Source organism: Loxodonta africana, chromosome 7, assembly GCF_030014295.1.
Source record: "Loxodonta africana isolate mLoxAfr1 chromosome 7, mLoxAfr1.hap2, whole genome shotgun sequence".
NCBI classification, from domain to species: Eukaryota; Metazoa; Chordata; class Mammalia; order Proboscidea; family Elephantidae; genus Loxodonta; species Loxodonta africana.
Genome location: NC_087348.1, coordinates 112467536 through 112611714, shown reverse-complemented (window position 1 = coordinate 112611714; position 144179 = coordinate 112467536). Strand labels below are relative to the sequence as shown.

The following is a 144179-nucleotide window of genomic DNA, read 5'->3' as shown; positions in this document are numbered from 1 at the left end:
AGCTGCAAACATCCATTAATGATTGGAATGTGAAATGTATGAAGTATGAATCTAGGAAAATTGGAAATCATCAAAAATGAAATGGAATGCATATACATCAAATGGGATGCATTAATGGCCATTTTGAATCAGGCAATCATATGGTCTACTGTGCCGGGAATGACAACTTGAAGAGGAATGGCATTGCATTTATTGTCAAAAAGAACATTGCAAGATCTATCCTGAAGTACAACACTGTCAGTGATAGGATAATATCCATATACCTACAAGGAAGACCAGTTAATACAACTATTATTCAAATTTACACACCAACCACTGAGGCCAAAGATGCAGAAACTGAAGATTTTTACCAACTTTTGCAGTCTGAAATTGATTGAACATGCAATTGGGATGCATTGATATTGCTGGTGATTAGAATATGTAAGTTGGAAACACAGAAAAAGGACTGGTAGTGGAAAATATGGCCTTGGTCGTAGAAATGACTCCAGAGATTGCATGACAGAATTTTGCAAGACCAACAAATTATTCACTGCAAATACCTTTTTTCTACAGCATAAATGGTGACTACACATGTGCACTTCACCAGATGGAATGTACAGGAATCAAATCGACTACATCTGTGGAAAGAGACAATGGGGAAGCTCAATATCATGAGTCAGAACAAGGCCAGGGGTCAACTGCAGAACACATCATCAACTGCATATATGCAAGTTCAAGTTCAAGTTTAAGAAAATTAAAACAAGTCCACCAGAGCCAAAATAAGACCTTGAGTATATCCTACCTGAATTTAGAGACCACATCAAGAATAGATTTGAACATTAATGACCGAAGACCAGACAAGTTGTGCCATGACATCAAAGACATCATACATGAAAGCAAAAGACCGTTAAAAAGACGGGAAAGAAAAAAAAAGACCAAAATGGATGTTAGAAGAGACTCTGAAATTTGCTCTTGAACATAGAGTAGCTAAAGTGAATGAAAGAAATGATGAAGTAAAAGAGCTGAACACAAGATTTCGAACGGCTGCTCGAGAAGACAAAGTAAACTATTTATAATGAAATATGCAAAGACCTGGAATTAGAAAACCAAAAGGGAAGAAAACACTTAGCATTTCCTAAGCTGAAAGAACTGAAGAAAAAAATCACTTTGAGGAGTAAGGTGCACCTGACCCAAGCCATTGTATTTTCAATCACCTCATATGCATGTGAAAGATGGACAATGAAGAAGACTGAAAAAGAATTGACACCTTTGAATTATGGTGTTGGTGAAGAATATTGAATATACTATGGATTGCCAGAAGAATGAACAAATCTGTCTTGGAAGAAGTGCAGCCAGAATGCTCCTTAGAAGCAAGGATGGCAAGACTTCGTCTCACATATTTTGGACATGTTATCAGGAGGAATCAGCCCCTGGAGAAAGGCACCAGGCTTAGTAAAGCAGAGGGTCAGCAAAAAAAGAGGAAGACCTTCAACAAGATGGACTGATACAGTGGCTGCAACAATGGGCTCAAGCGTAACAATGATTGTGAGGATGAAGCAAGACTGGGCAATGTTTCATTTTGTTGTACATGGGGTCACTGTAAGTTGGAACTGACTCTATGGGACCCAACAACAACAATGGAAAAAATATTGAATGACACAGGAAGTGTCAAAAGAAGATGGAGGGAATACACAGAGTCATTGTATGAAAAAGAATTGGTTGAAGTTCAACCATTTCAGGAGGTCGCATATGATCGAGAACTGATGGTATTGAAGGAAGAGGTCCAAGCTGCACTGAGGGCATTGGCGAAAAACAAGGTTCCAGGGATTGACAGAATACCAATTGAGATGTTTCAACAAACAGATGCAATGCTGGAAACGCTTACTCATCTATGCCAAGAAATTTGCAAGACAGCTACCTGGCTGTCCAACCGGAAGAGATCTGTATTTGTGCCCATTCCCGAGAAAAGTGATCCAACAGAATGTGGAAATTATCAGTGTCATTAACATCACATGCAAGTAAAATTTTGCTGAAGATAGTTCAAAAATGGTTGCAGCAGTACATCGACAAGGAACTGCCAGAAATTCAAGCCAGATTCAGAAGAGGATATGAAACCAGGAATATCATTGTTGATGTCAGATGGACCTTGGCTGAAAGCAGAGAGCACCAGAAAGATGGCTACCTCTGTTTTATTGACTATGCAAAGGCATTTGACTCTGTGGATCATAATCAATTATGAATAAATTGTGAAGAGTGGGAATTCCAGAACACTTAATTGTACTCACGAAGAACCTATACTTAGACCAAGAGGCAGTCAACAGAACAAGGGGAGACTGCGTGGTTTGAAGTCAGGAAATGTGTATATCAGGGTTGTATCCTTTCACCATACTTATTCAATCTGTATGCTCAGCAGAATAATCTGAGAAGCTGCACTATATGAAGAAAAATGCAGCATCGGTTTTGGAGGAAGGCTCATTAACGCAGATGACACAACCCTGCTTGCTGAAAGTGAAGAGGACTTGAAGCACTTACTGAGGAAGATCAAAGGCTACAATCTTCAGTATAGATTACATCTCAACATAAACAAAACAAAAATCCTCACAACTGAACCAATAAGCAACATCAAGATAAACAGAGAAAAAACTGAAGTTGTCAAGGATTTCGTTTTACTTGGATCCACAATCAATAGTCAAGAAAACAAATGACGTATTACATTGGGCAAATCTTCTGCAAAAGACCTCTTTAAAGTGTTAAAAAGCAAAGATGTCACTTTGAGGACTAAAGTGTGCCTGACCCAAGCCATAGTATTTTCAATTGCCTCACATGCATGGGAAAGCTGGGTAATGAATAAGGAAGACTGAAGAAGAATAGATGCCTTTAAATTATGGTGTTGGTGAAGGATATTGAATATACCATGGACTGTCAGAACAAACAAATCTGTCTTGGACGAGATACAGCCAGAATGCTCCTTAGAAGCAAGGATGGTGAGACTTTGTCTCACATACTTTGGATGTGTTATCAGGAGGGATCAGTCCCTGGATAAGGATATCATCCTTGGTAAAGTAGAGGGTCAGCAAAAAAGAGGAAGACCATCAGTGAGATGGATTGACACAATGGCTGTAACGATGGGCTCAAGCAGAGCAATGATTTTGAGGATGGCACAGGACTGGGCAGTGTTTCCTTCTGTTGTACACAGAGTCACTATGAGTTGCAACCGACTCGACAGCACCCAACAACAACAACATAGGAGTATGAAGGGCAACCTATAGCCCCTCTGTGTCGCACAATTTTGAGAATGCAAGGCATCAGATTATAATTTTAAAAGTTCAGTGAATTTAGATCACTTTGCTGGTTATTAAAATTTTTAACTCTTATTTTCATATGAATATTAAAAGCAGATGTTGGCAGAGTGAGGAAAGGAGGAGGAAGAAGAAGAAAGTTGAGTGGGAGAACCAGGTTGGGTAAGAGGACTTCTAAGGGACCTTCAAATTCTGAGCATCTACAAGTAGACAATACCCACCAAACAAACTGATGAAATTATTACATTTGGCTAGGAGTTGAAACCCTGGTAGTGTAGTGGTTAAGAGCTACACCTGCTAACCAAAATGTTGACAGTTTGAATCCACCAGGAGCTCCTTGGAGACCCTATGGGGCAGTTCTACTCTGTCCTTTAGGGTTGCTATGAGTTGGAATCGACTCGATGGTAATGGGTTTGGTTTTTTTGGTTTGGGCTGGGAGTAGGGGCTGGAGGAGGGCCGTTTGGCCTGGTTCTCAAGATATTATTTACAAATAATAATATACATATAGTCACAGAGGTACCTGAGAGGATTCAAAATAGTTGTCAATGATAATACAACTTAAACACGTATATTTCATTGCCAGATCACATCAACTGCCATACAATGCGAATTAATGTATTTATCTTATAGTAATTTTTATTTCTTTTTATGTTATTTTGAGAAAGTTTTAAACTATAGAAAATATTGTAAATTGATCATTGCAATTATTTTTGTTCTTCCTTTATTCGTTCACATTTCTAAGTCTTTTGTCTTATGAAGAGCAGAGTTATACAGCGTTGTTTCTGTGTTGTTTAACCTTCTTTTGACTTTTTTTTCTTTAAGGCAGAGGCCATAAAAAATGGAAGTGAGCTGGGCCTCTCTTGTCCTCTAAATGATTGTGGAAATCTGCTAAGCCAATGTAATGAATGCAGTGGAGAAGGACATGCAGGGCAGTGAGTCCACAGTATTTTTCAGGGGACTACAAGATGATTCCTACTCCAATTACACCTAGGCTATTGCAAAAAAAAAAAAAAAAAAAAAGGAAGAAAGAAAAGAAAATTATAGGCTATTCCCACTTGTTGTTGTGCGCCGTCAAGTCGATTTTGACTCATAGTGACCCTATAGGACAGAGTACAATTGCCTCATAGGGTTTCCTAGGCCGTAATCTTTACAGGAGCAGATTGACAAGTCTTTTCTCCTTTGGAGCCCCTGATGGGGTTGAACTGCCAATCTTTTGGGTAGCAGCCAAGCGTTTAACCTTTGTGTCACCAGGAGCAAGTGTTTAATTGTCTTCAAAAACACAGGTCATAAGTGCTATTTGAGAATCAACCATTTGCCTAAGAATTTAGGGAAATAAAAACACATGAAAATGTGTATGATTTTCTGTTCTTGAACTCTAACAGTGGCATCAAGATTCATGTCTAAGAAATAACTAGGGAGCAATAATAGATCCTGGAGGGTCTCTTAGGATATTGTTCTACTTGTTCTTTCTTTTTATGGTCAAGGGGACAGTTTAGAAAGTGTCTTTGATTTTTAAAAGTCAAATCATTTCTTGAAGACCTTATGATGCTAAACGCTTGTCTCTTGTTGAATGCTTGTTTAAGTACCTAGATCAGCTCAAAACTCGCTTTGTGGAATATTTAGCTACTATCCACAAGCCTGACTGCAGCCTACCTTCACCCAGAAATGGAATTATCCTAACAATGTGTAAACCACCAAATGCATGTCACATTCATAGTCCCTTTAGGATGAAAGACGGTCCCTTGCCCCCAAAGTTGCCAGGCTTTGTGTCATGTGACCTTGTTACCTAGCCAGAGTTAATTAAGCCAGGAATTTAGGCCAAAGGCAATTATCGACAGTTGAACACAACATAAGACTGAATATTTAATGAGCACTTACTTTGAGTCATATCCTGGGGCTCTTGCTTGATTATTTTATTTAATCGTCACAATAGCCCTATGAGATTGGTCAGAATATTATTAAACTCACTTTAATAATAATACACATATAGTTACAGAGATACTCTGATAGAATTTGAGATCTTGTTAATAATTATCCAACTTTCCACAGATCTGTCTCACCACCAGACCACACCATCTGTTTAATAACTGACCCAATGTCACAGAACTTGAAGTAATGGAGCTGGGTCTTGAACTCAGGTCTTTCTGCCTGGCTGACTTTGGAGCCCTTACCCATAGCTTGTGTGTGGCCTCATTTTATTCAATAGGGGTGCTCCATGTTGGATGACTAGTGACTCAATCAAATTCTCTCCTTTTAGAGAGTATTTTGAATGTGAGATTGACAATGAGAGAAAACGCAAGAAGCCTAAATACGAAAGAAGTAAAACAAACAAAAAAACCAAATTCCTTGCTGTTGAGTCGATTCCGACTCATAGTGACCATATAGGACAGAGTAGAACTAAGACAGGGAACAGAGGACCCCCCCAAATCTGCAAAGTATGGGAAATGGGCCAGGGTACAGAAACAAAGCCATTCCCTGGAACAATGGGGCAGGGTATCAAAAAATAGCCCACAAACTTCTTTAAAGTTGTCTTATAGAAGCAGTTGGATAAAACCAGCCCCAGGGACATGCACAGAACATCCACCTGTGACTGCTATGTGACGTTCCATCAGGGGCAGTGAGGGGCAGCAACAGCAGCCAGGAATCAAACTTGGGGAGCAAGAGACTGCACAGGTGCAACAGCCCATAATAAGTCCTGCTACGAGTCCCAGAGGCCTCTTGGACAGGAGCCATCTTAAAAAGTAGCTACATGAGCACTGTAGTTAACATATCCCCGCCTGTGTCTATGAATAAACACGAATCTTTTCCCGCCCAAGGACTTTTAAAAACCCAGGCAGGTCCTTGTTCTGTGAGATGGGGGTAAGCGTTGCTTTAGGCCCTCCTCGTCTCCTGTTGCAAGCCTCTTCAATAAATCTTTGCTCATGTGGAAAACTCTACATGCCTTACCTGCTCATTCTTGACCAGCGAGAGGCAAGAACCTTATTCCGGTAACAGAACTGCCCAATAGGGTTTCCAAGGAGCTGGTGGATTCGAACTGCTGACCATTTGGTTAATAGTTGTAGCTCTTAACCACTCCGCCACCAAGTTTTCCAAAAGAAATAAAGACAGAGAAAAGAAGTTTAGGAGAATGGATGGGTGTTAGCAAGAACCAGGAAGGATGGGAAGATGGCTGTGTCACCAGAGCTAAAGCAAAATCACAGAAATTCTGGGTTACACTAAATACCCATAAAAGATATCCAAAATTCTGGCTTTCATTAGGCTTGACCTTGTGACATTTCCTCACAGAAGTCACATGAGCTCATCTTTGGCCTTGTTCCCTGAGCAAACCTAACACACACAGAAATGATCTTTCGGTTGGCTAAGAATCAGCTTCTTAAATTGCCATAGCTGGAAGTTAACTCAGACAACATTCCTGACACCTAAAACATATGGACTAAACTAAACTAATCCGTTGCTGTTGAGTCGATTCCAATTCATATCAACCGTATAGGACAGAGTAGAACTGCCTCAAGGGGGTTTTCTCGGCTGTACAGAAGCAGACTGTCACATCTTTCTGCCTTGGAGTGGCTGGTGCGTTCAAACCGCTGACCTTTAGGTTAGCAGCCAAGCGCTTAACCACGTGCCACCAGGGGTCCTTAAAACATATGGAATACTCTTTAATCAGAGGTTATCAAGATGTCAAGAGATAATTTGACTACGAATTGGCACTTGCTAGAAGCTTACGTGAAACATCATATCTGAAAGCGAGTCTGAGAGACCTGTTAGTTTTCCAGCCCTTCACATTCTTGAAATTCTCTCCCAAAACTAGGTTACGTCATCACGAAGTAAAGATTTAGTATTACAGTTTTCGCTCAAATGGAAAGTCTTTAAAAAAAAAAAAGCATTTGAAATAATAAATTCCTTTTGTTTCACTGGGAAGAAAAGTCGATTTCTCCAGGTGAACCACATGTTTCCTTTAATTACAAAAAGAATTTTGATAATGGAATAGGTTCCGCTTTTTCTTAGCTGCCAGGAAACTCACAGGCACAGTGCAAAATACAATAGCAGTAACTAATGGATCTCAGGTGCCTGGTACCATTTATATGTCTGCTTTTTTTTCCCCAAGTATTTTTTGATAAGAGAACAGAAAGTACTTGAGAAAAAAAAAAAAAGCAGGTATATAAGTGGTACTAGGCACCAATTATCCCCAGACATTTTTGTAAGTGTTAAATTGAACTATCTGAAGTTGCTAATAGTTTATCATTTTTGACCTAAAAAAGGAGCAACTCTAGATAGTTCAGCACATAAATCAGAAATACAAGATGGTTATATGTGCCTGGGAAAAAGTCCCAAAGGGCATATGACAAAATTTTAGCTGAGAAAGCCTGTGGTGGAACTGTATATGCTTTCTATTTTCTTCTTCCTGCTTTTTTGTATTTTCTAGATTTTCACCTGACTGTACTTGACTCACCAGTTTGGTTGCTTCTTCCTCTTTGGCTCTGTCACAGATAGTGCCAAAAAGCAGTTATTATCCTGTCTTGCACTTTAAAAAAAGAACTTACGTGTCTCTCCTGCTAGACTGAATTTCTTCAGAGCAAATGCTGTGTCTTTATACCCACTGTACGTGGCACATAGGAGGGATTCAATAAATATTTTCCAGGTTGAATGAAAAATGTATCCAAAGCTGGGATAACCAAATAAGAACAGAATTCATACATAACTTTTTCTGCCTTGGCTCTGGAAATAGATTTTCCTGAAAATAATTGAATAAAGCTTCATAATGATTTCTCGTATTTTACATTTTCTCCTCTATTAATGTACTAACCTTTGGATGACATACATTCTTCTGTTATATTCGGGTGACACTTATATTTATTTTCCCTTTATTCTGACCCAGAAGTGGCTTTTAGCATTGCATGACTATAGACCTAAGATCAAACTTGGATGTCTTCCAGATTTCTTAAATTGAATGGAGGCTATGTTCAAAGGATGTCCTTGACTTTTGTCCTCTCTTGCTTGCAATTGTTTCTTTTAATGAACCCGGTATCTCTCCCAATTCTACAGTAGATAACCTCGAGGTTATTTTAACTCAGAGCTTTCCTCTGAGTTTTACACCCATCAGGCTGTTCTGAGTATCAGAGTATCGCTTTAAGAACCACCAGTCCCTGGGCCTGCAATGCATAAACAGCTTCAGTCCTGCATGTACTGGAGGCAATAGGCTGTGACAAAACCCAGTGCTTCTCCAAACTCAGTGTGCATACAGATAGCCTGGGGATCTTGTTAAAATGCAGATTATGATTCAGCTGGTCTGAGGTAGGGCCTGAGCTTCTATATTCTAACAAGAACCCAGGAAATGCCAGTGCTGCTGGTCTGGGGCCCACAGTTTGAGGAGCCCTGGGTATCCCTAAGTGCTCCAATCTGGAGTCTGAAGAGGACTTATCTCTAGTAAATGCGGAAGTTCCATGGAGTTACAGCATTGCATATGGTTGAAGTTTTCAGTTATTCTCCATTCCCCTTTACCATTCTGGGTGCCCTCTGTAAGTTTCCTCATGGAAACCCAGGCTTCTCACTGTGCCATTCCACCTGGACATAGCCTTTCCCTACGTTCCGAGTTGTCCTCTCATACATCTAATCAATTCAGAGTTCTGCTAGCTGGCAGAAGCTAATTTCAGGAATCAATGTTTAATAATGCGTCAATGGACAATACAGTTTAATGAATTGATTTCAATTTGAAATTAGTAGTTCTTGGTTTGCATCCTTGCTCTGCCATTCACCAGCTATGGCTCTCAGCAAGTCACTTAATGCCCACGGTAGTCTGAATAATGCCGTCCAAAGATTGTCCACATTCTAATCCCTGGAACCTGTGAATGTTAGTTTACATGGCAAAAGGGACTTTGCGGATGTAATTAAGTGAAGGGTCTTGAGATGGGGAGATTATCCCAGGTTATGTGGTAAACGCTCAGGGGTCCTTATAAAGAGGAGGAGGAAATCAGTGGGAAAAGGTGGTGTGAGAACAGAAGCAGAGATTGGAGTGAAGTGGCCACAAACCAAGGAATGCCAAGAAAGCCTCTAGAAGCTGGGAGAGGCAAGGAATGGGTTCTCCCCGGGAGCCTCCAGGAGGCACCAACCCTGAGGACACCTTGATTTTAGCCCTGTAAGACTGATTTTAGATTATGACCTCCAGAACTGTGAAAGAATAAATTGTGTTGTTTTAAGCCACTAAATATGTGGTAATATGTTACAGATCATTAGGAAACTAATATGTCCCTGTTTCTTAATCTGTAAAATGAGGCTCATCGTGGCAAGCTTACGGCATCGATATGAGGATTAACTGGGATAATACGTGCGAAAACTTTTTCCACACTCTAAGAATCACTTGGGAGCTTGTCGAAGTGAAGATTTCCCTACCCCAAAGATTCCGAGATGAACGTCTAGACCTATGAAGTTGCATTTTGAACAATCGCCTCAAACTTTCTGATTTAAGTGATCCCTGAACACACCTATGAGCTTTGTTCTAATGTGTGGTTATTTGCTAGAAATCAAGTTCCTTGGTGGGTCAGTGGAGGAGATTTTTGGAAAGAAGAAAGCGAAGATCCAAATCACCCCATAAAGAGTCTCCCACAAGTGAGGTTATCTTTTCAGGTACCCTCAAATGGGCCCGAGGTGTGTCATTTCAGAAATGGCATCTGTAAAATAATGGTGATTTTCCATTCCAGTGGCAGGGCTTGTGCAGGGTGCATTCACTGGGTCATGATTCTCCCCTGCCATTTAGACAGAGCCGGCCCTGGGGCAGCTTCACGGTCCTGTCTGTGCAGAACACTTTTTATTTCCTAATTGAGGACACTTGAACCAAATGTATCTTGTCTATAAAAGCAGTGCTGTGTGTATTGGTTTCCTAGGGCTGCTGTAACAAAAACCCACAAATTGTGTGGCTTGTTAAAACAGATCACCACTTATCTGTCAGCTTGTCATACTATGGTGGCTTGAGCGTTGCTATGACGCTGGATGTTTTGCCACCAGTATTTCAAATACCAGCAGGGTCACCCATGGTAGACAGGTTTCAGAGGAGCTTCTAGACTAAGACAGACTGGGAAGAAAGGCCTGGTGATCTACTTCTGAAAACTAGTCAATGAAAACCTTATGGATCATGACAGAACATTGCCAGGCTTGCTTGTTTGGGACATGTTATCAGGAGGGATTAATTGTTAGAGGAGGGCACCATGTTTGGTGAAACAGAGGGCCAGCAAGGGTAAGGGAAACTCTTGGTGAGATGGATTGGCACAGTAGCTGCAATTCATTGCACGTTGAACATACTGATGATTGTGAAGATGACATAGGGCTGGGCAGTGTTTAGTTGGAGTCAACTCAATGGCACCTAACAAGAACGATTACGACATAAATTTATTATCTCACAGTTCTGGAGGCTGGGAGTCTAAGATCATGGTGTTGGTCATGGTGATTCTTTCTGAGGCACTGAGGGAGAATCTGTTCCATGCCTCTCTCCTAACTCCTGGTAGCTACAGCATCGTGTGGTGTCCTTCCTCTGTCTCCCTGTTGCTGTGTGTCTTCTCCTCTTTTATGACACTAGTCATATAGGATTAGAACCCACCTTTTACTCCAGTATGACCTCACGTTAACGTAATTAATAACGTCTTCAAAGAACCTATTTCCAAACAGAGTCACATTCACAGGTATAGGGATTAGGACTTCAACAAATCTTTTTTGAGGGCCAGAGGAGGACAAACAGATTGTCATAGATTGAATTGTGTCCCCCCAAAATATGTGTCAACTTGGTTAGGCCATGATTTCCAGTATTGTGTGGTTGTCCTCCATTTTGTGATTGTAATTTTATGTTAAAGAGGATTAGGGTGGGATTGTAACACCCTTACTAATGTCACATCCCTGATCCAAGGTAAAGGGAGTTTTCCTGGGGTGTAGCTTGCACCACCTTTTATCTTACAAGAGATAAAAGGAAAGGGAAGCCAGCGGGGGTGGGGGGGGTCTTCATACCATCAAGAAAGCAGTGCCAGGAGCAGATCACATCCTTTGAACCCAGGGTTCTTGCACAGAGAAGCTCCTAGTCCAGGGGAAGATTAATGACAAGGACCTTCCTCCAGGGCTGACAGAGAAAGAAAGCCTCCCCCTGGAGCCGACATCCTGAATTTGGACTCGCAGCCTATTAGACTGTGAGTAAATAAATCTCTCTTTGTTAAAGCCAACCACTCAGTATTTCTGTTACAGCAGCACTAGATAACAAGACATAGATTTAAAAAAAATAAGCATTAAGTGAGGGTTGAGCATTTAATTCGTCTATTTACATTCATTCTTCATTACAAATGAAAATTACAAAGTTACCTGAGTACAACTTTGGCTATATCTCAGAATCTGATATGTAGTGTTGTTATTGTTACTGTCTATGTGGTTTGTAATTACAGTTTGATTTCCTCTTTGACCAAAGTTACTTCAGGGACAGTTTTAACGTTTTCAGGAAGCTGGAATTTTTATTCATACCTCTATTGATAATTTCTACCTCTATTGTATGATGGCTAGGTAATATCAATGATAAACTCTCTACTTTTTTAATTTTGGGAACTTTTTGAGGTTTTCTTTGTGGCTTAATATATGATTAACTTCTATAAATATTCCTACAGGCATATGAAAAGGTAAAGTGCTATATTCTAATTTTTTTTCACATGTAGAACTGTACATATATGTTTGTTATATTATGCCACTGATTAAATTATTCATATTCTTTGTACTAAGATTTTTTAAAATTGAGCTCTCATACCTCCCTGGGTGATCCCTTCCAGGGATCTGTTGTGCCTTTTTATAGGGAGAAGTTTCACAGTTTTGTTTTTTTTTTCAAGTACTCAAAAGGATCTGTGACCCCCAAAATATTAAGAACCTCTGTATCATGTCTTACTTGATCTGTCAGGGACTAAAAAAGGGGAGTTAAATTACTGAATATAACTTAAATCAACATTGAAAATTATTTCTCAAACAGATAAAAATTAAAATCATTTTACTAATGTTCAGGATTCCTGAGAAATAGTCATATTGATATTTACTATTTATCCATCTTGTAAATAATGCTAAATGGGCTTTACTTATTTCATACCAGCTCTTGGAATGGGACTCATGGGAAGACTGGACTTCTATAGGCCATGTCACTTTATCAAAATTATCCCATCTGGAATAAGCTGGTCATGTCCGTTTAGTTCCCCTGTGAGCTTTTCACTGGGTCCTTCGCAATCTCCTCTAATGAATTCTTCATCTCTTCTCTGAATACTTCTTCTCAGTTGAAGCTCTGAGGAGACAGTCACATTTTGGAAAGCTAATCAAGTCCTTGAGGTGAGTTAGTTTAAAGTCAAATACTTCCTCAAGTGAAGGAGAAAAGTAAATGCATCAACTCCCAGGATAGAAATGACAACCTCTTAAAAACTGACAGCCATTTTAAAGTGCACGTGGCAGAGGAAGCATCTGCTGACAAAAAGTTATGCATTTTTAAATGATGTGCATGAAGAAAAAAAAGTTCACCTTAAAAGAAAATTTGAAGAGGTCTTATAAGAAATGATGAAGCTTGAAATTATAACTTACACTTTACAAAATTCTCTTGTGCCTAATCCTCAGAAGTATTAGAAACTCCCAGGGCTGATATATCCATTAAGCACAGTGTTTATGGCCCAAGATGCTCTCAGGGCCCATCAAAATGTTTTAGTTTTAATTTTTTTTTTAAATGAGAAGAAAAAATGATTATAGTGATGATGAATATATAGTAGGAATCCATCATAGATTATATTGGTCATTATACCCATGCAGTGATAAAATATAATTCATAATTTTTATGATTTTTTTTTAAATGGAAGAAGTGGCCCTTGAATGCAAAATGCCTAGGGCCCATGAAAGTCATCATGGGGTCCTGGAAATAATTATCGATTCAATACGGTGATTACCCTCTGCCGTTGAGTTGATTCCAACTCATAGTGACCATTGAAGCAGAAACCTTGTGAGAGCTTTTTTTTAGTATCTCTTTCAGCTTCTAGCAGCTGTCAGCAATCCTTGGTGCTCCTGTGCTTGTAGATTCATCTGCCTGCATCTTCAAGTGGCATCTTTCCTCTGTGTGTGTCTGTGTCTATTCTGCTATATTTTTAAGATACCACCCAGAAGGAATTAGGTTTAGGACTTGCCCTACCCTGTATGAGCTCATTAACACAACAAAAGAAAACCCCTATTTCCAGACTACGTCATATTGCCAGGTACAGTGGTTAGGACTCAACATAACTTTTGCGGGGATACAATTCAGTCCATAACACTCTCCATGAACGTCTTTTCCTTGCTCATCTCTTGCATATGGCTCAAGAGTCCCCAGCCCCAACTCCTGGCACCAGATCCACCGCTTATGCTTTGTGGAGTGGGGGTCACATTCTCTCTTGAGAAGACCTGCCGTAGTGTCTAGTCAGCTGTTCACCATAGAGCCAACTAGCCGTGTCTAAACTCCCAATCACACGCTCATAAACACACACACACTCCTGTGTGCCCTTCAACCCCCATGGTATGTACTGCTAGCCCTTCTGCAAGCTCTGTTGGAGCTGCTAATGTTTTAATCTGAGTTGATTACACTCACAGCAGAAAACAATCATAGGAAGAATGAACCTAACAATAAGTAATGGTCTTACTATAGTTATATTATTATAATTTGTCATGCCCTGGTTGCCATTTTGCCATATATTCAACACATGGGAAACAGAAGGCTCCTTCTTAGGAAACGCCATTCACAGATACTATGTTCAATTTAGATGTCTCCCAGTTAGGAGCCACATTGTGTAATCAGGCAGTACTCCTGCCTTGAGACTAAGCCATTCTCTGAAGATGAACAGACACCCCGCTGAGTATTTTTGCTGGCTGAGTGACCTATCTGAGTAAGTATCCACATCACATACATCTCCTGTCACGTTAGGATTGTAATAAGCCTCTTCATTAATGGTTATGTATTAGGACATCTGAGTAGATGTGACTTCGATAGCAAGCTGAACTTTATTTAATTATCATACTGTCACACACCTTTCTACCTTTGTAGAATTTTAATACTCAATAAATAAGTACAATATTGTTTCACTATAAAGAGGTATGATTGCTGCATAGCAATTAGGAACCACTAAGACATATATTGTCTATCTCAAGTGAGATGAGCTCTGAGATGCAAGGAGCCCTGGTGGTGCAGTGGTTAAGAGCTCTGCTGCTAAAAATAGGTCAGCAGTTTGAATCCACCGGCTGCTCCTTGGAAACCTTGTGAGGCAGTTCTGCTCTGTCCTCTAGGGTCACGATGAATTGGAATCTACTTGATGGCAATGGGTTTACAGGTTCTGAGATATAAAAAAACCATCTGTCATATTTTCAATTCATATGTGTCACTTCTGTTTAAACTGAAGAATGGAAAAGCTTAAGGTCTTTCTTGATAAGTGAAAGCTTTTGAGCAAAAGAGACTAATCAGAGACGGTTTTTTTTCTTTTAATATTATCTTACTAATGAAGAAATAGGAAAAATTCTGCTATGCATTTTATATCAGCCAGGGTTAAGTTGTGAAGAACAGAATCTACTCAGAAAGCTTAGGAGAAAGGAATTTATTAAGTAAAATTTATTAAATAAAAATTATTTATTTTATGCTTTACTCTACCATTTGGGAGGGCCAAGGAATTGCCCTCTTAACAAAGTCCACTAAGATAATGCTCTGCATCCCACTTTGGTGAGCAGCATCTGTGGTCTTAAAAGCTAGCAAGTGACTGTCTAAGAGGCATCAATTGGTCCCAACCCACCTGGAGCAAAGGAGAATGAAGAACACCAAAGACACCAGGTAATATGAGCCCAGAGATAGAAAGGGCCACATAAACCAGAGATTCCATTAGCCTGAAGAAGAACTGGAGACCAGAAGAACTAGATGGTGCCCGGCTACCACCAATGGCTGCCCTGACAGGGAACACAACAGAGAGTCACTGATGGAGCAGGAGAAAAGTAGGGTGCAGAACTCAAATTCTAGTAAAGAGATTAGACTTAATGGTCTGACTGAGACTGGAGGAACCCCAGACGACATGGCCCCAGACTCTCTGTTGGCCCAAAACTAAAATGATCCCTGAAGCCAACTCTTCAGACAAAGATTAGACTGTACTATAAGACATAAAATGATAATGGTGAAGAGTGTGCTTCTTAACTCAAGTAGACACAAGAGACTAAGTGGGCAGCTCCTGTCCGGAGGCAGGATGAGAAGGCAGAGGGGAACAGGAACTGGTTGAATGGACACAAGAAACACTGGGTGGAGAGGAGGAGTGTGCTGTCACATTATACGGAGAACACTTAGGGTCGCATAACAACGTGTGTATAAGTTTTTGTATGAGAAAGTGACCTGAATTATAAACTTACATTTAAACACAATAAAAACAAATAAATAAATAAAAGAATTGCCCTCTAGGCTGAACTTCCAAAAACAACTTCTACCTGTTGACGAACTAGGTCAAGGGAACAGTTGCCTCTGTGATTGATGGTCAGGAGGCTGCAGATCCAGAAAGCTGGTATCCTGGCAGCCTGCTCCTGAACCATGCTGCCTCTCTGCCTTTGCATCGATCCACACCAGCAAAAAAGTGTGAATCCTGTCTCTCTTCCCAGATGGCTTTGTTCAAAACCAGCCTCCTTTGGGTATATCCGATTGGTGAAACTCTAACTGCAAGGAAGTCTGAGCAGTGTAGTTTTTAGCATCTACATGCTAAGAGGGGGTTAGAATGGGAGATGAGTGGGCCAGGTTAGAGTACTTGCCAAAGGTATGTATTTGGGTAATACTGAAAGTTTGAATAACATTAAAGGCTCAAATTAAGTATGGTCATCCTTTAATCAAAATTAATCATAAATCTTTGGTTTATGACATACTGTCATCATTGATCTTTGTATGGCCCCAAATTATTCATTTCTTCATTTATAATAATGTACTAAACATCATGCACCCACCCCCTACCAAAATAAAAGCTGCATCCTTGCAATTACCTACATCTAATCAGATACCCTGCCTGCATTCCCCTCCCCGGAAAACATCACCCTGAATTTCATGTTTTCTTGCATAGATATGTATTTTTAAAAAGTACATTTTTTCATTTAAGTCGTTTCTATACTATTATAAAAATGGAATCATACTGTATGTAATCTTTTAGATTATAATTTCATCACTTAATATTATATTGCTAAATTTGTCTGTATTTTTGCATTTCATTACAGTTCATTCATTTCCACTGCCGTATGCTACTGCTGAATACAACCATATTCCACTAAATGAATATTCATCCATGTTTCTCTGAATGGGCATTTGGATTGCTTCAAAATTTTGCTACTGGGAAAAGTGATGCTGTGATCATTCCTGCATGTGTACAAGAGACTCTTTGGAGCTAGTTACCAAAGATGGAATTGTTGGTTCATGAAAAGTTTTTAGTTTGGATTGGAGTACTGTGATACATTTAAAGTCATCAAATACATACTCTTTTCAGCCGAGTCTGATTTAAAAGTAGTAAACTGACATAATCAGCAAGAGAATGTGAAATGTAAGACTTAGTTTTCCCTCAATGAGCCTATATTTCATTTGGAGAAACAAGTTAGAGTTTCTTTGGATAGCTGTCATTCTTATTTTTGCACCTAGTCTTTTTCTGACGTAACTCTTACCTCAAGGACCCAAGACATCCTTCCACCTCTCAAAAGAGAGTGGCCAGCTAATAGAAAGTTCCTTGGTATACAACAAAACCTGCGAAAGTCAGAACCTGTGTAAGGTACGCACCTGTCAGAGAAGGAAAACTCAAATATTACCCACTAATACATAGCACTAAAGCAGTAAGACTGCTCCCTGTCAAAGGCGGAAAACTTGTGAGACCTGGAAAAACAGGGCAAGTACCATCCAGTTCCAGCTCTCTCAGGTTTAAAACTGTACATCAAAGAATCATCCTTCTTAGACCATAGCCCTGGGGCTATAGTCTCTCTCTCTCATTTCTCCAAAAACCTTTCTCGTTTATGCTATACTCCCTTAGTTAAAGAAGCACAAAGCTATCTACCACACTGTAGAGAAATCTCAGGGTTCTAACCATATTAATAGGAAATTGATAAGGCCATACAATCTCCATTAAATCCAGCGTGATCTAGGGTAATGTAACACTCAGGTTTTTTTGACTAATATCAGGCTGCATAAGATATAGAAAGAACCCTAAATTTCATATGTCAGAGGATGGGTTCCTTTGGAAACAGACCCTGAAATGAAGATTTATGAGCAGGTCGTTTATTGGGAACACTCTCAGTCGCAACACCTGTAAGGAGTAAGGACTGCAGGACTGGACAAAAGAAGAAGTTTAAACTACAATACCGTTACAACAGAGCCTCAGCTGATCACATGGAAGCTGTGATTCTGATATGGCCCTTCAGCGATGTCCTGAATTGAGCAAGGGGGCCAGATCCTCCACTCTATATAGGATAGTTATAGGGTCTGGGATGCCCCCAGGAAGTGGACAATCTTGAGTGAGACAGCCCCGTTTAACTGAGGGCAGTGCCTGGGGAGGGCCTGAGCTGTGCATCCTCAGCGGGCAATACTCCTGGCAGCTGGGGAGATGACGGCTCAGTCCTGGAGGGGGTATCTGGGTAGTACACTACAGCATCCACACAAGTCCATCCCTTGTGCTACTTGCATCTCCTTGCTTCTAATACATTCACTCCTTTTTGGAACAGCTCTTTCAGGATTCCGGTTGGTCTATATTCTCCTGGAGAAATTCACAAGACGAAGGTTAGTGGGATAAACTATAGCCCCTGCTGCTACAAACAGTCATTGGGCTGTAAGTGATACTTCCTCCTCTACTGCCCATTCTAGATTCCCCACACTCTCAGCTCACATCTCTGCTAGTCTAGGTGGCTGACCTGGTGGAGTGATTCAGACTCTCATTCCTGTGGGGGCTAAGCCCCTGGTCAACATATACTTCTTAGGCCATGACTACTGGGAAAATTAGACAGGAGAGTAACAACAGAGACCCAGGTTCACCTGGGTGAGAAACATACTTATTCTTGCTCCTGTTGTGTAACAGCAGCCCCACCTCCTCCTGATGTTAAGGGTCAATTACCCCTGTCAAGATGGTGAATCCTTTCCTTGTCCACTGGCTTTGCCTAAAGTAGCCTGAACAGACTGGGTGACAGACATAGCTGAAGGTTCAATGGGATCCTTTCTTTTCTCTTGTGGAGTATTCCCCATCTAGAAATTAGAGCTTCTAGAGTTGTGTAGATGGAAGCATAAATTACCTACCTGGATTACTGGGGTGATGGTAAGTAGGACCACTTTTACTTCCACTCCTTAGTTCCTGGATCCATGTAGTTTACATATTGGGGCCATTGATTTAAAGTATGTACCAGGCTCTAAATAATGGTATTCCATAATCATAAGCTATCATCTCCAATCTGGTGCCTTAAGTGTGCCTTCAAAGAGCTGTTCCATTGCTCTGTCAAGCCATTTTCTGGAGAGTGCAACATGAAATAAGACCATGGAATTCTAAGGTTATGGGCCTTTTTGTTATAAAGTGGGTCCCTTGCTCAATTGCAATGCTATGTAGCATTTCATGTCAATAAATTAGTCACTTCATGAGTCCTCAGATAGTGGTGCTGGCTGAGGCCAAGTAGGTAGGAAAGGCAAAACCAGAATATACAACAATTCTAGTCCAGATAAACTTCAGGGTCAAAGCAGCGCATGTAATCATCTCACCATCAGATGGGAGGTTGGTATTCTGCAGGAATGTGCCACATTGGGAGCTTGGCCCTGGTCTCCATTACTGGCAGGTTAGAGATTTCACAGCAACCGTAGCTAGATCAGCCGTGGAGAGTGGGAGCCATGCTGTGGGCTCATGCATAGGCTCCATCCCCGAAGCCATGGCTCCTTTCTTCGTGTAACTGTTGTGCCAGGACTGGGCTGGCCAAATCGTTCTGTCTACTTGGTGGTTGTTATGGATTAAATTGTATTCTCCCCAAAATTTATGCTGAAGTCCTAACTCCTGGTGCCTGTGAATATGATCTTGTTTGGAAATAGGGTCTTTGAATACGTTATCAGTTAACATGAAGTTATATTGGAGTAAGTAAGGTCTGTCCTAATCCAATTGGAATGGGGTCCTATAAAAGAGGAGAAGAGACACAGAGAGAGACGGGGAAGGACAGCCATGTGAACATGCTTGATACTGAAGGGGATGCCTGGGTGGTATTTCACATCACCCACTATCAAAAATGCCTTCTCTGGAGCCACTCACACACTATCTGAAAATTCTCCCTTCCTCTGAGTCCAGGCTAGCATCTCCTTAGCAGGTCCTCAGAGTCTTGACTATTTTCTTTTTTCTCAAAACGTGTTCCACCGAACACTAATTCTAAGACATGTTCCACCAAAAAAAAAAAAATTTTTTTCCATAGTCAAACAAGTATGGGAAACGAGGCCTAATTCATCTAAATCTGGCGGGCTCACAAAGAACATTAACAGTAAAATCTCGAGAAGACTTACAGTACAACAAGATGTTCCCTACATCAGTATTTTCAAACTTCTCTTACTTTGAAAGTCCACAAAACTAGAGTTCTAGGCAACAAGTTTTGGCTGAAACTCTTTCTATGCTTAAAAAAACTTCCTATTGGCTTCCAGCTTTCGGGCATTTTTCTAATTGATTGTCCTTTAATCAGGTAATGTATGTCTTTCATTGCATTCCCACTGCTATAAGCTTGGCCTAAGTCTTCATGACTCCTTAAAGCTGGACTATTTCTGTAGTCTCCTACATAGTGACCTGCCTCAAATTTCACCCACCTTTAGTCTTTTGTACAGACCTGAGCAAAGTCAATGGTCAAGAACTGTGTTCTCTAATAAGTAGCCATCAGCTACATGAGGGGAAACCCTGGTGGCGTAGTAGTTAAAAGCTATGGCTGCTAACCAATATGTCAGCAGTTCGAATCCACCAGGTGCTCCTTGGAAACTCTATGGGGTAGTTCTACTCTGTCCTATAGGGTCACTATGAGTCAGAATCAACTCGATGACAAAACGTTTGGTTTTAGCCACAGGTGGGGAATGATATATGTTCAGGTGAAACAAATTGAATTAACAAATAATAGCTCAACCAAATCATAAACTTAAATAGATTATAGTAATGTGATTCAAACTGAATATATAAATGCAGAGGAAGAAAGAGTTGCTTCTTTATTTTCCAGCATCCTGTACACAATTTCCAAACCACAGGCCAGGGGACAGTTTAATGGTGATTGTACTACCTTGACAATGCTATGCCAGATGGAGGCATAATAATTTTTTCTTAATTCTAAAATAGTGACACAACCCTGAACCTCATTCCTCTAATTTGTCAGTGGTCAGGGAACAAGCAGCGGGTCAAAGTAAGATTTCTTTTAACAAAATTACCTGGAGTGTATAATGGTCTAAATAAAGATCACATGCAGTAAACATCAAAGTTAAAAAACTACTCGCTCAGTTTCCTTTATTTCTGGAATGTGCCCACCAGACACATGTAGCTCTCTTTCTCTGTGCAAAGGATAATATAAATCCCTGAGAATCCACAAAAAAGACAGTGAGGTGATCTCTAGAAGGTGCAGGCCTCAGGGTAAGCCACAGTATGTGGGCTTCCTGACAGCCAACATTTTCATGCCATTCAAATCTGGATAAGAGAAACTCTGAAGTTTAGCTCTTAACGGGGGAAAGCCCAAAGGGGAGAGCACCCAGAAGGGCAAGATGCAGCCTGAAGAATGAGGGTGTGGGGATGTCAAGCTGGATACAGTCCCATTACTAATTTATTAATTAAACAACAACCAAACATCTGTCAGTTTGTCCTACTGTGGTGATGTGTTGTGTTGCTATGATGCCGGAAGCTTGCCATCAGTATTTCAAATACCAGCAGGGTCACCCGTGGTGGACAGGTTTCAGCCCATTGTTGCAGCCACTATGTCAATCCATCTTGTTGAGGTTCTTCCTCTTTTTCGCTGACCCTCTGCTTTACCAAGCATGATGTCCTTCTCCAGGGACTGGTCCCTCCTGACAACATGTCCAAACAAGTGTGACAAAGTCTCACCATCCTCGCTTCTGAGGAACGTTCTGGCTGTGCTTCTTCCAAGACAGATTCATTTGTTCTTTTGGCAGTCCACGGTATATTCAATATTCCTCACCAGCACCATAAATCAAAGGTATCAATTCTTCTTCAGTCTCCTTATTCATTGTCCAGCTTTCGCATGCATATGAGGCAGTTGAAAACGTCATGGCTTGAGTCAGGCGCACCTTAGTCCTTAAAGTAACACCTTTGCTTTTTAAGGCTTTTTTTTTTTTTTAAGTTGCCATAAGTTGACTCTGACCCTGGGTTGCCGTCAGTCAGAGTCAATTCACGGCAACTAAAAACAACAAAGTTCAAGAAAGGAGGGGGCAGGGAAGTTTCCAGAAAAACAAAAGTGGGGAATGGCTTGGAGAATATCTCTAGAGGAGTACAGTATAAATAGCACACTGGTTGCCCACTTTTATTGAAAATTAAACAGTTCTTCTACATGCACAATGTCAAAGTGTACATTAAAACTATTTTCCCTTGATTTAACTCTGTGCTTAGCTAGGCTGAAACTGATATTTCTTCAGCTAGAGGAAAAACAGGGAACACCGCATGAGATCAACATTTTTATGTCTCACTGGGTTTTCATCCTGTTGCTCTTATCTTAATGCTCTGTTTCTCACTGTTTTATCTCAGTGTTTCTGAATGTTCTCCTCTAACCACCAATATAAACACAACGAGCAATGTAACAGTCAAGGACCTTGGTACGGAAGTGGGGGTATATTAGCGATCAGGCATCCAAGGACACTGAGATAAAGCAGAGAAAAGCATGAGGTGGCTGAGAGGGAAGTGGGCCTCTGAAGGAAGGACTATGTGGTGGGAAGACTGTGAACTAAAATTCAGTGTGTTAAGTTTCAGGTATTAACAGAATATCACAGAGATGTTAGTAGGCAATTATAAGAAATGATTAGAATGGTACCTTAAACAGAGTAAGTCCAAAACCAAACCCGTTGCCATTGAGTCGATTCCAACTCATAGTGAACATGTAGGATAGAGTAGAACTGCCCCATACAGTTTCCAAGGAGAGCCTGGTGGATTCGAACTGCTGACATTTTGGTTAGCAGCTGTAAACTAACATTAAGTAAACTATCACGTAACTAAGAAAAGAATGAATGAAAAGGTGAGAAATCAGGGATTTGCTGTCATCAGCGTATAGGAGTTTTGATATTTCATGGAATCTTGGAATCTAAAGGGACCTGCAAATTCCCTTTGTCTATGCTGCTTAAAGTGGTCGTGTGGCTTCAGTTTGAACACCTCAGAATCTCAGGTTTGAATTAGGAGCCAGAAAGAAAGAAAGGAAAGGAAGTCAACAGTGACACATGATTTTTTAATGGAGTACAAAGTTTTATAGAACAATGGATACACAGCTGAAGGACAGCTTTTAGCAAAAAAACTATTGTGGGAGAATTGGAAAGGACCTCAAAGAGATCATTTATTATGTCATCTCTCCTTTATCTATGAAATCCAGACATCACTAGTTAATGACAATACATTTCTACAGTATGTTTACTTTCCAATGTGCTTTCAAAGATATTCTTCTACTAACACTCACAAGGAAGTAGGTATTGTTTTCTGAGACTTAAAAGAAGTCACTAATCCAGAAGTAATGGGTTCTTGTTGACTTACAGAAGTTCAGTTATCTTAAGATGGAAATATGGAACATCCTTAAAAAAAATTCCTCCACAAAAATACACATTCACCCATTCAGTAACAGGGAGAGTTGTTGAGAATTAATTGGTGTATTGTTTTTTTTAAGCTGTAAATTCATCAGTATTAGTTTGGAAAGTAAGTTTTCTTCTCCCTCCCCCTTACAAGATGATAGCAAGGAGAGCCACAAAGGTGCTTCAATGATTATTCAAGGGGGGAAGGATAGAGACGGTGCTTGGGGGAAAGTGGGGAGTGACCCACCCTGGAGGCAACTTCCTAGGGACTGGGAAGGGTGGGATGTCGTGTGTGCTGGGGTCTGTGTGGGCTGGGGCTCACCTTGTACCTGGCCACCACTTTAAGCAGTGCTCCCAAGGGGCAGGACTTTGGTACCCTGTTAGTTACTAATTGCTGCACAGGGGTTGGAGAGACTGCTTTTAGAGGTATAGCTATAACCCACCTGGAGCAGCAAGCCCAACTGGCAGCAAATGACTAGAGCCTACCAGCACACTGGAGTGCACAAGAGGCAGCTATGAGGGTCAGCAGCCTTTCATCTCCGTTTTCCTCAACTGCGTATAACCTGAAATTCTGGGACAACCCCTAGGAGATGGAAGGAAACAAGGAGTCCTAGCAGCGCAGTGGTTAAGAGCTATAGCTGCTAATCAAAAGGTCAGCAGTTCAAATCCACCAGGTGCTTCTTGGAAACTCTATGGGGCTGCTCTGCTCTGTCCTATAGGATCGCTGTGATTCAGAATCGACCCAACGGCAACAGGTTTTGAATATATATATCTAGTTATAAAATTTAAAAAAAAAGTACGATTGGACTTCTTGCTAAATTGGGATTAGATTTGATTTAGAAAAATAAATGTAACATCGCTCTTGAGGTGTCATGGAGCAATTTTTTACACATAATGTTTAATTTTTACACTTATTAAATACCACAATGGGGAGTGTCCAATAGCAGCAGATCACCATCTTTTAGTTGCTAGGAAGTTTTCAGGCTATTTCTCCCCTGAGATTGTAGTGACACGTGCTTTGGTTAATTTTTCTTTCATGCAGGTCCTTGAACACCAAGGGACAACCAACAAATTCAACAAACTTGAGCATCTACTATGGGCCAGACTCTACCATAGGTGTTGAAGATGTAGTGATGAACAGGACAGAAATGGTCCCTGTCTTTGAGTAGCTCGTTACAGAAAAAACAGACAATTAAACCAGGACTAACGATACAGTATGCTGAGTGTTACAGGGAAGGCATCGCCATGGAAGCGACGTTTAAGCTGAAACCTGAAGGATTCTGTCTGAGATCATGCAACACTTCGTTCCTAACACTGCTGTTACCACAATAACACGGTATCCGCTATTTTCATCTCTCTCTCTCACTCAGCATTGAGCTCCTGGAGGTCTTAGAGCATGATGTAATTTAATTTTTTTTATAAAAAATCTTTGTATTCCCAGCACCTCTCATTGAGCTGCTACCTACCTACACATAATAGGCTTTCAGTGCCCGGCTGCTAAGTGAAACAAAAATGGAATGAATAAATGAACGATGGTAGTCATGACTGCATTATATTGTAGAAAAGCTATCGTTCATCTACAAAGGGTCCCGGCTGGACGCTGTGTTTTAGTTAAGCAGCGTCACTGCTGTGCCCTTCTCTACGCAGCCAGTTGATAAGCATTCACTAATTAAGCCTACACTGCCACCCTGAGGCCAATCTGGGAAGTGCCAGAATTGGACAAGAACGCAGATGTCCACTCTGGTTCTCAACTTCAGGCTGTGACAGCACTAGCCATGCAGGCTCCTCAAGGAAGAAGGGAAAAGCCCCTTAATCCTCCATAACCCCCCTTACCTAGGCAGTCACCAGCCCTACTGCAAAGGAAATGCATGAAATCTTCCCTTAAACGTGCAGGTCAGATAAGAAAACTGAACCACACTTTCACGACACAGTTCTGAGCACTCAGAGACACTGCGTCACGTTTCTTTCCTCCTGGACAGGCTTCAGAGAAGGCTTCCCACCTCTGCCCAGCCCTCTCATTGCTTCTGAGCCCTGTGTCGATCACATGGGAGGAGCACCATGCCGACTCACTCACCTTGTCACAGGAGGTAGGGTGCTTTAAATGAAACACTCTCCTCATTGGCCCCACTACTTCTGCCCCTTCAACTACCACCAGTTGTCATAGCGTCAATTCCATCTCATGGTGACCCCATGTGAATCAGACTAGAACTGTGTTCCATAGGGTTTTCAATGGCTGATATTTTGGAAGTAGATGATCAGAACTTTCTTGAGGCATCTCTGGGTGGACTCAAACCTCCAACCTTTGGGTTAGCAGCTCAGTGCAATAACTATTTATACCACTTCTCTTTCCCCTCTAGTGGCATTTAAATGCTGGCAAGCTCAAATCAGCACCCCTGGGTGGGAACAATGCCCTAACACCCAGGGCACCTTACCAATGACCAGTCTCCTGGCATATTCCCCCAAATGACAGTCCTGGCCATTTTGGCGTGCACTGGGAGCCAGAAAACCTGGGTTCTAACCTCAGCTCTGCTGATTTCTATGCATTAGACCTTGGGTTAATTGTTAATCTCTTTGAACCTCAGTTAGCTTATCTATGAAATGAGTATTAAAATACTTGCTCTATCTATTAAAAGAATCAAATTGTACAATATATTGAATGTTCCTGGTGAACTTTAAAGCACTATACGCATACAAAGTATTATTCTTATTAAGTTGTATGTCTAAAAAGGTTATTTGAAATAATGATTTTATAGAAATGCACTTTTATGTTGTGCAATACTCGCCGGTCCACATAACCAGGGAAACCACTGACCAGTGTCTTTTTCACCTGACTCATTTCTGCCATTGACTAATTCTACCAACAAACAGTTACAAGCAATATTTAACATCAAAATACTTATTTACTGCCTATTACATGTGAGAAGCCATTCTGTTGTTGTTGTTGTTAGGTGCCCTTGAGTCGGTTCCGGCTCACAGCGACTCTATGCACAACAGAACAAAACACTGCCTGGTCCAGCGCCATCCTTACAATCATTGTTATGCTTGAGCTCATTGTTGCAGCCACTGTGTCAGTCCACCTTATTGGGGGTCTTCCTCTTTTCCACTGATCCTGTACTCTGCCAAGCATGATGTCCTTCTCCAGGGACTCATCCCTCCTGACAACATATCCAAAGTATGTAAGATGCAGTCTCGCCATCTTTGCTTCTAAGGAGCATTCTGGTTGCGCTTCTTCCAAGAAAGATTTGTTTGTTGTTTTGGCAGTCCATGGTATATTCAATGTTCTTTGCCAACACCACAACTCAAAGGCATCAATTCTTCTTCGGTCTTCCTTATTCTTTGTCCAGCTTTCACATGCATATGGTGTGATTGAATATACCATGGCTTGGGTCAGGCACACCTAAGTCTTCAAGGTGACATCTTTGCTTTTTAACACTTTAAAGAGGTCCTTTGGAGCAGATTTGCCCAATGCAATGCGTCTTTTGATTTCTTGACTGCTGCTTCCATGGGTGTTGACTGTGGATCCAAGTAAAATGAAATCCTTGACAACTTCAATCTTTTCTCCATTTATCATAATGTTGCTCATTGGTCCAGTTGTGAGGATTTTTGTTTTCTTTATGTTGAGGTGTAATCCATACTGAAGGCTGTGGTCTTTGATCTTCATTAGTAAGTGCTTCAAGTCCTCTTCACTTTCAGCAAGGAAGGTTGTGTCGCTGCATAACACAGGTTGTTAATAGCCTTCCTCCAATCCTGATGCCCTGTTCTTCTTCATATAGTCCGCCTTCTTGGATTATTTGCTCAGCATACAGATTGGATAGGTACAGTGAAAGGATATAACCCTGATGCACACCTTTCCTGACTTTTAACCAATCAGTATCCCCTTGTTCTGTCTGAATAAATGCCTCTTAATCTATGTAAAAGTTCCTCATGAGCGCAATTAAGTGTTCTGGAATTCTCATTCTTTGCAATGTTGTCCATATGTTATGATCCACACAGTCGAATGCCTTTGCATAGTCAACAAAACACCTGGTATTCTCTGCTTTCAGCCAGGATCCATCTGACATCAGCAATGATATCCGTGGTTCCATGCCCTCTACTGAAACCGGCCTGAATTTCTGGCAGCTCCCTGTCGATACACTGCTGCAGCTGTTTTTGAATGATCTTCAGCAAAATTTTGCTTATGTGTGATAGTAATGATATTGTTCTATAATTTCCCCATTTGGCTGGATCACCTTTCTTGGGAATGGGCATAAATATGGATATCTTCTAGTCAGTTGGCCAGGAAGCTGTCTTCCATATTTCTTGGCATAGACAAGTAAGCTCCGCCAGCACTGCATCTGTTTGTTGAAACATCTCAACTGATATTCCTAGAACTATTCTAGGTGCTGGAGATACTACAAAGATTAAGATAGCCAAGCTCCACTAAACACCTTTCAGGAGAATTTCGAAGCTAAGTTCCAGTTCCCAAAGAACTCTCTACCCCTGCTTAGTCTCCTGCTGCTTCTCAACTTTCTCCATGCTGCTTTCCACATGCCTGGTCCCGGCCTCTCTGCCTTCAAGCCTCAAGCATACATGGCTGTAGCGTGTAATAGACTTTTCCAGAATGTTTGGGGTAATGGTGAGGGGCTGCAGCAAAACACAAGTTGGGAAACAATTTAAAATCAAATAGCAGAAGGCACTGGCCTTAAAGGCCCTCTGGTGTCCCCACCACAGTCACTATCTCACTCCTAACATTTTCCACTTTTCTAAAAGCTTTGGCCTGCCATCCTTTCTTGGGGCTCATTTCGCCTCCTTCTAGCCAAACACTTCTCTTATCTCTTTTCAGTACTAGAGACACTCATCTCCTGTCCCCAGGCAACCAACCTATTACTTTATTATGGGGAGAAAATTTAGCTCTCACTTTATTTGATGCAGAGCCCTGGTGGTGCAGTGGGTAAGAGCTATGGCTGCTAACCAAAAGGTTGGCAGTTCAAATCCATCAGCTGCTCCTTGGAAGCCCTATGGGGCAGTTCTACTCTGTCCTGGAGGGCCGCTATGAGTCAAAATCGAATTGACAGTAACGGGTTTGGTTTTATTTGACACTAAACTGTGAAGCAGCATAGAATAATGATTAAGATCACAGGCTAAAAAGCCTGTCTGCCTGAGTTAGAATATGGCCTTCATAGTTACTAGCTGTGCCATTTTAAGAAGTTACTTATCTTTTCCATACCAGTTTCCCCACCTATGAACTTGGGACAATCATAACATCTACTAGGCTAAAGCTATTGTGAGAGTATCATGAGGAATACATACATATAAGATGCTTATACTTGTGCCTTGTTCAAAGTTAACACTCAATGAAATGCAACCATTATTCTCTCAACTTTCTTTTTTCTGGATTAGCCTAGACCAGTGGTTCTTAAATTTTAGCATGTCTCAGAATCACCCGGAGGGCTTGGTAAACAGCAGATTGCCGGGCTCCCCGGCCAGCCCCCCCCCCCCGCCAGTTTCCCATTCAGTAAGTTTGGAGCTGGACTGATAATTTGCATTTCTAACAAGTTCCCAGGTGCTGCCCTGAAGCTGATCCAAGGATCATAAATTGAGAACCACTGGCCTAGATCATCTTTTCCACTTTCAAAAAGTACTATTAAGCTGTTTTCTTAACATAAGAAAGATCTATGTTGGCATCCCACTCTTATGAACAGATTGAAGCTTCAAACAGTACTTTTTACAGAGCCTTCCTTGATCAAATTTTATAGGCAAAAAAGAATATATTTAGCATGTTACCTGTCTGTAAAAAAGAAGAGGTAATGAGAATATATACATGTATCTCTGTTTTGTTTTCAAAAAAGAAACTTAGGAAAGATAAGCTAGAAACATAAAATTGTTTCTACAGTGGGTGGAGAGGCAGTAGAAAACGACAAATTTTTTTGTATATAGTTTTGACTTTTGAAAGCATGCTAGAGTTTTACTTATTTGAAATATTAAATCAACAACTTTGGGGAAGGAGCTTAGAATAGAATTAAAACAGAAAGAAACAAACCTAAAAGTATATCAAATGGATGACAGAACCACACAGAAAGGGGAGGGGGGGAAAAGGAATAAATCCAAGTCTCTTTGAACACAGTGCTTGGACTATATACACTCAGCCTAAAGAGAAAAAGAGATGCAAATACACGTTGTTTGGGTACTGATAGGTGTGTAGCAATACTGAAACTATTTTGTGTATACTTTGTGACCGAGCAAATGAGTAAATATTGTAATACTACTGGGAGCCAGGCTCTGGGAGAAAGAAGATAAAATTTATGGAATGAGTGAAAACAAGAAAAGAAACTTTGATATTGGCTCAGAATTAGAGGTATTAGTATGAAATCATGATTTTAAAAAATTAAAAAAGAAGATTTGTATTGTGTACCTATTTCCTAGCACTGTCTGCTGAAATGGCCTAGAACTAATACTATCTCAAAAGCAATGAGCACACCTAGCACTTAGATCTTGGTGTCTAAATATCATTCCCCATTAGAAATAGCTGATTTCAAAGTATAAGTACAAGATAAGACTGGAACATTTTTGTTGTGCCTGAAAATAAGGAAATGCTTTAAAAGAAAAAAAGATGGGAGACGTGTTAAACAAATAAATAAATAAATAACAACAAAAAACAGAGGAGGCAGCTTAAGGGGCTTCTACTGGCCTATCAGGGAGCAGCCCCAGCAAGGAAAGACCCTCACTGTGCGTCCTGGCAGATAATCCGAAGAACTGACACATAGCCCTTTCCAGATTCATGAGTTTATTCTGGGAAACTGACTGACAGGGGCAAGCAGCTGCTCTCCAGTGGTGGCCGGCTGGAGTATTTTCCGCAACCACCTAGCAAGGGGCACAAGCTTATATACCATCCCAGCTGGGACCAAGGCTCATTGTTTTCTCCCACGTCCTTGGGCAGTCCGTGTTCCCAGGGACTTCACATCCAGGCCCAGATGTTTTCCTTCTTGTTGCTAAGGCATTCCTCAGCCTTGTACCTTAGCCTGAGTCCATCCCAAATTCATCCCCAGCATGCTTCTCGGGGAAGAGCAAAGCTGATTCCACTAGGAGGGGATGCATATAGCTGAAGAGCATTACCCTACATGGCCAAATAAGAGATAATTTGAGTTAAAAGAAAATAGAATGGCAGTAATGGATTATAACACATTGGGGGAGAAACAACAACAACAACCAAGAATCCATAAGTCCTTAATGATATCAAAAAATAAGAACAAACAACAAACAAATAATAAGGACGATGGTAAAGCTTTTCATTATACTAGAATATAAACTAAAAAATGTAGAAAGAATAGTAGAGTTAAAAAAAAAATCACCATGTTGTAATCATTATAGTAATAGTTGGTTTAGATAAGAATTGTCAGGGAGTGCTAAAGCCATTGGGTGAAGGTTTGTTGGTGTTGAGGATACTTACACAGCCTGAAAATTACTCCTTGCAGATTATTTATTAGCTACAAGAGGGAAAAAGTACGTCTATAGTGAACAACACTATAGTTAAGTGATCACCAAGAATCGATCAAACTAAGATCATATGTTTCCTGGTAAAAATGTATAACCTGTATTTAATCATGGGGATACTATCAGCCAAACCCAAATTGAAGGACAAGCTACAACTGTCCTGAGCTTTTTAAAAATACCCATCTTAGAAGATACAAAGAAAGGCTGGGAAACTATTCCATATTGAAGAAGATTGAAGAGTTATGACCACTAAATGCAAGATGCAGTTCTGTATTGGATATTTGATCAGAAAAAACAAAAACATTGCTATAAAAATTAGATATGGGCTACATATTACACATCATCATTAAATTTTCTGATTTTGATTATTGTTCCAAAAGAATATCCGTGTTCTGAGAAGACAGATACTAAAGCATTTAGGGGTGAAAGGTCATGACATCTGCAACTTGCTCTCAAATGGCTTAGCGATAATAATGACAACGACAATGACAATGGTACAGTTATATACGGAGAGAAATAGAGCAAATATGGCAAAGCATTAACAATTGGTGAATCCAGGTGAAGGATATAGAAGAGTTCATTGTACTAACCTTGCAAATTTTCTGTAAGTTTGAAACTTCTGCCAAAAAAAAAAGAAAAGGTAAAACAATTTAAATGTCTTTAGGTGAGGTTCCCTCCCCAACTAGATATGTTAAAAACAAACAAACAAACTAACTAACAAACAAACAAACACTTCCTTTAAACCCAGGAGCCTTCCACTTCCTTTTTCATTATTAGATTTTTTTCCTGTCGATAACTTAGTCCCCTGGCATGCACAGCTGGAGATGAAGCAGGTCTTGGTGAAAGTGACGCATGTGGGTTCAGACACTGTCTTTGAGGTGTCTCAGGGAGGTCCAGCGGGGCAGGAGCTCAGGGTAGAGGTCTAGGCTAGAGACATGGAATTTGGTGTCATGTGGTGTTACTACCCTGAGCATTCTCCAGGGGGTGGGGAGGGCTGGGGGACCTAAAGAGCAAGAGTGGTGCCCATGAAGGAGACTAAGAGTAAATGACGGAGGAACCAGGGAGAGCCAGTTTCAGGAAATGTGGAAGAACAGAATCTCAATATAGAGGCCAATGTCAATAGAGTCAAATGCTCTAGGCGGAAAGCGGATATCTTAAAAGTCCACCAGATTTGGTGAGCAGGTGGTACTTGGTGATCTGGGCTACAGCCATTTCCAGGGGGAAGAGAAGTAGGATTTGTGTAGGGTCCACACTGCAGTGCATTAAAGAGTAATTGAGAGAAGTGATACTGTGGAGTTTGCTCTTCCGGTAAGCCCATTTTGAAGGGTCAGTGTTGTTAGGTATCACTGACTCAGTTTAGACCCATAGCAACCACATGTGACAGAGCAGAGCTGCCTCTCAGAGTGTTCTTGGCTGTAATCTTCATGGAAGCAGATCATCAGCTCTTTCTCCTGTGGAGCCGCTGGGAGGATTCAAACGGAGACCTTTTGACTAGCAGCTGAGAGCTTAATTGTCCGCCAACAGGGTTTCTTATTTTGAAAGGTAGGAGAGCAATATGAAAGAATCTATAGAGACATTGGGTCCCCCCGCCCCCCCCCCCCCGCCCCAGTGCCATCACATATAGACATTGGGTAGAGGCAGATTTTTATGTTTGGTTCTTAAACCTGGAATCGACTCGACGGCAGTGGGTTAGGTTAAACCTGGAAAGGCTTTGTCTGTAAAATAAAGAGGTTGGAGAAGCAGAAAAAAGGGATGCTTAAATTTACAAGAATCCAGAGAAAACAGAGGGCAGGAAATCTGGAGCACAGTGGTGGGACCAGCCCGGAACAGGGGAAGGAACACCCCTCCCTCCAAAATGGGAGGAAAGGACAGGCCCCAAAGTCCTACCCAGTGGCCTGTGAGTCCCAGGGCCTTGCCTCGTATCTTGGGTACTCCTCCCTCACCTATAGGGTTCTCTTTTCCTCTCAAAAATAAGCCCAAATATTCTCCTCTTTCCTAATATCTCCCCTGGTGAGCTCCTGTCCTGGAAAGCAGAGTACTCATTAGGGTAGAACTCAGAAGACATCGATCTGATTTTTTTTTTTTGCTTCACCTCCTGTGTCATCCTTTCCGAGAGACAATTTCCTCCTCTCTAAAATGGGAAATATACTCTATCTCACAGGTTTTTCAGAGAATAAAGTAAGATAATATGTGAAATAAAATTTAAAACTCTAAAGGGAAAAACGTTGGGGTGTTTTTTGGTTTTCTGTTTTATGTGTGTATGCTTTGTTGTTGTTTTTTAATTATTGTGGCAGAGATTCATTCAACAGTTGCTTGCTGAGAGCTTGTCCTGTGCCAGGCCCTCTGCTTTTAGGATCTGGCAATGTTCCAGCTATCAGGAGCTTTGGCAATGGCCAAGTATGTCCTCAGCAGCCACTGGTTTCTGACTGGGGGCTTCACACAGGATCACGTGCTTTTTGCTTTTTTGGAAAAAAGTAAAGGGCATCAAAGAAAACATGGAATTTGTCACCAAAGGTTTGGAATTGTGATTAACTCTGTAATATAAGGCAATGAAAACCACCAGTTGGCAATCACAAAAGCATGACTGATTAGAGAGCACACCATGAAATTGTTGAGAACAGCTTATAATAATTTTATTTTCCACTAGAGGGCAGCAGAGCCCAGAGTATTAATCATTCTACTTGAGCCAAGTGTTCCAGGTTCTTTAGAAGCTGCAGTTCTGGGGAGGGTAATTACTGCTAAAAAGTATGATACATAGTCTTGAGATGTCACTGTTATTCTCTTGAGACAACCAATCTCCTGATTTTTAAAATTGACTTTAGCTTTTGACATTCTAAGTCACTTGAACTTATACGAACAACAACAAAAAATAACATATATTAAGCATTTGCCATGTGCCAGGCAATATTTTAAGTGTGCAGGGCTCCCAGGCTTATCCTACTTCTTAGCGGTTTCACAGGCACTCCAAACTTAAGCCTTCCCCTAAATACATGCTAATAGCTTAACTTCCCTGCCTAGCGGAGCAGGAGTTTCTTGTGTGCCGGGAGCCTATTCCGACTTGTAGGCTCTATAGAACAGAGCAGAACTGTCCCATCGGGTTTCCAAGGCTGCTGGTAGGTTCCAAACAGGGACCTTTCAGTGAGCAGAGGAGCTCTTAACCATTGCACCATGAGAGCTCCTGAAGGAGTTTGGTTAAGCACGTTACTGGTTTAGCTGAGAGTCCTTTATAGTTTTACAAGTAATATTCAGTTATAATTGATATTTCTCAGAGCATTCATCTTTTTTAATAACCTTTTTCTTTTTTTCTTAGACTCATAGTGACCCTTGGTTGGGTCCCTTCTTGGTGGTTCATTCATCTTGGGAATGTCTGGCGAGCTGCTAGGGCGACTTAATGGAGTCTTTTTCAGTGGCTGAGGCTGAGAAGCCAGGCAAAATGAGTCTGATTCATTATGGATCAAAGACTTAGTCATTGGACTAGGCAAGTGGATTCTGACCCGAGGCCAAACCCTGGTGTCAGAGTAGAATTGTGCTCCACAGGGCTTTCAATGGCTGATTTTTTTTGGAAGTGGCTTGCCAGGCCTTTCTTCCAAGGTGCCTCTGTGCGGACTCAAACCACCAACCTTTCAGTTAGCAGCCAAGCGTGTTAACTGTTTGTGCCTGACCATTGGAAGGAAGTGGGAACTACAGTGAGTAGCTGTTATTTGACTCTGTTCCCCTGTCCCTGAATGCTTGTCCTGGGTCCTAGGCAGAGCAAAGGCTGAGAAGTAAAATGACAGGATGTTTTCAGAACACAGTGATACACAAGCAGCCCTGCTTTGTTGTTTTCTATCAGAATACACCAAAAATGAGGGAACTGTTCTAGCTGTCTCCATACAGCTACCTACGCAGTTTTTTCCTTTTGAATTATTTCTGTCTTTGAAATAATGCAATAAGTAGGTAAGGCAAAAATTCAAAAGGCACAACAGGACATATAAAGTAAGTTTTCCCTCCTACACCTGTTCCTCACAGGAAACTGTTGGTAACCATGGTTACCAGCTTCCAGTGCTGCTCAGCTTTGGCACCCTGAGAGGACCGCTGTGCTTGGCACAGCAGCCCAGAGATGCAGCTCCTGATGGAGCAGCTAGGACCAGCGCATATGACCCCTCGTGATGATTTTCAGGGGCGAGGGGATCATACACATGGGAAAAATGAGCCAGTAAAATTTGGGAATTCCTGACAAGGCGACCTTATTTATAACCACAGTCTGGTGCAGCCTAGGGGAAATTCAGTGTTACTGTTATTGTGTTACTATTATTACAGAGGAGTCCCTGAGTGGCACAAATGGTTGAGCACTCAACTACTAACCAAAAGGTTGGCTGTTCAAATCCACCCAGAGGTGCCTCAGAAGAAAGGCCTGGCAATCTGCTTCCAAAAGGTCACAGTCTTGAAAACCCTATGGAGCAGCTCTACTCTGTAACATGGAATGCCACACATCAGTATTGACTCAACATTGATCTTCAAAACTCTTGTTACGGAAATCATATATGTTCTCAAATGAAAGTTTAGAAATATAGGTAACTATATCTCCTTGTTATGGACTGAGTTGTGTTCCCCCAAGATATATGTTGGAATCTTAACTCCTATACGTGTGGACGTAATCCTGTTTGGAAATAGGGTTTTCTTTGTTGTGTTAATTAGATCATACCCCTCGGGTGAGCTCTAAATCACTTCTGAGCTATAAAAACAGCAGATAAAACAGATACACACACAAGGGGAGAGACAGATATCATGGGAGAATTACCAAAGAACCAAGGAATGCCCGGGTCTTCCGGCAAGAAAGGAGTACTGTAAGAATGGCATTGGGGTGGAGTCCAACCTCCTCTAACTTCATAAGGGGGAAGGAGAATCAAGATCAACAGCCCAAGGCAGGTTTCTACGAGGCGGAGGTCAGACAAGCCTTCTCTCTCTGCCATCTTTACCAATCTTACACCAACTGTCCCTTCTACTTCTCTACTTCTCTGCTGGGTTTGATAATTCATTGCAGTGGCCACACAGAACTCAGACAATACTCACGATTACGGGATTTATTAGGGAAGTAACAGGCTACCATTCAGGTTCAGGAATGCTCAGGATATAGTTCTTTCATCAGGACAGTCTCTTCTTAGCCGTGACTGCAAGCATAACCCTTTGTGGCCCCTTGGCCTCTGCCCTGCTCGGGCAAGTGTTACAAAGCTCTGTTAGCTCTGCTGATAGGTGCCCAGAGGCACCCCACTCCACCAATAAGCCTCGGCCAGAAGGTGCTCAGCTCTAGCTCCTTGGGTGGACAAAACTAGCTCCATCAAGTGCCCAGAAGCACCCTACTCCGCCAGCAAGCCTCCTGCCTGAAGGCATTCAGCTTTTTCTCCCTGTGGGCTGGGGAGCCCAACACGCCGTCTCCTGCTGGTCACCTGCCAGTCTCCTGGTTCTGTTGCCTCTGCTGCTGCTGTTACTCTGCCACTGCTTCTCACTGTCTTGCTGTCTCTGGTGTTACAGCTCTCCCTGTCTCCAGGGTCTAGGAGGGTCTCAGTGCAGGGACCCCAGGCCCAAACGACGTGCTCCTCTCCTGGCTCTTCTTCCTTGGTGGTGGTGAGATCCTCCACTTCCTGCCTCTGGGATGGTATATTTTAAGCCTAGCAGAATAGCAAAACTGACTAATCTCCTTGGTGGGTCACAATATCCTTATTTGCACAGTCCCACCAAGTCATTGGGGGGGAGTTACAAGACCATGGTGAGAAAGGCCACACATAGATGGGTTGAGGCAAGCATGGAGGGAATGCTAGCCTCATGGCTCAAAACAGCTATGACCTAGTCCAGACCCAACTGAGTCATAGCCCAGAGGTCTCTGATGGGTGGGAGTAACCATGGCTGATATGGACACAGAAGGATCAGGGTTAACCCTGGGTTCTCTGGGCTGCGGAACTGTTATGGACATAGGGTGAAGCAAGAGGTGAGGAGTCAAGTCAGGAGCATAGAGGGAAACAGAGATCACAGCTGGTAAACTCAAAAGGGTTTAACACATAACCTCTGGACATGGGCGAAGACAGGAGCTCATCCCTACTGGGTCCTGGTCAGGTTATGGTGGGATTCAACGACAGAGTCTGTATAACATGCTTAGCACTGTGTATGACACATAACCCAGTGGAAAAAACCCAGTGCCATCAAGTCCATTCCAACTCACAGCGACCCTATAGGACAGAGTAGAACTGCCCCACAGAGTTTCCAAGGAGTGCCTGGCGGATTTGAACTGCTGACCCTTAGGTTTGCAGCTGAAGCACTTAACCACTACGCCACCAGGGTTTCCTGTATGACACATAGTAAAAGCTTAATATCTCAGCTATTTTTAGTTTTTGCACATCTGAAAAAGAATCAACTTAATTCCCTGGTATAAAATTAGGAGAATAAAAGTCAAGAAATAGATTTCTTTACTGTGACTAAAAGTTGTGGAAATTGTATTTGTTCCATTGCTGGGAGCCAGGCTGCAAGGGCGGCCCCTCTGCACCCACTGCCCCCAGCATAAACATCAAAGAATCCCTGAAAAGTCAGGAGGAGCCAGGCTGCAAGGGCAGCCTCTCTGCACCCACTGCCCCCAGCATGAACATTGAAGAATTCCTGAAAAGTCAGGAAGAGCCAGGCTGCAAGGGCGGCCCCTCTGCACCTACTGCCCCCAGCATAAACATCGAAGAATTCCTGAAAAGTCAGGAATATCTCTGTCATCTGTGTTATGTTTCTATTTCATTTTCAGCCTGTGTATAGCAGAATGTATAAGCATAAAATTCCATTATAGATTTAGGGACCTTTGGACGGGGGGCGTCCTACTCATAATTCCCTGGTGAAATCTCGGGTAGGGACAGCCCGTGTGTTACTTGGGGATCAACATGAAGTTGTCTTAGGGGAAAAACAAATAGCTCGACTATGGAAAACAAGAATAGGATGGTGAAATCCTGGTATTTACCGAGGCCCTTTTGTGATTAAACCACCACCCACACATGATCCCATAAAAGTGGAAAAACAAAAGGCAGTGAGTTCTCTCAGCCAATTTCTCAGCCAATTACAGGTCAACCTTCTCGTCTACCCCGCTCACTGCTGTGCTTGACTGGTCTTTGGGTATAGAGATTGGGCTAATTGTCCTTGGCATAATCGTGGACAATATGACGTAACCCAAAGTGGCTGGACTTCAAGAACTTGACCACCCTGGACAAGATGGACAAAGCCTATGTGGCAATGGTTTTGCAAAAAGATTAATTGTTAAAAAAACTGTGGAAGGTATTGCAAGATTAAGCATAAGTGTAAAGCAGTGTGAAGTCAATTGTTACTTTAAATCAACTAAACAAAAACTCATTGTATTTGTGTGCGCACGCAGAACTGTACTATGTGTCACTTGGAAAATTATGTCTCTGGGAAATGATGTTTATGATTATATCTTGTACTGCCCCTTTATTGATCATGCGATGTTATGCTTTTGTAAGCTTATGATATAAAAGACCATGTAAAAAATAAAGAGCAGAGCCTTCTTCTTCTGCAGAATGAAAATATAAGACACTCTACCGCTCATTCTTTTTTCGCCGAACTCTACCCCTCCTCTGGTAACCCTGTTCATTGCTGAGGCTGGCCCCCGGCATTCCATCAACATTTTTCATTGATCCAAGTGGGCAGTATGGAGGGATGAACACTGTGTCTATCAGCGGCTACTGTAGAGAATGAGCATTGATGTCAGGAGTGCGTCTGCCAGGAGAAGGCGGCTAATGATTGCACACAGGCCTCCCAGAGTAGAATCAGGACCTGAATTTACCCACACAGGTCAAGAACCCTCATCTAGGGGTTAGAATCATATATGGAATCAGCATATCTTTTATTCGTAGCTTTAAATTTTTACTGTTTTTATTTGTTAATGGTGTAATAAAATGAATCAATAAAATAAAAAGGGCCATGCACGGACCACTAAACGAGAACATTGGACAGGAAATTAGCAGTGTCTGCCCTAACCTGGGCACCAATTCGTTAACGTTCACTGAAGAATTACTGTCAGGCTACTTGAGTCTTTATGATCAGTGCCAAATTAGATGGGAAGCCAAATCATAATCAGAAGCCAGTTAATTCATTCACAAGAAGATGTTACTATATAAAGTCCAGAATACAGTTGTGTATTTGACAAATACATAGTTTTCCAGAAGAGAGAAATTTAAGCATAATCAGAAGGTTGTTCCGCATGGAGCACAGGGACTAAGAGAAAAGCTGAGTATGTAAAAGGCAAGAGGTTAAAAGTCTACCCACAGGACCAGGGATACTGGCCAGGCCACTGCTTCTCTTGGACAATGCTGAGGTTGGTGTAAGGAACATCTGCCTCAGTGCCTCCCTCTGTTTTTGTTTTTTCTATGCATGCCTGGCTCACAAAATCCTTTTCTTACTGATGCATTCTTTGTTTAGCCAAGTTCATGTATTCATTGCTATTACCAGCTAAATCTTAAAGGTCTGGAAGCCAGTTTTTCCTCTTTAAAGAGTTTTTGCATATCTCTGCCTTGATTCACAGCCTGTTGATTTCACAGTTCCTCCTTGTGAAATCACTTTCAAGCTCCTTGGGATGACTTCACTGTCACTCCTACATATAGAGACAAACTATCATATTTCCCTTCTTGTTTTTTAATAATTCATTTTGTTGTTGTTGGAAATATACACAGCAGAATATTTACAAATTCAATAATTTCTACATGTATCATACAATTCAGTGACATTGATTACATTCTTTAAGTTGTGCAACCATTCTCACTCACCTTTTCTGAATTGTCCCTCCCCTGTTGTCACTGTCCCCTAAGCTTCTTATCTAACCTTTTGAGTTGCTGTTGTCAAGTTGATCCCACAGAGGCAGACATTCTTTACTAGTTAAGCTAAACTGTTGTTTTCTCCCTTTCTTTCTAACGTTCATCTTATTTTGTATGGAAAATATATATAATTCCACAAAGCCCCTTAAAATCCCTTCTACCTAATATGTCGTTGAATAAAATTTTTTTTGCTCCTTTAACTATCTCCTTTGTTTTTCCTATTTTCAATTTCTTACTCCACTGGATCTAGCCTTAGTCTACAAACATAGGTGAGCCTCCCTGCTGCAGCCACTTTTGAATGATCTTCAGCAAAATTTTGCTTGCATGTGATATTAATGATACTGTTTGATAATTTCCGCATTCGGTTGGATCTCCTTTTTTGGGAATAGGCATGAATATAGATCTCTTCCAGTTGGTTGGCCGGGTAGCTGTCTTCCATATTTCTTGGCATAGATGAGTGAGCACTTCCAGCGCTGCATCTGTTTGTTGAAACATCTCAATTGGTGTTCCATCAGTTCCCGGAGTTTTGTTTTTTGCCAATGCCTTCAGTGCACCTTGGACTTCTTCCTTCAGTATCATCAGTTCCTGATCATATGTTACCTCCTGAAATGGTTGAACATTGACCAGTTCTTTTTGGTATAGTGACTTTGTGTATTCCTTCCATCTTTTTTTGGTGCTTCCTGCGTTGTTTAATACGTTCCTGTAGAGTCCTTCAGTATTGCAACTCCAGGCTTGAATGTTTTCTTTAGTTCTTTCAGCTTGAGAAATGCAGAGCATGTTCTTCCCTTTTGGTTTTCTGTCCCCAGGTCTTTGCACGTGTCATCATAATACTGTCTTTTTGAGCTGCCCTTTGAAATCTGTTCAGCTCTTTTACTTCATCATTTTTTCCTTTTGGTTTAGCTACTCAACATTTAAGAGCAAGTTTCAGAGTCTCTTCTGACATGCATTTAGATCTTTTCTTTCTCTCCTGACTTTTTTTTTTTGTAAATTTTTTTTTATTGAGGTGAAATTCACATGATATAGAATTAACCCTCTTAAAGTGATCAGTTCATTGGCATTAGTATATTCACAGTGTTATGTAACTACCATCTTCTAGTTCCTGAACATTTTCATCACTTCTGAAGAAAACCACTAGCCCATTAAGCAGTTGTTTCTTATTCCTCCCTCCCTCTATCCCCTGACAACCACCAGTCTTTGCTCTGTCTCTATGCAACTTCCTATTCTGAACATTTCATATAAATGGAATCGTACGATACACAATATGTGATTTTTCACGTTTGGCTTTCTTCACTCAGCATAAAGTTTTCAAGTTCAACCATTTTGTAGTATGTATCACTACTTCCTTTTTATGACTAAAATTCCATTGTATGTGTACACCATATTTTGATTATCCATTTAACAGGTGATACTGAACTTCTTTCACATAATATACGATTTGCAAATATTTCTCCCATTCTGTATATTGGCTAGAAGTCCAAATTCAGGGCGCCAGCTCCAGGGGAAGCCTTTCTGTCTCTCTTGGCTCTGGGGGAAAGGTCCTTGTCATCAATCTTCCCCTGGTCTAGGAGCTTTTTAGGAACAGGGACCCCAGGTCCAAAGGATGCATTTGGCTCCCAGCACTGCTTTCTTGTCTGCTCCATGTCTCTGCTTGCTTCTCTGTTTTATATCTCAAAAGGGACTGCTTTCAGACACAACATAATTTTGTAGATTGAGTCCTGCATCATTAACATAACTGCTCAAATCCCACCTCATTAACACCACAGAGGTATAACACACAGGAAAATCACATCAGATGACAAAATGGTGGATAATCACACAATACTGGGAATCATGGCCTAGCCAAGTTGACAGACATTTTTGGGGGACACAATTCAGTCCATAACAGACATGAACTATTTCTATAAGGAAAGCATCTCTCCTGTCTTTTTAATGACCTCTTGCTTTCTTCATGTATGATGTCATTCCACAACTCATCTGGCCTTCGGTCACTAGTGTTCTAAATTCAGGTGGGATATACTCAAGATTGTGTTTTGGCTCTTGTGGACTTGTTCTAATTTTCTTCAGTTTCAACTTGAACTTGCATATGAGTAATTGATGGTCTGATCTGCAGTCAGACCTTGGCCTTGTTCTGACTGATAATATTGAGCTTTTCCATGTCTCTTTCCACAGATGAGGTCAATTTGTTTCCTGTGTATTCCATCTGGCGAGGTCTGTGTGTATATTCACCGATTATGTTGGTGAAAAAGGTATTTGCAATGAAGAAGCTGTTGGTCTTGCAAATTTCAATCATGTGATCTCTGGCATTGCTTTTATACCAAGGCCATATTTTCTAACTACTGATTCTTCTTCTTTGTTTCCAACTTTTGCACTCCAATCACCAGTAATTATTAGTGCATCCTGATTGCATGTTTGATCAATTTCGTACTGCAGAAGTTGGTAAAAATCTTCAATTTCTTCATCTTTGGCCTGAGTGGTTGGCGTGTAAATTTGAATAATAGTCATATTAACTGGTCTTCCTTGTAGGCATATGGATATTATCCTATCACTGACAGTGTTGTACTTCAGGATAGGTCTTGAAATGTTCTTTTTGATGATGAATGCAACGCCATTCCCCTTCAAGTTGCATTTCCAGCATAGTGGACCATATGATTGTCCAATCAAAATGACCAGTACTAATCCATTTCAGCTCACTATGTCTAGGATATCAATGTTGATGTGTTCCATTTCATTTTTGATGGTTTCCAATTTTCCTAGATTCATACTTCATACATTCCAGGTTCCAATTATTAATGGATGTTTGCAGCTGTTTCTTCTCAGTTTGAGTTGTGCCACATTGGAAAATGATGGTCTGGAAAGCTTAACCTCATTCACATCATTAAGGTAGACTCTACTTTGAGGAGGCAGCTCTTCTGTGCTCGTATTTTGAGTGCATTTGAACCTGAGGGGCTCATCTTCCGGCACTATGTCAGACAATGTTCCACTGCTATTCATAAGGTTTTCACTGGCTAATTCTTTTCAGAAGTAGACTGCCGCGTCCTTCTTCCTAGCCCATCTTAGTCTGGAAGCTGAGCTGAATCCTGTCCTCCATGGATGACCCTATTGGTATTTGAATACCAGTGGCAAAGCTTCCAGCATCACAGCAACACAAAAGCCCACACAGTAGGACAAACTGACAGACGTGTGGGCGAAAATGTCTAGCATCAACCGGACGTCCAGATTCTAGACTTAGACTCTGATTGTATGATGCAACTCTTGCCACCTCAATTTCAGTATGCTTAAAGCCCAACTCATCATTTTAGCTTTCAAATGTGATTCTTTTTCTGTCTTTCCTATTTCTATGCCCCAGCATGGGCTTAAATATCTTAGTCATCTCCAATTCTGCCTCTCCTTGACCCTCTCATCTGATCAGTGCATAGGCCCTGCCAATTCTCCTGTCACATGTTCACTGCAGCGGAACATGCACACTGTCATTTCCCGTCAGGCCTCCTTTTATATTTCACTAGCTGTTGCAGGGGTTCACTTAACTTGGTGACTTGCAGTCAAGCTGCCCCCTGCCCCATCTGATCTTCCTCCATACCACGGCTTAAGAAGTATTCCTAAATATCAGATCTAATCATGACAATTCCTAGACGAAAAAAAAAAAACCGAAACCTGTTGCTAATGAGTTGATTCCGACTCATAGCAACCCTACAGGACAGAGCAGAACTACCCCATAGGGTTTCCAAGAAGCAGCTGGTGAATTTGCACCACTGACCTTTTGGTTAGCAGTCGAACTCTTAATTTGGTTGTTCTCAAATGGTATGTCCCCCAAAATTTCCCAGAAGTTTTGAAAAAATACACAAATAAGGCTGCAAAGAAGACTTACTATATCAGTCTTCAGAGCCCTGATGGTGTAGTGGTTAGGAGCTCGGCTGCTAACCAAAGGGCTGGCTGTTCAAATCCACCAGCCGCTCCTTGGAAACCCTGTGGGGCAGTTCTATCCTGTCCTACAGGGTTGCTATGAGTCGGAATGAACTTGATGGCAACAGGTTTTTAAAGTCAGTGTTCTGGAGTGGAGCACAGGCATGTGTATCTTGAGAAAGCTCCTTGGGAGTTTCTGATATACACAAAAGTTAAGAGTCATTGCTTTATGGAGCTCAATGCCTAGGGACTATATCTCAGGTTTCTCAGTGTGCTGTTTAAAACACCAACTTCCGCTTTGAGCATTATCTCTCTTCATTCCTTACAAGCCCAAAATCTGGCCAAAAGTGATTACGATGGTTACTGTTTCCTGAATGCACCATACCTTCTATCAGGCTGTTCTTTCCATCTGGAATGGCATTTCTTCCCCATTTCCATTTCTCTCAATTGTATGTTTTCCTTAAGGTTGAATTTAAATGAGACATATTTACATAAGAATGCATACAAAGCACCTGGAATGATTCTTAGGCCATAATAAGCCCTTAACTATTGTAAATGTTGTCATCATTATTATGAGAAATAAATTGACCTCCATGAAATCCTTACCATCCCCTATGTCAGAACTATTCTGTCCTTCCTCTGGGTTTCCATTGTACTTTGTTTCTACCCAGATTCTGCTTTGTGTGAAAGTTATTTTGTACCTATCTTACCTGTCCTGTAAAGGGCAACCTCCTTATTGGTGAACCCTCTCTTGGTCAGAGAATACAGCTTATTCAAAACCCAAAGCCCCCACACAGTCTTGCACACAGTGGATGCTCTACAAATTTTCACCTTTTAAACTGAGTTTGAAATGAGCTATGTGAACGGCCACCCCTACCAGACCAGCTGTTCAGTGGCACCTCCTGCCTTCCTGTCCAGAATGTCTGACCTCAGATCTAAGCAGAGGAGGAAGCCTGACTCAGGACCCTTTAAGTTAAACATGCATTTATGTGGCGAGAGAACTAGGGCAAGAAGACATTAACATTTGCTGGGTACACACCATATGCCAGGGCGCTGTGTTCTGTTTGCCCTTGGAACAGCTGTGTAGCAGGGTGCTGCTTCTGACCTACTCTGTATACTTTGCTCCCATTGTTTGCATAATGTAACGTTTATGTCTGATATTTGCTTAGCCTTCCTCTCTGGTTCTTTCCGGGCATTGTAAAGAGAAAACAGCTCCCTCACTGGGTGGCAACACTAAGCACTCAAATTTTCCTCTCAGTATTCAGGATCAGAGAAGTTGTGCAGGGCAGAAGTTGTGACTGAGATCACCCGTGCTCTTTACTAAGTGCAATGTACTTTAAAAAGTCAAAATTTGCTGATAATTTCCTGTTATTATTAGCCAGGTGGCTGTTTAAATGGCTTTAGGAGGAGAATGAGTTTCAAAGAGCAGTGGCCTTCCCCAAATCCGCACTCCTAAGAGGTAAGGGTGTCGGCCTATAGCATATGTCCCGGCAAACGGTACCTGAAACACAGATCTACCTGGCTGAGGTAACGGCAAAAGTGACTCTCTGGGCACATGCTCCCAGTGTTGGAAAGGTACTAGGACTGTAAGTAAGATGCAATATTGTTCGAACTAGGACGCCCAGAACAACAGAGTAAACTGGGACTGTCCCAGACAAATTATTACCTTAGCTATTAGAGCATGACTCACCCCATTGGGAGAGGAGTGGTTGACAGCCATGTCTTTCATCTTTATGGAAAATGCCAAAAGAGAAGATGTGAGTCCTGAGAGCAGGTACAAAGACACTCTTTCACCCTGAAGTGACTAAACAGAACGAAGGGATTGATTCAATAAATCCCTGCACTGTGATCTCACGTAAGAGCTGGCTTCTCAGCTAAAAGAGCAAGTCATGCATCAGGTGGGTTGAGAGAAGCTAGGCCTCTCCTGTAAAATGCCACACTGCTGTGAATGGGTAAGTGTGGCCTCTGCCTGAACACCAAGGCTGATACCTGAACTTGGGAGTCATGCTGATCACATCCAAGGTTTTCTGGACTGGCCAGCCAAGTGGTCATCCCAGAGCCTCTCCAAATCCTACCTTAACTTCAAGGTTCACCAAAAGGCTAATTCCTCTGTGAAGTGTTCTCACTGTTCTCCAAAGCACACTGCTTTGTTCTTCCTTAGACCTGCTACAACCTTGTCTACTACAGAATTTGAGACTTAAGTTTATACGCCCCTGCTGAAATTCATTGCCAGCTGAACTAGAATGGACTTCTACTTATTCCGAATCCCTGTAGCATTGAGAAGCTGTCCAGTTCACTTGGTCCTTGGACTTGTGTGGTTAGTTGTTCTTTTACGTGGACTGTTTTGTCTTCCCAAGTTGATTGGGCATATGAGTCATATATTCTTGTCCCTCCTCCAACTACATTTACTCAATTATCAAAGAATACTTGTTGATTGATTTTAAAAAGCTTACTTTATATGTAGAATCTTAACTGGTTTTGCTCTGAATGGAAGAGCTGTTTACTGTAGCTCAATCTACCTGTCCTTTCCCCTCATTTCTGAAAGTGTCACCAAGAAAATCCATCCTAACCTTGAATTCCCATCAGATTTCTTGGAGGAATTAGGGGGTAAGGTCAATATTTTAGCCGGAGGGATAATGATAAAAGCCAGTATGCAGAGGGAGTGCTGGAGTGAACGGAAAGCTTTGAAATCCATCAGATCAAGGTTGAGGTCCTAGATCTCGTTTTTATGGACTATGGACCTTTGGGGTTTATTTCCACTCTGAGCCTCAGTTTGTTCATTTATATTAATAACAATAACTATCTAGCAGGGCTGTTTTGAGGGTTAAATGAGATAGTATACAGGAAAGCGCATAGCACCATGTCTAGACTAGAGTAAGTGCTCAATAAATGTCAGCTGTTTCTCAACCTGAGTGAGCCACTGTTGCTCAGTTTTAGGAGAGGCTGGATTCTATAACTCCAGGATAGGAGCATGAGTGGATGTGAGAAAAAGTGGGAATAAAGAATCGTCTAAAAATTGTACACGATGCCAGATGCCCGGGAAGGGGTGTGGTAAAGAAATAATAATCCTGAACTTGGAATTGGCTTCTCTGTAAGCTTTCACGTTAAATTTTACCAATCCTACACTGTATTCTTAGCCTGAATTCAGAAAACTAAAGAAGAGTATTTCCTAAAACATGGTGCATGCAACAGCAGTCCTAGCTCATAAAAAATGGTTCTGATGTCAACTGAGTTAGTTAAACACTGCATTCTGTATGACCTTCTTGGATACAGTATAAATACAAGTAGCCCCCACCCCCTTATCTTCCGGGGTATGTTCCAAGACCCTCCCTGGATGCCTGAAACCACAGATAGTACCAAACCCTACATACATTATGTTTTGTCCTGTACATACATACCTAGGCACAGCAAGAGATCAACAACAATAATAAAATAGAACAATTATAACAATACACTGTAATGGAAGTTATGTGAATGACGGAGTGGGAAGGCATGAGATTTCATCATGCTACATACTCATTTAACATTTTTGAACCGAAATTGACTGCGGATAACTGAAAGCCCTGAAAGCGAAACGTCCCTATAAGGCGGGTCTGATGATATTAGCATATTAAAGACAGTAAGAAACTTTTCACTAAAAGAAAAATCTACTTAATTTTGTTTAACCCAGTGTCTCCCAAACTTATTTGACCATGTAACCTTTTTCACATAACATCTATTTACAGATGGAAAAAGTACTGTTCTAAAAAATAAATCCCAGGAAATGTTGCTTTAAAACCGTGGGTTCTCACACTTCAGCAAGCGTCAGAATCACCTGACGGATTTATTAAAATACAAATTGCTGGGACTCACCCCTGGAGTTTCAGAGTAGTAGGGAGGAGGTAGGGGCCAAGAATTTGTATTTCTAACATATTTCCAGGTGATGCTGATACTGCTGGTCTGAGGGCTACAATTTAAGAATACAGAAATTTCAGCTTGCTGTTTCACATTCCCTCCTAGAACAAAGCTTCTCAAACTTTCATGTGCACACCGATTACTTGGTGTTCCTTCTTTTTTTTAACCTTTTTTTATTGCGGTGAAAATATACACAATAAAAATATGCCAGTTCAACAATTTCTACATGTATAATTCAGGGACAGTGATCACATTCTTCAAGTTGAGAGACCATTCTCACTATTCTTTATCAAGTTACTCCACCACCATTAACATAAATTCAATGCTCCCCGATCAAAAACTCTACTCCTCCTTCCCATCCTGGTAACTAATGACCTTTGGTTTCTACGTATTTGCTCATTTCATGTAAGTGAGATTATTCAGTATTTGTCCTTTCATGACTGACTTGATTTTGCTCAGCATAATGTTTTCAAGGTTCATCCATGTTTGTGGCATGCGTCAGGACTTCATTTCTTTTTATGGCTGAGTAATATTTCATTGTATGTATATACCACATTGTGTTTATCTATTCATCTGCTGATAGACATTTTGGTTGTTTCCACATTTTGGCTATTGTGAAAAGTGCTAAAAAGTACATTGGTGTATAGGCTTCTGTTTGTGTTCCTGCTTTCACTTTTTCTGGGTATATACCTAGGATTGACATTGCTGGGACATATGGTAGTTCTGGAAACCCTGGTGGTATAGTGGTTAAGTGCTGTGGCTGCTAACCAAAAGGTCAGCAGTTCAAATCCACCAGGCACTCCTTGGAAACGCTGTGGGGCAGTTCTACCTTGTCCTATAGGGTCGCTATGAGTCGGACTCGACTTGAAGGCAACAGGTTTGGTTTGGTTTTTTTATGGTAGTTCTAATGAAGAAGTTGGTGATTCAAACCCACCCCTTGGGAGAAAGACCTGGTGACCTGCTCCTATAAAGATTACAGCACTGTAAAGATTACAGCATAGGAACCCTTACTGGGAAGTTCTACTCTGTCACATGGGGTTGACATGAGTTGAAATCAACTTGACAGCACCTAACACAACAACATGGTAATTCTATGTTCAAACTTTGAGGATCTGCAAAACTGTTTTCCACAGTGGCTCTACCATTTTAAATTCCCACAAGTAGTAGGTGAGTACTCTGGTTTCTTTACAACCTTGCCAACACTTATTCTGTTTTTTTTTTTTTTACATCATTGCTATTCTAATCGGGTGTGGTATCTCATGTTTCTGATTTGCATCTCTTTAATGGTTAATGACCGTTGAGCATCTTTTCATGTTATTGTTGGCCATTTGAACATCCTCTTTAGTGAAATATTTGTTCAGATCATGCGTCCATTTTTTGATGGGGTTGTCTTTTTGTTTTAAGTTGTAGAAATATTTCATATATTTTGGGTATTAGACCTTTATTGGATATACGGTTCCCCAAAATTTTCTCCCAATCTGTACGTTGTCTTTTTACCTTTTTCTTAAAGTTCTTTAATAAGCAAAGATTTATTTTTTATTAGGTTCTATCTATTTTTTTTTTTTATCTTCTGCTGCTCATGCTTTTGTTGTATTTGATAGTCCATCGTTAAAAACCATGCCTGGCAGCCACATGCTTATATTTTCTTTTAAGAATTCTATGGTTTTATACAGTCTTTTTAATAAACAGTGCTAGCAAAACGGGATGTCCATTTGCAAAAAAATGAAAAAAGACCCATACCTCACACCATACACAAAAACTAATTCAAAATGAATCAAAGACCTAAATATAAAACAAAAACTAAAAAGATCATGCCATAGGATCAATGCTAGAGGCCCTAATGCACTGCATTAACAGGATACAAACCATAACTAACAATACGCAAACTCCAGAGGATACGCTAGATAACTGGGATTTTCTGAAAATTAAAAACTTATGCTCATCAAAACAGTAAAAAGAGAACCTACGACTAGGAAAAAATTTTTGCTGTGACAAATCTGACAAAGGTCTAATCTCTAAAATCTACAGGAAAATCCAACACCTCTACAACAAAAAGACAATTCAATTAAGAAATGGGCAAAGGAAATGAGCAGACACTTCACCAAAGAAGACATTCAAGCAGCTAACAGACACATGAGGAAATGCTAGGGATAACTAGCCATTAGAGAAATGCAAATCAAAATCACAATGAAATACCATCTGTCTTAGTTATCTAGTGCTGCTGTAACAGAGTGGATGGCTTTAATGAACAGAAATTTACTTCCTTAAAGTAGGCTAGAAGTCCAAATTCAGGGCATCAGCTCCAGGGGAAGCCTTTCTCTGTCTGTCAGTTCTGGAGGAAGGTCCTTCTCATCAATCTTCCCCGGAACTAGGAGCTTCTCCATGCAGAAACCCTGGGTCCAAAGGATGCACTCTGCTCCTGGCACTGCTTTCTTGGTGGTATGAGGTACCCTGTCTCTCTGCTCGCTTCTCTCTTTTATGTCCCAAAAGAGATTGCCTCAAGATACAACCCAATCTTGTAGATTGAGTCCTGCCTCACTAGCACAACTGCCGCCTGTCCCACCCCATTAACATGATAGAGGTAGAATTTACAACACATAGAAAAATCACATCACATTACTGGCATGAATCAAAATGCAAAACAAAACAAAACAAAAACAAATGTTGGCAAGGCTCAGGGAGATTGGAACTCTTAAGCATTGCTGGTGGGAATGCAAAACGGTACAACCATTTTGGAAAACAATATGGTGCTTCCATAGAAAGCTAGAAATAGAAATTCCATATGACCCAGCAATCCCACTTCTAGGAATATATCCTAGAGAAATAAGAGTTGTGACATGAATAGACATATGCACACCCATGGTCATTGTAGCATTGTTCACAATAGCAAAAAGATGGAAACAACCTAGACGTCCATCAACAGATGAATGGATAAACAAACTATGGTACACACACACAATGGAGTACTAGCAATGATAAAGAACAACGATGAATCTGCAAAGCATCTCATAATATGGATGAATCCAGAGGGTATTATGCTGAGTGAAATAAGTGAAACACAAAAGGACAAATATTGTATGAGACCACTACTATACAAGCTCATGAAAAAGTTTACACATGAAAAAAATAATCTTTGGTGGTTACTTGGGAGGGGAGCTATGGGGATGGAAAAACACTAAATAAACAATAGATAAGTGGTAACTTTGGTGAAGGGTGAGACAGTACATAACACTGGGGAAGCCAGCACAATTTGACAAAGGCAAGGTCATGGAAACTTCATAGACATATCTAAGCTCCCTGAGGGACCAGATTACTGGGCTGAGGATGGGGAACCATGGTCTCGGGGGACATCTAGCTTAATTGGCATAACATAGTTTATTAAAAAAAAATGTTCTACATTCTACTTTGATGAGTAGCATCTGGGGTCTTAAAAGCTTGAAAGCGGCCATCTATGATACTCCACTGGTCTCACCACACCTGGAGCACGGGAGAATGAAGAAAACCAAAGACACAAGGGAAAGATTAGTCCAAAGGACTAATGGACCACAACCACCACAGCCTTCTTCAGACTAAATCCAGCACAACTAGATGGTGCCTGGCTACCACCACCAAGCACTCTGACAGGAATCACAACAGAGGATCCCAGACAGAGCTGCAGAAAAATGTAGAACAAAATTCTAACTCACGGAAAAAAAAAAAGGCCAGACTTACTGGTGTGACAGAGACTGGAGAAACCCAAGAGTATTGCCCCCGGAACACCTGTTATCTCAGTAATGAAGTCACTCATGAGTTTCACCCTTGAGGCAAAGATTAGACAAGCCCATAAAACAAAACAATACTAAAGGGGCACAGCAGCCCAGGGGCAACCACTAGACGGCAGGAAGAAACAGGAAAGCTGGTAATAGGGAACCCAAGGTCGAGAAGGGGAGATTGTTGACATGTCGTGGCATTGTTAACCAATGTCACAAAACAATATGTATACTAATTGTTTAATGAGAAGCTAGTTTGTTCTGTAAGCCTTCGTCTAAAGTACAATTTAAAAAAAAGGAATTGTATGGTTTTAGTTTTCACATTTGGGTCCTTGATCCATTTTGAACTTGTTTTTGTGTATGGTGTGAGGCATGGATCCTGATTCATTCTTCTGCATGCGAAGATCCAATTTTCCCAGCACCATTTATTGAGGAGACTATTCCTTTCCCATTGACTTAGCACCCTTGTCGAAAATGAGGTGATCATAGATGTACAGATTTATTTCTGGACTCTCAATGCAATTCCATTGGTGTGTGTGTCCATTATTACACCTGTACCAGGTTGTTTTAATTAATGTGACTTTATAGTGTGTTTTGAAATCAAGAAGTGTGAGTCCTCCTAATTTATTCTACTTCTTAAAAACTACTTTAGCTATTTGGGGCTCCTTGCCCTTCCATATAAATTGAGAATTGACTTTTCCATTTATGCAAAGAAGAGTGTTGGACATTTGATGGAATTGCATTGAATTTATAGATGGCTTTGGGTAGCATTGACATCTTAAGTATATTAAGCCTCTCAATCCATATATTAAGCCTTCCAATCCATGAATATGGAATTTCCTTCCATTTATTTAGGTCTTCTTTAATTTCTTTTAGTAATGTTTTACAGTTTTCTGTGTACAAATCTTTCACCTTCCTGGTTAAGTTTATTCCTAGGTATTTTATTCTTTTAGATGCTATTGTTAATGGTAATGGTTCCCTAATTTCCTTTTCCTCTTGGTCATTGCTGATGTATAGAAACCCAAATGATTTTCATGTATTGATCTTGTACCCTGCCACTTCACTGAATTTATTAGCTCTAAAAGCTTTCTTGTGGATTCTTTGGATTTTCTATGTATAAAATCACGTCATTTGCAAAAAGGGATAGTTTCCCAGTTTGGATACCTTTTACTTTTTTTTAAATTGCTCTGGCTAGGACTTCCAGAATGATGTTGAATAGTAGTGGTGAGAGTGGGCATCCCTGTCTTCCTGATCTTAATGGGAAAGCTCTCAGTCTTTCTCCATTGAGTATGATGTCAGCTGTGGGTTTTTCATAAATGCTGTTTATCACATTGAGGAATTTCCCTTCTATTCCTATCTTGCTGAGTATTTTGTTTTGAAAGGTTATTGAATTTTGCTGCTGTTATTTTAAAATGGAGATTCTGATTCAGTAGGTCTTGGGATGGGACCTGAGGTTCTGCATTTAAAAAATATGCAGATGCTCTGGTCTGTGGACCTGACTTTCAGAATTAAGTCCATAGATGGTAACACTACCCATTACTCTCCAAGTAATGAGGCATTCTTCTACAAAGACCTCTGGTAAGTATCTCTGTAAATTCTGAGTTTAGTAGTAAAGGAAACTTATTTCCTTTGTAGGTATGGATAAGTACATACAAAATTTCACACAGGATTTGTGTGGAGGAAATATTTTAGGCTAACATAGACTTTAAAATAAGAGTCTCTAATCTTTTCTTCACATGATTTTCCCTAACCCTTATAGTCATCTGAATGAAGGGGAAGGCTTGTGTTTATTGCCGTGTGTGGCAAAATACCAAAATAACAATGGCTTAAATGAGATAGCTTAGGTCTACTGTAGGAAACATCAAGGGCCCAGACGGCTTCAAATTGATTCAACATCCCTGTAGGGTTGTCCTTATCTGCACAGTACAAGAAGAAAGGGTAAGAGGAGGAGGGTGTGATACATCTGGGCAAGACTCAGATGTTGCACAGATTTCTTCTGCTCATGTCGCTTGGCCCAGAGTCTAGTCACATAGCAGAGATAGCTAGGCTGCCACGTGTATAGCTAAAGGTAATATTTCAATGAAAAAAAGGAAGGGACAATGAATAGTCTCTGTCACAGCTGCAATGCTAGTAACATGAATTTCTGGAAGGAGAGAGAAAATGAAGACAGTAATGGTAAATTGCTGGAGGAACAATCAATTAAGGTATTAAGATGGGCTTATGTTACTACGGAGATCCTGGTGGCATAGTGGTTAAGTGCTACAGCTGCTAACCAAAAGGTCAGCAGTTCAAATCTACCAGGTGCTTCTTGGAAACTCTATGGGGCAGTTCTACTCTGTCCTATAGGGTCTCTATGAGATGAGATAGACTCGACAGCAACCAGTTTGGTTTTTTTAATGGGTTTATGTTATTACAGAGTTGATGGAAAGTTCTGTCATAGAGCACATCATTTAAATGTTTCCCAGCTTATATTTCTTTCTCAGCAGTAAAAGAAGATAGCTACAAAAGACCGTAGATAGTCCAGTAGTACATTATTTATAAATATAGTTAAAAGTACTCCAAAGATTCCTTCAAGGACCCAATCCCTGGGAATAGCAGCAGTGAACAACATGTTTTTCTGCTGGTTTGGACTATAGTATACAGAAGAGCAGCCTTTTCTGGAATTCTTGGACCATGCAGTTGTAACAAACTGGAATTCAGCCCAGTTTGGGGTAGAGGCTTCATATATTCCAGAACACACCTAAGGAAATGAAGCTGTGGAACATGCAGAGCAATTGAGAGGCATTATTTAGGATGGGGAATCTCTGGGTGGTGCAAAAAGTTAACTTGCTCACTCCTAACTGAAATACTGGTAGTTCAACTCCAACCAGAGGCTCCTGGGAAGAAAGGCCTTGCTATATACTTTGGAAAAAATAGCCACTAAAGATACTATGAAGCACCTATGCTCATCCAAAGACTTCACCAAAACAGCAAAAGATGACCTACTGACTGGGAAAAAGTTTTTAACTATGACATTTTCGATCAGCGCCTGATCTCTAAAATCTACATGATAGTGCAAAAACTCAACTGCAAAAAGACAAATAACCCCATTAAAAAATGGGCAAAGGATATGAACAGACACTTCACTGAAGAAGACATTCAGGCAGCTAACAGATACGTGAGGAAATGTTCACGATCATTAGCCATTAGAGAAATGCAAATCAAAACTACAATGAGATTCCGTCTCACTCCAACAGGGCTGGCATTAATCCAAAAAACACAAAATAATAAATGTTGGAGAGGTTGTAGAGATTGGAACACTTCTACACTGCTGGTGGGAATGTAAAACAGTACAATCACTTTGGAAATCGATTTGGTGCTTCCTTTAAAAGCTAGAAATAGAATCACCATATGATCCAGCAATCCCACTCCTTGGAATATATCCTAGAAAAACAAAAGCCTTTACACGAGCAGATATATGCACACCCATGTTTATTGCAGCACTGTTCACAATAGCAAAAAGATGGAAGCAACCAAGGTGCCCATCAACACACAAATGGATAAATAAATTACGGTATATTCACACAATGGAATACTACGCATCAATAAAGAACAGTGATGAATCTGTGAAACATTTCATAACATGGAGGCATCTGGAAGGCATTATGCTGAGTGAAATTAGTTGCAAAAGGAAAATGTTGTATAAGACCACTATTATCAGAACTCAAGAAATGGTTTAAACAGAGAAGAAAATATTCTTTGATGGTTACGAGAGGGGAGAGGGAGGGAGGGCTGGAAAGGGGTATTCATTAATTAGATGGTAGATAAGAACTACATTAGGTGACAGGAAAGACAGCACACAATACCGGGGAGGTCAGCACAACTGGACTAAACCAAAAGCAAAGAAGTTTCCTGAATAAACTGAATGCTTCGAAGGCCAGTGTAGCAGGGGCTGGGGTTTGGGGACCATGGTTTCAGGGGACATCTAAGTCAATTGGCATAGTGAAATCTATTAAGAAAACATTCTGCATCCCACTTTGGAGAATGGTGTCTGGGGTTTTAAAAGCTAGCAAGCAGCCATCTAAGACACATCAATTGGTCTCAGCCCACCTGGACCAAAGGAGAATGAAGAACACCAAGGACACAAAATAATTATGAGCCCAAGAGACAGAAAGGGCCATATAAACCAGTGACTATATATCAGCCTGCGACCAGAAGAACTAGATGGTGCCCAGCTATAACCGATGACTGCCCTGACAAGGAACACAGCAGAGAACCCCTGAGGGAGCAGGAGAGCAGTGGTATGCAGACCCCAAATACTCATAAAAAGACCAGACTTAATGGTCTGACTGAGACTAGAAGGACCCTGGTGGTCATGGCCCCCAGACCTTCTGTTGGCCCAGGACAGGAACCATTGCGTGTGCCAACCCTTCAGACAGGGATTGGACTCGACAATAGGATGGAGAGGGATGCTGGCAAAGGCTGAGCTTTTTGGATCAGGTGGACACTTGAGACTATGCTGGCATCTCCTGCCTGGAGGGGAGATGAGAGGGTAGAGGGGTTTAGAAGCTGATGACACAGACATGAAAAGAGAGAGTGGAGGGAGGGAGAGGGCTGTCTCATTACAGGGAGAGCAAGTGGAAGTATGTAGCAAGGTGCATATAAGTTTTTGTGTGAGAGGCTGACTTGATTTGTAAACTTTCACTTAAAGCACAATAAAAATTAAGAAAAAAAAAAAAGAACTCCTATGAAGCACAGCTCTACTCTGACACACATGGGATTGCCATGAATCAGAATCTTCTAGATGGTCATTTGGCATTTAGTAGAGTATGAGGCTGTAATTTATGGTCAATTCCATAATGCATCCTCTTATGCATGGAAAACCTGTTCCCCTGTGCATGGAAAGTTCACTCTGTCCCTGTCTCTACTATATTCATTCTAGTCTAGAAGATATGAGGGCAAGTACATTTTATCCAACGAGCTCTATATTTCAGAATTTGGTTTTGGGAGTTGAGATGAAAATAAAGATATAATTAAGAGCTTCATTTTTTGAAACCTACATTTTGTGGTATAAATAGCTTTGATATTTTGGCTTCCTCAGTGAGTCACATTTGAATGATTACAAATGAAGATAAGGTCAAACTTGTTAGACAGTAAAGAATCTCTTGATACAACTAATGGAAGTCCGAAGAGCTAACTGGAGGACGAATTAGGTAACATTTACATAATGCAGAATAAACTGTTCCTTGGTCAATTTCTCACTTCTTTGACTTAATTCAAGACTTAATACAATGACCCATCTTTAAGTAAACAACCACTGATCAAATTCAATTATAAAATGGAGCCAGTCTAATGTGAAAATCAGGTCAAAATGCTTAGCTGTTTTCATGAGGGAAAAATCAGACAATGAACTATTATGCTTTATTATGATTTAAAACCAACAATGACAGGAACAATATCATAGAAATGGAGCATAAGGTAACTGACTACTAGCCTGGCCTGAAAACAGGAATTCTAGGATTCCTCATGCATAATATTTTCTTTTTAACTGGCACCTCTTTCTGGGAACCTCCTGTCTGACAAACTTGTGAGGGCCTGGGCTGGAATGTGGCTCTCTAGTTGGAACTTCTTGTTCCTGAGGGAAAACTTTTTACCTTTTATAACCTTTCACTGTACTTCTTGTTGCTGCCAAGAAGCTGATTGTACATGATGAACAGAATTAACAACACTGAATTGTACATATAAAAAAATGTTGAAATGGCAAATGTTTTGTTATGTATATGCTTACCACAATTTAAAAAATGGTATAAACACACATACAGAAAAGCTGGTTGTATGTAGGTGTTTATTTTCTCTAATGAGGTCCTCTGGGGATCTGCATCGCTTTGGCGGATTTCTCTAAGGTGGTCTGATTCTATTTCTACCCAGTGCTGTTGGTATTACTCAACAATGTTATCAGGTTGTGAGCAAGCTCCTCAAATCGCCATGGAGAGTGTTCTCGGTATCAGGAATTCCAGGATCCCTCATGCATAACATGTCTCTTGGGTGACCTACTTACCATAGGTAACTCTTTCACACTCTCTGTTTGAACTGGGATGAAAAGTAGGCTAGACAAAAACCAATAGGTATGGCCTGTCAAATTAAATCCCAAATTAGACCTAGATGCTAAAATCCTGAAACAGAGAGGACTTAACAAGTTAAATTTACTTGAGAGGATCATGAGTTCTTAATGTCTAGAGAAAACTCAGACTTCTGTACTCGGCATGACAATAGTTTCATCAGGGAAAAGCAAAAATAAAGTTCCCTTATAGGTTCATATTTAACTAATATACAAGGCTTACCATGGGAAGAGATACATTCTGAAAGTACTCTTTTTCTTTTGAGTCTTAAGGGGTACAGTTGAGATTTACCGAAGTGCGAGTTTTAAAGCCTCTTTACCATTCACGTTTAACACCAAAAGGAATATTAACATGTGGGAAAATAAGTGTGCTTTTGAGCAGTTGGCGTAAGTCACTTTTATTTTGCCCCTCAAACAGTAATAATTTCAGAGGACAATGTTTAATATGTTACTAGTGACATTTACGTTGGAAAGTTAAGCCCCAACAGTGAAGTGCAATTACCTGATTCCGTGGTAATCTTCCTAATCTTTCACTAGCTATGTGAGAATAAACAGACAGAAACATAGAATGCTTTAATGACTAAATCACACCACTGACCCAGCACTCAGCAGTTAAGGAAGGCACTCATAACCTGCCAGCTGGGGAGCTTCGGGCCCTTGAGAGGCCTTGACACAGTGGTTTAGAGCTCATGTCTTTGAGTCATAATTGGCCTTGATTTTTAGCTGTAGGACTTTGGGCAAATTGCTCAGTGTAAGCCTCAATATTTTCGACTAAATAATGGGGCCAATAAAACATCTACCTCCTAGGGTTGTTGTGGAGGATAAATAAGGTAATGCTGAAAAGCACTTAGCATGGGGCCTACCTCAATGACAGGTTATCTCGTAATTATATTTATTACTATTACTAAAAAAAAAAAAAAATTGATTCTGACTCATGGCAACCCCATGCACTGCAGAGCAGAACTGCTCCATAGGGTTTTCTTGGCTGTAATCTTTATGGAAGCAGATCTCCAGGCTTTCTTCTGAAGTGCCACTGTGCGGGTTTGAACTGCCAACCTTTAGACTGCAGCCGATCGAAAACACACAGGGACCTCATTACTATTACTGCTTTCTACAAAATTAACCGGAACCTCATGATGTGAGGATTCTGACTTTTCTTACCTTTTACATATTACTAACAGAAGAAAAAGCAGAGAGCAATAATCTAATTAGAGACTAAATTGAACTAAACTTCTCCCTCATCCCATTTTTAACCCCCTCCTTGCCAAATGGCAGGAAAATGGAGGCTTAACGGACGATTTTTCCAGGGTAATTTACAATCTGATGGTCCACCCCTAGTGTACATTATATCCTCAGTACTGCTTCCTGGAGCTAGACAGAAGGAAGGCAAAACGAGAGTTGACGATTGCAGAAAATTATATTCTCAATTTAGCCCTGAAGAAAGTACTACAGGCTGGAGATTAAAGATAAACAGGCAGAGTGAATTGGACAGCAAGTGACATATGAGATGGGGCCCTTCCTTGGCCCTCAAATACCACTCTATCCAGCTTTTTAATCAGAGGCCTGAGTGTTTGGCCAAAATTAAGACAACGGCTTTTTCGGTAACTGCTGTCTTCCTCCCTGACAATTATTGGCCTATATAAATCACCACTTCCAACAGTATTCTTGAGCTGGTAATGAAAGACCACAGGATTTCAAAAACTGAGATTTTTTCTGGAATGGGGATGTGATTTTCCATTGCCTGGGCAGATACTTCTGGAGACAGTGAAGTAGAAGGCCTAGGCTGGAATCTTGGTTCTACTATTCGATTTTGAGCAAATTGCTTAACTTCTCTGAACTTCAATTTTTCATTTGTAAAATGGAGTTAATACTTGAAAATTTTATTTCTCTGAAAAAATAAGTGAGATTACATATGTGTATTAATCAAGGTCTTGCTAGGACACAGACAGCACAGGCACACAGACAAACTGCTAATTGAAAAGTGTAATAAACTATTTTCTGTGGTATGAACAGGTATTTAGGAAAATCAACAAGAGATGGATGATAGGGTAGGCAATGGGGCAAGGGGTACCCCACCCCTAGGCCTGTCACTTTCATAGAGGTATGAAGCCAATCTGTAGTGACTCAGTAAGGAGGGCATCACAAGAATGAATTCCTGGCCTTTTTGTTCTCTGCCTGTCTTAGTTGTCTAGTGCTGCTGTAACAGAAATACCACAAGGGATAGCTTTAACAAAGAGAAATTTATTTCCTCACAGTCTAGGAAGCTGAAAGTCTGAATTCAGGGCACCAGCCCCAGGGGAAGGCTTTCTCTGTCTGTGGGCTCTGGGGAAAGGTCCTTGTCATTAATCTTCCCCTGGTCTAGAAGCTTCTCAGCACAGGGGCCCCAGGTGCAAAGGATGGCTCCCCTCCTAGTTCTACATTCTTGGTGGTAGGAGGTCCCTCCCCTCTCTGCTCGCTTCTCTCTTTTATATCTTAAAAGAGATTGATTCAAGATACAATCTAATCCTGTAGATTTCGTCCTGCCTCACTAACATAACTGCCTGTAATCCTGCCTCATGAACATCATAGAGGTTAGGATTTATAACACATAGGATAAATACATCAGATCACACAATGGAGGACAACCACACAATACTGGGACTCATGGCCTAGCCACTTGACACACATTTTGGGGAACACAATTCAATCCATAACACTGTCCTATGATCACATATGTTCTCTGTCCTCTGATCACATCTCCTTCCAGTGCCTCCATTCTCTAATTTGAACCCAAAGCTCAAGGGAGCCCACTGAAGCGTTCTACACAGGATAGCCTTCGGGCACAGAGCCAGGTGGAAAAGAAGGGAGAATGGATCTGGATAGAAAAATGGAAGACAACTAGCAAAGCTTATAAGGTACTTTATATGTTGCTTGGTACATCAGTTGTTATAATTATTACAAGAAAGAAAAGAATACTGAGATGTGGTTTCAAATTCTAGCTCAATCACTGGGTGTGGGTGGCAGATAATTGAAGTACTCAAGAGATTTTCAGAAATGTTCAAAGCTTTATAAATGTAAACTTTCTGAACATTTCAGAAGCATGTTCTAGTCTGCTTACTGTCAAGAGGATTTTCCCAATAACATTGTCTTGTATGCTTAGTTGTACATGTTGTGATTACAGGTTCAACAGTATTGCTCCAAAATTCTGTGGAAAGATACTATGTGTGGTAGTTGTTGTGTTAGGTGCCATTAAATTGGTTCTGACTCATAGCAACACCATGTACAACAGAATGAAACGCTGCCTGGTCCTGTGCCACCATCACAATTGTTCTGTTTGAGGCCATTGTTGCAGTCACTGTGTCAATCCATACTGTTGAGGGCCTTCCTCTTTTTCGCTGACCCTCTACTTTGTCAAGCATGATGTCTGTCTCAGGGACTGGTCCCTCCTGATAACATGTCCAAAATATGTAAGACAAAGTCTTGCCATCTTTGCTTCTAAGGAGCATTCTAGCTGTACTTCTTCCAAGACAGATTTGTTTGTTCTTCTGGCAGTTCATGGTATATTCAATATTCTTCACAAACACCATGATTCAAAAGCATCAGCTCTTCTTCAGTCTTCCTACTCATTGCCCAGCTTTTGCACGCATATGAGGCGATTTAAAACACCATGGCTTGGGTCACGCACATCTTAGTCCTCAAAGTGACATCATTGCTTTTTAAGATTTTAAAGAGGTCTTTTGCAGCAGATTTGCCCAATGCAATGTGTCTTTTGGTTTCTTGACTGCTGCTTCCATGGGTATTGATTGTGAATCAAAGTAAAATGAAATCCTTGACAACTTCAATATTTTCTCCATTTATCATGATGTTACTTATTGGTCCAGCTGTGAGTATTTTTGTTCTCTTTATGTTGAAGTGCAATCCATACTGAAGGCTGTATTCTTTGATCTTCCTCAGTAAGTTCTTCAAGTTCTCCTCACTTTCAGCAAGCAAGGTTGTGTCATTTGTGTATCACAGATGTTTCATCTGCATATTGCAATTTTAGAAGTAGATCACCAGGTCCTTCTTCCTAGTCTTAGTCTGGAAGCTCCACTGAAACCTGTCCACCATGGGTTACCCTGCTAATATTTGAAATACTGGTGGTATAGCTTCCAGCATCACAGCAACACACAAGCCACCACGGTAGGACAAACTGAAAAATGAGAGGTGGATGTGTTAGTTGTAATTGATCACAGAGAAAAAGGAAGTCCAAATTGAAGAACTAGGTAACAATAGAATTAACATTTACCCCCAGATCTACCACACATCCACCACTCATCTGTCAATTTGTTGTACTGTGGCAGCTTGTGTGTTGCTGGAAGCTCTGTCATCGGTATTTCAAAAATTAATAGGAGCCCTGGTGGTGCAGTGGTTAAGCATTTGGCTGCTAATCAAAATGTCAGCAGTTTAAATCCACCAGCTGCTCCTTGGAAATTCTATGGGGCAGGTCTACACTGTCCTATAGGGTCCGTATGAGTTGGAATAGACTCGATGGCAATGGGTTTGTTTTTTTTTTTTCCTCTGTAATATGACTCTTTTTTAGGAAACCCACTTTAGGTCAGTTAGTGAGGCAACATTTTGATTTAATGCTTTTGATAAATGCCAGATTGCGTGGAAAATTTCCCTTTGCCCATTCCAAATGATAAAAAAGATTGATAATTTATTATTGGTGGCAAAATTTTGCATATAAATATTTTTAAGGGGGGATATAGTTTTACTTGGGTAAATTAATATTTTTTGAAACCTATTTCTTGTGGGTCAGTAGTTTTTAACAAGAAGATTCCCTCTCATTTTGACTGTAAAATTTCAAAGAAATTTTTAGGAAATTGACTTTTTTTACAGTCTATTCCACCACTAAAAATTTAGGTTCTGAAAGTGTTCTCTCCCCAGCCAGAGAGATGATTGACATTGAAAACAAAGATCTTGGAAGCAAAAAACTACTACTGAACAGGAAAACATTCGGCTTAAAAAAATAATAAACTTGACATTTTAGATGATTTTCTTGCCTATTTGTCTTAATGGAAACTAGTAACTGGCAGAGACCAAAAGCTGTCACCTTCATAGATGGTTGCAGCCAACCTGTAGTGACTCAGTAAGGAGGGCACTGGCAGAATAAATTCTTGACCTTTTTCTTCTCTGCTCTATGATCTCCTTCCAGTGCCTCCACTGGGCAAAACTAAAAGGAAGGCAGAGCTCACAGGAACCCATTGAAGCATTCTATACAGAATAACCTTCCAGGCAGAAGGCTATCCTTTGTTGGATCCCTGGTGTCTTGGATCCCATATATTCTTCCTGGAAATTTAGTGTTCATTTTTATCATGTACCTAGCTTAAAGAGCCAAATAAAACTTATAATAAAAGAACAGCAATTCTTGCCCTGTATAACCCTACACTTTTCTCTCAAGAGGCAATCACTTTGAACCCTACAATTTTCTCTCAAGAGGCAATCACTTTGAACCCTTCTGGTATTTACCTCTGTATTTCTAAATAACATATTTATAGCACTATTAATTTTTTTAGTTTTAGATATTACTACCTTTTTTGCAATTATGAAAGATGAGAATTTAGTTTTTTTTTACATCAGCCTCCATACACAAATATTTCTCTGCAGCTCACTCACATCTTCCAGTAGAGTTATAATATTTGGTTTAATTCATATTTTGTTTTATTATTGACTGTATGTATTATTCAATGCCAAATCAAATGGTGTATGATATTTATATTTCTTTTATCAATGCCTTGTTAACTGGAGTTAGTTGTCGTTTATTTCATCTCCTCGGCTTTCTTCACATCTCTGGCTAAGTCTTCTCCCACTTTTCAAAAACTATGTAAAATAAAGTTCCTCTTCATCCAATTTTACTCAGTTTTCAGATTATCAATCAGTTTTCCTTTTTGTTTTGTTCTTGCAGTTATCCCTTCCTGTTGCTTGCCCCAATCTGGACTGGTTTCTCTCTAGGCCTGCTGCACAGTTGTGATCCTGGAACTTACGTTTGCCATCCGCTTGGGAATTTCTGTCCTCTTTGTTAGATCCCTGGTTTCTTGGATCCCATATCGCTTTCTTTCTAAGTTTACTCCTTAGTTTTGGTGCAGCATTGCTCCAGTAGCTTTATAAGAAAGATTACATGGGAAGTATACATTTCAAACTTTTATTGTGTTAAAATGTGTTTATTCTACCCTTTCATTTGATTGATAGTTTGGCCAGGTATAGAATTCTAGGTTGGACATATTTTACTTCAGAAGTTGTGTGCAACGCTCCATTGTCATCTAGCTTTTGGTGTTGCTAGTGAACAGTCAGATGCAATTCCAACGGAATATGGTGGCTTTTGTTCCCATCTGGGAAAGCTTTTAGGATCATTTTATTATTCTCATTATTCTGAAATTCTACCATTATTTGCCTTGGGTTAAGTGTGTTTTCATTTGTTGTATGAGACACACAATAGATCCTTCCAATCTGGAAACAAACACCCTTCAGTTCTGGGAAATTCTGTTGTAATATTAGCTTGATATTTTCCATCTCTCTTTTTCATTAATGTTTCTGAGTTAAGATATTGGACCTGCTAGATGGATTCTTTAATTTTCTTACATTTTCTATTTTTCCTTTTTTTTGGTCTTTTTTTTCTACTTTCTGCTCCCTCGAAGTTCCTTTTTCTATAGCTACCTATTCTTGTTTTATAGATGGAGTATCTTTTAAAAAAATTTCTTTGAGAATATTAAAGAGTCTTTTTAAGTTTAACTTTTGCTACTTGCATTATTTCTCTTTCTTCCAGGCACTTAGTTTTCAGATTTCTTTTTTCTTTCAATCTACTAAACAAGTTATCTCTTTGCTCTCTTTGTTTTCCAACTTCACAGATTTTGTTGACATCTCTTTTCTGCTGGTTTCTTCTTTTTCATGCTCTTGCTTTTGGTCCTTCTATGTTTTTGCCTGTTTTATTCCTTTATTGTCATTTTTATTGTTTTGGAAGATATGAGAAATGAGGGCATGAGTTCAGTCCATTATTTTACGCATGAATTGTGCGGACTGTGTTATAAACATGTAACCCAAACATACTTTATACATATAATAAAATATAAACATTGTCATTGTTAATTATTTTGGTTTGGTGCCTGGCTTAGCTGATTTATTATGCTTTAGCACAATGTAAAATGCTTAGCTTTATAGGGCCTTCTCGGTAAAGTGAGGATATCAGATTAAGTGATCCCTATGATCCTTTCCACTTCCAAAATTGTCTTACTCTGTGAGGAAGGACTGGAATTGGGGGCAGAAAAGGCAGATAGGAGACTTTGCCAGCAGCATGACAGGGAAGTAGAGGCTACTTCTTAAGGGTTACAAAGCTGTACTCCTTGTTGAGAAGCTGGAGTCCATTTCTGTAAAACTTTTAGGTAAGTGATTGTACCAAGGACAAAGAATTTAAGTGGAAGTCTGAGAGGAATTATGGAAACAGTGTCTAGGTGGACTTTTTCTTTTTCCTTGGTCTCTACTTCTATCTGATGTTTTTAGTTCTTTTTATCTCTCTTATATCTCCCATTTCTTCTTCTCTTTGCTCTAAACACATTTGGGCCTTTGGTAGCTCTTTCTCCTTGACTTTCTCTTTAGACTGTTTGGGGATAGGGACTATGTCTGTTTTGTTAACCTTTGCATCCTCAATAGCATGTTCAGTGCTTAGCACATAACAAGGGATCAATAAATATTTTTTGGCTGGATACACCTATCTTCCTTTTTCCCTGGGATGACTCTCTTTCTTAATATGAATTAAATTTCTTTTAAAATTATTTTATATATGAAAATTTTATGTTACTTGTTCTTCATTTATAAGGTGAATGAGCCAAATCATTATATTTCCCTCTGTCTTTGCTTCCTTCCATAAATTACTACATTTATTGAACCTTCTACTTGTTATTTTCCTGGGTGATTTTTTCCCCCTGAAGATCAAGGGCTCCTTAAGAAATCTTCCTTCCCATGCTGTTAAAGAAAGGGGAAATGTTCAGAAAACTCACTTCCTTTTTAAAAACTTTGTTCCTTATTAGTCTAGAAGGCCTTTTACTATAGCTCACAGAGATGAAAGTACATTAAAACACATGCACACATGCAAAACTATCCTGACACCCAACTACTTTAAACTAAAGGTAAGTGAACATTGACTTTTCCCCAGGCAGGGAAATAATTACAATACAAGGAAAGAAGTGTTATAACAGAGATATAAATAAAGTGCCACAGTTGAAAAGAAGGAAGGAAGGAATTAAGATAAGATTCAGGAAGTTAAAGTCAGGAAAGGAAAGAAAGGAATTTCCAGATTCCTTATAATGTCTCTATTCTGATACAGCTTCTTAACATCAAAAGCACGATCCATAAAAGAAAAAATTGGTAAGTTGGACTTGATTAAAATGAAAAACTTCTGCTCTGTGAAAGACATTGTTAAAAGAATAAAAAGACAAGCCATAGACTGGGAGAAAATATTTTCAAGACACATATAAAGGACTTGTATCCAAAATTTACAGAGAACTCTAAAAACTCAGAAATAAGAAAACAAACAACCCTATTACAAGATGGGCAAAAGATCTGGACAGACATCCCACCAAAAAAGATATCTTGTTCTTAGTTGCTGTTGAGTCGATTCTCTATGTGTGTCAGAGTAGAAGTGTGCTCCACAGGGTTTTCAAGGCTATGACCTATCAGAAGCAGAGGTGCCTCTGGGTGGTTTGAGCTGTCAACTTCTCAGCTAGTAGTCAAGTGCTTAACCTTTTGTACTACCAGGGACTCCAAAAAAGATATACAGATGACAAATAAGCATATGAAAAGATGCCTGACGTTATGTCATTAGGGAATTGCAAATTAAAATAATAATAAGATACCCCTACACACTTACTGGAACGTCTACTATTAACCACTACGCCACCAGGGTTTCCATTCAAAACCCTGCCAACACCAAATGGTGGCAAGGATGTGGAGCAACAGCTCTTCCCTATACCTTTTCCAATTTACAAGACCTGTAGCAGAAGTTACAATAAATATTTTCTCAAGTAGTGAGGTAGGAAAAACATAATTCTCTTCAATCTTATGATCATCCCTATTACTTGGCTTATTTTCATATCACTCTGTAAAGATACCCCAAAAAAGCCCAGGGTTATCATACAGTTCAGGTCTTTTGTCCTTCCATATTGCCCGATCTGCTTTCCCTGCTGCTGAGATTAGGACAATGGCTTTTGATCCCTTTTACCACTAAAAGGGTAAAGTTTCTCTTTGAGACAGGGTCCCAAGGTTCTCATTACAATAGGTGGCTTTACGGGCAATTACCTGAGTGCAATAACTGCTCTCTGATCCCTGTCTTATCTCCCACTGATCCCTAACCAGGTCCTCCCCACCAACACAGGTTAGGGGCCATTGGTTTAGTTATGTTCCAGGATAGACGTCCTCTTCCTCTATCTCCCCTACACCTTTTGTTCCTTGTCAGGGACACTTCAAATAAAACCTCCTTTTGGGGGTTGCATGTGTATACGTTTGAGTGATTGAGGTTGTCCTAAAGGAAAAAAAGAGTTCTGGCAAAACCATCACTATCACCAACTATTTAGCGAAAACCTACAAAGGATGCAACAGGAGGAAAGATATATTATGTAGCTGTGTACCTTTATAAACTCAGAATTTTAAATATTTAACACCATCGCCATGTAGTTATATCAGTGGTCCTGGAAACTCTGAACAAAATGTTCCTAAAAAGGCCCGACTGAAATGGGCAGTAAAGTGTTGTCTGTTATCCTGACTTTAAAGAACCATGGGGTGGGGGTGGGGGGGAGGGTAGGCAATATCAAAGCTTAAATAAATATTTTCCTTTCAAACCAAAAGCCTATGTCGCCCATTGATTAATCAAATATTTATTAAAACCCACCTGAGAGGCCAGTTTTGCATGTTGGTTTAGAGCCAAAGCTCTGGCCCCAGTAACCCAGTGCCATCGAGTGTAGCGGGTAGAATTCCGTCTCTGCTACTTACTAGCTTCGTGTCTTTGCACAAGTTCCTTAACTGTGAGTTTTGGTTTCCTTATCTGTAAAACGGATGTAAAAATTGGAATTTCTTCATACGATTGTCATTAGAATTAAATAAGATACCATGCTTAAAGCACTTAGGTATTGCGCTTAGGAGTATTTGACACTGCTCTTTCAACACCGCAGTTGAGTTCAAATATCTCTTAAGAGCATTAAAAAATCCTTAAAATAAAACTATATTTGGCTAAACTAAATTCTACTTGAGTGAATCCTATGTCTCTAAATAGGGGCATTAAAAAACAAAAACCGTTGCTGTCGAATCGATTCGGACTCATAACGGCGTAAGGAGACTGGTAACAAACATTTTCAAAACTCCAAAGGATACAAACCCCTCACTTTGTGTTCTCCACCATGCCTTACAGAATGTGAAGTCTTGCAAATAGATTGTTGTTAGCTGTTCTCCAGTTGGCTCCAGCCCAAGGTCACATTATGTGTAACAGAACCAAACGTTGGCCGTTTGGTTTGAGTTCCCTGTTGCGGCTATTGTTTACCCATTTCATTGATGGTTTCTCTAGTTGGAATTTACTCGACTGCAATGTTTTTTGTTTTTGGTCTACTTTACCACGCAAATAGATAAAAAAAAAAAAAAAAAAAAAAGAGATGGCCGCCTCAAAATCACGTTCGTAGTCATTTTTTAAGGCCCTCTCAAACTCTCCCCCAAGCTATGGACTGGGTCTCTGCCAGCTCTACGCTCCTATTCCCAGTTACATCCAAAACGCCTCTCCGCTCTCATTATCCATCCCTTCTCCAAGTCGACGCCCCAGCCCAGCCTCCTCTGGTTTCCGACCCCTCCCGCTCCTCACTGACAGCAGTCACCGAATCCAAGGATGGGGCCCTCGCGCCCGCGCCTACGCGGGCCGGGCCGCCCCAGTGCGCATGCTCCGCGCTTCGCGGGTGGGGCGCACCGGGGCCGGGTAGCGGGGGCTGGGCAGCGGGCGCCGGGGGCTAGTCCCGCACAGCCCGTTAGGCCTCGGCGTCGCCAGCCACGCCGAGGCGGGAGAGCGAGTACCAGGGCGGCGGCGTCCTGGAGACCCCTGAGAGATGGAAGCGGCGTCGCCGACGGCGGCCGAGTCGGCGGGGCGCGAGGAGCTAGGTCGGTGTTGCGTGTGGGTAAGGACGCGAGGCCGACGCTGGCGTGGGACTGAGCGTCGGCGGGATGCGCGCAGGCCTCCGGCCGCCCTGCGCTCGGCGACGGCCGGGGACGCGGGTGCAGGAGTGCAGGGCCCGAGCGGGGCGGCGAGGCGGAGCCTGCCCCACGCTGGTGACCCCGTCCGCATCCGGGTTCAAGTTGCTTCCCTTTAGACAAGGAGGGACCTGGGGCGATTTTCTTTCTTCCCTTTTTTTTTTTTTTTTTGTCAAGGCTCTTGCGATTGTGGGTCTGGCACAGGTTTGAATTTGAAACCCAGCAAGCCAACCACCTCGGGACACATCGGATGAGCTGAGGCTTAGGCGCTGACCCCCGGGGTCAGCACCCGCGCTGGAACCCGTTGTCTGGCTAGAGGGCCTGGTCATGGCCAAAGAGACGGGGTCTACAAAGGGCATCAAAATGCTCGTGCGGTGTGTGTACATGTCAAAGGCAAGCGAGAGTCTGCGCTTTGACTCCCCATTTTTTGCAATGATGCTTTAAGGAAGTTGCCATTGTTTTGCTTTTCAAACGCGGCAGCCCAATTAAGTGCTCAGGTGACTCCTCAGTTTACCCCCTGCCACCCAACGAATGACGAAAAGGACGACCTGACCACACTGAACAAGAGATACCTGTAGCTAGCTCGCTTGGCGAAGTTTGTTTACCTGCTTTCCTCTGGTCTCTCCTTGGCAACAGGGAATGTTTGCGTGTGGTTTCCCGCTGTCAAGAGGAACACAAAAGTAAGGATGAGGACAGTGACATGGTTATCCCCCAGTTATAGGCACTGTGCTTAGGAATTATATTCATTCCATGCTGAATGATTAAATGTAATCTTCAAGAAAGAGGTCGCTATTTCTGTAATAAAGTGCAGGGCACTTTGCAATTGATTTTTTTCAGGTCATGGTAATGTTAGAAGTAATAACATTTAACATTTTATTGAATGATTACTATGTGTTAAGCAGTGAGTTAGAAGCTATTATCCCCATTGTATAGATATAAAAATTTTATAGATATAGTAATTAAAAAAAATTAGATATAGTATAGATATAGTTAGATGCTATTATTATCCCCAATTTATAGATATAGTAGTACAGATATAGTAAAATATACATTTTATAGGTATAGTAATTATGTATATAGTAATTTATTAATGGCAGAGCCCAGATATGAACCCATGTTTATCCAACTCAGTTTTAAATTCATTAGTACCCTCTCTTGGTGAGGATGTAGAAAGATGGGCATTTTCATGCATTGCTGGTAAACCAAAGGAAAAAAAAAAAAGCCAAATCCATTACCATTGAGTCAATTCCGACTCATAGTGACCGTATAGGACAGAGTAGAACTGCCCTACAGAGTTTGCAAGGGAGTGCCTTATGAATTTCAGCTGCCGACCTTTTGGTTAGCCATACCACTTAGGCACCATGCCACTAGGGTTTCTGCATTGCTGGTAAAAAAATCTATTCTTAAAAAAAAAAAAAAAAAATACACACGCACGCACACACACACACCCTTTTAAAAATATTTCCCAAGGAAGTAAGTCATGTAAACCAGTATTTATATCCAGAGATGACCATTACAGTGTTTATAATAGAGAAAAGCTGATAACTGTCTAAAGGAAATTGATAGGTAAATGTTTTATGTTCAATATGCTGCGTAGCCATTGAACGTGATATGGAAAGGTGTTCGCCATATACATTTTATTAACTGAAAAAAAGATTTCAAAGTGATTTTAATGAGTTTTAAAAAATTTATGTGTGTTCTTTGATTTAGCATGTATTCATTGAGCTTCTATTGAGCACTCTGTTAGTCACTTGGGACACATTCCTGAACAAAAGAGATCAAGATCCCTGCTCTCATGGATCTTATATTCTGGTAAGGGTAAGCAGACAATAAACAGTAAACACAGTTATCAGTGAATTATATAGTATATTAGGTGAAAAGTGCCATGGGAAAAAAAAATAGAGCAGAGTAAGGAAAATCAAGAGTGAAGGTAGGGGCTAGGCAGCTTACAGTAGTATGTAAGGTGATCAGGATAGGCGTTATTGAAAAGGTAAGATTTGAGCAAAGACTTGGAAAGAGGTAAGGGAATTAGCCAAGCTATTATGTGGGGAAAGACCATTAGAGGCAGAAAGAACACAGTAAAGACATGAATAGTAAGGAGGCCAAGGTGACTGAAGTGATCAAGACAGTGGTAAGATTAGAGTGTTAACAGCAAGCCTTATATACACAGTGCCTAAGTGCTTGACTGGTAACTGGAAGGTCGGCAGTTCAAACCCACCAGCTGTTGCTCCAGAGAAAGATGTGGCAGCCTGCTTCTGTAAAGATTTACAGCCTTGGAAACCCTATGGGGCGGTTCTGCCCTGTCCTGTAGGGTTGCTGTGGAATTGACTTGATGCCAGTGGGTTTGGTTTTATATAGGCCATGTAGGTTCCTGAGTGATGTTTGTGCTCAACTACTAACCTAAAGGTTGGCAGTTTGAACCCACCCAGAGGCACTGCAGTATGGTGATCTGCCTCCTTAAGGTCACAGCCTTGAAAACCCCATGGAGTGCAGTTCTACCCTGGACACATGGGGTCTCCATGAGTCAGAATGGACTTGATGGCAACTGGTTTGCTTAGGCTAGTGCAGGCCATGTAAAGACTTTGGTTTTTTCTCTGAGAGATATCGGGAGCCAATGCAAGGTTTGAGCAAAGGAGTGACATGATCTGACTTAAGTTTTAAAAGTGTTACACTGACTATTGCATGAATAGACTATAAAGGAGGAAAAGTAGAAGCGTGGAGACCTGTTAGAAGGTGTTTCAGTAATCCAAGAAAGTGATACACATGCTCTTCAAACCAGTAAGGTGGCAGCAGTGGAGGTAGCGAGAAATGATAGACTCTGAATATATTTTGAAAGTGAAACCAGCATGATTTCCTAACACATTGGATAAGGGGTCAAAGTGAAACAGAGGAGACAAGAATGACTCCAGGGGTCATCCTGAGCGACTACAAGAATGGGATTGCTATCAGCTGAGATGTTATGGTGGTTTTATAATATGTCTGCAGATTCTTTTACGTTTCTCCCTTCAAGAAGAGAAACTTAATGTTCTTCTCCCCTTAAGTGTGGGATGTAGTGACTTCCTTCTAATGAATAGATTATGGCAGAAGTGACAGTTTGTGACTTCCAAAGCTAGGGGATAAATGGAATTGAGCCTTCTTCTTCTTGGCTCTCTCTCTCTCGGATCACTCACTTTGTGGGAAGCCAGCTGCCATGTTGTGAGGACACTCAAGCAGTCCTAAGGGGAGTCCCATGTAACAAGAAACTGAGACCTCTTAACAATAGCCATGGATTGTCATGCTGCAATAGGTGACCAGTACAGCTGGGTAAAGCTATAGGAGCAGCAGGTTTGGGAGCGAAGACCAGAGTTCATTTCAGGGATGTTAATTCTGAGATGTCTAAACCTGGTGGCGTAGTGGTTAAGTGCTACGCCTGCTAACTAAAAGGTTGGCAGTTTGAATCCACCAGGTGCTCCTTGGAAACTCTACAGGGCAGTTCTACTCTGTCCTATAGGGTTGCTATGGGTCGGAGTCCACTCGACGGCAGTGGGTTTGGTTTGGGTTTTGGTTAGTAGACATCCAAGTGTGGGTATCAAGCAGGCCATAGGATTTATGAATCTGGACTTAGTGAGAGGTCTGGTCTGCAGTGGTGTCACTAGGGTTGGTATCACCCAGTGCCGTAACTCATGGTGTCACCCAGCCATAGACCTCCTCCATGCCAGACCATACAGAATCCTTAGTAATGTTTTTTGTACTAATGTTACTCATAAATTGTAACTCCTGTATATCACTCCTTCTTTTTCTTTACTGCTTAATTCTCAAAAAAGTCATTGATACATATTCACGAAAACTAATTACCACAATATTGTAGCTAAAGCACCAGAAAAGTGGACAAAATCAGTGACTGTAAAAACACTGGAAGCAACAAAAACAACAACGTGTGCTCTTAGCACATGCAGACGAAACCATGTGATCAGTAGGTGTACTGATACATGTAAGCTGGGCTTCCAACAAATGTTTTTGTTGTTATAACTAACTACAGGGATATTTTTATACAAAATAATAAACATCTGCTGAAACCCAGCACAAAAATTTTATGGACAGCCATTGTAAAGATTACAGCCTGGAAAATCCTATGGGGCAGTTCTGCTCTGTCATATGGGGTCACCGTGAGTCAAAATCAACTCAGTGGCACGTGACAGCAATTATAATCATAGCACGTGCCCCCAAATTATAGCAAGACAGTAGCAAATAATAGAGTTCATGTGTAATATAAATTATATTGTATAATTTTTCATTATCTTGGGATGAGTGCTCAGATTTTATTTCATTTGTTCTTAACTCTGTTAAAGCTTTTACTTTGTTGAGTTTTTAAGTGTTTATTTCCTCTACTGGCCTCTGTGTTTTCTTCTGGTCAGTATAACATGTTCTATCCATCTTTGCATACTCAGCAATATAGCACATTTTGTAGCTCATACATGCTCAAAAATGCTTAATTAAATAAATCGAATTTCTTGTCACTGTTTGGCATTTTAAATCCTACACAGTGCAATTTTGCTCCAGTAAATCAATATGTAAAAGTGGAAGAAAACTAGTATTTATTGATTATTTATGTGCCAAGGACAGGGCTCTGTGCTTCATGTATGTTATTTCATTTCATCATCACAAAACTCCTTTGTGGTAAAAGTTAATTCTGATATTACACATGAAAAAATAGGACTAGAGGAATCTGGTTAAAATATAAATTAGATCATGTGACTCCTCTTCTCAAAGCTCTCTAGTGGTGTGCTGTCCGGTATGGTAGCTGTTAGTCATATGTTGTATCGAGCACTTGAAATGTGGTTTGTCCTAACTGAGATACGCTGTCACTGTAAAATATATACTGGATTTCAAAGACTTAGTGTGAAAAATAGAGTGTAGAAAGAAGATCTCCTTAATAATACTTTGTGTTGACTACCTGTTGAAATGATAATATTTTGGTTATATTGGATTAAATAAAGTAATTAGTAAAAATAATTTCTCCTGTTCCTTTTTTTTTTATGTTGCTACTCGAAAATTTTAAACTGCATTTCTTCTTTTGGACAAAACTGTTGTAGTGGATTTCCATATCACTGAGAATGGCCTACAAGGTTGTATACAATCTGTCCTGTTACCTCTCTGAGCTCGTCTCTTTCTACACCCTTGATCACTCCTTTCTAGCTACTCTGGCCTCCTCAGTGCACCCCAAATACACCAGGCTGTCTCCATCTTGACAGCCTTTGCATTTGTTGTTCCTGCTGCCGGGATTGCTCTGTCCCCAGTTACCCACATTGCCCGTTCTTGCTCCTCCTTCAGGCTTCCTTAAAATGTCACTTTCTTAGTGAGGCTTACCCTGGCTACCCCTACCTAAGATTACGAGCTCTGCCGCTTAATCCTCGTTCTCCTCCTAAGTACTTCATACTGTTTAGCGTACCCCTTATTTTACTTATTTATTTCATTTATAGTGTATTTCACCTACTAGAATGTGAGCTTCCTGAAAGCAGGAATTTTTGTTGGTTTCACTAATTGCTGTAATGGGGCTTCATTAATGTGTATATATAATATGTAATTGAGCTCATGTTTTTCCTTAACATGCTGCTTTTTCTTTCATGCATTTATGCATTCACTTACTGAGCATCTACTGTGTTCCCAATACTTGGGGATGCACTAGTTGACAAGTCAGACATTATTCCTGTCACCTAGCAGAGACTACAGAGAAGTAGATGGTCTAGTGTAAGACAATGTTTTAAGCACTGTGGTAGCGGGGTTATAGGATGCTGTGCCCCTGGGTTGGCAAACGGTTAACATGCTCGGCTGGTAACCAAAAGGTTGAAGGTTTGAGTCCACCCAAAGACACCTAGGAAGAAAGGCCTGGTGACGTACTTCTGAGAAATCAGCCATTGAAAACCCTATTGGTCCCACAGTTCTGCTCTGACACACATGGGGTAACCATGAGTTGGAGTCAGCTTGGTTTCTATGAGAACACAGAGACACCTTATTCAGACTTGGGGGCTGAGGAAGGTACCAGGATAAAGTGGTGACTAAACTAAAACTTGACGAACGAATAAGGAATTCAGTAGTTAGATGTAATTGGGAGGAAAGAAGCAAGAATAGGAAGACAGTGTGATTGAGGAGAGAACAGCATGTGCAAAGGCCAGAAGCAAGAGAAAAGAGGTCACTAAGGGAAGAGAAATAATTTACTGTGTCTGAACTGAGAGGCTAAGAGACTAGCTCAGGTTCACAGAACTACTAAATGGTAGGCCTGGGATTTAACCCAGGCCTTTAAATATGTGGTGTGGACTACTGACACACTACACTGCTGCCCTGTGCTTTCTTTCTCAATGGCAATATCATCCATTCACCTTTCCCCATGCCAGTAACCTAGGAAGCATCCTTGACTCCTTTAACCTTCATGTCTGTTTGGTCAAGGAGTCTTGTTTCTGTCCCTTAACTAACCACTCTTTTCTCTTCGGCTGACTTAATTCAAGCCCTCACCATCTCTTGCCTTGACTGTTTTCTAATTGTTCTCTGTAGTTCTAGTGCTGTTACTCTTCTGATTCTTTACATTGCTGCCGGGGCGATACTGCTCAAATGCAGATCAAGTTTAAAGCTTTCTATGGCTTTTCATAGCCTATAAGATTAAGTCCAAATTGCTAAGCACAGTTCACAAAATCTTTTCAAGCTTTCCAGCTTAATCTTCTGCCATATACATGCACTTCTGTTTCAGCCATACTAAAACAACCTAAAGTTTCTCAAACAGGCAGTGTGTTCTCAAGCTTGGAATGCCCTCCTACTCAGTCTCTTGGCCAATGCCAGTACTAATACCTCTCCTAAAAAATTAAAAAGTCAAATAGAAGAAAAAATATATAAACAACATAACTGCATCTTCCTATATATTTTTTTTTAACTTTGGAAGAAACATACAACTTAGTATTTTATATTTAGCATTACCTGGATCTTCTAAAAATTATGTATGACTAGTTGACTATTAATCTCATCCACAGACAATCACACTTACCTGGATCTTCTAATTAGACTATCAGTATTTAAAGAAGCAACTTTTTGGGTGTGTGAGTATATCACTTTCCCAAATATTTGTAGTTTAAGTGTCCTTTTAATTTAGATTCAAGAGCTGGTTTGTGTCATTCAAGCTAAAACCTGGTTGGATTCAAGTCCTAAAACCTGATTACTTCACCTATTCTTGGTTCACTTAGTTTAACAAGTATATATATCTTATATATTGACAACTCACTAATACAGACAAATAAGTGGGAAATTTTAAATGGAGATTTCTTTTTTTTTAAGTGAAGCTTGTATTTGTAAAATTCGTGTAAGTAAATGCACACGTAGTTAGAATTTAGCTAATAATGTGTCACGTTGCATGGCTTTTCTTTAATGGTAGAATCAAAATATTATGTAAACGTGTACTCCTTAAATTCCTAACACTGTTACAAAGTATTTTTCTCCTAAAAAGTTTCAACTTTTTAATATTAGTTCTTCTCAATCTCATTGGGAGAGGGTTAATTAGAGAAGCTTCCTGGAGTAATTAATTTTTTCAAGGTTTTAAATTATGAGGAATGAGACAAACCAAAGCAAAAAGCAAAGCTGTTTTTACAGCTTCTAATGTTTTTAATTTTTCCAAGACAACATAATATTGAGAAATAATTTAAGAACTAGGGAAAAGTGTAACCATAGGAGATTACACTGTTCAACAAAATTAAATAAATAAATAAGGCTTTTACTAAACAATATAAATTTGTTAAGTGATTGATCCCAAACAAATTTTACTTACGAATCTGAGTGCAAACTGTAATTCTATCTTAAAAACTTGATTCTGTGAATTGTAGAACTAATATTTAGAGATAATTTTAACAATTTCAGGCTTACTGGAAAATATATTAAAAATAAATTCTCCTGTGATGCTGTTAAAAGTAAACTTATCATTTAGATTTTATATTTTCTAATGTTATGAGAGAACTTACCTTTTCATAATGTTTCCATTATTGGCATGATCTCTTGGGCAGTGTGCTCCAAATAACAGATTGTTCAGTTAGTAAAATGCTGGCAGTATTGGCTATCTTTACTGAGATCAGGTCGTGTACTTAGTACTGAACGAACATACTGCATAGCCTCAGGTAGAATGACATTAGAAAGTTCAAATAACTGACAATTTGGATAAGCTGACCAAAAAAAAAAAAAGGAACTCAAGCGTGAACAAGGGTAATAGAATACATTAGGAATGAAAATATTAGCATATTTCTGTTTGAAACTAAAGCTGATGTAACAAGTAATAGTTTTACAAGATTTTTTAGTAGAATATGATAGAAAAGGATATAGTGTCTGTTCAAACAAAAGAACATAATTTATAATATAAATAGATCTCTACAGTACATGTGAGACAGTAGATACCCCAGTAGACCATATACTGGACAGACATTGACTTTTCATTCTGCTCACGTCTGGGCTGTGCCACTTTTGAAGCCGGAGGACAAGAAACAAGGAAATGATACTAAAAAATATCTGGAGGATACCCTGATGATTAAAGGGTTAGGAGAAAAAAAAAAAAGTTGGGGAATTTTGCTTATAGAAAACCCCCATTAATTTGGGCTCCAGGAATTTAGAATTTATCATAATTCAGTGAATCTCAAATGTTTATTACACATTAGTTATATTATTTGAGAAAGAATATTTAAATGACTTCAAAAAGACTCTTTTCAAGAATCCTCCAATATCTTAAACTTTAGTTTTATGAAAAACTGATATGCTAAGTTCCTATTGGCACTGGGGCAAAGGCAGCTGCCTACATCCTAATCTCTCAACACAGCCCGCCAAAAACCAGTAAATTCAATACCAGAGCCAAGCCCTTTGCTGGCGAGTTGATTCTGACTCATAGTGACCCTACAGGACAGAGTAGAACTGCCCCATAGGGTTTCTGGTGGGTGGCTGGTAGATTCAAACTGCTGACCTTTTGGTAAGGAGCACAAATAAAACCACTCTTGAATTTCTGTTTTAGTATTACTAAGACATAAGACTATCACAAACTTCAGACTTCATGAGATGCCTAGGAATAAGACAAAGGGAAAAAATTTTTGCATTGAGTGCTTACATTTTTCACTTTGCCCTGGTTAGTCCACACAGAATATCTACCAGATAAGCCTACTTAGTTCTCTTCTAAACATACTGAAACTCAAGATATTAATATGGATTAATTTAGGATGGAAATAGTAAAAACAAGTGATAATTTCATAATACTTCTGAGTTCATTTATATCAGTTTTTCCTCAATTCTTAAAAACTGTAGTAAGTATTTTCTTTTTCTTTTAAAGATATGGATGTAATGAGACCCTTGATAAATGAGCAGAATTTTGATGGCACATCAGATGAAGAACATGAACAAGAACTCCTGCCTGTTCAGAAGCATTACCAACTTGATGATCAAGAGGGCATTTCGTAAGTGTTACAGTTTTTAAGTCTCCTTTTCTTTTGATTCAGCGTATGCTTTTTTATCGTCTCTGTAGGCAAGGAAGGCACTTTACTAGGTCTTATAGAAGTCACAAAGATGACTAAGACCTAGTCTCTCCCCTCAAGGAATTGATTGTCTCTTCAGGAATAAAGAACAAATTGATCTGAAATTGATTGGACATGCAGTCAGGATGCATTGATAACTACTGGTGATTGGAATGTGAAAGTTGGAAACAAAGAAGAATCAGTAGTTGGAAAATATGGCCTTGGTGATAGAAACAATGCCAGAGAGCGAATGATAGAATTCTGCAAGACCAATGACTTCTTCATTGCAAATACCTTTTTTTCACCAGCATAAATGGAGACTCTACACACGGACCTCACCAGATGGAATACATAGGAATCAAATCGGCTACATCTGTGGAAAGAGGTGATGGAAAAGCTCGATGTCATCAGTCAGAACAAGGCCAGGGACCGACTGTGGAACAGATCATCAGTTGCTCATATACAAGCTCAAGTTGAAACTAATGGAAATCAGAGCAAGTTCACAGGAGCCACAGTATGACCTTGAGTATATCCCACCTGAATTTAGAGACCATCTCAAGAATAGGTTTGACGCGTTGAACGTTAAAGACCAAAGACCAGACGAGTTGTGGAATGACATCAGGGACGTCTATACTTCAAGAAAGCAAGAGGTCATTGAAGACACAGGAAAGAAAGAAAAGACCAAGATAGATATCAGAGGAGACTCTGAAGCTTGCTCTTGAACGTCAGGTAGCTAAAGTAAAGGAAAAAATGATGAAGTAAAAGAACTGAACAGAAGATTTCAAAGGGCTGCTTGAGAAAACAAAATAAGGTGTTATAATGACATGTGCAAAGAGCCGGACATAGAAAACCAAAGGGGAAGAACACGCTTGGTGTTTTTCAAGCTGAAAGAACTGATGAAAAAATTCAAGCCTTGAGTTGCAATAGTGAAGGATTCTATGGGGAGAATATTAAATGGCACAGGAAGCATCAAAAGAAGATGGAAGGAATACACAGAGTCATTAAACCAAGAAGAATTAGTCAACATTCAACCATTTCAAGAGGTAGCATATGATCAGGAACCAATGGTGCTAAGGGAGGAAGCCCAAGCTGCACTGAAGGCAGTGGCAAAGAACAAGGTTTCAGGAATTGACAGAATATCAATTGAGATGTTTCAACAAACGGATGCAGCTCTGGAGGTGCTCACTTGTCTATGCCAAGAAATTTGGAAAACAGCTACCTGGCCAAATGACTGGAAGAGATCAATATATTTATGTCTATTCCCAAGAAAGGTGGTCCAACTGAATGCAGAAATTATCGAACAATATCATTAATAACACATGCAAGCAAAATTTTGCTGAAGATCATTCAAAAGCGGCTGCAGCAGTGTATCAACAGAGAACTGCCAGAAATTCAGGCCAGATTCAGAAGAGGACGTGGAACCAGGGATATATATCATTGCTGATGTCAGATGGATCCTGGCTGAAAGCAGAGAATACCAGAAGGATGTTTACGTGTGTTTTATTGACTGTGCAAAGGCATTCAGCTGTGTGGACATAACACATTATGGATAACATTGCGAAGAGTGGGAATTCCATTCACTTAATTGTGCTCAGATCAAGAGGTAGTTGTTCGGACAGAACAGGGAGATACTGAGTGGTTTAAAGTCAGGAAAGGCATGTGTCAGGGTTGTATCATTTCACCATACCAATTCAGTCTGTATGCTGAGCAAATAATCTGAAAAGTTGGGCTATATGAAGAAAAACGGGGTATCAGGATTGGAGGAAGACACATTAAGAACCTGTGTTATGCAGATGAGACAGCCTTGCTTGTTGAAAGTGAAAATAAAGATCAAAGACCACAGCCTTCAGTATGGGTTACACATCAACATAAAGAAAACAAAAATTCTCTCAACTGGACCAATAAGCAACATCATGATAAACGGAGAAAAGATTGAAGTTGTCAAGGATTTCATTTTACTTGGATCCACAATCAACATCCATGGAAGCAGCAGTCAAGAAATCAAACGATGCATTGCATTGGGCAAACCTGCTGCAAAGGACCTCTTTAAAGTGTTGAAAAGCAAAGCTGTCACCTTGAAGACTAAGTTGCACCTGATCGAAGCCATGGCATTTTCAATCTCATCATATGCATGACATTTTTGTCATAATTAATAGGTTTGAATGAGTCCTTAACTAATAGTAAACTAATGATTAAGGAAAAATGCTAAGTTTAATTGATCAAAATTGTATATATTGAAAACAGATTTTAGGCCAGCATTTTGTTTTGTAAGTTTAAATGTTGTGGTATTCAAGAGACCTCCTTCAGATGCCTCCTGGAAACTTTTCTTAGGTCATACGTTTTGGGGAGTTCATGATGTCAAAAAATTAATTAGTATTTATCTTAATGATACATATACTTTTCAAACTTGTGTTTTTTCTTTTAATTAATTTCATCTGAGTTTGATAATCATGGAGCATATATGTTTAGTACCTTGATTACATAGGCAGTATCATTCAATAATTCACTTAGCAGCCTAACTCTATGTAATCATTCAGCATTGTTCTGAAATGACGCTGTAGTGCATATAAATTTTAGCACAAAATATCTTATGAGAAAATTGCTTTATCTTTATTAATTTACTGTGCACAAAACACTTTTACTTAAATATCTCAGTGATCTTTCTGGGAACCCTATATATCCTACTATTAAATGGCAAAGATAGAACTTGAAGCAAGTACGACTTCCGAACTAGTGGTCAAATGGAAATGTTACTTGGTTGCTTGCCTAGATGAATTTCCATTTCCTTTCTGATGCTAAAATCATAGTCATGTGATTTTAATAGATTTTATTCTAATATGTTTAAGTCTTAAAACTTTACTTTTCAGGTTTGTACAAACTCTTATGCATCTTCTTAAAGGAAATATTGGAACTGGACTTTTAGGACTTCCATTGGCAATAAAAAACGCAGGCATAGTGGTAAGACTTCTTTTTGTAATCTCCAGTTATTATGCAGTAATCAGTCTAATTTACAGCAGACAGCCTAATTTACAAGCTAACATCTGTCCTAACTTTAGCTATTTCTCCGAATAAAACTTGGTCAGATGACAGCTAAAGGATCATTCAGCTGCTGTGTTTTAAAATTATGCAAACTATGATAATGATGTCTAACAAAAAATGAGAATCAATTATATCTTTCCGTTTTATTTAATTAAACACTAATGTGTAGTATTTGAGAAAAGAAAACCCTAAAACAATGTTTGATTTTCCCAGGTATAACGCAGTGCTGTCGAGTTGATTCCGACTCATAGCAACCCTATAGGACAGAGTAGAAACTGCCCCGTATACTTATATCTTATTTTAGATTTTCAGGGACTCAAAAAATGTATTCATTTCAGCAAAGACAGTTATAACCAAAACCAAACCAAACTTGTTGCCACCTAGTCAATTCCAACTCATGGTGACCCCTTGCATTACAGAGTAGAACTGCTCCATAGGGTTTTCTTGGCTGTAATCGTAATGGAAGCAGATCACCAGGCCTTTCTTCCAAGGTATCATTAAACTCCAAAACCCATTGCCATCGAGTCGATTCCGACTCATAGCAACCATCGGGTGGCTTCAAACTGCCAACCTTTAGGACCATTGTCCTGTGTAAACTATTGGCACCACCTAGGGACTGTAAATACACCTAGAGAAAACATTGTTCATATTGGGAAATGTTATAGTTTTTAAACATAATAAGATATGTGGTTTTCAGATTCAATGAATAATAGTTTTAAAAAGGGTAGTAATATCTTCTAAAGACAAATATTTAAAGCATAATTAAAACCAGTTATTGTAATCACTTAATAAGTAAAGGAGAGAATTCACTTATAGAATAATGAAATTATACTTGGCCTTTTCTTAATTGAAAAATTTTCTAACTAAACAATTCTAACTGTCATCTTTCTCTACATTTCACTATTCTCTCCACCCTAATTTAGAACAACTTAAAATTTTACATTTATAAAAATAAACTTCGGCAGTTTTTGGATGTATCTTGATAATCCAGTCATTACTTCAGTTTTAGTAAATAAGTACTTGACATTTTTGAGTAAATAAATATTTTGAAGTTTTTTATGTGTCACTTTTTTAAGTAGTTCTTTTTTAATATAAAATGTTGGCATATATTTAAGCTTAATGAGACCGGAAACTGTGATTGCCTTGTTGACCTCTTCTGTTTACTTCCAAGCACCGTTTGTTGCATGTAGTAAGTTCCTAACAAACCGCCTGTGGAAGAGTAGGTTGCCCACAATCCCAGTTTGATATAGTGCTCATGAGTAATTTAGAATGATGATTTACGGTTGCATATAATTATAATGATGTGATACTGGTAGTCATAGACTTGCCATCTGATGGTAAATAAAATGTTGTTTGTATCCTACTTTGTTGCATATGTGTACTCTGTGTTCTATAGGTTTGGGTGGCCAAGTTGATTATATCAAATCCTTGTTGGTTTTCTTAAATATTACATGAAATTTTTCCTGTATTTGAATTTATTAATCTTATTTTATGCAAATAACTTCAAACATTTTGTTCAACAAATATTAATCACTGCACATGAGTAGTTTGTCATCTCATTGCTTATAAGGCAACTGAATGTTTGTAAAACTTAAATATTTGACCTTTATATTGTAAATTTTCTTCCTCACAGCTTGGACCAATCAGCCTTGTGTTTATAGGAATTATTTCTGTTCACTGTATGCACATATTGGTACGTTGCAGTCACTTTCTATGTCAGAGGTAAATGTGGATTTGTTAAGCCTATTTACTTAAAGCTATGTATTTAAAGCATCAGATAGTCTTATATTTCTACTGTGCTTTACAAGTAGAAGTTGTATTTCCTGTAATCTATTACGTAAAAACAAGTCTAAGATAATATATGTGGGAAGGAGAGTACTTCCTATGATTTAAATCTACTCAGTCTACCTCCTTTTAAGATACAGCCTTATTAGTAAAGTGGAGTAGTTTATTTATTGTAAGTGAAAAAAGTCAGGAAAGGTATAGTGAGATACGGAGACAGCAGTGTGACTTTTAATTTGTCAGTAGTTCAGTTTTGGGCTACCCTATATATAATGCCGGAACCCTGGTGGCGTAGTAGTTAAGTGCTATGGCTGCTAACCAAAGGGTCGGTAGTTCAAATCCACCAGGTGCTCCTTGGAAACTCTGTGGGGCAGTTCTGCTCTGTCCTGTAGGGTCGCTACGAGTCGGAATCGACTCGACGCCACTGGGTTTGGTTTTTTTGGTATACATAATGCAGTTGATGCTCTTTGATGTATGTGTTAATAGACAGTAAATAAAATAATATTCTTGTTTCTTATGTGTCATGACTTGCTTTTACTGGACAATGGACCAACTTAGTGTGTGTGTTAAGTATTGACTATTGTAGTAGACCAGTGTTCTAAATGTGGCTTTTTTAAAAATTTAAATGCCCTTAAAGCTTGGGCAAGTCATTTATGATCTTCAAATAGCAATACGTATTTGAGAAAAATAAAAATAGAGAATGGGGAAATAATACCTATTTCCTGGAACTATTTTGAGGATTAAATGAGATAGTTTATGTGACAGTATTTTGTAAAGCCCTCTACAGATATATTATTAAATCATGCTCTTCTAGAAACTGAATAATTTAAACAGGAACAGTGTAGTTGGTGCTTTTATGTAACTGAAATATTTAAATCAGTGAACCACAAATACAAGGTTACATGAAGTCTGTAAATACAAAAACTTTAACAGTCAGTAAAAACTAGTATGTTGGTAGAAAGAACAGATACACAATTTACAAATTTCATGAAATGTGCTTTAGGAGACAGAATTTATGTAAATCTTGTAATCTTGAAAACTTTATTGCATACCCCCGCATTCATTCATTAATTCTCATTTGTTTGATGTTCTTTTTAAGGAATGGTTTAATGACCTAAATTAAAATTTTTCTTTGATACGTGTGTCATTAAATTACAGGTTTAAAAAATCAACATTAGGTTATAGTGACACTGTGAGTTTTGCTATGGAAGTGAGCCCATGGGGTTGTCTTCAGAAGCAAGCTGCATGGGGAAGGTAAGTACTTGTTATGCTATGAATGTCTATCTGGGTTGTCAAGATTATATTAATTTTCAAGTATTTTAATCTGACAGGGATAGAAGTACGATAGACTTGGGGGAGTAAACACAAATAATCTTTATGGTTAGGCAAGTTAAAATACCTTTACCAATTTCCAGTCAAATTATCATTTTGTTTTGGTTTTATTTGTTAATGAAAAAAGTCAGGAAATGAGACATAATGCTCATGTTACAGGATTATTATGGTAGAGTAAATGATATTTATAAAGTATCTAGTCACCTTATGACATAGTAAGCAAACCAAACCCATTGCCATCGAGTGGATTCTGACTCATAGTAACCCTATAGGACAGAGCAGAACTGCCCCCATAGAGTTTCCAAGGATTAGCTGGTGGATTCGAACTGGCAACCTTTTGCTCTTAACCACCGCACCACCAGGGCTCCATTATAACATAAGGTTAAATATTTTTTTTAAATAAAGGGAAAAAAGCAGGAAAGATGCTGTGATCTCATTATTTCAGATAAAGTTATAGTGTTTAGCTGCATACTTATAGGACATCTGAGGTATAGCTATATTTCTGCATAAGTCTATTTTATTATCATATTGTTTAAATATAACTCTCTATCATTGGTGGACATGGCTAATGAAAGTCAGGTGAACACTCAAACCCATTGCCATCAAGTCGATTCCAACTCACGGTGACCCTAAAGGACAGAGTAGAACTGCTCCGTAGGGTTTCCTTGGCTGTAAATCTTTATAGAAGCAGATTGCCACATCTTTTCTCTTGAGGAGCAGCTGGTGGGTTCCAACCGCTGACCTTTTGGTTAGCAGCTGAGCACTTTAACCACTGCCCCACCAGGGCCCATCTCAGGTGAACACAGGATTGGAAAAATAAGGAAGCATAGGCAATCAACGAAATGTTAACTGTGGTTCAAATCATACGTGCTGTGGGAATTGAAAAAGAGAAAGAACAGTGTGAGTAGAGTAATATATCATTAAATATTGCCTTTATTTTATTTTATTTTTTATGGAGATTTTTAGGAAGTGAGATTTGTTTATAAATTGCTCAAAGTGCCTGATAGTCCGAGTATGAGAAAGAAGGAAACAGGGCCTAATATCTTAGAGACTTGCCCCCAGAACCCAGAACTTCACTGGGTCCCTTTCTGTGCCTCGGTCTAAAGACAGCTTTGTCTATTTTTTCTATCAAGGAGAATGGCTTTCAGATAGAAATGGCTGAATGATTGTTGGTAGGACACTAAAATCAAAGGTGGATGAAGAAATAGTAAGAGAATCCTTAAATGTCATTTATCAGATAGAAGAGACTTGAGTTCATTTCAGGGTACCAAGATAACTTACAAAAGAGATCCCTAAAGAATTATGGAGAATGGTAGAGTTATGGCAATAATGAGAATGAAGCAAGGCCCTTCCAGTTTCAGAAGGAGAATCCATAGATTTTTGTAGACTAGATTGTTTGACAGCTTGACATTAATGGTCAGGCAAGAGATTAGAATGAATTAGTAAATGCATGCTGTCGTAGTCACTCATTGTCCCCAGAACAAAATGGAGACATCTGGGCTATATATTAGTAACATGGGGGCAAATTTGTAACTTATTTAACTACCATACCTAAAAAAAATGCTAATTTGAGTGATGTCTCTGGTTATATCTCTGCCCTTTTCCCCTACATTATTTTATGTAGCTTGAATTTTTTAGAGTATCTCATTAAAAAATAACAGAAAAAAGTTACTGAAGAAGTCTCTGGTGGCTAAGGCCATGCCTCTAGCTCTCTCCCGTTCCATATTTTTATTAGTAATTTGGATACTAGAGAGCATGCTCATCATATTTGCAAATGGCATGAAGCTTGAGGGATGGGAGATGCGCTGTGTTGATCTGAAAGAAGCTTTGAAAAGTGGGAGAAATGAGCTTAATCTAAAAGGTGAAATGTTTTTATGAAACCATTTTATAAGCATATACATATTTATGGCTCGACTATTGAATTTCAAAAACAGATAATGATGGAAAAATCTTGGCTTTTTAACTGAACAGACCATGCTTTTGCTCTGTAATAATTCTAGTGATATACTGATCATAAATGTAGACCTTTGTAGAAAATAGATATTTTAAATGTTTCTTATTTTAAGGAAATAAAAAGGATGTCCACCATTGTAAAATGTTTTTAAACTGTTAATGAGAGAAATAAAATACACTGACGTGTCAGCAGCTGTTATTGATGCATATTATGGGTATCTTTTCCAGGAGTGTGGTTGACTTTTTTCTGGTGATAACGCAGCTGGGATTCTGTAGCGTGTATATTGTCTTCTTAGCTGAAAATGTGAAGCAAGTGAGTATTTTTCCCAGTTACTGGAATTCTTTTCTTCTCATGTCCTGGCTGTGGCATCCTGTTTCCTCCATGGAAGCCGTGCTTGAATATGAAAATATGCTCCTTTTATAAATGATGTTCCTTTGTGGACTTCCTTTTCGTCTTCTCTTTTCCAAGTTGAATTTCTGCTATTATTGTAGATTTTACTGTTCTTGCCATAGTATCAGTAACTCTTGGTCACTTAGATCAGAACAGGACATAATTTACTGATTCCTAGCTACTCGAAATTTAGATCTCACAAGCATATGCACAGAAGTTTTGGGAGCATATTCTTTCCATCAGTGTCCTATAAAGAAATACATAAGGCTTCAGCCAGCAGCCTAAAAAGTGAAGTAAAGAAGTGGGCATCACTAAAATCGACTAATTATTGCCATTGTCTAAAAAAGATACTATGTCCAACAGTATACAGTTGCCTGTGATTCTCTACATTACGGTGGTTTGCTTTAAGAGGAAGCGGTTTGTCATCTTGATAGAGACTATGTGGACAAACAGACAGAGCACTGAAATCAGAGCTTCTCCTATCAAAATAATGCCAAAGCACCTTTTTTTGGTAACTGGTAGATTGTTTTTATTATTCCTAAGTTACCCTCTGATTTTCTTTAATGATTGTTTTTAACGATAAAAAAAAAAAAGATAGCATTTATTAATTATCCACATGTGCGTGGTGCAATAGTAAACATATATAGTGAAATATAGTACTTGTATTTTCATGGAAAATAGTGATGTGAATATATTTTCTAAAGAACCTATATTGTATATAGTTATATGTTTCACTCTTTTTTAAGTATAAAGTATGAATCACTTTATAGTTAGACCAAAGGTTGACAAACTTTTCCTGTAAAGGGTAAGATAGTTATTTTTCAGCTTTGCAGGCCATGTGGTCTCTGATGCAACAACTCAACTCAGCTATAGACAATACATAAATGAATAGGCATAGCTGTATTCCAATAAAGTTTTGTTTGCAAAAATAAGTAGTAGGCTGAATGTGGTTTGTGGGCCATAGTTTAGACTGTCCCCGAATGCTGTATTTGAGCCTAACTCAGATTTTTAATGTTTGAAGACCTCATCTGGGTCAAACCCTCTTTTATAAATTATCGAGTTCTTTTGAAGAGTCATAGCTAGTTAGTAATCAGAGCTCAGATTTCCAGTTAGTGTTCTTTGTAATGTACTATGTCTATTCCCTTAGCACTGTCATCTGGAAAAGTTTTGTTTGTATCTGGAAAAGTTCAACACCCAGCTTAAATGTCATCTGCTGTGTGAAACCTTCCTCAACTTTGTCTTCCACCCCTTCTTTCGTCATCCCTTCCCAGAACCTATTGATTCTTCTTCTCTACCAGTTTTTAAAATAGTACATCATACTTGATTAGCCTTAATTTACAAGTTAATTTTCACCACTAGACCGCAAGCCCCACAAGGGAAATGATGACCAGATCTGTTGTAATCACTTAGCGTCTAAGAGTGCCTGGCTTATTGTATTATAGGTACTCAGTATGGTTATTGAATTGGAAGGGAAACAGATTCATTGGACAGGGAGGGATTATGTCTTTTTAGCATCTTTAGTTCTTGGACTTAGTACTGAACCTGGTTTATTGAGCACCTGCTCAATTAATTTTATCGGAATGGGTTTAACCCTTCTGCTTGATTTCTCGTCTGCCACTTTGCTTGTTGCTTCCATCCTTGTTCACTTTTCTCGCATTTTCTCGCTCAGTCCTTGTCTGTCAGCCACTACATGATTGCTTTAGCTTGTATAGCTGTTTCCCCTTGCTTCTGTAAAAGGTATGGCGTCAGGGGATTAGTTTGTGACTGCTGGCAGTTCTAGTCAGGGAACTCTTAGATGCTGAGAGCCTCAACAAATTGTGTAGTTTCTCCTTCCAGCCTGATTTTCTTTCTTTTTCCAAATATCCTACTTCCAAACTATTTCTCCTTCCCTCTATTTTCCTAGATGTTTGCAAACAATTAAAATCTTATATAAGCTTTTCTGGAAGAAAAATCTTTAAACCATTGCCGTTTCTTTAGATACAGGTGTTTCCGCAAACACAGTGTTAGTATAGAATATAGCAAAAGACTGTAGTGAGAGTAAGCAGAGATGAGAGAAGCAGAAGAGATAGAAAAGGGGACACTATTGGCAGTTAGAGTTAATTAGAGTCCTGTTTATGCTTTTTTGTTTAGCACAATAAAGCTTCGGTGCTTTCATTAGCATTACCCATTATAGATGATGTGCTATTGATACCACAGAAGTTACTTGTGTTTAATCCCACAAGTAGCGTGTTCCTGGGACTTTTATCTCATTTAAGAGGCAAGAGACAAGACAGCATTTTATGTCAATTACATAGAATATAATGGAAATGAATGCTGTATCTTTTTTATTCTTTCCTAAGAGAACTACTGATAAGCCTCTGAATTTATGAATGATGCCAATGATGCCTTATAATCTTATATTTATATAGCTATGACATATATCATTTAATCTTTACAACTACTCTGTGAGGTACCATGCCCATTTTATGAATGAGGAAACTATGAGTCTCACAAAGCAGGAGTAATGTGTTGTCCTGAGGCATGTAGAATTGAACGGAAACCGGGGTCTCTGATACAGCTGCCACCCAGTGTGTTGATTGTTCATCTTTAGACAAGATGTTGTCTTACTTTAGTCGTATGTGTATGTGACATATGTGGAGTAGATAAAATGGATAAAAGAAATGTCTGTAAGCTTAGGTTTGGTAATTTTTCCTATGAAATATTATCAGCTCCTTCCAGAGTTTAAAGGAAAAGTTTAACTCATTTGCATATATCCTGAGACAATCAGGTAGAAAAAGTGACTCTCTGGGAGGTAAGGAGAATGCCTACTGGAGATAGAAAGATCAAAGTCCTTTTGAGGCATAAAAAGCAACATAGAAAAAGACATGCAGTTCAGGCTTAAGAAAATAGTTCAAAACAAGGGTGAACACATCACCTGGGCAGATGAACACATCACTGGGCATAGAAGACAGATGGTCACTGAAGCTATGTAAGATCAGAGATTTTCACACTCTTTACAAAGGTGTTCTTTTACATTTCTTAGCAGTATATAGTAGTAGACACTCTGGTTTATTCAACCATACCAGCTACTGCTATGGCTACAGTTAAAAATGTAACCATCTTAATCTGCATGAGATCAAAAGTGCAGTATTTCATCAACCCAAAGAATTAAGGGTCTAGTTGCCATGCAGATGTGAAATCCTTCTGCTTTATAACTTCCACGTGGTTTTTCTTGGTTTCATTAAGCCATTACGGGCGAATGCTAGGGAAAATAAAACAAAAAAAAAAACTAAGTCCGTTGTGTCAAGTTGATTTGGACTCATAGTGACCGTATAGGACAGAGTAGAACTGCCCCATATGGTTTCCAAGGAGTACTTGTGGATTCGAACTGCTGACCTTTTGGTTAGCAGCTGTAACTCTTAACCACTTGAGCCATCAGGGTTTCCTCTAGAGAAAATAGAACCTAGTATTTCCCTGTGATTGTAGTCCATCTTGATTCTAGTATTTCCTCTCGTTGTTCTAATCAAAGCTACTCTATAAAATTCCAGCTAAATAAAATCGTGTACCTAGGTATGGGAAGGGATATTACATTAAGAGAAAAAAAAAGTGCAGTGACATCAAAGCCATGGAATTTCAGATGATCTGAGTTTAAATCCCTGCTCTGGCAATTTTAACTTAAACATTGGGCAAGACCTTCTTAACCCTGGTCATGCTTCAGTTTCCTTATTTGTAAAATGGGAATAATAACAAATCTCCCCTAAGTCCTCATAAATGAATTGTAAGGTTCAGCTGACCAAAAGTTTGTGAAAGCCTTTGTAAAATGTAAAACAGCCTACGAATGCAGGCTACTACGACTTTAATTTTGCATTTAGCTTTGCTAGAGAACATAATTTGCCTTTGGAATTACAACGATTAAATTACTGAATCATTGAAAAGTAAATAAGTAGTGGATTTGAGTAAGTTTGAGCTCTGAGTGCAAACAACTGAATTTAGTAATTTTATTTTATAATATTTATTTCAGTGTTTTACATTTTGGTAAACATGTGAGATCATAGAAATCCTATTAGATAGCCAATCTCTGTCTCTAGAGGGCACCAAGGACTCAAATGTTTACCTGAATCTTGCACTAGGTATGTATCTACATTTTTATCTTATTTTACTTTTGAATCCTGAGAATTTTTATAAACACCTTTCTGTCAAGGAATGCGAAAATACTATGATATATTTATGATAGAATTAATATTAAATTTCCAAGCACCTGGCAATTTGGCTATTTTTTAAAAAAAATTGGTACATAACTGCTTTTCTTCTTGCCAGGATCCTTGTTAGAGCTCAACTTTGATCATTATCAAATTTAATTATTGGTAGATACTGCTTTGATCAGAAATTCTTAGCTGTAAATAATTTGGTTACTGAGAAATTGGGCCAGCAAAATAAAATGTGTTCTTAAAAGCCAAGAGATATAAATTACCAATTTCTATTTCAAATAACAGAAAATAAAATTTGAAATTTTGATGGCCAGTTACAAGATAAATGTGGGCTATGTGGTTTTTAAGTGGTACAGGGTATAGCTTAAGAGTTTGTGAGTCCAGTATGAGTTATAAATTGCCTGTTGTTAGGTGCCTTCGAGTTGCTTCCGACTAATAGCAACCCTTTGTACAACAGAATGAAATATAGCCTGGTCCTGCACCATTCTCAAAATAATTTGTTATGCTTGAGCCCATTGTTGAAGCCACTGTGTTGATCCGTCTCATCGAGGGGCTTCCTCTTTTTCGCTGCCCCCTTCTTTCCCAAGCATGACGTCTTATATATTGCCTGTGTAGCTTAAAACGCATAGATATATTCCCTGCCACCTAAGATGATGTGTATATTTGTAGTAGCACTAGTATTGCTTACACTTAATTTTAAGTTTAAAATTAAAGTAAAAAAAAAAAAACAACTTGAATTGTTTATCAATCAGAATTTTGTTTTAAGCTTCTCATTTGTTGGCCCCTTAGTACTTAATTTGGGGTTAGTACTTAATTTAATACATTTAGAGAGCTGCCAAAGAGGCGGCCAGGTGGCTACTTGAACAAGGTCCCCCTTTCAGGGATAATGTATAGCTGTTACAAGCTAGTTTCTGGAAGCTCATACTTGGGTTTGAATCCTAGAACAACCACTTACTGGCTTGATATTATCCAAGTTATTTACCCTGTCTAAGCCTCAGTTTCCTCAGTTATAAATTGAAATTGATACTACCACCTACCTCAGAGAGTCATTTTTAGGATTAAATGAGATGTTGTATGTACGGCATTTAGTGCAGTATCTGGCACATAGAAAGTGCTAAAAAAATGCTACCTGTTATTATTATGGGGTCTGGTTCGTAGAAATTTATGTGTCCAGAAACTCAATAATGTCAGTGTATTCAAAAGAGGCTTAGGTGTTTGGGGAAAAATAGGTTTTCACTGGTACTCAAATTATAGCATGATTTGCTTTTGTTCTCTTTTGATAATTGAAAATTGGGGTATAGAAGTGGCTAAATAAGTCTTAAGTAAAACTGATTTATCGTGTAGGGGTGTTTTGCTCTAGCAAAAATTTATCTACTGTCTAGCATATAACCATACCTGAACTTAGTGGATTCTTAGTAAATATTTATTGTTCATGATGATAATTTATTAAAAAGTTGCTCTATAAAATATATTTAAAGTTAGGCTATGACTTTTCGATTTTATTTTGAATACAGTACATTTCTAAGAGGTACTTAGAGCTTGTTTCTTAATCTCAAGAAAATAATTAAAGTAGAATACCCAGTTGCCACTCTAGGTAAGTATGCTCCCAATTTTAATGACTTCAAGAGCGGTTTGAGTCTTTGCAGGGGTCATGAGCATGATGGATAGTCATAAAACTTAAAAATAAATTAGTAGATCCATCTTCTTATTTTTCTAATGAACTTTATTTTCACAGCATAAAATAATTTGTTTTGCAAAGAAGATTATCCTATTTTAATTATCTTTATATTTGATACATGTTTCTAGAAAGCCAGAGAATTTTGGAAAAATATAAATATTTTATTTTGAGTGCAAAATATATCATAGGAATTTATCATGCAGCATATAGATCATAATATTCCTTGTAACTTGATGAAAGTTTTTTCCTTCTTCCTTACTCTCTCAATATTCCCATGTAGGTTCATGAAGGATTTCTGGAGAGTAGCGTGTTTGTTTCAAATAGTACCAATGCATCAAATTCATGTGAGAGAAGAAGTGTTGACCTGAGGATATATATGCTTTGCTTTCTTCCATTTATAATTCTTTTGGTCTTCATTCGTGACCTAAAGAATCTCTTTGTGCTTTCATTCCTTGCCAACATTTCCATGGCTGTCAGTCTTGTGATAATTTACCAATATGTGATTAGGGTAAGTATAACATGTTTTGAACTGAGAATCATATATTTCTTATATTAGTAAAAATTTTTATTTGCTTTGGAGGTAAAAGCAATGATATATAAAGATCTCTACTTGATATGTGGCACATAGTAATGAATCAGTAACTGTTGGTTTCCTTTTTGGGTATACGGCTTAAATGGAAGATTGTGTGACAGAGAGATTGAAAGCACAGGCTTTGTAGTTAGATCTGGTTTTGAATCTTGGTAAGTATGCTGCTGGGCTTTGTGACAGTGCTTCAGAAAATAGTAATACCTTCCCTGTTAGAGTTGTAAGATTTAGGATCGGGCTCTTAGTACAATGACTAACAATAAACAATGAATTCATTAAATGTTTTGTATCTTTAAGATTTGAACCATTCATGAGAGATGGGTGTAATAGGTATCATTCCATAATTTTCTTTCACTTCTGTATACTTTATTTGCTGCCACCACTTCAATCCACTGCCACTACACAATTTGTAACCCCTTTATCTGAAGTATGCAATAACCTCAACTGATTTCATTGTCCATAGTCTTGGGGTTCTTAACATAGTTTCATTAGAAGAATCTGCTGGTGGGGTTCAGGTGCTCTGCAAATCCCTTAAACTCATTCGCAAGGTTTAATGTTTCTGTATGTATATACGCATTTTTCTTCTGCTGAGCAGCGGTATAGCTTTCATCCTTTCAAGGGGCCAGTGACCAAAAAAAGGTTGAGAATTGCTGTTCTATTCTCTCCTGATCCAATCCATCTTATATACGACTGCTAAAGTGATTGTTATAAAATCTCCATTAGGAATTCATTACAAACGTTCTTTGGTGGACCTTTGGTTCACCACCCACCCCGCCCCCCGCCGCCTGAATTCCAAAGCCTGTAGTCTTTCTCGTGTGGCACGTACTTTTTGTTTTTTATTAAGAAAAGTTGGTAGCTTTGAAGTTAGATATACTTAGATTTGAATACCAGCTCCATCACTTATTAGCTTTTTACCTTGGGCATATTATATAACCTCTAAAGTTCAATTTACTCATCTGTAAAATGAGAATAATAAAAAACCCAAAGCCATTGCCATCGAATCAGTTCTGACTCATAGCGACCTTATAGGACAGAGTAGAACTGTCCCACGGGGTTTTCAAGGAGCGGCTGGTGTATTAGAAATGCTGATCTTGTTGGTTTGCAGCGAACGCTTAACCACTGCACCTGCAGGGGTCATTATTAATAACTAACTTGCAAGGTTGTCATGAGGGTTAAATAAAATAAAGGGTGTATAACGTTTCCAGTGGGTCATGAATTGTGGGAAAGTTCTATGCAGTATGAATTATAGTATCTTGATATTTTCTTCTTTAAGACAAAATACAGAATCTTTAGGGATAGTAGGATGGTCAAACAACAGGAAAAGCTATGGCTTTACCTAATGGGTCCTACAGCACCAGTTTAAACAGATAACGCCTTGCAAGAGTTGAGAAACAATTGAATTTTTACCACTGCTTTTTATTGTTCTTGGGGGTCACCATTCTGGAAGAATCTCCATTACATTATCCACAAGTCTATTTAAGGAAATATTTGTAATCATTGGGCCTTCTGGCTCTTAAACCAAGCTCAGATCAGCAAGGTCACGTTCCTGTCATGGGGAACGTCCAGGTGTCTCTGAATAATACCTCTGCCTCTAGTTCTCCCTTATTCCAGGAGCCTGTGTGCACACGGTATGTGAATAATTCAGTGCATCTTCAATTCTAAAAAATGTTAACCTCTACTGTTGCTATCGCTGCAGCTATTATATTGTTATAATCAGCATCTTCCCTAGTGAATTATAACTTCTTTGATAGAGGTAGTATCTCTTTTTGGTGCTTTACATGTAGTAGAGATTCAGTATTTGTCTATGATTATGGTATTTTTAGTATGATTCATTTTTAGTACACTTGTTGCTTTGGGGTCAAAACAAAATGACATTTGAACTTAATACTATTAAAGTGTGAAATAAAACATTTAAAATTACATATATGGAATTATACAAAATACATATAACAGCTGAGCGTTTTAATGTGTGCAGTTAATTTGGCCGACCCTTAGCAGTTAACTTGGTAAAATAACCTGCCTCTGCAGGGGTAAGTATTATGACGGTTAAGTGAAATGATCGGGTAACCGTCCTTATTACGTCCCACTAGATTATCGTTATTGTTTTGAGTAAATTTCTTAGATTGTGCTTTATTATTATAAAAAAAGTTACTAAGGAGACTTATTTTTAATTTAGCAATAAAAAGGATGATAACATTTAAATGTGAAGGACCCTTAAAGTTTATTTTTTTAAAAAGTCAATTCAGTATTTCCATCAGTTGAATAATTTCAGAGGATGCTTTTTTTTTCATTTATGATTAATAGTCAATTGGTTGTTACAGTGAACATTCAGTATTAGGTTTTTTACATTACATTCAACCTCGTTGTCAACTCATTGTTAACTAATGAAACAAATTTAAGTAACAGAAATCCTCTTGGAATTAAAAATCCATTCTTTAGTACATCTACCAAAAAAAAAAAAAAAGACCAAACCCATTGCTGTCGAGTCAATTCCAACTCATAGTCACCCTGTAGGACAGAGTAGAACCGTCCCCTTAGGGTTTCCAAGGAGTGGCTGATGAATTCGAGTCAATTCCAACTCATAGTCACCCTGTAGGACAGAGTAGAACCGTACCCTTAGGGTTTCCAAGGAGTGGCTGATGAATTTGAGTCAATTCCAACTCATAGTCACCCTGTAGGACAGAGTAGAACTGTCCCCTTAGGGTTTCCAGGGAGTGGCTGATGAATTCGAGTCAATTCCAACTCATAGTCACCCTGTAGGACAGAGTAGAACTGTCCCCTTAGGGTTTCCAGGGAGTGGCTGATGAATTCGAGTCAATTCCAACTCATAGTCACCCTGTAGGACAGAGTAGAACCGTGCCCTTAGGGTTTCCAAGGAGTGGCTGATGAATTCGAGTCAATTCCAACTCATAGTCACCCTGTAGGACAGAGTAGAACTGTCCCCTTAGGGTTTCCAAGGAGTGGCTGATGAATTCGAGTCAATTCCAACTCATAGTCACCCTGTAGGATAGAGTAGAACTGTCCCCTTAGGGTTTCCAAGGAGTGGCTGATGAATTCGAGTCAATTCCAACTCATAGTCACCCTGAGGGACAGAGTAGAACTGTCCCCTTAGGGTTTCCAGGGAGTGGCTGATGAATTCGAGTCAATTCCAACTCATAGTCACCCTGTAGGACAGAGTAGAACCGTCCCCTTAGGGTTTCCAAGGAGTGGCTGATGAATTCGAGTCAATTCCAACTCATAGTCACCCTGTAGGACAGAGTAGAACCGTCCCCTTAGGGTTTCCAGGGAGTGGCTGATGAATTCGAGTCAATTCCAACTCATAGTCACCCTGTAGGACAGAGTAGAACCGTCCCCTTAGGGTTTCCAAGGAGTGGCTGATGAATTCGAGTCAATTCCAACTCATAGTCACCCTGTAGGACAGAGTAGAACCGTCCCCTTAGGGTTTCCAGGGAGTGGCTGATGAATTCGAGTCAATTCCAACTCATAGTCACCCTGTAGGACAGAGTAGAACTGTCCCCTTAGGGTTTCCAGGGAGTGGCTGATGAATTCGAGTCAATTCCAACTCATAGTCACCCTGTAGGACAGAGTAGAACCGTCCCCTTAGGGTTTCCAAGGAGTGGCTGATGAATTCGAACTGCCAGCCTTTTGGTTAGCAGCCATAGCTCCTAACCACTGCACCTTAGTATATCTAGTAAGTGTTTTTACATAGATTTTTTTCCCCCGTTTTTCCATTTATTGATTTACTCAGTGATTTATTTATATCAGTATGATTAATGGATATTTGCTTTATTCTGTGAATTATAATTCACTATTATCATTATTCATTTTTTGTTCAAACTGTTCCAGCCTCAGTTATTTAGAGTTTCTTAAGTTGGATATGTCAGTTTTTTGAAGTTAAACCCACTGCCGTCGAGCCGATTCTGACTCATAGCGACCCTACAGGACAGAGTAGAACCGCCCCATAGAGTTTCCAAGGAGCACCTGGTAGATTTGAACCACCAACCTCTTGGTTAGCAGCTGTAGTACTTAACCACTATACCACCAGGGTTTTCTGAGGGTTTTGAAGTTAGCCAACTTTAATCAAGTTTTCATATTTTTAAGAAATTCTGAGATGCCAAGTCCTCTTAATTCTACCTTTATTATTTTTTTTATCTTCCTCTTCAAGTTCCCCCACCCCTTTTTCTAGTTTAGGAGCCCTAGTGGCATAGTGGTTAAGAGCTTGGTTGCTAACTGAGAGGTTGGCAGCTCGAATTTAACAACCCTACAGGGCAGTTCTACTCTGTCTTATAGAGTTGCTATGAGTCAGAATTGACTCGATAGCAGTGGGCTTGGTTTTTTGTTTTGGTGGCACAGTGGTTAAAGTGCTTGGCTGCTAACCAAAAGGGTTGGTGGTTTGAACTCACCAGCAGCTTCGCAAGAAGAAGATGTGGCAGTCTGCTTCCTTAAAGATTTATAGCTTTGGAAACCCTGTGGGGTCACTGTGAATCGGAATCAACTCAGTGGTGGTAGATTTGGCTTTGTTGGTTTGGTTTTCTAATTTAGGCCCCTGCATCTCACCATAGTAGCCTTTGACCAGGAGCTCTGAGTTCATTCTCTGCCTCTGAGCCCACTGACAACAATTAATGATGTCAACAGTTCAGAGAATACTTATTGAGTGCCTACTATGTGCCAGAGATAGGTGAATAATGTATTGGTCCTTATATTTGAGGAAGGAGCAAGAGAGACAGACATGGATGCAGTTAACTTATAATCCATTGCAAGGATGTAGGATGGAGGTGAGGAATGGCTCTGGTAATATACAGGTGGAAGGGACACTTAGCTAATCTGAATGGAGATGGGGTGGGCAGGATGATCAAATAAGGTTTTTCTGGAGTTCATGACACCTTAGCTGAACATGTAAGAGTGGAGCAGAAAAAGAAGTTTCCAGGTAGAGGAAACAGGATTAGCTGAAGCATGAAGTGACATACCATCCTGCTGCTTTTCTTGAATAACAGTTGAGTGTTTTTGAATAAAGGAGCCCTGGTGGTGCAACAGCTAAGTGCTCAGCTGCTAACCAAAAGGTTGGAGGTTTGAATCCTTGCAGCGGCTCTGCAGGAAAAAAGACCTGGCAGTCGGCTCCCATAAAGATTATAGCCTAGAAAACCCTATGGGGGCAGTTCTGCTCTGTCTCTGGGTCGCTATGAGTTGGAATAGACTCGGCAGCACCTAACAACAACATTATTGAATGATCCACTTTAATACCCTTTGCATCCTGACCTGGCTTACGTTTTTAGCCATTTTTCACCATTGATACCCCACCATTTACTGTGCTTCAGATGTTCTAGACCTCTCTACACACCAAATTGTCCTTGTTCTTTTATACTTCAGTTGCTTTGTTTATGCTCTTTATTTGGCCATGAATTCCAATCTCAGTCAGATGAGGCCAAGAATGCAGGATAGTGAGAAAAGTAGGGGCCAGGCTTGGGGTAGCTGGAAAAAGTGGCTGTTGTGGAGCCAGAGATCTTGAATTAGCTGTGCAGTGTTGTGAGTTTGTCCAGAGAGTGAGAGTGGGAACAAGGCCATGAGTCAGGACCAAGTAATCAAAGCCAGAGCCAAGGCATATATACAGAAATAATAAGGATAATGACAACTGTTAGCTCAAAGAGTAAAACACTGAAACCAGGAAGACACATGTAGTAGGGAGCAGCACAGAGTTGTGAGATGGAAAGCCAAAGTGAGGAACTAGGTATCTTAAAGGACTGAAAGAGCAATGCAGATAAAGTGGAGAATGAATTCCTGTTGGACACGAACAGCAGTGTAAGTAACTGCATGGCTCTCAGCTCAGACCTTGAGTATGCTTATGTGTTTCTGGTTGTGGCAGGAACCATACCCCATCTGAACAGCTTGGGATTTGAAGGTGGAAACAGGAATCAGAAGCGCTGGGCTCAGATGGAATGTACTGAACAACAATCAAGGGAAACAAATGCTTTTGGCAGCAAAATTTTAACAGCTTGGCTACATTTGGAGCCCTGGTGGCATAGTTGTTAAGATCTTGGCTCTTAACTGGAAGGTTGGCCATTCAAATCCATCAGCTGCTCCTTGGAAACTCTATGGGGCAGTTCTACTTTGTCCTACAGAGTCCCTGTGCATTGGACTTGATGGCAACTGACTTGGTTTGTTTTTTTAGCTACATTTAACATAGGATGCTTACAGTGTGTATTAAAAGAATTGTTCACTTTTTAAACACATGTTTGCTGTTAGGAAGCTCAGAAGTATATGATTTTGCTCTTTAATTCTAAATTCTTTAAAATAAGTAAAAGTGTAACCTGTCTTATTTTTCTTTCTTTCTCTAGAATATGCCAAACCCCCACAACCTTCCAATAGTGGCTGGTTGGAAAAAATACCCACTCTTCTTTGGTACTGCTGTGTTTGCTTTTGAAGGCATAGGAGTGGTAAGGATTGGTCTTTATTATGATTTTTTTTTTTTAATCTTGTCAGTACAAAAATTATGTAGTCAAGCTTTTTAAATTGCATGTTTTTCTTTTTTGTTTCCATTTTCTTTATTCCTAGAGCATGATCTGCAGTTTAGTATGATAGACTTGAATTAGTTTATTTCCTCCACCAACTGAAAGTTTAACCTTAAACGTAGCATTTAATCATTCTAATTCTCATTTTTTAATCTGCAAAAGGAAAAAATTAGACTTGTTGATTTTAAACATTTCGCTATGGAAAATTTCAAACATATGCAAAAGTTCAGAGAATAGTATCATGAGCTCCTGTTCAAACATAGTCAACTCATGGCCAATTTTGTTTTATCTATATCCAGTCTACTGTTGCAACCCCAGGTTATATTCAGGCAAATCCCAAACATCATATTTTATACACTGGATGATCTGAAGTGTACTGAAATTGTTACAAAATCACTGTTAGATAAGAATCAAATATTCTTCCTTTATGTTTTTATGTCTTATGCTTGTTTTGATAAACTGTGTTATCATAAAGCTCATACGAAGAGATACAAGTATCCTGAGCATTCTGAGGTCTTAAATATCTTCATTCGAGATGCTTCCAGTTTATTTTAAGCCTACAATTTGTAGATTTGGGGAAAATAGAATATTGCTGTCTACTCTGCTCCATAGCTTGTGTTTCATAGTCTGACGATTTGGTATGGGAACAAAACCACGTGCAAACATTTATTTATATAACCTAAGACATTTTTATTAAGACAAAATAGGTCTCAAGGGTAATTTTATACCACTTTACTTGGGTTTCTGTTCCCTCTGCATTCTCCTTTAGAGAGCTTACACTCTCACAGTTCTAGTTGTCACTGTGGCAGAGGTGACTGAAGATTTTCACTTTTGCCTTTAACTAGTGAGCTCCAGTTAGTTATTGGACATTCCCAGTTAGGTATTGTTCCTTTGATGTCTCAAATTTAACAACCTCAAAGTCTGACACATCCTTTTCCATCCAAAACCAGCTGTACTTTCTCATTTCTCTGTTTTTTTCTGGTTTTATTTTCAGTCACTCAAGCTTGAAACTAGGACTAATTCTTTTTACTCTGTCCTTGGTTCTCTGTTCCAGTCAGTAATTAAGGCATGTTGATTCTTGTTTCATATTTCCAAAATCTACAGTGCTGCTATAATGGTGCCTGACACACAGAAAAGCTCAGTAAATGTTAATTTACTTCCCTTTTCCCTTTGCTAGCTGCACTGGCACCAACCTAGACCACTTCCCCTTTATTTCAGTTGTGGGTTATATCATGTTCTCTGCTCTCTCTTCTTCTGCTAACCATTAATGCTTCCATATTGAGTTGACTTACCCCAAAAGTGGGGAAAATATTAGAGTTATTATCTCAAAGGCTTATTGTGAAGACTGTGTGAGAGGCTACATGCAGAGCTTTTTGATAATGGCTGGCACATTGTAAGCACTCTGTAAATATTTGCTCTTATCATTAGTTAGTGTTTTTCACTTTATGGTAAAATCATATGGCCAAAACCTCTGAAGATACGTTGCCTCAATAACTTTTTAATTAGCTTTTTCTTCTTTGGTTAATGATTCTTTTTTTACTTATGAAAAATAATTTATTAATCTCACTAAAGTTGACAGTACAGATTCATAGATACAGAAACAACTATAGGTATGTGTGTGCATGGATCCCTAGCTCTGTTTGCTGAGAGGACATACAGTCAGTGGTAAATGATAGCCCAATAGCAACGAGCATACTTAGTGCTCTGATCTTGATTTCTAAATACCATTCTCCAGTAAAAGGTACCAAGTTCTTTGGAGAAATGTCTAATTCTAAGATTGAAGCAAGGAAATTCAAGATGAGCCCGGAGTGTCTTGTAGTGCCAGAAAGTAAGGAAGTACTCAAAAACAAAAGGATGGAGACATGTCAAAGGGACACAGGAGCCTACCCAATAGATTTCACAGTGGCCAAAGCTGGAACCAACTGAGCATGAAATAAGTAACATAGTATTCAGTTATAACTCAAAGTATAAAAGAAATATACTCGAGCCTATGCTAATATAAATAAGTGATTGAATAAATAAATTAACTGGGGAGAATTCCAAATAATTTATGTAGATACTCCCACCCTCCAGGAGGTATAGCTTAATCCCTTCTAGCCACTGAGCGAGTTTACTTTAGTGACTTGCTTCCCAAGAATAGAGTATGGTGAGGGGGGAAGAAAAGTAACTTTACCATGAGGAACACTTAACTAAATGATCAAAATTAACATCATTAATGATAAATCATCTTGATAGCAAGTGTGATGAGAAAGGCACTTTACCTCAGTGGTATTTTCCCCTAAAACCTGTAATCTCAGTCTAGTCATGAGGAAGACATTAGACAGACCCCAACAGAGGAACATTCTACAAAATACCTAACCAGTACTCTTCAAAACTGTCAAGGTAATGAACGACAAGGAAAGATTGAGAAACTGTCACAGACCTGAGGAGACTTAGAAGACATGGTGACTAAACGCAAGGGGGTATTCCTGTATGGATTTCTGGAACAGAAAAGGGACATTAGTAGAAAAACTACTGAAATCCAAATACAGTTTGAAGTTTAGGTAATAGTGATGTACTAATATCAGTTCTTAGTTGTAACAAAGGTACCGTGGTAATAAAAGATACCAACAGTGGGAGAAACGGGGTCAGTGGTACATGGGAACTCTCTATGCTATCTTCGCAACTTTTCTGTAAATCTAAAACTATTCTAACATAAAAAGTTTATTTAAAAAGAACTGACAGAAAAATTTACTCGCTAAGAGCTATTTCAAATCTTTTTAAGAATGTAAAAATATGTAGTGTAAAAAGATATATAGCACATAGAAAAATACTTCAATTATGTGTCGTTTTAAAGGGAAAAAAATGTTTACATGTAAACTACAAAAAGGCCAATTTGCATATAAAGTTCAGGCTGTTTTGATTTACTTCTGTTATTTATGTATCATGTTACTTTTAAAAAAGAATCGCATTCTCTTCTTAGGTCCTTCCACTGGAAAACCAAATGAAAGAATCAAAACGCTTCCCCGAAGCATTGAATATTGGCATGGGAATCGTTACGGCTTTGTATATAACATTAGCTACCTTAGGATATATGTGTTTCCGTGATGAAATCAAAGGCAGCATAACTTTAAATCTTCCCCAAGATGTTTGGTAGGTGAATATGAGTTTGTTATTCCTGGTTTATGTTTTTATAGACACTTAGCAATATTTGAGGGTAAAGATGTATTCTTGGATTGCAGTTTAAATGTTTAAGTTTTTTACTGTGATTTCTTTATTTTTGTTATATAGAATTTTTTGTCATCTTCAAAGAAGACCATCTTTGAATTTACAACGTTTTTTTTTTTGTGGGATTTTTTGAAAAGACATTAAAAATGGTAGTACATTTCAAATTTAAGTGTAAGAGTAAAACTTGCACTCTTTAAAAATGGGTATACTTTTAATGAAAAAGAAAAACATTTAACACTTCTTGACCAAAAAAAAGCTGAAACTGTGTACCTGATAAAATAATATATCCCATGGTTTATGATCCTCATTATTTTACTGGCAAACAAAATATGTACCCCAAGTCCTTTCAAAACTCAGATGGGACACATTATAAATAAATAAGATGAAATGGTGCATCTTAATGCTCTCTTGAATATTAGAACCATATTCTGCCAAGTGAAGCAATATATAAGATCTTTCCTTTTTTCAGGGGTTGGTCTTTGGGAATTTTAAAAAGATGTTGACAGTGGTTGCCGTGCAGAGTTACTCCCTTACTTATAAAATGGAAAGTAACTCCTTGGTTTTGATAAATGGAAAGAATAAATGCCAAACTGCTGATTAACTAGTGGCATACTGCTCCTTTAGCTCCTTAGGTAGAAGGTTGGGAACTTTAAATGTCTCACCAGATTAGTGAATACTGACAGCAACAACTAATTTTATCTTCTGACTGGCTCCCTGAGAGTTTGTTTACCATTCATTAATAATTTGAATCCTGGACCTTTACTGGGATAAAACATATCTTTAGAACAAATGTATGTAGGATGCTATTTATGACAGAGGGCATATTCCTAGGATAGTTTCCAGGTTGCATAAAGCGCACACATGCATTGTGCTTATCTTTTTTTTTTTTTTTTTATAAATAGTATAATAGTTTATAATATGGACTAAAAGTTCACACAGCTTAATGTAAGAGGATCTAAGCTGGAATGTAAAGTGTTGCAGTGACCATGGAAAATAGTTTGACTGTTCCTCAAAAAATTAAATATAGAACTACCATGTGAATCAGTAATTCTACTCCTGGGTATATACCCAAGGGACTTGAAAGCAGGGACCCAAACAGATATTATTCACAATAGCTAAAAGGTGGAAACCTATCCATCAACAGATGAATGGATAAACAAAATGTGATCTATGTATACCAAACCCATTGCTGTCGAGTCAATTCTGACTCATAGCAGACCCCTATAGGACAGTGTAAAAGTGCCCCATGGGTTCCCAGGCTGTAAATCTTTATGGAAGTAGACTGCCACATCTTTCTCCCATGGAGCAACTGATAGGTTTGAATCACCAACCTTTTGATTAGCAGCCAAGCAAGTAACCACTGAGCCACCATAGCTCCTTATCTATACATAAAAAAAAAAAAAATACCCCCATCAAAAATGGAAAACCTGTTGCCGGTGAGTCGAGTCCGACGCATAGTGACCCTATAGGACAAAGTAGAACTGCCCCATAGGGTTTCCGAGGATCGGCTGGTGAATTAGAACTGCTGACCTTTTGGTTAGCAGCCTTAACTCTTCATTAGTGTGCCACCAAGGCTCCATCTGTTCATAACAGTGGAATATTATTCAGCCATGAAGAGAAATGAGTTTCTGATACATGCTGTGACGTGAATGAACCTTGAAAACATTATGCTAAGTGAAATAAGTCAGTGTCAAAAGGACAAATATCGTATAATTGCACTCATATGAAATATCTATAATAGGCAAAGGCATAGAGACCAAAGTTTGTTTGTGGTTATTAGGGTCAGAGGGGAGGGAGGAATGGGAGTTACTGCTTTTAAAAAAAAATAAGAAAAATATGTATATACATATATGGATCAAGGATAAAAAATACGATAATATAGTTCATATCTTAAAATACTATATGATGTCTAGAAAACAGAATGGTATTTTTCTCCACTTAGAATAGTATTCAAACTAAATCTTAAAAATAATTTTATTTAAAAATTTCACAGGGATTTTAATGTCAAATATAAAGTATAGGTGGAAATAATATCAGAATTCTTATTCTTATCTACAAAAGTATTTAAAGGAACTCTTAAGGGACTGAAGTAGGGTATGCATGCATTTCAAGTTGAGATGTTCCCATCCCAGAGAGTGAAGAACATATGAACCAACCATGGACAAAAATAAATAGGGAGTGCTTTTGGAATTCACAGCTGACTCCGGTCCCCTACGGTAGCTCTAATTAAGTATTTTTCCACATCACCTTCCCACCCTATTCCTGAGTGCGCTGGGTGGCCAGTTAGAGTGAAAGCAGTTGTGAGTCTTGGTTAAAAGCCTAGCAAGGCACTTGCTAGCTAGAACAAATTTCCTAAGAAACAACAGAAATCTGGAAAATCAGGAAAGCATATGAAGATAAATATTCCACACTTAGAGAACTCCCATTGGGTAATTCTTTTTCATTGTGGGAATATGCCTTACATGGCCTACAGTATCTGCTTTGTGACCTGTGTAACTGTGGAACAGTTAAAATAATAGTCGCAGCTGAGGGGCACTGGAGAAGAGATGCTTGTCTCTTTATAGTGATATCAAAAAAAAAACAAAACCCAAAGCCATTACTGTTGAGTCGATCCCAACTTATAGTGAGCAGATAGGACAGAGTAGAACCACCCCATAGGGTTTCCAAGGAGCACCTGGTGGATTTGAACTGCCGACCTTTTGGTTAGCAGCCGTAGCTCTCCACCACTACGCCACCATATTATGTTATAGTGATAGTCTTCTGTACAGTGTGAGGTTTCGACTAGAACTCAGCTCTTTACTCTTTGGGTATGAAAGCCCATAGCTTTCAGAAAAGCATGTTAGAGAACTAATGGCAGCTAGATATGAGAAGTTATGAAGGGCTTTTGATACCAGCTGGACTCATAAAGGGGTACTTCTTCAAGAAAAGAATTCAGGTTGATTATAAAGAAGCCCCAGGATAAAGCAGACACAGATTAGGGAGGCTGCAAGATACTACCAATTATTCATTACTCTCAATTTTATTGAAGTATCATCTTTTAAAACTAGTGTTAAGTAATACAGGGTAATGTATTGCATTTAGCTTCTGAAGTGAAGAGTATTTTAAAAGTGACAATGAAATAAATTCACAGTTTTGAGTTAGAGTATTAGCCACTTCAGGGCAGGGATCCTGTATCTTCAAGGTTTATGATGCATCCCATAATCTAGCACAATGCTCAGCACTTAGGCGCTCAGTCAATATTTGTTGAACGGGAATCTAGGTTTAAAAGCATTTCCCTTGTTATCTGATAATGTAATCAATGTACCCCTACTAGTCCTAGTCGAGTTATGTTTTAGTCAAGTTACTTGTTTTCCCAAGTATTCCAGTAAACCCAAATAACAGAGAAGAGGAAAAGCATTCTCTTAAGGGTCTTGGGACAACACCCACGTGGCCGTTCTCAAGCATAACGTAACATCAGTTCATGTTCTATTAAAAAACCTCACCCCTTTTACATTCTGTTTTATAATATCTGTGTTGCTTTTTATGTAAAAATACCCCTCCCCCCAAAAAAACTTTTGAGTAAGATTGGATACTTCATGTTTGGCTTTTGGCTTTGAGAACCTCTAGCTCACTGCCATGTTCTAGGAGGGAATGTGCGCTCCAAGTGAAGAGCACAGGTTCAGTGTCATTGCAAGCAAATTGCCCAGGAGGAAGCACTGAACCTCTCAAATACTGGGTTTAAAAAGAACTTAACAAAGTCACGATGGTAACAGTAACACAACTATAGTATGATGTTCCTTTTTATCAGAATTGGTTTGAAGAATTTTTCATATCGCTTTATATAATGTTCTTTTGTTTTACAATTATACATGTATTGAACATTTTATTGTGCTTTAGGTGAAAATTTATAGTGCATATTAGGTTCCCATTCAAAACATTTGTACACAGATTGTTTCGTGACATTGGTTGCAATCCCTGCAATGTATTAGCATTCCCCCCGTCCCCCATTTCCATTCGTCTGGTTTTCCTGTCTCTCAGTGGCTTCCTTTGCCATAGTCATGTTGTGCTGATGTCCCATATATTATGTATTGCCTTCCCTTCACCAAAGTTAACACATGTCTACTATCTAGTTAGTGGTTTCCCCTCACCACCCCTCCCTTACCTGGCAACCTTCAAAGATTGTTTCTTCATGTAAACCTTTGCTTGAGTTTTTTTAATAGTGGTCTCATATAATATTTGTCCTTTTGTGATTGACTTACTTCACTCACCATAATGCCCTCCAGGTTCATCGAGGCTGTGAGGTGTTACAGGAATTCATCAGTTTTCTTTATCATTGCATCGTATTCCATTGTGTGTATGTACCATAATTTGTTTATCCATTCATCTTTTGGTGGGCACTTAGGTTGTTTCCATCTTTTTTTTAACATTAAAAATAAAAAGGAAGATAGCTAGATTCATATTAAGAATGACTAAATTTTGAACTTTTTTTTTCAACAGGTTATATCAATCAGTGAAAATTCTATATTCCTTTGGCATTTTTGTGACATATTCAATTCAGTTCTATGTTCCAGCAGAGATCCTTATTCCTGTGGTCACATCCAAATTTCATGCAAAATGGAAGCAAATTTGTGAATTCGGGATAAGGTCCTTCTTGGTTACTATTACTTGTAAGTATCACTACATACGTATATGTAATAAATAGTAATTGTTAAATTTTTTATTTTATTGTTAAATTTCTTATAATGAGATTACTTAAAGTATATTTTTCAATATTTTAAAAACAATTTTATTCATCTAGCCAGGATACTTTTTGGTTTAAAAATCGTTTATTCTACTACTATATAAGAAAAACATAAACCAGATCCTAACACACTTAAAAAATCAATCAAATTATTATTTTGAATATGACATTAGTGGTGGTTAAAATATAAGTGTATGTTTAAATCAGCTGTTTAATGGACCCCTTACATAGTTGATGTTCTGCTGCTGTTCACAAGGTTTTCACCAGCCAGTGTTTTAAGAAGTAGATAGCCAGGTCCTTCTTCCTACCCATTCCAAAGGTGGTTCAAAAGAATGCAGAAATTATCAAACAATATCATACGCAAGTAAAATTTTGCTGAAGATCATTCAAAAGCAGTTACAGCAGTACATCGACACAGAACTGCCAGAAATTCAAGCCGAATTCAGAAGAGGACATGGAATGAGAGGTGTCGTTGTTGATGTCAGATGGATCTTGGCTAAAAACAGAGAGTGCCAGAAGGATGTTTACCTGAGTTTTATTGACTATGCAGTGGCATTCGACTGTGTGGATCAAAAGAAGTTATGGATAACACTGTGAAGAATGGAAATTCTAGAACATGCAACTGTACTCACAAGGAGCCTGTATGTAGACCAAGAGGCAGTTGTTAGAACAGAACAAGGGAATACTGTGTGGTTGGAAGTCAGGAAAGGTGTGTGTCAGAGTTGTATCCTTTTACCATATTTATTCCGTCTTTATGCTGAGCAAATAATCCAAGAAGCTGGACTATGTGAAGAAGAATGCAGCATCAGGATTGAAGGAAGTCTTATTAACAACCTGCAATATGCAGATGACACAACCTTGCCTGAGAGTGAAGAGGACTTGAAGCACTTACTGATGAAAATCAAAGACTATGCCTTCTGTATGTATTATACTCCAGCATGAAGAAAACAAAAATCCTCACAACTGCACCAATAAATAACATCATGATAAATGGAGAAAAATTGAAGTTGTGAAGGATTTCATTTTACTTGGATCCATAATCAATGCTCATGGAAGCAGCAGTCAGGAAATCAAAGGACATACTGCATTGGGAAAATCTGCTGTAAAAGACTTCTTTAAAGTGTTGAAAAACAAAGATGTCACTTTGAGGACTAAGGTGTGCCTGACCCAACCCATGTGTCTTAGGCTGAGTCCTCTAGAGGAGCAATACCAGTGAGGCATACATGTATCTGTGTATAGAGAGATTTAGCTCAAAGAAATGGCTCACACGATTGTAGAGGTGGCAAGTCCCAAGTTCGTGGGTCAGGTTGTCAGCTTGCAGGATTCCCCTGACTCACATAGCTGCAGGGACTGATGAACCCAAAATCAGCAGGTCATATGTCAGGCCTCTCTGTGTCAGAGGCAGCAGAGGCTGACAAATCCCAAGATCGGCAGGCAATGTGGGAGGCCACTGGCTCACAGGGTATGGAGGTTGATGAATCCCAAGATCAGCAGGCAATACAGTAGGCAGCTGGCTCAAGTCCCAAGAACTGGAGATCAGATGATGAGCCAGATGCACAATCTAGAGCAAGCAAGCGAGTTTTGCCAGAATGTCTGTGTGTATATGTATTGGATGCAGGCCACACCCCTGAAGAGACTCTGCTTGTAACTGATTGGATGATCGCATCATGGAAGATGACTATATCATTACATAACTGCCAAACCATTGAGAATCATGGTCCAGCCAAGTTGACACACAACCGTTCCCACCATGGTATTTTCAGTCGCTTTATATGCATGCAAAAGCTGGGCAATAAATAAGGAAGACAAAAGAAGAATTGATGCCTTTGAATTATGGTGTTGGCAGAGAATATTGAATATACCATGGACTGCCAGAAGAACCAACAGATCTGTCTTGGAAGAAGTATTGCCAGAATGCCCCTTAGAAGCGAGAATGGTGAGACTTTGTTTAACATACTTTGTACATGTTATCAGTAGGGACCAGTCCCTGGAGAAGGATATCGTGGTTGGTAAAGTAGAGGGTCAGTGAGAAAGAAGAAGACTGTTCATGAAATGGATTGATGTAGTGGCTGCAACAGTGGGCTCAAGCATAACAATTATGGGGATCAGGACTGGGCAGTGTTTCATTCTCTCGTACATAGGGTCACTATGAATTGGAACCAACTTGATGGCACCTAACAACAATAACAACACATAGCTGATACACATTTTACTTTGGTTCTAGTTTTCCTTGGGTTTTTTATTTCTGCTTTTTTTTTAATATATTTAACAGCATAACTATACATGACTACCTACAGGTGAGGGTTTTGTTTTGATCTTTAATAATTTCAGTGGCTTATTTTACTTATTTTTTGAAGGAGTGTATGTAATCTCTCATTAACATTTCACATTACAAAGTGCCTCTTTAAAGAAGTATTAATAATGGAGACTTACGGAGAGAGAGCTTGAGTTTGGTATAGTGGAAAGAGTCTAAGTTTTGGAGTCAAACACATTTAGGTATTCAAACTCAGGCTACCACTTACTTCCTTAGTGACTTTAGGAAAGTTACATCTTTGAGCCCTTCTGTCTTTAATTATGAAATGAATGTATGACTTCCTTATGGCATATTTGTGGGGTTTAACAATAATATTAATAAAGTAGCTGGAAGTTTTGTCATTACCATCATTATTATTATAACTACAAATGAAAGGAGGACTGTAACACTGAACTAACATGGGATTGCCAAGAATGATACCAGGGACCAGATTACTGGTGTTCTAGAGAGAAAGCAGCTTTGGAAATTCTGTGTAAGAAATTAGTAACTGTCTTGGACTATTCTGCTTGGGGAATGGTGGAGCTAGAAATTCTGGGCAAGTCTGTAAATTGCATTGGGCAGCTTGGGGTTGAGCTTATACATATATTTATAAAAAGTATTTTTTTAATGGTACTTTATATAAAGGCTTACAGAGCAAATTGGTTTCTCATTAAACAATTAATATACATATTGTTTTGTGACATTGGTTGTCAACCCCATGACAGGTCAACACTCTCCCCTTCTCAATCTTAGGTTCCCGATTACCAGCTTTCCTGTTCCCTCCTGCCTTTAATTCCTTGCCTCTGGGCTTGTGTGCTCCTTTAGTCTTGTTTTATGGGCCTGTCTAATCTTTGGCTGAAGGGTGAACCTTAGGAGTAACTTCATTACCGAGCTAAAAGGGTGTCCAGGGGCCATACTCTTGGGATTTCTCCAGTCTCTGTCAGACCAGTAAGTCTGGTCTTTCTTGTGAGTTAGTTTTTTTTCCTCCATTTTTCTCCAGCTCTGTCTGGGACCCTCTATTGTGATCCCTGTCAGAGTAGTCGGTGGTGGTAGCCAGGCACCATCTAGTTGTGCTGGACTCGGTCTGGTAGAGGCTGTGGTAGTTGTGGTCCAGTAGTCTTTTGGACTAATCTTTCCCTTTTGTCTTTAGTTTTCTTCATTCTTCCTTGCTCCAGAAGGGGTGGGACCAGTGGAGTACCTTAGATGGCCGCTCACAAGCTTTAAGACACTGGACGGTACTCACCAAAATAGAATGTAGCACATTGTCTTATAAAGGGTATTTTTTTTTTTTAAGAGAAAAGCTAAGCTGGAAGAAGTAGATAAAAGTGTTATTTTTCAAAGTTATCATTTCAGTGAATTACATCATATTGAGGAATGAAGTAGTTAAGCCCATACTCTGATGACTAATGAAACATTCAGTAGGGAAAAAAGATATTTTAAAATGTTTTGAGATGTTTTTATGTCACCTTTATTGATACTTTGACAACCGTACTGAATAAAAAGTCGTTGGTTTTAGTAAAAGTCCTTTTTCTAATAAGCACGAAACTGTTCTAATCTAAAAATGTGCCTTTTTTTGAAATCAGCTACTGAAGGAGCTTGGGCAGTGTGAAAAGGGGTTAGAATTTTTTGTGACTTCATCCATTTGTGCGCACTGGCTGCCACCTTTACATGGGCACTACTAGCTGTTGAAGCACAGACGACACCACATCTGCTATCATGACTTTATTCCCAGAAGCCAGGGGCATTCCTTTCAAGAGCTGTGCTCATGGCACATAGATTCGAAGTTTTTTATCAGGTGCTTCTTTGAGCTGTATCTACTCAATCATCTCTGAAGGTTACATTTTACAGCATTATGGTCTGAACAAAGAGAACAAAAACCATGCAGTATTCCCTTCTACTTCATTTGGGAAGGACCCCTGCTGGCAAAGTGGTTTAAGCACTTGACAGCAGTTTGAACCCACCAGCTGCTCCACGGGAGAAGTGGCAGTCTGCTTCCATAAGGATTTACAGCCTTGGAAACCCTATGAGGCAGTTTTACTCAGTCCTATAGGGTTGCTATAAGTTGGAATCAACTCGACGGCAGTAGATTTGGGTTGTTTTTTTTGTTTTGTTTTTGGTTATTTCATTTGTACACATCACTGGACACTGAACTTCATTTGAGTCCTTGACATATCCTTCCAAATTAAAGCAAAAACTGATACTTCAATAAGACTTTTTAAAAAATTTTTATTCTCCAAAGCTTTCAAATAGATTTTTGGGCAGACTCTTTACTGATAAATGTGTGTGAACAGCTAATAGAACCTTGTAATGTTCACAGAGCAGGCTGTGCAGCACTCAGTGAGAGTGGAGGCTCAGCTGGATTTGCACTGAACATAATGCCTTTTAGTGTTCCAAAATTTTTAAAGTAGTAAGTTTATCAGCTTGGGTTATGCTGGCTATGTCCAAGTCTCCATCTGGCATTTGAATCATTGTTTCAAAACGTCTTGGTGGAACTCAAACACTTGGAAAGATGAGTCATCTCTTCCTGTACATGCCTTGTTGGCCATTACCTGGTATATCGGCATCCTAAAGGGGAAGGAAAAGAGTGGATAGAACTGGCCAAAGGCCACCACGCACTACAGTAAATACCTTTCATTTTAAAAGCGGGGCTACTATGAGATGTTCTGAATTATAAAGAAACTGAGACTAGTATTTAATTTCCATTGAACCAGCAAAATGTATTAAGTACTGCTTATTTCTGTTATTGATCAATTTGTTGATCCTTCTATTTCTTACTTGAAAAGTTCTTGACTTTGATAGTATTCTTCTCTGCTTTTAGTAGACTATAATTACATATGTACTCACAGTGACCCTGTAAGACAGAGTAGCACTGCCCCATAGAGTTTTTCTAGAAGTGGCTGGTGGATTCGAACTCCCGACCTTTTGGTTAGCAGCCAAACACTTAACCACTGTGCCACCAGGTCTCCACATATGTACTGGAAAACATAAATCTTTAGTACTCTACAGAATGAGAAGATAAACTAAAATCCTTCATTGAACTGCCAGTGGGGATGAAAAGAAGTGCTTTTCTATAGCCTAATACCGTTAGAGTTAGTTGTATGTAAAGAGCACCATTAATTATTTGTCTTATTAAGGTAAACGTGCTAGGTTGTTTTCCACAGTTTTGTTGGTGATGGCTGTAATATCAAGTGTTATTTTGCTCTGATATTTCTGCTTTCACCCATCAGATGCAAAGGGACTTAAAATAGGCATTTTTCCCCTTAAATTGGAGGGAACTTTATGCCTTAATGATAAATCTTTTTCTTTAGAATATAGTTTTGGGAAATACTATATGAGCCTAACTAGTATGTAATAGATACATTCATAATTGGCTGCTTATGGATGGCATGGGGCTACCTATTTTCAGTAATTCTTTGAAGAATATATTTGCAATGAACTATCCTTTGATTTATTATGCATTTGAGTTTTTTATGTTGGATTGGCTTAAAGCATATATACTTCTCTTCCTTGAACTAATAACATTACTAAATAATGTACTGCAAGTTTTTTTTTAACTAGGAAATATCTAGTGGTTATATAACATTTAAATGATAGATTTATCTAATTGAAATTATATTTTATGATTCAAAAATGTTTGATAAATGAAATTTCAATCTATAAGTTATGTAGTGTTCTTCCACATGGTTTTCCAACAGCATTTTATTTGATTTAGTAGTGACACCTTGGACTACTGGAAAAACTAATAATGTAAAATGTATTCCAAGTAGAAAGGCTGTCCAGGGAGCCAGGTTCTAGTCATGTTTGTCTGTCCTCTCATTTATACTACCATCTACTGTATGTTGGTAAAACGTGTCTCCACAAAATCGGTATGTTCAATAATTTTTAAAGGCCCTACTTGTATCTGAGAGTTTTGCTTTATTAGAAGGAAATTTTAAAGGGATGTAACAAGCATCTTTTAATAGATGAGATTTAGAGAATCCACCTTATAAAGTATTTCTAGTTTATAGAGTTTCAACTTACTCAAAGTTAGTTATTTTATTTATAAAGTGTTAGCTCACCTCAGGCCTATAGGTATGAGGCTAGGTTTATAATTTCAAAATAATTTTTAAGGTAGTAGCTTTCATAATAATTTGAATAGAAAACAATTTTTCCAGAAAAATATAATTTAGGAAAACAGATCCCACAAAATTTAGAAAACCTCAATGGTTTTTCCCTTGAAGAATAAAATAATTATAAAAGAACTGTTGAGAATAAAAAGAGGACAACTTAACTGAATATAATATTAATGCCAAAATCTGACAAAAAAAGGAAAACCAGTGATCAGTTTCAATAAATAATGATGTAAAAATTCTAACTATAATGTTAGCAGACAGAATCCAGCAGCATAATAAAAGAATAATACATTGCTTAAAAGTATTTTTCAGAATATTAAAGAGGGTTCACTATCAAGTAAGCTGTTAAATTAATTATATAAATAGATCTCAGGACAAAAGCCACATGCTAATCTTGAAGTGCTGAAAAGGTATTTGGCAAAATTTAAAATGCATTCTTGATTTTTTAAAAATTCAATAGAATAGGAATATATGGATAATTTCTTGATATGATGTGACTATAGGTGTGCATGCAGATGTCAGCCCAAAAGACAACACCAGTTGTAGTGGGAAGAGTGGGATGCATTCCTAATGAAGTCAGGAACAGGACAAGTATGTCCACTAGCGCTACTGCTGCACCATCCCCATTTTCACCCACTGTGCGTTGAACCGTTGTGATCCATAATATTTTCATTGGCTACTGGGGAAGCAAGCAAAATCTCTACAAGGCAAGGCCATGGTAGCTCCATAGACAAATCCAAACTCCCTGAGAGACCGAATTGCTGGGCTGAGGGCTGTGGGGACCATGGTCTCAGGGAACATCTAGCTCAATTGGCATAACAGAGTTTATAAAGAAAACGTTCTACATTCTACTTTGGTGAGTAGCATCTGGGGTCTTAAAAGCCTGTGAGCGGCCATCTAGGATACTCCACTGCTCTCACCCCTTCCGGAGCAAGGAATAATGAAGAAAACTAAAGACTTAAGGGAAAGATTAGCCCAAAGGACTAATGGACCATATCTACCGTGGCCTTCATCAGACTGAGTCCAGTACAATTAGATGGTGTCCAGCTACCACCAGTGACTGCCCTGATAGGGATCACAATAGAGGGCCCCAGACAGAGCTGGATAAAAATATAGAACAAAAGTCTAACTCAAAAAGAAAGACCAGACTTTCTGGCCTGACAGACTGGAGACACCCCAAAAGTATGGTCCCTGGACACCCTTTTAGCTCAGTAACGAAGTCACTCCTGAGGCCCATAAAACAAAATGAGACTAAAGGGCCACACCAGCCCAGGGGCAAGGACTAGAGCGCAGGAGGGGACAGGAAAGTTGGTAATAGGGAACTCCAGGTTGAGGGCAGGAGTGTTCACGTCTTTGGGTTGGTAACCAACGTCACAAAAATAATATGTGTATTGTTTAATGAGAAGCTAGTTTGTTCTGTAACCTTCACCTAAAGTACAATTAAAAAAAAAATCTTAAAAAAAAAAAACAATGAGTGACATTTCCTGAACTCTGACTTGTCAACAGAGCTTCCTATATAAACAACTTTTAATTGTTCACTGTAAAATTCTGGGCAAAGAAGTTTGGATAGTTTATTTCCAACATATTTGCATTACTCTGCCATACAGCTCATTCAACAATGATGGGCATCTAGGTTGTTTCCATTGTTTTGCTATCGTGAACAGTGCTGCAGTGAACGTGGGTGTGCATACATCTTTTCATGTGATGGCTTTTATTTCTCTAGGATGTATTCCTAGGAGTGGGATTGCTGGATCATATGGTATGTCTATTTCTGGCTTTGTAAGGAAGTGCCATATCTTTTTCCAAAATGGTTGTATCATTTTGCATTCCCACCAGCAGTGCCTAGGAGTTCCAGTCTCCCCACAGCCTCTCCAACATTTATTTTCTGTTTTATTTTGTTTGTGCCAGTAATGCCAGGGTGAGATGGTATCTCATTGTGGTTTTGATTTGCATCTCTGTAAATCACAAGCATTTCCTCATTTATCTGTTAGCCACTTGAATGTCTTCTTTGGTGAAGTGTCTGTTCATTGCCTTTATCCATTTTTTAATTGGATTATTTGTCTTTTTGCTGTAGCGGTGTTGGATTTTCCTGTAGATTTTAGAGATTAGACCTTTGTCAGATTTGCCATAGCCAAAAATTTTTTCCAAGTCTGTAGGTTCTCTTTTTACTCTTCCAGTGAAGTCTTTTGATGAGCATAAGTATTTAATTTTTAGAAGATCCCAGTTATCTAGCTTATCTTCTGGAGTTTGTATGTTGTTAGTTATGTATCCTTTTAGTGCTTTGTATTAGGGCCTTTAGCGTTGATCCTATTTTTTCTTCTATGACCTTTATAGCTTTTGGTTTATTTTTAGGTCTTTGATCCGTTTTGAATTAGTTTTTGTGTATGGTGTGAGGTGTGGATCCTGTTTTTTTTTTTTTTTTGCAGATAGACATCCAGTTTTGCCAGCATCATTTGTTAAAAAGACTGTCTTTTCCCCACTTGATGAACTTTGGGCCCTTGTCAACGGTCGGGTGACTATAGGTGGATTGATTTACTCTTGGGTTCTCAACTATGTTCCATTGGTCAGTGTATCTGTTGTTGTACCAGTACCAGGCTGTTTTGACTACCTTAGCTGTATAGTAGGGTCTGAGCTCAGGTAGTGCGAGTCCTCCTACTTTATTCTTCAGTAGTGCTTTATGTATCCGGGGCCTCTTCCCTTTCCATATAAAGTTAATGATTAGTTTTTCCATCTGTCTAAAGGATGCTGTTGGTATTTGGATCGGGATTGCATTGTATTTGTAGATTGCTTTGGGTAGAATTGACATTTCCACAGTGTTGGGTCTACCTATCCATGAGCATTTATTTAGGTCTCTTTTGGTTTGTTGCTGCAGTGTTTTGTAGTTTTCTTTGTATAGGTCTTTTACATCCCTGGTTAGATTTATGCCTAAGTATTTTATTTTTTTAGGGGCTGTTATAAATGGTATTGTTTTCTTGATTTCCTTTTTTCATTTTCTGCATTGGTGTATAGGAATCCAGCTGATTCTTATATGTTTATCTTGTATCCTGCCACTCTGCTGAATCCATTAGTTCTAGTAGTTTTCTCATGGACTCTTTTGGGTTTTCTATATATAGTGTCATATCATCTGCAAATAGGGACAGTTTTACTTTTTTATTACCAATTTGGATGCCCTTTATTTCTTTTTCTTATGTTATTACTTTAGCTAGGACTTTCAGCACAGTGTTCAATAGGAGTGGTGATAAGGGGCATCCTTGTCTTGTTCCTGTTCTCAAGGGAAATATTTTCAGCCTCTCTCCATTAAGAATGATGTTTGCTGTTGGTTTTGTATAGATGCCCTTTATTATGTTGAGGAATTCCCCTTCTATACCTATTTTATTGAGAGTTTTTATCAGGAATGGGTGTTGGACTTTGTTGAATGCCTTTTCTGCATTGATTGAGATGATCATGTGATTTTTTAATTTGTGTGGTGGATTATGTTGATTGATTTTCTAATGTTGAATCATCCTTGCATGCCTGGTATGAATCCTCCTTGGTCGTGGTATAGTATTTTTTTGATATGATGTGGAAATATATTGGCTAAAATTTTGTTGAGAAGTTTTGCATCTGTATTCATGAGAGATATTGGTCTGTAATTTTTCTGTGGTGTCTTTGCCTGGTTTTGATATCAGGGTTATGCTGGTGTCATAGAATGAATTTGGAAGTATTGCTTCCTTTTCTGTGTTCTGCAGTAGTTTGAATAGTACTGGTGTAAGCTCTTCTCTGAATGTTTGGTAGAATTCTCCAGTGATGCCATCTGGGCCAGAGCTTTTTTTTTGCTAGGACTTTTTAAAATTACCTTTTCAATCTCTTCTCTTATTATGGAGCCTCTTTAGATTTTGAGCATCATTTTGTGTTTGGGCAGGTTGTGTGTTTCTAGAAATTTGTCCATTTCCTCTAGGTTTTCAAATTTGTTGGACTATAGTTTTTTTTTTTTTAATAATTTTTATTGAGCTTTAAGTGAACGTTTACAAATCAAGTCAGTCTGTCACATATAAGCTTATATACACCTTACTCCATACTCCCACTTACTCTCCCCCTAATGAGTCAGCCCTTCCAGTCTCTCCTTCCGTGACAATTTTGCCAGTTTCTAACACTCTCTACCTTTCTATCTCCCCTCCAGACAGGAGATGCCAACACAGTCTCAAGTGGCCACCTGATACAAGTAGCTCACTCTTCATCAGCATCTCTCTCCTACCCATTGTCCAGTCCCTTCCATGTCTGATGAGTTGTCTTCGGGAATGATTCCTGTCCTGGGTCAACAGAAGGTTTGGGGACCATGACCACCGGGATTCCTCTAGTCTCAGTCAGACCATTAAGCATGGTCTTTTTGTGAGAATTTGGGGTCTGCATCCCACTGATCTCCTGCTCCCTCAGGGGTTCTCTGTTGTGCTCCCTGTCAGGGCAGTCATCGGTTGTGGCCGGACACCAAGTAGTTCTTCTGGTCTCAGGATGATGTAGGTCTCTGGTTCATGTGGCCCTTTCTCTCTCTTGGGCTCTTAGTTATCGTGTGACCTTGGTGTTCTTCATTCTCCTTTGATCCAGGTGGGTTGAGAACAGTTGATGCATCTTAGATGGCTGCTTATTAGCATTTAAGACCCCAGACGCCACATTTCAAAGTGTGATGCAGAGTGTTTTCATAATAGACTTAGAAGTCCCCTTAAACCATGGTCCCGAAACCCCCGCCCTTGCTCCGCTGACCTTTGAAGCATTCGGTTTATCCTGGAAACTTCTTTGCTTTTGGTCCAGTCCAGTTGAGCTGACCTTCCATGTATTGAGTATTGTCCTTCCCTTCACCTAAAGCAGTTCTTATCTACTAAATAATCAGTAAAAAACCCTCTCCCACCCTCCTTCCCTCCCCACCTCGTAACCACAGAAGTATGTGTTCTTCTCAGTTTTTACTATTTCTGAAGATCTTATAATAGTGGTCTTATACAATATTTGTCCTTTTGCCTCTGACTGATTTTGCTCAGCATAATGCCTTCCAGGTTCCTCCATGTTATGAAATGTTTCACAGATTTGTCACTGTTCTTTATCGATGCGTAGTATTCCATTGTGTGAATATACCACAATTTATTTAACCATTCATCCGTTGATGGACACCTTGGTTGCTTCCAGCTTTTTGCTATTGTAAACAGAGCTGCAATAAACATGGGTGTGCATATATCTGTTTGTGTGAAGGCTCTTATTTCTCTAGGGTATATTCCGAGGAGTGGGATTTCTGGGTTGTATGGTAGTTCTATTTCTAACTGTTTAAGATAATGCCAGATAGATTTCCAAAGTGGTTGTACCATTTTACATTCCCACCAGCAGTGTATAAAAGTTCCAATATCTCCGTAGCCTCTCCAACATTTATTATTTTGTGTTTTTTGGATTACTGCCAGCCTTGTTGGGGTGAGATAGAATCTCATCGTAGTTTTAATTTGCATTTCTCTAATGGCTAATGATCGAGAGCATTTTCTCATGTTTCTGTTAGCTGCCTGAATATCTTCTTTAGTGAAGTGCGTGTTCATATCCTTTGCCCACTTCTTGATTGGGTTGTTTGTCTTTTTGTGGTTGAGTTTTGACAGAATCATGTAGATTTTAGAGATCAGGCGCTGGTCGGAGATGTCATAGCTGAAAATTCTTTCCCAATCTGTAGGTGGTCTTTTTACTCTTTTGGTGAAGTCTTTAGATGAGCAAAGGTGTTTGATTTTTAGGAGCTCCCAGTTATCTGGTTTCTCATCGTCATTTTTGGTAATGTTTTGTATTCTGTTTATGCCTTGTATTAGGGCTCCTAAGGTTGTCCCTATTTTTTCTTCCATGATCTTTATCGTTTTAGTGTTTATGTTTAGGTCTTTGATCCACTTGGAGTTAGTTTTTGTGCATGGTGTGAGGTATGGTTCCTGTTTCATTTTTTTGCAAACGGATATCCAGTTATGCCAGCACCATTTGTTAAAAAGACTGTCTTTTCCCCAATTAACTGACACTGAGCCTTTGTCAAATATCAGCTGCTCCTATGTGGATGGATTTATATCTGGGTTCTCAATTCTGTTCCATTGGTCTATGTGTCTGTTGTTGTACTAGTACCAGGCTGTTTTGACTACTGTGGCTGTATAATAGGTTCTGAAATCAGGTAGAGTGAGGCCTCCCACTTTCTTCTTCTTTTTCAGTAATGCTTTGCTTATCCGGGGCTTCTTTCCCTTCCATATGAAGTTGGTGATTTGTTTCTCCATCACATTAAAAAATGACATTGGAATTTGGATCCGAAGTGCATTGTATGTATAGATGGCTTTTGCTAGAATAGACATTTTTACTATGTTAAGTCTTCCTATCCATGAGCAAGGTATGTTTTTCCACTTAAGTAGGTCCTTTTTAGTTTCTTGTAGTAGTACTTTGTAGTTTTCTTTGTATAGGTCTTTTACATCTTTGGTAAGATTTATTCCTAAGTATTTTATCTTCTTGGGGGCTACTGTGAATGGTATTGATTTGGTTATTTCCTCTTCGAAGTTCTTTTTGTTCGTGTAGAGGAATCCAAGTGATTTTTGTATGTTTATCTTATAACCTGAGACTCTGCCAAACTCTTCTATTAGTTTCAGTAGTTTTCTGGAGGATTCCTTAGGGTTTTCTGTGTATAAGATCATGTCATCTTCAAATAGAGATAATTTGACTTCCTCCTTACCAATCCGGATGCCCTTTATTTCTTTGTCTAGCCTAATTGCTGTGGCTAGGACCTCTAGCACAATGTTGAATAAGAGCGGTGATAAAGGGCATCCTTCTCTGGTTCCCGTTCTCAAGGGAAATGCTTTCAGGCTCTCTCCATTTAGAGTGATGTTGGCTGTTGGCTTTGTATAGATGCCCTTTATTATGTTGAGGAATTTTCCTTCAATTCCTATTTTGGTGAGAGTTTTTATCATAAATGGGTGTTGGACTTTGTCAAATGCCTTTTCTGCATCAATTGATAAGATCATGTGGTTTTTGTCTTTTGTTTTATTTATATGGTGGATTACATTAATGGTTTTTCTGATATTAAACCAGCCTTGCATACCTGGTATAAATCCCACTTGGTCGTGGTGGATTATTTTTTTGATATGTTGCTGAATTCTATTGGCTAGAATTTTGTTGAGGATTTTTGCATCAATGTTCTTGAGGGATATAGGTCTATAATTTTCTTTTTTTGTGATGTCTTTACCTGGTTTTGGTATCAGGGAGATGGTGGCTTCATAGAATGAGTTAGGTAGTATTCCGTCATTTTCTATGCTTTGAAATACCTTTAGTAGTAGTGGTGTTAACTCTTCTGTGAAAGTTTGGTAGAACTCTGTAGTAAAGCCATCCGGGCCAGGGCTTTTTTTGTTGGGAGTTTTTTGATTTCCATTTCAATCTCTTTTTTTTTGCTATATGTCTTTTTAGTTGTTCTACTTCTGATTGTGTTAGTTTAGGTAGGTAGTGTTTTTCTAGGAATTCCTCCATTTCTTCTAGGTTTGCAAATTTGTTAGAATACAATTTTTCGTAATAATCTGATATGATTCTTTTAATTTCAGTTGGGTCTGTTGTGATGTGGCCCATCTCATTTCTTATTTGGGTTATTTGTGTCCTTTCCTGTATTTCTTTAGTCAGTCTGGCCAATGGTTTATCAATTTTGTTAATTTTTTCGAAGAACCAGCTTTTGGCTTTGTTAATGCTTTCAATTGTTTTTCTGTTCTCTAATTCATTTAGTTCAGCTCTGATTTTTATTATTTGTTTTCTTCTGGTGCCTGATGGATTCTTTTGTTGCTCGCTTTCTATTTGTTCAAGTTGTAGGGACAGTTCTCTGTACGTGTGCATTTATTGATATAAACTGACCTCTGAGCACTGCTTTTGCTGTGTCCCAGAGGTTTTGATAGGAAGTGTTTTCATTCTCGTTGCATTCTGTGAATTTCTTTATTCCCTCCTTAATGTCTTCTATAACCCAGTCTTTTTGGAGCAGGGTATTGTTCAGTTTCCAAGTATTTGATTTCTTTTCCCTGATTTTTCTGTTATTGATTTCCACTTTTATGGCCTTGTGGTCTGAGAAGATGCTTTGTAATATTTCAATGTTTTGGATTCTGCAAAGGTTTGTTTCATGACCTAATATGTGATCTATTCTAGAGACTGTTCCGTGTGCACTAGAAAAAAAGGGAAACTTTGCAGCTGTTGGGTGGAGTGTTTTGTATAAGTCTATGAGGTCAAGTTGGTTGATTGCAGCAATTAGGTCTTCCGTGTCTCTATTGAGCTTCTTACTGGAAGTCCTGTCCTTCTCCGAAAGTGGTGTGTTGAAGTCTCCTACTATAATTGTGGAGGTGTCTGTCTCACTTTTTAGTTCTGTTAAAGTTTGTTTTATGTATCTTGCAGCCCTGTCATTGGGTCATAAATATTTAATATGGTTATATCTTCCTGGTCAGTTGTCCCGTTAATCGTTATGTAGTGTCCTTCTTTATCCTTTGTGGTGGATTTAACTTTAAAGTCTATTTTGTCAGAAATTAATATTGCTACTCCTGCTCTTTTTTGCTTATTGTTTGCTTGATATATTTTTTTCCATCCTTTGAGTTTTAGTTTGTTTGTGTCTCTAAGTCTAAGGTGTGTCTCTTGTAGGCAGCATATAGACAGATCGTGTTTCTTTATCCAGTCTGAGACTCTCTGTCTCTTTATTGGTGCGTTTAGTCCATTTACATTCAGCGTAATTATAGATAAGTATGTGTTTTTTATGTGTTTAGTGCTGTCATTTTGATGCCTTTTTGTGTGTGTTGATGACAGTTTCATTTTTCCACTTACTTTTTTGTGCTGAGACGTTTTTCTTTGTAAATTGGGTGTTCCTCATTTACATAGTATTTGACTTTATGTTTGCTGAGTGGTTACGTTTTTCTTGGTTTTTATTTTGAGTTATGGAGTTGTTATACCTCTTTGTGGTTATCTTAATATTCACCCCTATTTTTCTAAGTAAAAACCTAACTTGTATTGTCCTGTATTGCCTTGTATCCCTCTCCATATGGCAGTTCTATGCCACCTGTATTTAGTCCCTCTTTTTGATTATAGTGATCTTTTACATATTGACTTCGATGACTCCCTGTTTTGAGCGTTTTTTTCTTTTTAAAATTAATCTTAATTTGTTTTTGTGATTTCCCTATTTGAGTTGATATCAGGATGCTCTGTTCTGTGACCTTGTGTTGTGCTGGTTTCTGATATTATTGGTTTTCTGACCAAACAATTTCCTTTAGTATTTCTTGTAGCTTTGGTTTAGTTTTTGCAAATTCTCTAAGCTTGTGTTTATCTGTAAATGTTTTAATTTCGCCTTCATATTTTAGACAGAGTTTTGCTGGATATATGATCCTTGGCTGGCAGTTTTTCTCCTTCAGTGCTCTATATATGTCATCCCATTGCCTTCTTGACTGTGTGGTTTCTGCTGAGTAGTCTGAACTTATTCTTAGTGATTCTCCTTTGTAGGAGACCTTTCTTTTCTCCCTGGCTGCTTTTAAAATTTTCTCTTTATCTTCGGTTTTGGCAAGTTTGATAATATGTCTAGGTGATTTTCTTTTTGGATCAGTCTTAAATGGAGTTTGATGAGCATCTTGGATAGATATCCTTTCGTCTTTCATGATGTCAGGGAAGTTTTCTGCCAATAGTTCTTCAACTTTTCTCTCTGTGTTTTCTGTTATCCCTCCCTGTTCTGGGACTCCAATCACACGCAAGTTATTCTTCTTGATAGAGTCCCACGTGATTCTTAGGGTTTCTTCGTTTTTTTAATTTCTTTTTTAGCTGTCTTTTTTTTTTCAGCTATATTGGTGTCAATTCCCTGATCCTCCAGATCTCCCACTCTGCATTCCAATTGCTCGATTCTGCTCCTCTGACTTCCTATTACATTGTCTAATTATGTAATTTTATTGTTAATCTTTTGGATTTCTGAATGCTGTCTCTCTATGAATTCTTCCAACTCATTAATTTTTCCACTGTGTTCTTGAATAATATTTTTAAGTCCTTCAACTGCTTTATCAGTGTGTTCCTTGGCTTTTTCTGTAGATTGCCTTATTTCATTTCTGAGGTCATCCCTGATGTCTTGAAGCATTCTGTAAATTAGTTTTTTATATTCTGTATCTGGCAATTCCAGGATTGTATCTTCATTTGGGAAAGATTTTGATTCTTTAGTTTGGGGAGTTGTAGACGCAATCATGGTCTGCTTCTCTATGTAGTTTGATATTGACTGCTGTCTCCGAACCATCACTAAGATATTGTAGTGATTTATTCTATATTTGCTCACTGAGTCTTATCTTGTTTTGTTTTCTTTCAATATATGTAGATGGGGTACTAGATTGCACTGTCTTGATTGTTGTAGCCCTTGAATCACTTATGTCCTTTTACCAGCTGGTTTGGGTGTTACCAGATATATAAGCCTAAGAGTCCATGCACTATTCTTGAGTAGAATCTGATTTTGGGTCATCAGGTGTGTGGTGCAGACTGTCACCTATCCACCTAGAGAAGTAGTGGTGATAGTTGCGTGCACCGGATTCTAGTAGCAGCTGGGGGTCACACTCCAGGGGGCCAGGATGCTGACAGGCTTCCCCCAAGTGCCAGTGAGGTAGGTATTTCTCTATTCCTAAAGCACTTTGGTGGGTCGGCTCTGCAGCTGTACCTTAGGCCCCCAATGCAAGTACCTCTACAGATTGGTAGGTGTCACCCTCCTTAGACCCCTAAGGCAGGAGGCTAGGTGGTCTGGTGGGAGCTTCAGCCCTCAGTTCCCTGTTGTGGGTCAGCGAGGGCTCTGTTGAATACGCAGAGATATCAGACCTGGGAAACTTGTCTTTCCAGTAATCTGCTAAAACAATTAGAGTCAGATCCCTATCAGAAATGTCATTGCATTATAATAGCCACCTTGTTCCCTGTAGGGATGAAAGCCCAAGACTGCGGATCACATATGCTTGGCTGGAGCTGGTTCTGTGTTTTTAGTCCAATTAGGGAAGGAGTTTTGGTCCCTGGGTTTTTTGTAGCTGATTCTCTCAGGCCAGGAGAATGGGTTAGGAAAAGACTAAAAAAAAGAAAAACCGCAGCGCAGTTCACCCTCTGGCTCAGGAATTTCCAATGTTAATGAAGCTGCCTGGGAAGGGGAGGGGAGGGTTCAGATAAATAGGAGAGAGTGGCACCCCGGAATATAGACAAAGTTACTTATCTTGCTTGGGATGACTTTTATTTGAGATTCCCGAGGGGTGGGCGTGTCGACTGTGTGCGCTGGCTGGGTAGAGATTGCCCCCAAGGGTCAGGCCCTGTGCTTGCGCTGTCTCAGAAGCCGTGGTTAGTTCCTCCGCTCCCAGTCCAAAGCCCAGCGCCATGGTTCCCCGGCTGGGACACTGCACTCCCGGCTCTACAACCATTCGCCGCTTCTTGGTGACTTCTCCTCCTGTCAGCCGTGTTGCTGCGCTGCCTGTGTGTACTGGCTGGGCTTCCCCCGAGGTCATTTCTGGGGGTTAGAGCTGCGTCCCGTGTTTGCGCTTCTCAGGGTGCCGTGCTCAGCTCCTCTGAGCCCAGTCCAAAGCCTGGCGCCAAGGTTTCCTAACTGGGACGCTGGCTCCAGGCTCCGAAAACAGTTGCTGCTTCCCTGTGGTTGTTCTTTCTCAGTCTCTGTCACTCAGAGCATCTCTTTAGGTCTGTGTTTGATGGTCAGGGTTCGTAGATTGTCACGTATGTGATCGATTCACTTGTTTTTCCGAGTCTTTGTTGCAAGAGGGATCCGAGGTAGCTTCTACCTAGTCAGCCATCTTGGCCCTGCCCCTGGACTATAGTTTTTCATAATACTCTTGTGACCCTTTTTATTTCAGTTGGGTCTGTTGTAATGTCCCCCATTTCATTTCTTATTTGGGTTATTTGTGTCCGTTCCTGTTTTTTGTTAGTTTTTTTTTTGTCAGTTTGGCTACTGGTTTATCGATTTTGTTGATCCTTTCAAAGAACCAACTTTAGGTTTTGTTGATTCTATTTTTCTATTCTCCATTTCATTTACTTTTGTGCTGATCTTTATTATTTCTTTTCCGGTGACTGTGGGCTTCTTTTGCTGTTCTCTTTTCATTTGTTTGAGTTGTGTAGCTCATGTTTTAGTTTTGTCCCTTCTTTTTTGATGTGTACATCTATTGCTATAAATTGACCTCAGTACCTTTGCTGTCTCCCAAAGGTTTTGGTATGTGTTTTCATTCTTGTCTGATTCTAGGAGTTTTTTGATTCCATCTTTGATTTCTTCTATTACACAGTGGTGTTTAAGGAGGGCGTTATTCAGTTTCCTTGGTGTTATTTTTTTCCTTGCTCTTCCCGTTGTCGGTTTCTACTTAGATGGCATTGTGATCAGAAAAGATACTTTGTCTTATCTCAGTGCTTTGTGTTTCATTGAGGGTTGCTTTGTGGCCTAAGATGTGGTCTGTTCTGGAGAATGTTCCATGTGCGTTGTAAAAGAATATGTACTTTGCAGCTGTTGCAAGGAGTATTCTATATATGTTTATGAGGTCAAGTTGGCTAATTGTGGCCTTTAAATCTTCTGTATCTTTGTTGAGTTTCTCTCTAGATGGTCTGTCCTTTACCAAGAGTGGTGTATTTCAGTCTCCTACTATTGTGGAACTGTCATTTTCTCTTTTCGGTGCTTTTAGAGTTTGTTTTATGTATTTTGGAGCCCTGTCATTGGATGTGTAGATATTTATTGTGGTTATGTCTTCATGATGGATTACCTCTTTAATCATTATATAATTCCTTTCTTTGTCTTTTATGGTGGATTTTTTTTTTAAGTCTGTTTTTTCTGAGATTAGTATTCCCACTCCTGGTCTTTTTTGGTGGCTGTTTGCTTGATATATGTTTTTCCATCCTTTGGTTTTTAATAAGTTTATGTCTTTATTTCTAAAGTGTACCTTTTGTAGACAGCATCTTGATGGAGCCCTTTTTTTAATCCTTTCTGTCACTGTCTTTTTATGGGTGCACAGGTTTTTTTTTTTTTTTTTTTAAGGCCATTTATGTTCATTGTAATTATTGATAAGTGTGAGTTTATTGCTGTCATTTTGTAGTGCTTTTTTTTTGTGGTGCTGATGTTTTCTTTGTTCCTCTTACTCTACTGTGTTGAATCCCTTTTGTTTGTGGATTTTTTTTCATTTCTTTTGTTTTTGTAGATTTTATGTTTACTGAGACTATATGTTTTTCTTCTTTATTTTGATGAGTAGGTTTATTAACTTTCTTTGTGATTACCTTGAAATTTACCCTTATCTTCCTAGGTTTGAGCCAGTCATTTATTACTTGGCATCACCTTGCCTTCCTCTCCATTTGAAAGTTCTATACCTACACTGTTTATTCCTTCTTTTATTGTTCTTATGTTATCATTTACAGATTTACCTCTCTGGCTCCCTATTGTAAACCTTTTAGTTTTGATTAATACTTGAGAGTTCATTACCTAGGTTGATGTCTGGCTAATGCGGTCTTGTGTCCTAGGTTCCGGCTGTCATCTGATGATGTTTGTTCTCTAATCAAAGGACTCACTTTAATAGTTCTGGTTAACTTTGGTTTGATTTTTACATATTCCCTTAATTTCTGTTTATCTGGAAATGTCGTAATTTCACCATCATATTTTAGCGAGAGTTTTGCAGGGCATAATATTCTTGTTTGGCGTTTTTTTTTCTTTCAAGGTTTTATATATATATCATCCCATTGCCTTCTTGCCTGCATGGTTTCTGCTGAGTAATCAGAGCTTAATCTTATTGTTTCCCCTCTGCATGTAACTTTTTGTTTTTCTCGAGCTGCTTTCAGGGTTCTTTGTCTTTGGTTTTGGCAAGAGTGATTATGATATGCCTTGACGAGTTTCTTTTGGGTTCTATCCTACATGGCATTTATTGAGCTTCTTGGGTGGTCAGCTTTTCATTTTTCATGTTATTAGGGAAGTTTTCTGTCAGCAGTTCTTCAGTAATCCTCTCTATGTTTTCCATTTTCTTCCCGTGTTCTGGAAATCTGATTGCTTGCACATTTTTTGCTTTTGATTGTATCCCACATCATTTTCAGGGTTTCTTCATTTTTCTTTGTTCTTTTCTCTGGTTATTTCTCAAACAAAGCAGTATCCAAGTATTTGTCTTCAGTTTCACTGATCCTGTCTTCCATTGTTTCAGACCTCCTCAAACCTTCTATGACATTGTCCATTCCTGAAATCTTGTTTTTTTATCTTTTGGATTTCTAATTGCTGTTTTTATATGATTTCTAGTTGTGAATTTATTTTGACATTTTGCTCTTGTGTTATTTTTCTGAATTCTTCCATTGTTTAGTCTTTTCCATGATTTTGTGTGTCTTTCCCTTGATCTTGTCTATTTTTCCCTCATTTTTGTCTGCTTTTTCCTTCAATTCTTGGATAGCTCTGAATATTAGAGATTTGAATTCTCTATCAGGTAGTTCCAGTTCCTGATATCAGTTCCAGTACTGGAACCATCCTGTCCTGTTTTTTTTATATGTTTGATACTGTCTCCTGTCTTTGAAACATTCAGTAGTTCTTTTCTTTGTTTATTGATTGTAGTTTTATCCTGCTTTTTTGCCTTATTGGTTATGGCTGAGCAGGCAGGCTAGGTGTTCTTTGTTGTTTGCTTGTCTGTGGGCATGATACTTCTCATTGCCTTGTCCAGTGGGCAGGGCCAGTTGCTCAGCTGTGGTGCAGCAGGGCAGGTCCAGCAGAAGGGAGGTGTGGGATGGGTCATTTGTGGCTCATACTGGGGCCGACAGGGTGGGGCTGGAGTTCAGTGCAAGGCAGGTTCTGGTAGATCATGCCTGTGCTGCATGTGGGTGTGATGCTCAGTGCATGGTTCACATAGGCAGGAGGGAGGGATGTGTGGAGGTAAGTGGGTGTGGGAAAGAGAGAAAGGAGAGAGAAACAGAAGCCAAAAAAAAAAAAAGTGTTGAAGGAGCCTGCTGTTGGAGTGGTGCAGACCCAGAGAAACCATGTGCCAGTGGCTTTCTAGCTAGGCAGTGAGGAGTAGCCCGACAAGAAGGGACAGATGTGGTACACACAGCTAGGTGGGTGGAAGAAAAGAAAGGAAGGGAGAGAGAGGTAAGAAAATAGATTGAAAAAAGGAGAGAGAAAGGCACATGTGGCTGGGTGGTCGGAAGAAAGGAATGGAAGGAACGTACAGAGTTACAAGAAACCGAGGGGCGGGGAAGATCCCAGGTGGTTGGGAGGAAGGAAAGGAAGGAAGGTAGAGATAAGAAACTAGGGGAAAAAAAGAAGAAAGAAAAAAAAAATGCCCCAAGGTAGCCCACCAGAAGCAGGTACCAAGGCAAGTGCACTGCACAGCCCATCAATAAGGAGCAGAGATGGCACATTGTGTCAGGTGTTCAGGAGAAGGGTAATGAAGGAAGGTAGAGAGAAACAAGAAACCAAGAAAAGAAGAGAAAGAAGAAAAAAAATGCCCCGAGGGAGCCCACTGGTGTGGTGGCACGGACCAGGGAAGTGGCTCCCCAGCCATGCAGCACTGCACAGCTGATCTAGAAGGAGCAAAGATGGCATACGGCACCAGGTGTTCAGGAGAAAAGAAGGGAAGGATCATAGAGACAAGAAATCGAGAAAAGAAAAAAGCCCCAAGGGAGCCTACTGGTTTGGTGGCGTGGACAGGAGAAGTGGATCCCAAGCCAAGCGACATTGTACAGCCCATCTAGAAGGGGCGGAGATGGCACACAGCAGTAGGTATTCAGGAGACAGGAAAAGAAGGAAAGTGGAGAGAGACAAGAAACTGAGAAATGAAGCAAAAAATCAAAAGGAGAAAAGAAAAAAAAAAAATGCCTCCAGGAATCCAACCAGCATGGTGGCATGGACTGGGGAAGTGGTTCCCCAGGCAAGCGGTGCTTCACAACCTGTCACGAAGGAGTGGAGATGGCACATGGAGCCAAGTGTTCGAGAGAAAGGAAGGGAAATTGGTGAGAGAGAGAAGAAAACCAAAGAGCCTGAAAAAAGCAACCGCAGCAACAACAACAAAAAAAGGCACTTAAGGAGCCGGCTGATGTGAGCGGGGCGAATCCAAGCGGTAAGGAGCTCGCATCTCTATGACTGAGCGACCGCATCCCATCAGGAAGCGGCAGAAGCGGAGCAGGGGGAAGAAGGATAAGGGATGGGAGAGCGTGTATTGCTGGTTGCTGGCTGCTCTGTCTCCTACCGGGATCTCCTTGAAGCTGTCTTACTGTACACCCTGTCCACTCTTCTCAGTGGCTGAGGAGCCCAGGATGGCTAATCCATGCCACATTAGCTGATAGGGGACCTCCACTCTGTATTTCTCCTCCCTCTCTGTTCTCTGTCAGTTTCTTACTCCATTTGATGCTTGGCTAAGTTCTTTATCTCTTCATTTGATGCTTCAGGTTCCAGGATTGATGTTTGTCTCTGTTTACTTAGTTTTTCAGGTCTTTGCTGCGAAGGGACTGCGTAGTGCTTCTGTCTATAGCGCCATGTTGGCTCTGCCTCCTGTTTTGTTTTTTTTCAGAGCAAAATATGACATATTTTTCCACAAGCAATAATTCAGCAGTACAGACTTGAATTACTTTTAATGTATTGAAAATATTTACATTTATTATTTATGTAAGTACCAAATATTTAAATGTGAAAAATACATATTTTTATTTTCCAGGTGCAGTAGCAATTCTGATTCCTCGTTTAGACATCGTTATTTCCTTCGTTGGAGCTGTGAGCAGCAGCACATTGGCCCTGATCCTACCACCTTTGGTTGAAATTCTTACGTTTTCAAAGGAACATTACAATATATGGATGATCCTAAAAAATATTTCTATAGCATTCACTGGAGTTGTTGGTTTTCTATTGGGTACATATGTAACTGTTGAAGAAATTATCTATCCTGCTCCCAGAGTCATGGCTGACACTCAACAAAGTCTGTCTTTAAATTTGAATACAACGTGTTTAACATCTGGTTTGAAATAGTAGAAGCAGAATTATGAGTCTTCTACTTTTGTCTCAGTTCTGAAAATGACTAAAATAAGAACTAGGAAAATACATTGCAGTATACTTAAAAACAGAACCAAACTGTTTTATTTTGGCAAGATATTAATGTTTTGGCAGTGAATTGTAGTTATTTGTCAGTAGTGGTAAACTATGACAGATCCTTGGTTTTAAGTGTTAGCAATAATTTTGAGAAATTTAATTTTGGAAATTGATGAAACTAGAATTAGAGAAGTAAAATGTAAAAAAAATAAAGAATAGAAAGACTTCTATTTTTATTCTCCTCAACCAGAAATAGTTCAATCAAGATTTCTCTCTTTAACCCCACTGCTACTCTTCTCCCATCCAGCTGAGGAGGGAAGAGGGTTTTAACAATAGGAGAATTAAATATCATAGGTAACAAAAATCTTTCTCCAGACCATCTCATTGAGTGTCAAAGTAAACTTTGTGTGTAATTAAAAACTATCTTGGTTATATTTTTATCAGCCAAATACTTATGATTAGTCACTGGAAGTATAGAGAATTCCTGTTAAGTAGAACATAAGCATAAGAAAATTCCAAAAACCAGAGTTATTTTTTCACTATTCTATACTGGTAGGTGGAGCCCTGTTGGTGCAGTGGTTAAGAGCTACAGCTGCTAACCAAAAGGTTGGCAATTTGAACCCACCAGCCTCCTTGGAAACCCTGTGGGGCAGTTCTGCTCTGTCCTATGGGGTCACTATGAGTCAGAATCAACTTGACAGCGGCGGGTTTGGTTTTTTGGTATAATGGTAATTAATCTTCATAATAATAATCAGGAGGCACTGTGCAAGATTCTGACTTAATGCTGTAGTCAGCTTTGAAAAGGACTTCATAGATTCTCCAATACAACTTCCTTATCTTTTACCTGAGGATATTGAGGCCCAGAAAGGTTGAACAACTCAAGGCCACACAGCTTTGAGATCAAGAGAACCTAAGTTCTTGACTCCCAGTCCAGGGTTTTTATTTTTCACATCACATCTCAGAAAAAGAATAAATTATATTCAGTTTAATTTTAATGCTGAGTCTATTTAATTATATTTTAGTATTTTGAAAGTAGGAACTCTCAGAAACCTGCACTTTGGCCATATAAACCTCAACAAGGGAAAGAAGCAGTGTTCTTTTTTTTAAACAGCTTAGAGACCATTTGCTGGTGGAACTGCTAAACAGTAGAATGTACATAGCTACACTGTGGCTTGGAATCTCCTTATTGTTTCTTCCCTTTCCTGGATTTTATAGGTGCTGTCTTTCTTAATGGCTAGAAAATAGGTGACTGTTAAAATACAGGTTTATGGTTCTTAAGTCCAAGGTCTCTTTCCAGTCCTGTGACTTTCCCTATCATAGTCTTTTATTGAACTGATGGGCAGAATAAAAGAACCATAAAGGGATTCATGTTTAGGAAAATTTGAGACAATAGTAATGATCTACTAAATATCAAGACACTCCAGTCTTCCCCTAGAGAAATACATTCTATTACTCCATATTCTTCAAACCCAGTTATTAACAAAAACAAAAGAATCGCCGTTAACATGGAAGGTGAAAATTGTTAAATTTAAAATATTAAGAATAGAATTTTCTCCTAATTTTTTTTATTCTTAATTTTAAACATTTTGAATTTTTTAACCAGACTGGTAGTACTCTGTAATACTGTATTTCAAGATATCATCAAGATCACTGTAGTATATATATTCTATATTTTTATATGTTTGGTAAATGGTGACTTAGCTCAAGTATTTTTTGCTTACATCATTAAGTGGTCATACGTTACAATCGTAAAGATACATAAGAAACTTTATTTTGGTACATTTTTTAAAACATTTGCATTAGTTACCACAAATAATAGTTTGTGATACTTTTATGTTAAATCTGTTACAGTGAGCTTTTAGTCCTATTAAGAGGATGTGGGAGAAGTTACAGAAAAAAATAACCTTTATTTAAATTAATGGTATATGATCTTGAATTTAAGAATAAATTGTTTTTTTAAGTTTTTATTACATTATAAAATAACTTGAAAACCACTATTTAACAGAAAGTAGTATTAGATTTTTGTCATCTGTCTGCAAATAATAAACTTAGTTCATATGTGCTATTTTATTTTTATACTTCAACCTGAGGTTTATTTTCATTATGGAATTCATCAAATGCAATGAAATTTTGAATAGTTGATCATAGCAATAAATTATTTTTTAATTCAGCATGAACAAGCGCTGAGCACATTATCAGCTAGGCTTCCTTATGCAGTGAGTGTCTGCTGAATCAACATCCAGTACTAAATTCACTAAATGATCCAGTACTTTAAGTATAGGAGAAACGCTGAAATGCAGAAAGAGGAACTAAAAGGAAGAAAATAGTTGTAATTCTTAGCAAGAAACACTATTTAAATGTAAAGTATAGATACACTCTTATTTAAGGATGTTAGTAATGTATTTTATTTGCAAAAAAGTGAGTATATTTTTTCTCTAAAAATTAAGTTTTAATGAGTCAAATTATTTTTAAAAAACTTTCAAAGGAGATATTTTCATTAAACCAGCTGTTGCTTTTATTTGGGGGCCTGGAAAAAGGAAAGAGATTGCACCTGCCAAGTTTGTATCTGATCTCTTTGGTCAATCACATTATGGCTAAAATAACTTCGGCATTTCATCTGCTACAACACTAAGGAACCTTCTCTGAAAGTTAATCAGTTGTCTGAGCATTTTCTGCGACTGAGGGGGAAGAAAGGAAAGCTTTATTTACCTCTGATTAGCTGTGCTAAGTCAGCTTCCACAAGGGTTTCACCAGTATAGTCAGTTTGTCAAACACTAGTTCTCAGATGTTCTTCATCAGGAGATCTTCTTTTCCCCATGTTGCCAGATTTCTCCATGACTAATGAAATGAGAACTCGGGTTTTTTCCTGGCTGAAGGCCAATTTGGATTGTGTAACCAAATAAAAACAAATACTGTATTAGCAATGCCATGTTATGTTTCAATTCTGCCCTCACTGGATTCTCCATTATTAAAGCCGTTCATGTCTCTCAACTAGACAATGCACCTATATTTGAGCAGATATTTTATGACAATGTGTATGTCGTAAATTCCCTAACAGGTCCTAATTCCACTCAGTATTTTCATAGTATGTCGCATAAAAGCTATCTAACTGCAAAACACTATAAAAACACTTTTTTAAGTTCTACATTAGAGCCATTTCTAGCTGTGGCAAAGCACAGGTCTTACTCTAGTTTACCAGTGGTTGTTCTCCATCACAGGTATCAGTACAGCACCTGAGTAGTGCATTTATTCACTGACAGTATATGCCTAAATTAGGTCTTGACCTTAGTTCTCCTTTATTCATTTAAAGGGGAGAAGACACAGGATAGAATTGGTGGAAATAATAAAATTACTTCAACTTAATGTTAGTGGCTTGATAGATACTAATCTGTCGAGGAATAAAATAATGGTAAAAATATAGACCATTGATAATGTAATGATGAGTTATTAAAAATGAGTCTTTTGATCTTTTTAGCTTGACTAGCTTCTTAAGAAAAATTTAAAAATTTTGATCTAAAAGGTAAAAAAAAAAAAGTAGGACAGCATTAAATGGCTGGCTGTGATAGTTAATACTTTACCAGTATTAGGTTGTTCTTGTTCATGCCGCTAGAGCTCAGTAGGCTAAAAACCCTTCTGAAATTGTTGGTTTTTGAGATAGGAGATAAAACGTGCTGAAGAAATGGCTAGAAATACTATATATTGCCTTGTGATAACTTAAAAACCCTCTGAGTCTTAAATTTTCACATTAAAGTTATACAGCCCTCCCCCCCGCTGTAATCTATGTGAACTACATATTAATTTACTGTTTAAGTTGGGTTCAGGAAGATATGCTGAAAAAGATCACTTTGGAAGTTATTCCATTAAAGTTCCCTTAATAACAAATAGGAAAATAAGTGTTTATAACTTGAATAAGCTGTGAGTTTTTATGTTTTTCAAAGTGATTTTGTTAGATTGAATGGAAATGAAATATTGCACTTGAGTTCTTTTATTTTTAGCTTATTTTTCTTCATAACAGAACAAAAATACTGTCTTAAAAGTACTGTAACTTATGAATTTTCAATAAAAACAATTATTTACTTGCTAATGCCTTTTAAAAGAAATTTGTCCTTTATAAGGTTAATGACATTGACAAATGTCATAAGCCAAAATGGCACTAGTGTAATATTCTTATAACTAACATTTAATCAGTCTTTATACTAATTCTTTGTCATGTGATCTTCATCCTTTGAAGTTAATATTATGTACCTCAACGATTTAAAAGCAGAAATTGATTTTAAATAAAAATGGCACCCTCAACACTGTGACCTAAACTTCCTACAGAATGACTGCAGCCCGCAGATTCTTCATCAGTGGTGCAATTTACCACTTTCTTAAGGACAGCAGTATGTTTATCAATCATGCAATACATTTTGCTTGAATTATAAAATTGTAATAATACTTCTGAAGGCATTATGCCAAGCCCATATCAAAGACCATGAAGATATTCATACCTTTACATCCATCTGCTGCTTTTGTGAACTTAACAGGACATACCATAGTTCATCAGATCATGTCACTCTCCTTTCATAGAGAAAGCCTCTATGCCTGAAGGTGTAGTTGTAACATGTTTTAATAGCAAAAAAGTTGGAAGCAACTGAAATGTTTAAGCTATTCATAAATTATGTCAACCTAGAATACAATGAATATACTAATTTTACTAATATACTAAAGACTATATTTTTTATAATTAAGAAATAAAAATATGTTAAATTAATTAAAAAAAAATTACAGCTCTGTAAAAATAAGCTTTGGGTCCAGATAGGGGGATATACAGAAAATGAAACTGTAGTGTTAGGATAAAGAATTGGGTTTTACTATTTTTAAATGTACCCAAGGAGGATTTAAGAGGATTAAAGGGAAGTAGGACAGAGAGAGGTGGTGGTGCAAACAGTTAACGTGATGAGCTGTTAACTGAAAGGTTGGAGGTTCGAGTCCACCCAGAGGCACCTCTGAGGAAAGGTCTGGTGATCTACTGAAAAATCAGTCACTAAAAATCTTAGGGAGCACAGTTCTACTCTGACGCTCATGGGGTCACCGGCAATTTTTATTTTTTTAGGGTCTCGGGAAGAAGAAATTTAGGAAGCCTGATTTGTGGTAGATGCTCCTAGTAAGCAACAGAGGGAACACAAAGACCAAAAAAAAAAAAGGGGTGGGATCGAGGATGGGACCAGGAATATAGAGATGTAAATACAGTAAGAATCCTTATGTGATAATTGCTGGAGAAAAAATTAAAATATGGCCACTTAATAGCTGCAAAATTTTTTAGTTTTTTCTTTTTAATGTAAAAGGTTTATAGCAGTTTTTGTTAATATCCTTTGAGTTCCAAACCTGTTTTAGAGTCTAGTAAAAGCTATGAAACCTCTGTCTTGAAAAATACAGATACGCACATGCTCACGGCATTTTGCATGTACGTTGATAAAGTTCAGATTTCAAGTGGTTCATGTGTAACCTGACCCTACAAATGCCAGTAAATTTCCTTTAGTCCTTAAACCAGCCCAAGTCAGAGTTGATCAACCCTGCATGCACAGAAGGGCCAGCTGTGACCGCTAATTGACCTCAACAGAGGACACAGCAACAGGAGGAACGAATCAGAAGGAAAATCATCACCCGGACCCTATTTTGAAGTGAGAGGTCTAACAAGAACCGCATCACCTGTTTCCTGGCTGACTTCCAGAGTTTTCCCTCCCCAGAATACCTGCCCGGCTGCCATCTTGCTGCCCAAATCACATGTAAGCCCTGCCTACCCATAGCTCAAGGAGCTGGATCTGAGGAACTTCCTCCTGGCTCCTTGCTCTGTGCACTGCAGTAAAGTTACTTTCTCTTTCTCAAAGACCCGTGTCCAGGTAATTGGCAAGTCTGAGTGTGCTGGACAAGGACCAACGTTCTATGGTTCAATAACACACAGACCCCTGAGAAAAGTTTTCTCGGGAAAGGTTGTGCATCAGTTTTTAAAGAAGAGATTTTTTCCAAATTTTCCAGCAAAAATGATCTTGTTTGAAGGCTTGAAATGGAGAAGAAATCAGGTCGTTTGGTTTTCATAGTTTTCCGGTGCCATGAAGCAGATGGTAGAATGTTTTATCATTAAGCATGCTGAGGAACTGGGGAGTACTTTTGTTATCCTCTATCCAGGACCTTGGTCTGGGTTAAAGAAAGGGAACTGGACACTGAACACCCAACCTGCAGTGAGTGGGGAGGGAAGGTGATCTGGATGTGAATAAAGATTGAGGAGGTCAGGAGTAGAACACAAAAGTAGGCAAAAAAAAAGAAAAAGCATATTGTGTCTTATTTAGCTTTTAGCCTCAGCACCTGATAGTCTCCACAAGGGCACAGGATGGACACTTGGAAATCCAGTCATGTCACTCTCCTAATCTTCAATCCTTTTCCAATCTACTGTATCAAGACCATGCTTCTTAAGGTAGTACACTAGCAGGCTGGACCTCTCCAGCCTCCTCTCTTGCCACTCCTGCCTCACCATACAAGTTACAGCAATACCAAACTTATTATTACGCCACAAATACACCATACAATCTCTCATCTCCATGACTCCATTTCCTCCCCTTGCTGGGATGATTTCCTTCTTCTCTCTCCCTAATTTTTCCTGGCCAATTCTTATCGTTAAGATTCAGTTTAGGTGTCTTTTCTACCAGGAAGCCTTCCATGCATCCTCATCCCTACACAGACTGAGTTGTATATTCCCTCCTGCATATTAACAAATGACTATGTTCTTGGAAGCCCTATGGGGCAGTTATACTCTGTCCTATATGATCGCTATGAGTTGAAATAGACTCCATGGCAACAGTTTTTTTTTTTTTTGGTATGTCCATTATCACACTTTCTACTTTGTTTAAGAATTAAGTTTCTGTGTCTGTCTCCCCTCTAAACTGAAATTTCCTGAAAGCGTTGGTTGTGTTTTATTCATCATAGTGCTTTTTTTCCCCACAGTACTTATCTCAGAGATGGATTTCCTTAAACCTGCCAGACATGCTCCTAATTCAGGGCTTTGCGCTTGCTGTTCCCTCTGCCTGGCAACTCCAGTTCCAATTAAGCCGACTCTGACTCATGGTGACCCCATGGGTATCAGAGTAGAACTGTGCTCCATAGGGTCTTCAGTGGCTGGGTTTTTTGGAAGTAGGTCATCATGCCTTTTATTTGAAGTACCTCTGGGTGGACTCAAAATTCCAACCTTTCAGTTAGCAGCCAAGCCTGCTAGTTGCACCACATAAAGACTTGAGAGATATCTATGCACAGATTGTAGACATCATCTAGAATGCAAGTGGTCCATTTCTGTCTAAGAAGACAAAACTATAATACCTATTATTGATATATGAGGATATTTTAATGAACTTTTGGTGCCTAAGTGTACCCTGCTGTAAAAGATTCACACATTCAGTAGTTTTGGAATCCTCTCACAAAAGACAGACTCCTCTGACTGCCCTGAAAACCTGTTACCTAAGTGCATTACAGTATATGCTATAAGTGCACTGCAGTATGTCGACAATGAGAACTCCTAAATGTTGGGACAATGACTCTGCCAAGGTGATGATTTTATAGAAATAGCTAGAAAAGGAAAGTGAAAATAAGAACAGTAATAAATATCTGGAAATTGGAATTCATTTAACTGAAAACTCATTTACTCCAGTACTTAATTCAGTGTCTTTTATAAATTTTTTTCTAGGAAGTATTATTTGCACATAAAGCAGAGTGTGGTATGTGGTAAAAACAATTACCACACTAATACCTTCCAGTATAAAATGGATTCAAGATTACATTCCTGTATAAAGTGTGCCTGACCCAAGCCATGGTGTTTTCAACCACCTCATATGCATGCAAAAGCTGGACGATGAATAAGGGACACTGAGGAAGAACTGACGCCTTTGAATTGTGCTGTTGGTGAAGAATACTGAACATACCATGGACTGCCAGAAGAATGAACAAATCTGACTTGGAAGTACAGCTGGAATGCTCCTTGGAAGTGTGGATGGAGAGACTTTGTCTCATGTACTTTGGACATGTTATCAGGAGGGATCAGTCCCTAGAGAAAGACATCATGCTTGGTAAAGTAGAGGGTAAGCGAAAAAGAGGAAAACCCTCAACCAGGTGGATTGACACAGTGGCTGCAACAATGGGCTGAAACATAGCTATGATTATGAGGATGGTGCAGGACAAGGCAGTGTTTCGTTCCGTTGTACATAGGATTCCTATGAGTTGAAACCCATCCGACGGCACCTAACAACGACCGCAACATATCCCTTCCATCTTTTTTGATGCTTCCTGTGTCCAATACTCTTTCAAAATTGCAACTTGAGGCTTGAATTATTATTATTTTTTCCCCCCAGTTCTTTTGGCTTCGAACATGTTCTTTCCTTTTGGTTTTCTAACTCCAGGTCTTTTCACATTTCATTATGATACTTCACTTAATCTTCTCAAGCCACCTTTTGAAGTCTTCAGCTCTTTTACTCCATCATTTCTTCCATTCACTTTAGAAGAGTAATCCCTAAATGCAAATCCACACACTGCTTGATTTTCAGAGGTTAATTAGCAGTCTACCATAGTGACTCCTGATCTCAATTTTATGTTTAATAGGGTAAATAATAACTAAGATCAACTTGCAACTATTGAGTGTACACGTTTTTTTGCAGATTCTGCAAAGAATGGAAGTGAATACAAGATATTGCTTTTCCCCACTGGAGGGTGCTGTTTGGCAGAGCGAATGTGCTCCTAGGAGTTGTTGAAATGAGGGGTGAGAAAATTTCTTCATGGCACTGATAATGCCAGTAAAGACCATTTCTAGCATTTCAAATGCATGGTGTGTCTCAGCAATGTCCTGGGATTATCTGGACAATCCTGAACTTATTGCCTCATGGATAAATAACTGAGAATTTTTGATGCTGTGGATAAGGTGTTAGGATTAAAATGCCGCCACACAAAATAAGCTGTGGCTTAAACACCTCAGTCATTAGGAATTTGACTCACTCCCAATATTTGATGATTTTCTTTCCCATTAGAGAAAACAAAGCAATGAAATATCCTTGGACATGTTTAAAAACGACATGAAATGGAATGTAAAGAATTGCTCTGCAGAGTGAGATGCAAGCAGAATAGATTAGGAATTTATTTGCCACTACTCCCAAGTGGAACCCAAACTGTCAGCTTTCCATTCCATTGTGAGGTTAGAGTTCTCAAGGTACTGCTCGTTGATAAATCTGTCAATTCTGGGTCTGTGTTTGATCTGAATATCCAGGATTATCAGATGGAGCCACCAAACTCTTGCTGACATTCCCAATGAACTGTATGTGTCATTTTGAATTCTCTAATTTAGTGGTAATAAAGAGGCAGGAAAGAAACACTGCATGTAGAGCCTTTGTTTGAATTATTGAGTAAGAAGCTTCGAGAAAGGTTAGCAAAGAGATCATTCCTCTTTTACTGACATGAAACAATTATTCCTACCATTGGTTAAATATTATTTTGGGTTTTTATAATTTAAGTAATTATCAAGTGTGTTTTTCTATTCACTTAACATTAATTTTTTTTTTTTTTTTTTTAACATTAATGGTCCAAAAGCACACTGGACAACTTTTAAGTGGTTTGGGAATAACAAAATTTTGTGAAACACTGGTGAGAGATTGTTGGTGGAGTGACTGGGTGAGGAAATTGTCCAGGTTACACAATGGAGACATGGCAGCACAGTGGTTAAGCACTCAGCTACTAACTGAAAGGTCAGTGGTTCAAACCTACCAGCTGCTCCAGGGCAGAAGTGCGGCAGTCTGCTTCTTTAAAGTTTTCCATCCTGAAAACCCCATGGGGCAGTTCTATTCTGTCCTATAGGGTCACTATGAGTCAGAATCACCTTGATGACAATGGGTACACAATGCCTGAAAGTGGTGAAAGGTTGCCCTCTACTGGTTTTTTTGTGGTTGTGCTGTGGAAAATTGTGACTGGTGCAAGGGCGGAAATGTTACAAGTCCTGGGATTTGCATTATATGAAGAGAGTGGCCGTGGGGATAACTCTTCTGAGGCTCAGTATATGCGATGGCAAAAAAATTGAGACACTAACAGAATGATCAAACCCATTGCTGTCAAGTGCCACCAGGCCTTCTTAACAGAATGACAGTGGATCAGAAACCCTTTAAATCTGCCAAACGATGCAAAATTACTTTCTTCTTAACAAAAAGATGCACTTGCAAAAAATTCAACCCAAATTAGCCTAAAAATATTGCATTTTTTAAATGGTATTCTGGGCATCTTCCTTCAATGATTACCTAATAGAGTTCATCAAGCTTTGGAAAGAAAAGAAAGAAAAAAATTTTTTAATTCTTTTTGGTGTATATATATATATATATATATTACATATTTTTATAAGTCTGGGGTCTAGAAATAATGTAACAGCAAGACCAAATCAAAAAACCTGTTGCTGTCAGTCTATTCCGACTCATAGCGACCTTATAGGACAGAATAGAACTGCCCCATGGGATTTCCAAGGAGCAGCAGCTGATAGACTCTAACTGCCGAACTTTTGGTTAGCAGCCAAGCTCTATAACCACTGCACCACCAGGGCTCCAACAGCAAGACAGAGGAGAGAAATTGGCAGGACACTAAATCTGATAATGCTATTCAGCACTCTTCAATTCAGCTCCATTTTCAAAATTGATTAACTCCATGAAACTGCCTCTTGATGTGTGCAGCTTGTAGGAAAAAAATTGTTTTAATAAAGTGTATTAGTCAGGATAAGTAATAATAGCTGCTATAATAAACCACCCCTAAAAGTCCAGTGGTTTAACATAATATTTTATTTCTTGCTCTTGTCATACCTCTCTCCTGCAAGTGGGGATACATGGATCCCGATTTTTTGCACGTAGTGTCACTGCCATACTAAACATAGGGCCTCTAAGATCACCATGGAAGGGGAAGAGAAACAGGCAATTCCATGGCTAGGCCAAGAGGGGGGTGTGTCTTTTCTTCCACATCCCATTGCCTAGAACCTAAATACATAGCTCTGTATTGCTAATTCCAAAGAAGGCTGGGAAATAGAGTTTTTCTGTGTGACTGGAAGAGGAAATGGGCTCAATGAACAACCAGCAAGAGTCAGTGAAATATAGTACTTGAAAATAATATTTTATATGAAAATGAACAAGAATATTATGGATTAATATCCAGGAAGCATGTGAATTTTAAAAATAAAGCAGAATACTTTAAAGAAATTTCAAGTTTGAGGATTTTACTGTGGGTTATGCCTTGGACACCTGAGAATACACATTCGTGCTGTGCTACCCTAAGAGTATCTTGGTGAGGAAGTCTGAGAAGTTAGCAGCAACGGTCTCAGACAGAGCTGTCCACACATTTTCACTCATCCTAGTGATCGATATCAGACAGTGGGAATCAGAGGCACAATCTGTACTCTTAGAACAAAATTTCTTCTCTCACATTCCCTCTCATCACTCCCTTAATGGAGACAGTTGCCTGATGGGAGAGGCTGGAACAGATGAGATGCTGATCTAATTAGCACTCTGCTCTGACCAACAACAGCCTCAACCTGGGAATTCAAAAAGAGGCAATGATGGAGGAGTAGTCTCTGTTAGAAAAAGGGTAGAAGGAATCCAGCCTGTTCATCTTCACTTTCATAAAAGGAGAAGCGAAATATTGACAATGGAGAGGAATATGGGGTGAGGTTGATTGTGTTTTTCTTTCTGAAATTTGCATGTACAATTTCTCTTCAAACCCTGTCAGAATTAAGCAGGCATCACACAGGGAATGTGGCTTCTAAAATAAATTAAAAAACCCGTCTGAGCACAGCAAGGTCTCAATAAACATCAGATGAATTGAGGAACAGAGGTAAAGAATAATCTTGCAGTACTGACAGCTCCTAAATACAGCACCCCATCATTTTTTATTAAAAAGATGAAGTCAGTAATCGAACTGATTTTTTTGAGTCTCCAGACTTAATTGTTGTTGTTGTTAGGTGCCATTGAGTTGGTCCTGACTCGTAGTGACCCTATGTACAACAGAACAAAATTAATCAAGGAGACTTAATTTCCCGGAATTGCTATAGAGTTAGATACGTAATCATGATATGGCTGTAAGTAAATAGTTACCATAAGTTTCATATTTTTAGGTAAAAAGCATAGCTTAATACAATATTAGAATAAATACTTCTGGAAATTGTAGTAAAAATGAAAACAAAGAAAGCTTTATAATAGAGTGCTTTGTTGTTAGGTGCTGAGTCAACTCTGACTCCCAGCGACCCAAAGTGACAGAGTAGAGCTCCCCACAGGGCTTTCTAGGCTGTCAGGTCTTATCTCCTGAGGAGCCGCTGGGTGGGTTCAAACCACCAACCTTCCAGTTAGCAGCTGAGTGCTTAACCATTGAACCACTAGGGCTTTCCTTGTAGTAGGGTTAGACTCCTCCAGATCATAGGCTAGCCCTATTCCTTTGTGCTCAGTCATCACCACCAAGTGTTGCTTTAGTTATCTGCTCACAGCTTAACAACAATGCACCTGAAAGGTCATTGTGGTAGTTTTATGTTCATGTCAAATATGCTTCCTTATTCCTGGAGGGTTTCACTTTAAGCCTATGGTTCCCAAGCTGAGTAGTTGTCATTACCTTCACTTAAGCAGCCCCGCTATGTGAGAACACAGAGAATGTACCTCCTTCAGCAGCCTCAGTGTAATGTTGAATTCCTGGTTTTTTGTACTGTTGCTGATTAGTTCTATCCTGCTACCTTGTCTCTGTTAGATGCCACTAATGCAGAGAATGAAATAATCTAAAAATTAATTCAGTCACTTCTGACAGCCACTCTGCCAGTGGTAGCTGAGAGTTGCCACCCAGGTGCCATTGTCTAAATAAAGGTCTGGGGTCTTTGACAACAGGCTCAGCAAGACTTAAGTGCACTTTGGCTTCTGTGAAATGGGAAAAAGCACAAGTAATTGAGACTAAAACATTAAAATTGTTTAAAAGTAAAAAATGCATTCAATGTTTTCTCCCTAATTCTAGATTTAAACAAACATCTAAAAAACAAACAAAAAAACCATTATTGCCTTCAAATTTGACCTGATAGAGTAATTGAGAATGGAAAACCATCTCTCAGATAATTCATAAAGACAATTATCTATTACACAGTATCTATTGCTCTCTTGATAGAGTGAATCTACTGTAGATAAAAAGCAACAAAAACATATAGTTGTTGGGAACATATGTGCTGGGCCCTTTATATGGAGCATTTTGTTTAATTCTCACAACCATATGAGGGAAGTAGTAGTAGTATCCCAATTTATAGAAGAGCAAACCAAGGCTTAAGAAGGTGAAGCAATGTGCCTGGGGAGACATGCTAGTAAGTGCTGAAGCCAGGATGGAACCCAGGTCTGATCAGTGTTAAACCCCATGCGCTTAACCCATGTATTATGTTATTATGTGTCCATGTATTAGGTATAATGCCATAATCCTCTGGCATTATTCAACTTTAATGATAATAGCACTTGGAATTTTTAAAAAGTCAGACAGTGAAGCAGTAACTTCTTTGTGAGATTATGTGAATGCTTTTTTTTTTTCCAGGATATTCTAGTCTCCTTGTAAATGTCAGGAAACAAAAGGAAGGAGACAAGCTCAAATTGGAGTAGGTCAGACATTAAGAAATTCTCAACAG

At 39.1% G+C, this 144179-nt stretch overlaps 1 protein-coding gene across 5 annotated transcripts; it reads left to right on the top strand.

Moving 5' to 3' along the window:
- Positions 1 to 67973: 67973 nt before the first annotated feature.
- Positions 67974 to 134588, top strand: SLC36A4 (solute carrier family 36 member 4). 5 transcript variants are annotated; one of them, XM_064288823.1, is made up of 11 exons: positions 67974 to 68126; positions 77536 to 77659; positions 80584 to 80674; positions 82389 to 82477; positions 83696 to 83791; positions 86051 to 86135; positions 92359 to 92586; positions 98997 to 99095; positions 102133 to 102302; positions 106854 to 107023; positions 117662 to 118628. In XM_064288823.1, the coding sequence occupies exons 1-11, from the start codon at positions 68075 to 68077 to the stop codon at positions 117781 to 117783; spliced, it is 1326 nt and encodes a 441-aa protein (XP_064144893.1). In that variant the 5' UTR covers positions 67974 to 68074; the 3' UTR covers positions 117784 to 118628. The 5 variants fall into 5 exon arrangements, with proteins under 5 accessions (XP_064144893.1, XP_003415632.1, XP_010593683.1 ...); XM_003415584.4 differs by lacking the exon at positions 117662 to 118628 and adding an exon at positions 130137 to 134588 and having other exon boundaries at positions 67976 to 68126; XM_010595381.3 differs by lacking the exon at positions 117662 to 118628 and adding an exon at positions 130137 to 134588 and having other exon boundaries at positions 68029 to 68143.
- Positions 134589 to 144179: the final 9591 nt, after the last annotated feature.

Bases quoted from the DNA above. Each gene is read 5' to 3' on its own strand.
- SLC36A4 (XM_003415584.4), top strand. From the start codon at position 68,075: ATGGAAGCGGCGTCGCCGACGGCGGCCGAGTCGGCGGGGCGCGAGGAG. The intron at 82,478-83,695 runs GTAAATGTGGAT...ATTAAATTACAG, and splicing joins AGTCACTTTCTATGTCAGAG to GTTTAAAAAATCAACATTAG. The intron at 107,024-130,136 runs GTAAGTATCACT...TTTATTTTCCAG, and splicing joins CTTCTTGGTTACTATTACTT to GTGCAGTAGCAATTCTGATT.